Here is a 119,403-nt window from a genome sequence, read left to right on the forward strand (position 1 = left end):
ATTTGTTACCAATTTGTTAGTGTAAGAGTGAGTGATTGAATTGTTGATGAGAAGATTGTATTATGAAGAGCAAGAAGGCTCTGTATATACACGGAGAGAGAATACATATAGATATTTAGAAAATCGACCTAAAATTCTGCACAAAATTTGGTAACAAATTAGTAAACAAATAAAAAAACTAAATCAAATCAAAACTAAATCAACTTCTAACTATAAGAAGATTTAATCAAATACTAACTAACAACAATCTAAACAAACACGTGATCTTTAACAGAAACCACTAGTAAGAAGATTAGAGACACTTCTCGTGCCTAATAAAGAAAAATAGAGTCCACATGTAAATTTATCATTTAGACTGAATTCAGCAAGGCATGTTGTTATATAAAAAATTTTATACCTGTTTAAAAGTTATATGATTTCCCCATTATGCTTCTTCAGGCAAATAAAAGGTCTCCGACCTTCGACGGGAGGTAGCCTCCCGATTAGGAGAGCCCTCTAACAAATTAGGCACATTCCCCACAAAGGGGCATTTTGTAGATGAATATCTCCTTTTGTGTCGTACTCAAGAATTTTCTAGACCAATTAGTAAAGTGATGCTTTCCAACTGAGTTACGTTTATATCTTCTTCAATGCTATTTTCCCATTCATCCTGTTGCAAACCAGATGCTTGCCAATCATTTGGCTCAACTCCCAAACCTAGTTCTTCATTCAGTTCCTCGTGAGAAGTAGATTCTAGCGGATCTACATTTTTAAGATCATTGTCCTGAAAACCTCTAGAATGATCTGATAATACTCCAATATCGTCATTTTCCTCACAGGTATCAATTTGTTGAATGGAAGATTCGACATCCGGTATGCTAGTATGATCCTCGACATCAATTTGAGGAACTTCACGGTATAAAAATTTGCAGCAGTTTCTTGTAAAATTCTTCTCATACGTTGTCCTGAATCTTCTCTCATCTCCATCGAGTTGATATCAGTTGTTTGGCTGGCTAAACCATTCTCTGCAACCTGTTCTTGTGTACTTTCTACTGCATCAAGAGATGCTTCCCTACCTTCAGTAGTATTTCCTTGTAGATTAGATCTGACTTTAGTTAGACCAATGCTATAAGAGCCTGCGTTATGACTTTCCACGTTAATTGGCCCTGAACGTTCAAGAAGATCATCTAGGACCTAAAAGCTCCTTGTACGATTCAGGTCAGTAAGAGAATCACCATCATCACTGTTATATGTGGTGTCAGAATGCTGTCTACTTGCTTGATCTTGAACAGAATTATCCAATTTCTCTAATTCAAACCAAGTCAAAATATTATTGCTATTATCAAAAGGGATAGGCCAGCATTATAGAATGGACAAGAAGATTAAGTTGCTAGTGAGCTTGGGTGAAAAACAATTGACAAAAATTCGATCAAGTTGCCAGTTAGCTTGGGTGAAAAACAATTGACAAAAATTCAAAGTTGACAGTCAAGGAAAAAATACACAGACTCTCAATCTGAATCAGGTGAATTAGGGAGTTTTTCTTCCTCAAACTTTTTGTTGTACCCAAATCCTGACCTTTTACACTTTCACAAACTTCAAAGTAACTTATTATTGTTCAACGTCACAACATTTGGAAGCTCCCAATCAAAGAATGTTAGTCTTTCAAGCAGGTAACAAGTTTTGGACCTAAGACTTCTTGGTTAAAGTTAACAACCCTTAGCCACAATGCCCAGTGATCAGATTTGTGTTTTCTTGACTATAACGGGTAATGAATTCAAGTTCAATGAGGAAAACAAAACAATGTCCATCAGTGTTAACATTAATGTAGAAAAAGACGTTAGTGCGAAGGTTTGTTAAGCTCTAGGTTTAGTTTAGCTAAATTAAGACACAGTCATTAGTGACTAGATAACTTTTGGATTGAGGATATACAATCTTATATGAAATTGATCACTATTTCTCATACCTCGGTAATTCAGAAAAATTTAGTTTCTTAATAGTGTAATTAGCATTAAGGATATCGCTAGACATTAGATATTTCATCTTACATGCCAATGATGATTGGAATGGCATTGATGAAACACTAGTAGCAATTTACATGGAACTAATTTGACACTAAATGCCCATTCTCCAAGTTTCTCTTATCTACAAGAAATTTACTAATGATATTCAGACACAGCAGTATAAGTGTTCCGAGGTTATTCTTGGATCTAAATATTCGACTACAGCAGATATGTGGTCATTTGCTTGCATTTGTTTTGAGTTGGCCACCAGTGATGCTCTCTTTGATCCATCCAGTAGTGACAATTATGAAAGGGATGAGGTATATTCAGAAACTTTTCTTTTGTTTTTCTTCTTTTATGAGTATGATTATTTTTTTCTTTCTTACACTCATTAATTTTTAACGTGTAACATTTGTAATCCAGTCTCACCTCCCCTTGGGAAGCATTGTTTCTACTCATAGTAAAGTCCCACATTTTCAATAGTTTGAAAACCATGCTGAATTTTTTTTTTTTTTTTTTTTTTTTTTTTGTTTGTTTGTTTGAGTTCTCAATGAGTTATAATTTTATTCTTTGACACGTTTCTTCTGGGGTAGGTGTAAGAGTGACATAATGTGGAAGTTTACTTGATACTGAAATATTTGGTCATTGTTTTTTGTTTGGTTAACGGGTTGAGGAGACTCAATTTAATTTCAACCATCTCATACACTAAATATGTCAGGTGAATAATTTGAAAAGGCTGTCTCTTGGAAAATATAAAGAATTTTTCTTTTACTTTGATGCCTTTCTTTCCGTTTTTTTAATACAATGTGGCTATTATCTTAGCTAATCATATTCCCCTTAGCTCCTAGGATAGTGGTAGTATACACATGGTACTTGTTTCTTATTTTTTTTTAAATAACTATATGTATATTATGTTGACATCACTGGTATACGTGTGAGAGCAGCAAAACAAGATTTTGCTATGAGTATCAGCTTATTACATGGACCTTCTATTCTAGAAGTTGTAATTTCTACTATTTATTTTATTTCCAGGATCATTTCGCGTTGATGATGGAGCTTCTTGGAGTGATGCCTTGCAAGGTAATATTTACATACTTACAAATATCATGTTGTCTTTATTTTATATATTTGAAAAAATTTCACTTATTTATATTTTGCTGTTTCTTAAAATATCGCATAGATTTCATTAAGTGGTTGCGATTCAAGGGACTACTTTGTTGGAATAAACTTGTTAGTTTTTGTTTAAAATAAACTAAGTAAATTTGTTAGGTTAGGAAAGTTAAATTTGAAAAAAGCCCATTGAAAGAAGAAGGCCAAAAGTTCTTATGGAGTGATGGTACTTGTTTATGAGAGTTTCTCTCACCCTATTATTACCGATAGAAAAGGTATAAATACCTAATACCTTTGGTGTAAAGTCAGAGCAAAAAGCAAGAGAAAAAGAAAAACAAGTAGAGTGTAACAGAAAAAAGTTTTTTTTTTAGCATTTTTGTCTCCTTGTCTCTCCCCTCTTGACATCTCGTTCACAAGTACGAGAGTAGTATTTTTACAAAGTAGTATCGAAGCGTTCTATCATTAGTGTATGTGAGATTTATTTCACAAATTAGTGAGTTTTATTTTAACAAATTGGTATCACAGCCAATGGCGAATGTGATGGGTCAAATGCCGCTACCGTGACTAACGAAGACGAACTACGAGAATTGGAGCATCCAAATGAAAGCTCTTCTCGGTTCTCAAGATGCATGGGAGGTGGTCGAAGAACGTTTCGATGAACCAAAGAATACCAAGGGTTATACGGCGACACAAAACAAGGCGTTAAAAGAATTACGATCAAAGGATAAGGCGACATTATACATGTTGTTTGGGTGTTGACGACTCGGACTTTGAGAAGATTGTTAGGGCAACTACTTCAAAAGAAGTGTGGGAAACTTGAGAAACGGTGTTCAAAGAAACCGACCGAGTCAAGCAAGTGTGTCTCCAAACTCTTCGTGTCGAGTTGGANAAAAGTTTTATAAATCTAATTCAAATCATTATAATTTCTTTCCTTTTGAAAATAACGGAAACTTTTATAAATTTAATTGCAATGATTTTATAATTCAAATACTCATGTTTTCATTTAATAAGTAATGGAAAACTTTTATAAATGTAATTGAAAACTCCACCATGGTGACTCTATCAAAGTNCAAAACAAGGCGTTAAAAGAATTACGATCAAAGGATAAGGCGACATTATACATGTTGTTTGGGTGTTGACGACTCGGACTTTGAGAAGATTGTTAGGGCAACTACTTCAAAAGAAGTGTGGGAAACTTGAGAAACGGTGTTCAAAGAAACCGACCGAGTCAAGCAAGTGTGTCTCCAAACTCTTCGTGTCGAGTTGGAGAGCATGAAGATGAAGGAGTCAGAAAATGTATCTGACTACATTACGCGCTACAGATNTATCAAAGTTATAAATGTCATACTTCGATTGATCTATGATGTCAATTTTGCGGCGGTCTATGATGTCAATTTGTTCACCACGTCATTACGTCAGGTATTTTGTTTTGAATTGGATTGAAACTTCTTCGTTTTATCTCTAATTTGAGTGAACCAAATAAGACGTTGAAATCGTTATTCTCAACCTTACACTGTGGACAAAATACTAAGAATTTTTAATAATTGAAGGTAGGTTTGTTATCATCAAAACATCAATTAATTAATTAATTAAAATTAATTAATTTAAGATTAAGGGCCAAAAAGTCAACATTAACCATCTCATAAAAAGCTTTTTTTTATTTTTTTTATGAGTATGTATTGTNTCTTAGGCACTTTAAGAACATTAATTATAGTATATAACTAACATGTTCATAAGTATTAAAACTTAATTGGTTTAGATACTAACCTTTTGTAGTTCAAACTCTTTTTTCCTCACGAACCGGTTTTGAACCACCACTAGTGTCTTCTCCACTATCCTCCGGCCTTAGAACGGGATTGTGGAATCCGGTGAGTGACTAAACTTGGAAGGGATTTTGTATATGTGAAAAGATGTTTGTGAGAGGTTTTTCTCAAGATTTTCCACCAAGAAGAAGCAGACCTTCCATGTCTAAAGATCACTCTATTTAAAGAGTGATGTTTGCATGTTCATGCAAATTTGAGATCACCAAATTTTGACACTTAAAATTCCACTCAAATGTTTGGGATTATGTGGCAAGCATGCATGTTTGAGTTAACCAAATTTTGACACTCAAAATTCCACTCAAACTTGTGGGGTTTATTTGGCAAACATGCAAGTTTGGTTAAACCAAATTTTGACACCTCAAAATTCCACTAACATGATTTTTCCATTAGATGAAAGTCAACATTTTGACTTTCTTCATTTTAATTAGATGAAAGTCAACATTTTGACTTTCTTCATTTTAATTCAACAATTAATTTGAATAATGAATTTCAAATTAAAGTAACATTAAATAATTAATTAAACTATTTAATTAATATTTAATATTAATTCAAATGCCAATCCCAGTCAATTCCGACACATAATTGATTAAGATATTTAAATCTTATTTAAATATCTCAGATTCTCTCTTTTCGTTTAATTCGTAAATAAAATAAAATTGCGGTTAAATATATCGTATATATGTAACGCATATTCCCTAATTTGAATTCGAACACTTCGAACTCACTCGTCACACTGTTCTATGGTTTAGTCCGATATGAGCTAGCAGAGGGACCTAATGGACCTATAGATCATGGGCTCCAACGATTCAAGATTAACCGATTAAACTCATTAACCTGGTTAACCAACATTCGTTAACTACTAGGACACTCCACTATAGCCTAGTAGTTGCACTCCCCTCACTATAGATATATTTCTGTCCATCTGATATAACCATGATTAGTAAGTCGATCCTTCACAGGTTGTTCGTAACTAGAGCTGGGTCAATTTACCGTTTTACCCCTGAAGTTACTTCTTGTTCCTTATGTCTCACTGATCCTCTAATAAACAATTGGTTTGTGGTCCAACCAGTAAACCGAATCCCTCTCAGGCCAATGAGAGGGTGGGGCCCCTTGTTCAAGACCTGGAGTCAGTGCTTAAGGGAACTACCTTTCTTCTATCCCTAAAAGTGGGTAGGAGTGAATTCCGTCTTGCACCCCACGTCCCCAGCCATTCACCCAGTCTTACCCCTGAAATGGGAGGCCTGTTGAGTCGGCGAACTAGAGCCACTCTCACCCATGCAAATCTAAGGATAATTCCGAATAAACAGGAGTTCATGGTTAGCTCAGGATTAAAACCGAGTTACCTAGGTTATCGAATGAAAAGAAAATCAGTCTCAACAGTAAACGACTTTATAAAGTGAGAGTGGTTTTCTTCATGGTCCGATCTTATGCAATACTCATTGCATAGGACGCCCCCACTCACATGTCTCCACATGCACAATTTAGTGATCACATTGTTTATATCATATACAAAAGTGGGCCGCATCCATAGTGTCCCCAGAATAAGGTACTCAGCCTTATCCTTATACTATAGATCATTTTGACTATATACTTGAACTTGATCCACTCTTATGTCTCTACATATAGTTCAAGTAGTCATACTATAGCCAGAGTGTTCTTAGTTTATTGGATTTAGATTAATGATCGTAAAGTTCACTTTATTCAATAACAATTTTTTCTGAATAAACAACAATAATAACTTTATTGAAAATAGAATATATCTTTGTTTACAAACTATGAGTTTTAGGACATAAAACCCAATAGTATGTGCGATAGAAGAGTCAAAGGACCTAACGACGTTCACGGTTGATGAGCTCGCCGATTCTCTCGAGGCACATGAGCAACATAAGAAGAAGAAGGAGGAGACACTCGATCAAGTACTTCAAACCAAGGCATCAGTAAAAGATGAAAAGATACTCTACTCTCAAAATATTCAAGGTAGAGGTCATGGAAGTCGCGGAAATGGTCGAGGTGGTCAAGACAGCAGTACTGAAAGACATTATAAGAGGAAAAGGAGGAAGGCCATCAGGCTTGGAAGCAATTGTTTCAATCTTGGACCAGGAATCTAGAATGGTTTCATAACAACTTTCACTAACTTCGTGCAAATTCATTCCCATTTTTATGTGTTTAAAAAGTTTAAAAGGTTCAAAAGGATGCATTGTTGTTGAAGGATCTTACTCTGATATCCTTAGTGGCAATGGAATAGTATGCATTATGTGGCGTGATATTGTCGAAGTATAGGATTTTAGCTGAAGAAGCAAGAGCTCCAAGGGCGACATGAGGATATTTAAGACGAAACCATGCAGCCAACACTTTTTCCAACAAAACAGAAAAACATGTTCCGTTATATAGAGTTTGAAGATTTTTGTAGCCGCTAGCAGATATTGTTCCCTTTATATGTTACGTATCGTCGTTAGCCTCACGGTTTTAAAACGCGTTTGCTAGAGAGAGGGTTCCACACCGTTATAGAAAATGTTTCGTTCCCCTGTACAACCGATGTGGGATCTTACAATCCACCCCTCTTCGATACGTGAAAATGACATGGAGTTTTGGGCAGCCTAGGGTCCCAACTGGCGCCTCCCCCAACATCCCGTCGCCTCGCGTCAGTGATCGAGTAGTACAAAAGGCCTCACACAATCAATCCAACCATGGTAACGGCAATGGCAGTTCGGCAATGAAAATCTCCGGCGGCTCATCAATTCCCCCGTTCTCCTTCTCTGATGTTTCCATTCGAAATCCAAATTTCTCTCCGACTGCCACATGCCCACCTTCTCAACGGCTTCACCATTTTCATTTCCCCCTCACCGGAACCGGGAACCTCCCCTTCTCTTCTCCAATTCACAACTGACTTGTTTTGTTCCTGTTTTGTTCTTCCGATTCTGACAGATCGAGAGAGTTGGGTAATTGGGTCTGTTTCTCTTTTATTGGGTTTCTCTAGTTTTATGTGAAGATCTTGTTGATTTCATTTTGACTGGGAATTTGTATTTTATCTCATATTAAAGGTTTGGGAACTTTTCAAGTTGTTCATGCTATATGTACATGGCAGTGAATCATTGGAGATAATTTTGGATTATTTTTGGGAGAGGGTTATACATTCTCTAAGTTATACACGATTGTTCAAAGGGTGGATGTTTTTCTTATTCTTTGCCATTGAGACTGTTGGACAAAGGATTGGATTTCGAGTTGAGACTCTGAGGTGGAAGTATGGGCTGCATTTGCTCCAAGGGAATTCCAGCAAACGATTATTTTACTGAGAATCATTCCAAAGAGAGGCATTTGAAGTCTAATAGATCATCCAGACTTCTTGGGGCTTCATTGAGAAAAGAAGAACCTGCATTGCACGTTGATGGAGGGCGAAGTGATGCAATGGCGCTATTGATATCTAACCAACCTAGGGAAGTTAATGCTGGATCAACACCTGAATTGGATGACGCTGAGAAGGCAGCAGCCAGTGCCAAGCCACTGCGTCAAGAACAGCCAACTATGGAGGATGGAGCAAAGAGAGTAGGAGTACATAATGATAATGCAACACCTAGAATAGTTAATGTTGTTAATGTGGAAGAGGGGGCTTTGGTTATTGCTGGATGGCCTTCTTGGTTGATATCTGTGGCTGGAGAAGCAATCAATGGATTGATTCCTAGAAAGGCAGACTCTTTTCAGAAGTTGGATAAGGTTAGTTTTATTTTTTATATTTTTTGTTCTCTATCTACACTCTTTTCTGCAACATTTGTTTGCATGTGCACTTGTTTTGGTTATATGAGCTTAACCTGAGTTGGTCAGAATAGAAACTTCCTCATGGAGGCTTATGGTATTTGTATGTTCATTTTTTGAAACTAGTGCCTTTTACTTCTCCTCGTACGAAGCGACATATCTTTTGTCCATGTGTAGACTGGCTATTGCTTTGTAGGTGTGTGCTTTAAATCAAATTTATTGCACTAAGATAAATCAAATTTGTTTTGGTTATGTGCTCTAAACCAATTATCTAGTACATTGAAGGAAGAGAGGCCTACTTGGGAGGTGATTTGGATGCCTATGGACTTGGGAAAGCTAGAACTTGGAAATTTAAGGACTCGTAACAAAGCTCTATTGATGAAATTACTTTGATGTTTTCCCCTTGAGTCTACATTCCCTATGGTGAAGATCACTGTAAGTACGGGTCTCACCCCTTTGAGTGGTTGTTGGGTGGGATCAAAGACACACATAGAAGTTTGTGGAAGGATATCTCTTTTGAACTACCTCCCTTTTCTCACCTTGTTCGTAGTGTAGTGGGGGGAGGGAAAGGAAACATACTTTGAGAGGATTAGTGGATAAGGGATAGGTACCACTTTTCCTTTTTAAAAAAATCATATTGTGGCGGAGATCTTTGTTCGATTTGGGAGCTCTCTCTTTTTTCAATCGATTTTCATTGTCCTTTATCTGATAGGGAAACAACGGATGTCATGATTCTCCTATCAAGGAGTTTGATTTCGAGTAATTATAAAAGCCTTCGTAACCAATAGTTTAAAGAGAAACATAAAATCTAGCAAGGGACCACACATCACTCAAGTCCTTTTCCAAGCCTCTAAAAACTCTATTGTTCCTCTCTCCCCAAAGATCCCACAATAAAGCACACGTCCCAACAAGCCTCAAGAAATGACCATTCTCCCTAAACAGCAGATAGAGAAGGAACTCCTCGATCATCTCATTTAGGTCTCTATGGTGAGCTAACTAAATGTTGAATGCCTCCAAAAGATAGCTCCACACGGAGCGTGCAAAGTGCATCTCCAAAGGAGACGATTCAGGTCTTTCTTAGCCTTTTGGTAGAGGATAAAATAAAACCGACCAAACAACAATGGCCACTTTAACGAGAGCTGGTCTAGAGTGTGAACTCAACCATGGACCTTCTCTATCAAAGGATAAAACAAAATCACTAAGTAACCACCATGGAGCCATCTAAAGAAACCATGGACAACCTGCCAGACAAACAACTTAACCTTCTTTGAAACCTTGATCTTTCAAAGGATAAAACAAAATCACTTAGTAACCACCAGAAAGCCATCTAAGGATTTTTACTGTTTCTTTTTGTGGGCTTGGTTTTGCATCCCCTTGTATTCTTTTATTCTTTTCTTAATGAAAGTTCAGTTTTTCATTAAAAAAAAAAAAGGAAAAAAAGTATAATAGGGTCCAATAGTAGCGTATGCGATTAGTTATTAAGGAAAGGGAAGATGTTGCCATGATATGATAATGCTGATATAGAAAGAACATGGATATAACTTATTAGCCAAGGCATCTCTACTCGGTTGTAGGTTCAAAATTGATGTTGCTATGATATGATAATGCTGATATAGAAATAACATGAATATAACTTATTAGCCAAGGCATCTCTACTCTGTTGTAGGTTCAAAATTGTCGAAATTGTTGCTGTTTGCCAATTGTTCTTTTATTTCCTCTTTTCTTCTTTCACCCTAAAACCTTAAACCCTCCCCGTTAGCTGTCATTGCTTGCTGCCGCTAGTTGTTGTATGTTCGCCGTTGGATTCTGTTGTTGTTTGCCGGTTGTTCTTTTTTCTTTCCCTTTCTCTTCTCTCTAGCCTTGCTCAGCATCTCTTGGGCTGTGAACCTGGTCCCTTCACTAGTCATTTTCTGTCATTGTTCGTAGATCACTTTCTACTAGTTTGTGCCTTGTTAGTTTATTTCGTAAGCTGTCAGTACATTGGCTACCCTTCTGTTCTTGGTTCTTTATTTGGTAATTAGTTTGCCTTGGGTTTTCAATGAATCGTAGTAGTTGCTGTATTGATAAGAGCTACTATTGCATTTGGTTCAAAAATGAGTTTTTCTTTTTAGAAGACCAGAAATTTAAGTCAGCCATTCCACTTTCATTCTCTCACCTTCGTTGGTTTGAGAAAGCTGTGGTTGAAATGATGCTTCGCCCCGATACTCATAATTTTTCCAAACAAGATAGAGATGAGTTTGGTACTACTAGAATTCAGAAACGTTGGTTTTCTTCTGGAGCAATTATTGATTGTATTATATGGCCAATTTTGGTTGGAGGAAGGTGATTAGTCTTCCTTTGGGTTTCTTAAAGCGTGGTTGACTTGTTTTTTGGGATTTGTTGAGAGATTATATCATGAAATTTGAGAAGCTTTGCTTGAAGGATTCTCAGCCTTTGAAATGCGACACTCGTTCCTACATGGACATTGTGGATTCATTCTACCCTCCTCCATTGGTTAAAGATTGTTTTTGTCCAAAGCCCTCCATCTGCAATCTGGGATAAAGATAAATAAGTTCTTAATTAAACTGGAATTCTATGCTGGTGGTTTCTCGATTGAATGGACATTGAAGTCCACTTTGAAACCATTTTTTTTCGATTAATTCTTTTATGGATGATAAAACATTATTTCAATTGTAAGATTCAAATCTTTTAGTTGGTCTTGGTCCATTGGGTCATTGGTCATTTCCGTTTGAAGATAGAAAAATGGGACATAAGCTAGCATACTAAACAAAAATTAGAGGTTATGGAGGCTGGCTTAAAATCACATTGTCTTCATATTGGAATATATGCACTTTTGATGCAGCAAGGCATTAATTTGGTGGTTTGATTCGAGTTCAATCTAAGACCCTAAATTTGTTTGATTGTAGCGCAACTTACGTTGAGTTCATCCTTGCTACAATTGAAATTATTGATTCAAAAGAATTGTTTTCCCTTCAATTTGGGGATATCCTCCAATTGATATTCCTTGTGTCTTGATGTCTAATAAGAGCACTTTGGATCTAAAAGATTTTTCGATTCTGTTGGACATTATTCGATAGTTCAGTAATCGAAGATGAAAAGTCTCCTCAGCATAGTTGTTCACTGGCTTTTGATGATTTGTTACTCCAATCACTATGTTTTCAACATCTTTCAAAGGAAAATTCAAAGATGACTACTACGATCACTAATGAGACGTCTTTAGGTGATTCTCAGATGTTGCCTTTGCTTAAGTTTTCAAGAGGCAATATTTTATGTTGAGTTTGGTCCTTTAGGCTCTTTACTAGTTTCTTTTTGTTCGGTTTGCTTGGAGTTTTTGTTGTGGAAGTTATTTTCTGTATCTTTTTCTTTTTTGGTTCTTTGTGTTCTATTTTTCACTCCCTCGTGGAGTTTATATCTTTGTCTCTTGTTCAAAGGTGATATTTGTTTGAATGACTTTTCAAATTCCTTTGACTTGTTTAGATTACAAGAAGTTATGGGAACACTCACAAGGCCTCCAAAACATTCACCTATAACTTTAAACGTACTAAGCTCTCAATATCTCAAAGGTAAGTTCTTTTTATTCAGATCCAACCTCCATATCCTTCAGTAAGTTCAGGGTGATAATGCTTAAATGAAAATCTCCAACTAATCTCCATTATCCATCAAAGCTCTTTCGAATAGAACTATCATCAAACCTTAGCAATGCCATGAACGGGTTGATTGAATAAAACATCCTTGATTTCTTTCTGAGAATTATTGGCAAACAATCTAGGGGCAACCAGCAGTTCATTAAAATTCATTCTCATCATTTAGTTTTACAATTGGAGCCCATTCTTGTAATTGGAGTTGAGGCTCCTTTGGTGGGTTTGCTTTTTGTTTGCACTTTTACTTTCTTTCATATTTCTCAATGAAACCTCGTTTTCTTATATATAAAATAAAAATCGAATAGAGATGATGGCCTTTGTTTTTCTTTCTTAATTTTTATTGTCGTTATCTATACATATATTAAATTTAATTATTAATTATAAAATAAAATCTACAATACACGTTACATTAAGATACACGATAGTACACTAAGTTTAAACTTGATATATGTACTGATTCACTAGTTAAACCTCTGAATGCTACCACCTCTAATCAGATACCTCGAAAGAGTTTAACATTTGTCACCTGTTCTTCTGTCGTTCTTTTTTACATTTGAACCCGTATTTGTCCAGGGTAGGTCTTGCTGCTAAACAATTATTAAATTTAATGTAACACTAGTTTTCTTTAACATATATATCTTGGTCTTTACTCTCAGTTTATACTGATAATTTTTTGGATATCTTGAATGTAGATTGGACAAGGAACGTACAGCAGTGTGTACAGGGCCCACGATATTGAAACAAACAAGATTGTTGCATTGAAGAAGGTGTGATTTTCTAACATGGATCCTGAAAGCGTTCGTTTCATGGCGAGGGAAATTCTTATCCTGCGTAGGCTTGACCACCCCAATGTCATGAAGCTTGAAGGGCTTATTACTTCAAGGGTATCGGGCAGTTTATACCTCATATTTGAGTACATGGAACATGATCTTGCAGGGTTGGCAGCAACCCCAGGGATCAAATTCACTGAAGCACAGGTCATTGACTTTTCCCAGCTAGTGATTAACTTTAGATCATTAAGGAATAACGTATATGGAAATCTCAATTGGAAGCAACAAACAAGTTAAAGAGTCATTTCCTCTTAGATGATAATTATTTAAATATTGCCAATCTGCATACAATCCTTTTATCTATGGAAAGTTGAGACATTTTTGCATGGACATGGTGTTCACAAGAACATGTTTAGATGAAATGTATAATTCAAAATTTCTTGGGACATATTTATCCTGTGTTTAGGTGATACAGAAAAAGACCATTGATGTGCCTGCACATCTGTCTTAGTCTTATATTTATGTTTTCTATTCTTATGCTAAATCCATCATTGATTTCATTCAAAGGTAAACTCTCTTGCAACTTCTAAACCTGTGAGAAAAAGGAAAAGAAAAAAAAAAAAATAAAGAAAAGAGTAAAGAACTAAAAAACCTAAAATCAAAATAACCAAAAATAAGNTTGAAATCAACTGGTTGTACGCTCGATTCATTTAGTATAGCAATAATGATGATACAAGAAGATTGAACCTAGACTAATATGCTGGATGTGTGTTGACGTGCAGATTAAATGCTATATGCAACAGCTGCTTTGTGGCCTTGAACATTGCCATGCCCAAGGTGTTTTGCACCGTGACATCAAGGGCTCAAATCTTCTGATTGACAATAATGGTAACCTAAAGATAGGTGATTTTGGGCTATCAACCTTCTTCCATTCCCGTCAAAAGCAGGCTCTTACAAGTCGTGTGGTAACTTTGTGGTATCGGCCACCTGAGCTTTTACTTGGTGCAAAGGACTATGAAGTTTCTGTTGATTTGTGGAGTTCAGGTTGCATTCTTGCAGAATTATATGCTGGGAAGCCTATCATGCCTGGAAGAACAGAGGTATTATCTTATCTAAAGACCTTTATTGCATATTAACTCATACCAATATGTTTCAGTAGCTGTGTATATTGCTTATATTCATGTTTTGCTAGTTTTTTTTTTTTCTCATTCATGTTTTAAGATTCTTTTGCGTGCAAGCTTTTGATGTATACTTTAGTGGGTTTGATGTTAAATTATTTATTACATTAATTTTTTTATGCAACAATTTGACCCTTTTATATTTGGATACTATAAATTGTATTACTAACGTTATACTGTGAATCTATGTTTTGTCATCCACTTTCTACTAATGTTTTTAAAAACCGAGTCAAGTTTTAAAAACTAAAAAGATCTCTTCAATAGGTGGAGCAACTACATAAGATCTTCAAACTCTGTGGCTCCCCGTCTGAAGAATACTGGAAAAAGTCAAGATTACCTCATGCCACCATCTTTAAACCTCAACATCCTTACAAGCGGTGTGTTGCTGAGACGTTCAAAGACTTCCCTTCCTCTGCATTGGCGCTTTTGGATGTGCTTCTTGCGGTGGAACCTGATGGCCGTGGAACAGCTTCCTCTGCCCTTCAAAGTCAGGTAATCATTTTTTTATTTATTCAATGACATGTTTTATGGGGTAAAAAAACAAAGAAAAAGAAAGAGGAAATGAGCTAAATCTTATGTTTCCTTTTGTTACAAGTTTCCTGTTTTCTTGAGGTTTTTGAAGATAAACAAGTTAAAAACTTGTCCTGTACTTAGAATGCTTAAGCTGTGACTTTGCAGTATGCTGATGAATCATCCTGTGAGCCATCAAAAGTGGAAGAGGAGAGAGTTTTGTTTTTCTTCATTGTTCAAAGTTCTATTTCTTTCGAGTCGTGTTTTTTGTTTTCTTAACGAGATACTATTTCTCCTTCAAAATTTCTTAACGAGGACAATATCTGCAGTAGTGAGCTTGGGGTGGTTAAAAAATTTCTCCTTAGCTTAAAGATAACCATTGTTACTCCCAGTAATTTCAACCACTTCTCCTTCCTTCTTAACCCAATTCTCATGCTTTTCCTTTCACCATCTTCCTTCTCTCTTCTAATGCGGTACTCTGCGATTTACTTGTGCCTCATCCATGACATTTCCTTTCATCTTAAGCATATCATAAGAAATATGAATATGAACCCCTTGATTCTTAGGGTGCAAATCAATTTTATCTTGCTTTGAAATGAATATCACTTTCCAAAAAGCTATCCAGCCAGCCTCTTTGTTGTTTCGTGCAGGAATCATGACCGTATCTCTCGTACCTGACTTGAAAATTGAGATACATTCAAGGTTCCAACCTTGTTGATTATACACTTTTCAACAATTTACAGACACTAAAATCTTCTGTAGCTTGCCTCAAGAGGTGAGCTTTTAGTGGATATTGCATTAGATCAATTGAGTTTCTTATGAAGAGAGATGTGAATAAGACTATTAAGCATTGACCCAATAGAAAATGACTTAACTAATAGTTTACATCCCTTAATTTTATGGTCGCGTGCTTGATGAATGTTATGTTTTCTTTCAGTTCTTTACCCCCAAACCGCTTCCCTCGGATCCCTCTACTTTGCCAAAGTACCCACCAAGCAAGGAGTTTGACGCGAAGCTCCGAGACGAGGAATCTCGAAGGTAAATTCTTTATTGATATGTAGTTGGCCTCTTTCTTTTCTTGCTAAAATCATCTGTGAAACCAGAAGAAGAGCTCCTATCAGTGTAGCACGTGAACATGAAGCAGCTCAAAAGTGTCCCAGAGAATCAAAAGCGATTCCTGCACCAGATGCAAATGCTGAATTGCAGGCATCCATACAGGTAATTAGATGGTTCGAGATGCATTTAAATACAAGCTTTTGTGTTTTAAAACTCAGGTGGGCTGATAGTTTAGTAAGTTTCAGTGAAAAGTATATTCCTGAAGAGAATGGTGGCTCTGGCTTTCGCATTGAACCCCCAAAAGAAGCAACGCAAATGGCGTCGACTGCATTGGGTTCTTCACAAAACACGAACTGGAATCAGCGTGATAATCTAAGAGGTCTTCAGTTGGAGCCAAAGGTGCAGAACTTAGAAAACAAAGATCTTATGTGCAGCATGGTGGTGTAAAGTTGTCCAGGTATTCCAATTCCATTGCAGTTCGAGGTGGTTCATGATTCGGCTGTGGGCCAGAAGAGTGTTTTAATGTGTCATATAACCATTTCAATGGCGTTGAATCTTCAGAAAAGCATGAATGGTCTCACCATTTACTAGACACACCAAAATCTTCATACAAGATAGATGATCAGTCATCTGGAAAAGAGTCTACTAAGGTAAAGTATCCAGTAATCCATTTTTAATAAAGTATTCAATGGTTTTCTCAACTTTCATCAGAGTTATGCTCCAAAGAAGAGAATTCACTACTCAGGGGACCCCTGATGCCTGCTGGTGGAAACCTTGAGGAAATGTTAAAATGTTAAAGGAGCACGAGAAACAAATGCAGCATGGGGTGCGCAAGGTGACACAATCGCACTTTCGAAGGCAGCGGACTAGCGATTGTGCGGCACTCACTTTCCAACGACAAGTGAGCTCAGCCAATTTGTTCTTGCGTTGCTTACGGCCAAGCGACATATGATCGAGCCTCTAGCCTCAGTTTTAAAAGAAGGTTTTAGAAACGAGGAGAGAGAGAGATTTTAGAAAGAGAGATTTTGGAAAGAGACGTTATATAAGCAAGCAAGAGAAAGATAACAACGACTTGGCATATATAACCTTGAGTAGGGAGAAGTTGACAACTAGTCATATCCCCTTATAGTACATTCGGAGCCATTTTATGTCTGGCAGGCCTAGACATGATATTTTTTAGGCGTCATACGCCCTAGAATTACAAAAGGAAAAACACTAAAATGAAAAGACATGACAAGGGTTTGGCTTGTCATGGGCATGCGGCCATGGGCAACATGCCCTGGACGAGCATGACCGTGACATCCTCCCCCACCTAATTGGTTGACGTCCCTGTCAACCGACTACTTTCAAATCTTGCGATGTGGGTGGCGGCGGAGTTCAGATCTTCGGCGCGTTCCCAGCTGGTTTCGTCTGTAGGGAGATTCTTCCATTTGACAAGGAATTCACGAATCGTCCGTACAGGTCTTCCTATCTTCCTAACCCTGTCGGCTAGGATCTCTTCCACTTCTTTTGTTTCTTTTTGCTTCAGATCGATGCTCGGTCTTGTGATTGCATTTCGTTGGTCGTCGTCTGGGTCAGGGTGGTAGGGCTTCAAGTTGCTCACATGAATTACTGGGTGGATTTTCATCCATGCGGGTAGTGCAACTCGGTAGGAGGTAGCCCCGATTTTTTTAAGGACTTGAACCGGGCCTTCATATTTTCGAACTAGTCTCTGGTCCTTTCAGCTGCGAAATCTGATCTGTTCTAGTCTCAGCTTGATAAGAACTTGATCTCCTGCTCGGAATTGAAGGGGGCGACGCTTCTTGTCCGCCCACTTTTTCATATGCTTGGAAGCCTTCTCTAAATATGCCCGGGCTATATCTGTCGTCTGCTTCCATTCTCTTGTAAAGTTGTGAGCTTGAGGGTTTTTTCCTACATAAGGATGATCAATAATATGGGGTAAGGCCGGTTGTCGTCCACTTACAATTTCGAAGGGACTCTTCCCTGTAGACGAGCTTGTTTGGCAATTGAAGCCAAATTGGGCGACATCTAACAGTTGTATCTAGTTCTTCTGGCGAGCGTCGACGAAGTGACGTAAGTATTCTTCGAGCAAGCAATTGAACCGTTCTGTCTGTCCATCGGTTTGAGGGTGATAACTCGAGGAGATGTTTAAGGTTGTTCCCAAGAAGGCGAATAACTCAGTCCAGAATGTCCCAATGAATCTGCCATCCCTATCACTGATCATGCTCTACGGAATGCCCCATAACTTTACAACGTGTTTGAAAAATAGTTGGGCTATGAGTTTCGCCAAGCATAATTTGGGAGTGGGGATGAATGTCGCATATTTTGAGAATCGGTCTACGATAACCAAGATGGCGTCATATTCTCCGACTTTTGGGAAGTGTGTTATGAAGTCCAGAGATACACTTTCCCAGGGTCTTGTTGGCACAGGTAGAGGTTCCAAGAGTCCTGAGACTTTGGCTTTCTCGACTTTGTCCTGTTGATAGATGAGACACGTCTTAGTGTATTGCATGATGTCGTCTCGCATGTTTGGCCAGAAGTATCCCTTCTTTATTAAGACGTATGTTCTTTGCCACCCAGGGTGTCCGGCCCATAAGGTATCATGACATTTCTGAATGGGCTTCTTCCTCAGTTCCCCCGTTCTTGGGACATACAATCTGTTTCCTTTGGTCATCAGAAGGTCTCCCTCAACCCAAAACTGTCGTGTTTTCCCAGCTTTAGCTAGTTCGACGACGGCTTTGGCCAATGGGTCTTTATGTAACTGTTCCTTGATGATGTCGCGCATCGATCCATCGATCTTACTTGAATGAATATGGGCTAACATGCACAGGGTTGCATGTTCACCCTTCCGACTCAGTGCGTCCGCTGCTTGATTACTCTTTCCTGCTTTGTGTTCGAACTTGAAGTCGAATTCGGCCAACGACTTCTGCCACCGGGCTTGTTTTGCCGTTAATTTTGGTTGATCAAAGAAGTGGCAAATGGCGCTGTTATCCGTCTTCACTACGAACTGTGATCCCAAGAGATACTGTCTCCAGACTCGAAGGCAGTGGACTACAGCCAGCATTTCTTTCTCGGAGACGATGTATCTCCGTTCGGCATCGTTGAGCTTTCGACTTTCGTAAGCGATGGGGTGGCCTTCCTGAATAAGGACCCCACCTAGAGCAAAGTCGGAAGCATCTGTTTCTATTTCAAATGGCTGTGTAACATCTACGAACTCGAGAACAGGACCCCTCGTCATGGTTGTTTTCAGATTTTCAAAGGCCATTTGACAATCATTCGACCACGACCAAGGGTGGTCTTTCTTCAACAGCTCTGTCAATGGGGAGGCTCGTCGTGAAAACCCTTCGACGAACCGCCTATAGTAGTTGGCTAATCCTAAGAAGGACCGCAACTCGGATACGGAAGTAGGAACTTTCCATTCTTGGATAGCTTTTATCTTGTCGCTATCCATACTAATTTGTCCACATCTGACGACATGTCCAAGGAAGTTGATGCCTGTTTGTGTGAATGCACATTTCTCTTTCTTCACATACAGTTGGTTCTGCCGTAGCTTGTCAAACACCAGCTTCAAGTGCACCTTGTGTTCCTCGAGGGTTGTGCTGTAAAGAACGATGTCGTCGAGGTATACTATGACGAACTGATCCAAGTATTCGTAGAAAACCTGGTTCATCAACGTGCAGAAAGTAGCTGGGGCGTTTGTCAAGCCAAAGGGCATTACTAGGAATTCAAATGCCCCATATCTTGTTACGCACGTCGTCTTGGGTTCGTCCCCTTCGGCAATACGTACTTGATAATACCCTGATCGTAAGTCCAACTTCGTGAAGTACTTGGTCCCGTGAAGTTGGTCAAACAAGTCGGATATTATCGGCAGCGGATATTTGTTGCGTATCGTCACCTTGTTTAAGGCTCTATAGTCTATGCACAGACGCAACGTCCCATCCTTCTTCTTCTGGAACAATACGGGGGCTCTGTAAGGTGCCTTTGCCGGGCGAATGAATCCCGCCTTCAGCAACTCATCCAGTTGTTTCCTCAATTCGGCTAGCTCGGGCGGAGCCATCCGGTATGCGTTCTTCGCTGGCGATTTAACCCTGGGGAGGAGTTCGATTTTGTGGTCAATGCCTCGACGAGGNTGGTTTAATCCCGGGGAGGAGTTCGATTTCATGGTCAATGCCTCGACGAGGTGGTAGTGTTTGGGGTAGACTCTCTGGCATTATGTCGGCATAGCTGTTTAATACTTCCTTGATTTCCTCTAGGACAGTTTATTCGGTGGTCGCTTCTTCCATCAGTGGTATGGCCATGAATGTAGGTTCCTCTCGTGCGAGTTCCCTTTTCAGTTGTATGGTCGAGATCATTCGAAGATTACCTAGTTGCTTGATGCTTGCAGGTATTACTATGGGGTTGCGGTCGGTGATCACCAAGCATTTGGCCAGTGGCATTGGGATGACCTTATGTTCTAGGAGGAACTCCATCCCAAGTACCACGTCGAAGTCGTCCATGCGAACCACGACAAGGTCTAGCTCTCCAGTCCAATCCCCTATTTTGAAGGGGACTCCTTTGGAAACTCCCACAATAGGCAAGGCCTCGGAGTTGACAGCTTTCATTTTCCCCGGGTCTTTTCCTATGGTGNTTTGGGCTTCCTTATCGGCAATGAAGTTGTGGGTCGCTCCTGAGTCTATTAGAGTGCTCTTGCTCGGTCGAGAGTTTATTGTCGCATCTACGAACATGAGCCCTTTCTCTATTATCTCCTTCGGTTCGACTTTCCGTTGGAGGGCTGACAAGAATTTAAGTGCGCCCATTCGGGGGTTGTCGTGATCTTCCTTCTTGTCTAGCATAGTCTCGACCCTTGCGTCATTGCTCTCTTGAATGGACACTTGGAGCGCAGTGAGAGAGGCCCGATGAGGACAGTAGGATACTTTGTGGGGACCTTTACACAGCATGCATTGTAAAGGTGTCGTCGGGTGGTTCCTTTGATGGTAAGGTCCTCGATATGTCCCCGCTTGATTGTTCTGAGGAGGTCTATCCGTCCATCCGCTTAGTCTGTTGTTACATCCGTTCGGTCTGTTGGGGCTTCCATTTCGATGACCTGGTGGCTTGTATGTTTTGCCCCCAGTGTTTGGGGCCGGTGTCATTCTTTTTTGGGATCCCGCTTCGTTCCTACAGTTTAGGAGTCTCTCGGCGTAGGCCATTGCGGCATCTAGGGTTTGGACCTTGTTCTCATGTAACTTTGTTTTGGCCCACGGCTGTAACCCATTTATAAAGAAGAACACCTTGTCCTTCTCTGTTGTGCCCCTGATATCCAACATCAGGGTTGAGAACTGTCTGACATAGTCTCGTATGTTTCCAGTATGTTTCAGGGCTACTATTTTCTCCATTGCTATATGTCCTGCGTTTTCGGGGAGGAATTGTTCCCTCAACTCTCTCTTGAGGTCCTCCCATGAGTCGATGGTGCACAATCCATCCTCGATGTCTTGCATCTTCGTACGCCACCACAGTTTGGCGTCGTCTATGAGATACATCGAGGCTACAATCACCTTTTTGTCGTCAGTACAAGCCGTTGTGGCTTTGAAGTACTGTTCGACATCAAAGATGAAGTTTTCCAACTCCTTGGCATCCCAATTCCCTTTGAAGGCTCTAGGGCCTGGGAACCTTAGTTTGTTGGATTCTGCATTAGTTTGCCCAGCCGTGACGTCTTCCACGGCTTTCATGGTCACTTCAATTCGAGTGCTCATGGAGGCCATCCTTTCTTGGATGTCGTCGATTGTTGTTCTGAATTCATCAGCTAATCCATTGAACAAACTCATCATTGTATTTTGTAGCACGTCGAACTCTTCGCCACGTCCCTCTTTGTGCGCGACAGAGCTATCCGGACTACCAGACGGTTTTCGGCAGCTCGTAGGAGCAACTCTTTCTTCGAGCAAGGTCACTCGAAACATCAGTTTTGCGATTGGCAACCCATCCAGGCGGTTGCCCATTGCGTCGATTTCTACGACTTTTCCCACTCAATTCGGTCACCTGTGCTTCCAGGAAGCGAAGGGTGTCAGAGACTTTCTTGAGGAACAACATTTCCTCCTCTATTAGCGTAAGCCGGTCGGCTTGTGCTTTGGGTGTCGACTTTGTCGCCGACATGATTTTGGTCTTTACGATGTTACGGAGCTAACAAAGCTCTGATACCACTTGACACAATCACACTTTCGAAGGCAGCGGACTAGCGATTGTGCGGTACTCACTTTCCAACGACAAGTGAGCTAAGCTAATTTGTTCTTGCGTCGCCTACGGCCAAGCGACATATGATCGAGCCTCTAGCCTCGGTTTTAAAAGAAGGTTTTAGAAAACGAGGAGAGAGAGAGATTTTAGAAAGAGAGATTTTGGAAAGAGACGTTATATAAGCAAGCAAGAGAAAGATAACAACGGCTTAGCATATATAACCTTGGGTAGGGAGAAGTTGACCACTAGTCATATCCCCCTATAGTACATTCTGAGCCATTTTAAGTCTGGCAGGCCTAGACATGATATTTTTGAGGCGTCATACGCCCTAGAATTACAAAAGGAAAAACACTAGAATGAAAAGACATAGAATTACAAAAGGAAAAACACTAGAATGAAAAGACATGACAAGGGTTTGGCTTGTCATGGGCATGCGGCCATGGGCAACACGCCCTGGACGAGCATGACCGTGACACAAGGCTCGTATCGACAAAGCTAAGATAAAAAAGACGTGCAACGACAAAGGTCAAACGGAGTCGTTGCTTCACCATGCAAGAAACGGCAGTTGAGCATTCATTATATGCTGGGTGAGGCTTTTTAAAGGCTATTGGGAGTTCATGAAGCTCAACAAAACTGTGAGGTACAGTCGTGCATAGTTCCAAGGTTAATGCAATTTTAGGAAGAAAGATTATAAAGCCATTGACTGATTCTTTAGCAGAAAATGATCGAGCTCTCTTTGGCGCTTGGTGTCACGGTCATGCTCATCCAGGGCATGTTGCCCATGGCCGCATGCCCATGACAAGCCAAACTCTTGTCATGTCTTTTCATTCTAGTGTTTTTCCTTTTGTAATTCTAGGGCGTATGACGCCTCAAAAATATCATGTCTAGGCCTGCCAGACTTAAAATGGCTCAGAATGTACTATAGGGGATATGACTAGTGGTCAACTTCTCCCTACCCAAGGTTATATATGCTAAGCCGTTGTTATCTTTCTCTTGCTTGCTTATATAACGTCTCTTTTCAAAATCTCTCTTTCTAAAATCTCTCTCTCTCCTCGTTTTCTAAAACCTTCTTTTAAAACTGAGCTAGAGGCTCGATCATACGTCGCTTGGCCGTAGGCAACGCAAGAACAAATTGGCTTAAGCTCACTTGTCGCTGGAAAGTGAGTGCCGCACAATCGCTAGTCCGTTGCCTTCGAAAGCGCGATTGTGTCAAGTGGTATCAGATCTTTGTTAGCTCCGTAACATCATAAAGACCGAGATCATGTCGACGACAAAGTCGACACCCAAAGCACAAGTCGACCGGCTTACGCTAATAGAGGAGGAAATGCTGTTCCTAAAAGAAGTCCCTGACACTCTCCGTTTCCTGGAAAAACGGGTGACCGAACTGAGTGAGAAAGTCATAGAAGTCGACGCAATGGGCAACCGCCTGGATGGGTTGCCAATCGTAGAACTGATGTTTCGAGTGACCTCGCTCGAAGAAAGAGTTGCTCCTACGAGCAATCCAAAATCGTCTGGTAGTCCGAATAGCTCTGTTGCGCACAAAGAGGGACATGGCGAAGAGTTCGACGTACTACAAAATACATTGATGAGTTTGTTCAATGGATTAGCTGATGAATTCAGAACAACAATCAACGACCTCCAAGAAAGGATGGCCGCCATGAGCACTCGGATTGAAGTGACCATGAAAGTCGTGGAGGGCGTCACGGCTGGGCAAACTAATGCAGGATCCAACAAACTAAGGTTCCCAGACCCTAGAGCCTTCAAAGGGAATCGGGACGCCAAAGAGTTGGAAAACTTCATCTTTGATGTCGAACAGTACTTCAAAGCCACGACGGCTTGTACCGACGACAAGAAGGTGACTGTAGCCGCGATGTATCTCATAGACGACGCCAAACTGTGGTGGCGTACGAAGGTGCAAGACATCGAGGAAGGTGACTGTACCCACAACTTCATTGCCGATCAAGAAGCCCGAAGATTGGGACTCACCATAGGAAAGGACCCGAGGAAGATGAAAGCTGTCAACTTCGAGGCCTTGCCTATTGTGGGAGTTTCCAAAGGAGTCCCCTTCAAAATAGGGGATTGGACTGGAGAGCTAGACCTTGTCGTGGTTCGCATGGACGACTTCCACATGGTACTTGGGATGGAGTTCCTCCTAGAACACAAGGTCATCCCAATGCCATTGGCAAAATGCTTGGTGATCACTGACCGCAACCTCACAGTAATACCTGCAAGCATCAAGCAACCAGGTAATCTTCGAATGATCTCGGGCATACAGCTGAAAAGGGGACTCGCACGAGAGGAACCTACATTCATGGCCATACCACTGATGGAAGAAGCAACCACCGAAAAGACTGTCCCAGAGGAAATCAAGGAAGTACTAAACAGCTATACCTACATAATGCCAGAGAGTCTACCCCAAACACTACCACCTCGTCGAGGCATTGACCACAAAATCGAACTCCTCCCCAGGGTTAAATCGCCAGCGAAGAACGCATACCGGATGGCTCCGCCCAAGCTAGCCGAATTGAGGAAACAACTGGATGAGTTGCTGAAGGCGGGATTCATTCGCCCGGCAAAGGCACCTTATGGAGCCCCCGTACTGTTCCAGAAGAAGAAGGATTGGACGTTGCGTCTGTGCATAGACTATAAAGCCTTAAACAAGGTGACAGTATGCAACAAATATCCTTTGCCGATAATATCCAACTTGTTTGACCAACTTCACGGGACCAAGTACTTCACGAAGTTGGACTTACGATCAGGGTATTATCAAGTACGTATTGCCGAAGGGGACGAACCCAAGACGACGTGCGTAACAAGATATGGGGCATTTGAATTCCTAGTAATGCCCTTTGGCTTGACAAACGCCCCAGCTACTTTCTGCACGTTGATGAACCAGGTTTTCTACGAATACTTGGATCAGTTCGTCATAGTATACCTCGACGACATCGTTCTTTACAGCACAACCCTCGAGGAACACAAGGTGCACTTGAAGCTGGTGTTTGACAAGCTACGGCAGAACCAACTGTATGTGAAGAAAGAGAAATGTGCATTCACACAAACAGGCATCAACTTCCTTGGACATGTCGTCAGATGTGGACAAATTAGTATGGATAGCGACAAGATAAAAGCTATCCAAGAATGGAAAGTTCCTACTTCCGTATCCGAGTTGCGGTCCTTCTTAGGATTAGCCAACTACTATAGGCGGTTCGTCGAAGGGTTTTCACGACGAGCCGCCCCATTGACAGAGCTGTTGAAGAAAGACCACCCTTGGTCGTGGTCGAATGATTGTCAAATGGCCTTTGAAAATCTGAAAACAACCATGACGAGGGGTCCTGTCCTCGGGTTGGTTGACGTCACAAAGCCATTTGAAGTAGAAACCGATGCTTCCGACTTTGCTCTCGGTGGGGTCCTTATTCAAGAAGGCCACCCCATCGCTTACGAAAGTCGAAAGCTCAACGATGTCGAACGAAGATACACTGTCTCCGAGAAAGAAATGCTGGCTGTAGTCCACTGCCTTCGAGTCTGGAGACAGTATCTCTTGGGATCACAGTTCGTAGTGAAGACGGATAACAGCGCCATTTGCCACTTCTTTGATCAACCAAAATTAACAGCAAAACAAGCCCGGTGGCAGGAGTCGTTGGCCGAATTCGACTTCAAGTTCGAACACAAAGCAGGAAAAGAGTAATCAAGCAGCCGACGCGCTGAGTCGGAAGGGCGAACATGCGGCCCTGTGCATGTTAGCCCATATTCATTCAAGTAAGATCGATGGATCGATGCGCGACATCATCAAGGAACATTTACACAAAGACCCATCGGCCAAAGCCGTCGTCGAACTAGCTAAAGCTGGAAAGACACGACAGTTTTGGGTTGAGTGAGACCTTCTGATAACCAAAGGAAACAGATTGTATGTCCCAAGAACGGGGGAACTGAGGAAGAAGCTCATCCAGGAATGTCATGATACCTTACGGGCCGGACATCCTGGGTGGCAAAGAACATACGCCCTAATAAAGAAGGGGTACTTCTGGCCAAACATGCGAGACGACATCATGCAATACACCAAGACGTGCCTCATCTGTCAACAGGACAAAGTCGAGAAAGCCAAAGTCTCTGGACTCTTGGAACCTCTACCTGTGCCAACAAGACCCTGGGAAAGTGTATCTCTGGACTTCATAACACACCTCCCAAAAGTCGGGGAATATGACGCCATCTTGGTTATTGTAGACCGATTCTCAAAATATGCGACATTCATCCCCACTCCCAAATTATGCTAGGCAAAACTCATAGCCCAACTGTTTTTCAAACACGTTGTAAAGTTATGGGGCATTCCGTCAAGCATCATCAGTGATAGGGATGGCAGATTCATTGGGACATTCTGGACTGAGTTATTCGCCTTCTTGGGAACAACCTTAAACATCTCTTCGAGTTATCACCCTCAAACCGATGGACAAACAGAACGGTTCAATTGCTTGCTCGAAGAATACTTACGTCACTTCGTCGACGCTCGCGAGAAGTACTGGATACAACTGTTAGATGTCGCCCAATTTGGCTTCAATTGCCAAACAAGCTCGTTTACGGGGAAGAGTCCCTTCGAAATTGTAAGTGGACGACAACCGGCCTTACCCCATATTATTGATCATCCTTATGCAGGGAAAAACCCTCAAGCTCACAACTTTACAAGAGAATGGAAGCAGACGACAGATATAGCCCGGGCATATTTAGAGAAGGCTTCCAAGCATATGAAAAAGTGGGCGGACAAGAAGCGTCGCCCCCTTCAATTTCGAACAGGAGATCAAGTTCTTATCAAGCTGAGACTAGGACAGATCAGATTTCGCAGTCGAAAGGACCAGAGACTAGTTCAAAAATATGAAGGCCCGGTTGAAGTCCTTAAAAAGATCGGGGCTACCTCCTACCGAGTTGCACTACCCGCATGGATGAAAATCCACCCAATAATTCATGTGAGCAACTTGAAGTCTTATCACCTTGACCCAGACGACGACCAACGAAAATCAACCACAAGACCGAGCATCGATCTGAAGCAAAAAGAAACAAAAGAAGTAGAAGAGATCCTAGCCGACAGGGTTAGGTAGATAGGAAGACCTGTACGGACGATTCGTGAATTCCTGGTCAAATGGAAGAATCTCCCTACAGAGGAAACCAGTTGGGAACGCGCCGAAGATCTGAACTCCGCTGCCACCCACATCGCAAGGTTTGAAAGTAGTCGGTTGACAGGGACGTCAACCAATTAGGTAGGGGGAGGATGTCACGGTCATGCTCGTCAGGGCATGTTGCCCATGGCCGCATGCCCATGACAAGCCAAACCCTTGTCATGTCTTTTCATTCTAGTGTTTTTCCTTTTGTAATTCTAGGGCGTATGACGTCTCAAAAATATCATGTCTAGGCCTGCCAGACTTAAAATGGCTCAGAATGTACTATAGGGGGATATGACTAGTGGTCAACTTCTCCCTACCCAAAGTTATATATGCTAAGCCGTTGTTATCTTCTTCTTGCTTGCTTATATAACATCTCTTTCCAAAATCTCTCTTTCTGAAATCTCTCTCTCTCCTCGTTTTCTAAAACCTTCTTTTAAAACCGAGGCTAGAGGCTCGATCGTACGTCGCTTGGCCGTAGGCGACGCAAGAACAAATTGGCTTAACTCACTTGTCGCTGGAAAGTGAGTGCCGCACAATCGCTAGTCCGCTGCCTTCGAAAGCGCGATTGTGTCACTTGGCTCCGTTGCTGAAGAAATTCTTTTGTACAGCCTAACTGGTTTAAGGAATTTCGTTGTCATATTCTTTTTGTAAAGACTTTGGAGTGATTATCTTCCACTGAAGTTAGTTTGAAAACGTCCATAACATGCATATCGTAATGGTCCGTTCATATAGTAAATGTAGGTCGTTACAATTTGCTAACAAACTAGAGTCGATCGAAAGGCTTTAGAATGTTTGAACCATTAGATGAGCTATGGAAGAGAATCTTTTGTTTGATCTTTTACCCGACTTTTTAAATAAATTCTTCTTTTCTCATTTTGTGATAAGACACAACTCTTCAAATATAGGTGTTTGTTAAGTTCCGTAGGTAAAATTGATGACAATGAGATGTGATTCTTCGAGATGGGATGTAACACTTCAAATTTATGGGTTTTAAGTCTATTAGAGGAGAGATTTAAACTGTGTTAGTATTTTCATAAATGTAAATTTTCACAAATAATTTAATAAATACAGTTATGTTATAAGCATTTAATAAAATATGCACGATCTACCATACATAAAATTACTCAAAATGTATTATAGGGGATATGACTAGTCATCGATTTTTCTTACACAGAGTTATATGGTTCGTTTTGCTTCATTGTTGTCCCTTACTTCCTTATATAACTTACTTTCTAAAAATTGCTTTCAAAACGTTTCACGAAAATCTCACTATCCCAATTTTCTAAAACATTTTTTCTCAAAACGGAGTAAGAAGTTTGGGTATACGTCACTCGCTAAATTTAAGTTGGTTGATTTACTCATTTAAGTGAGAGTGAACGTCATTAGAAAATGCAATTATGGCAGTAGTGACAATAATGATCTAATTAATACCTTTTAAATGTGCCCAACTTGGTCAATGCCATAATGAACTAATTAATACCTTTTAAATGTGCCCAACTTGGTCAACTAGAGTCTTTTGATCTCATTTTTCAACATATCTTACTATCAATATAAAAAAATAAATAAATATATCAAAATTAGGAATTAAAATAAGTATTTATTTATTTATTTAAGATTAATAGAAGAGGGGAAAAAAAGAATAAAAAGAACGAACGAGGAGTCCAATATTCCATATATGTAAATTTTATATTGCCTTCGGAAATTCTGCATCGAACTGCAAAACCCTACTCCACTTCTCGACTTTTTCGCCTCCAACTGCTTCTCGTGATTCTGCAGTTAAGCTCCCTCTCTCAGGTCTCTAATTCTCCATTTCAATCTTCAACGTAATCATTATCGATTTCTATGTCTTCTATTTGCTAATCAAAAGTGTTTTTCATTGTTCTTTGCCATGGCGGAAACTACTTCCTTGTAACTTCCATTTACTGTAGATTACTCACTTGATTTTGTTCATTTTGTTATGTCGCCAGATCTGAAGCCAGAGCGTGGAGCATTTCTCCGTTCAGCCATGGCACTGGTGTGTGATCGATACTTGTATTGAACTAATTTTCAATGAATTGAATTCAAAAGAAATTTATCTCGAATGTTGTCTGATGTATATGACTTGGGTTTGATTGCAGGTGATACACGCAGGAAAGACGAATAAAAATTCTTTCAAGGCTCTCATTGCTGCAGAGTACAATGGAGTCGAAGTGAAATTGATCCCAGACTTTGAGATGGGAGTCTCAAACAAGACTCCGGAGTTTATCAAGATGAACCCTATTGGGAAGGTTGGTTTCTGATTTGATAAGCGGAAATTCGTCTTGTCAAAATGATCTTGCTTACTTGTTATAGATGAATTAACATTCAATGAGAATTTCTCGCATTTTTAGGTTCCTGTTTTAGAAACGCCCGATGGCCCCATATTTGAGAGCAATGCGATAGCCCGTTATGGTAAATGATGCGAACCATTTTCTAGACCTCGGGTTGGTTAACTGATTGTGTTAAAACTGACTTGCTTGTGTATTTGATGATGCAGTTGCACGCTTGAAGGCTGATAGTCCTCTGTTTGGTTCATCTTCGATAGATTATGTGAGATGAGTTGCATTAACATTTTTATTCTTTTTGTATTAAACCTACATTTTACGACCGTGGGAAATTATGCTTATTAATTATCATGTTTGTTGCTTCTGATTGTGTTTCAGGGGCATATTGAACAATGGATTGATTTTGCATCATTAGAGATAGATCCTAATATTTTGACTTGGTATAGACCTAGAATTGGGAGAGCTGCTTATCTTCCACCTGTAAGTAACTCTTGTGGCCATTTGATTAATTTCTCTGGTTTATTTTGCGCTTGTGTTCATACTTAAAATGCTTCCTTTCGGATTATTTGAATTCTTGTGGCCAATTGAGCTGATTATCTTTCTCCTTTCTTGGTCAAGTCCTAGCTTCTATGAGTGCAAACACCTGTATATTCATCATTTTTTTTTCTGATAATGCGGTTATATCTGGATTGAATGCCATCTCATATGATTTGATAACATTTCTTCCCGTATTAAGGTTGAGGAAGCTGCAATTGCTGCATTGAAGAGAGGTTTGGGAGCTTTGAATACGCACCTTGCTTCAAACACATACCTAGTTGGTCATTTTGTAACATTAGCTGACATCATCATGACTTGCAACCTCTTATTGGGTTTTACTAAGTTAATGACTAAGAGCTTTACCTCAGAGTTCCCACATGTTGAGAGGTACTTCTGGACCTTAGTCAATCAACCAAACTTCAAAAAAATTCTGGGTGAGGTGAGGCAGGCAGAGTCAGTTCCACCTGTTCAATCTGCTAAGAAACCTGATGAATCTGCTAAGCAAAAGCACAAAGATGAGGTAAAGAAAGAACCTAAAAAGGAAGCAGAAAAAGAGAAGCCCAAGGCGGTAGTTGGCGAGGGAGAGGATGAGGCACCAAAGCCTAAACCCAAAAATCCTCTCGATTTGCTTCCTCCCAGTAAGATGATTCTGGACGAGTGGAAGCGGCTGTACTCGAATACCAAAACCAACTTCCGGGAGGTTGCAATCAAAGGTATGGAACCCTTTCAGGTGAATTGTTTTGGAGAATGATCGCATCAATGATTGATACCCGCCATATAAGTGGGAACCTTTATTGTCATTTGTTGAGTAATGGTTCGATGACATGAAAGCATGCAAAACTTTTACGGAAAATGAACCTTGTCTTCTCTTTGTGTGAATAACAACCATTTATTTACTATCTTTAGAGCATTCGTATCTACAGTCACTAGCACTTAATTTTTATTTCTTCAAACTTGTTTATTTCTTCAAGTTTTCTGACTACTCCACTGATGATCTGGATAATGTAATTGTTAGCTTTCTCTTGCTTGCATTTAGTTTCACTACATATAATAAACAAGCATTCTCCTAAATTTGTTGCAGGATTTTGGGACATGTACGATCCAGAGGGATATTCTCTTTGGTTCTGTGATTACAAGTACGACGATGAGAATACTGTTTCGTTCGTGACTTTGAACAAGGTTGGTGGCTTTCTCCAGCGGATGGATCTCGCACGTAAGTATGCTTTCGGGAAGATGTTAGTGATTGGATCCGAACCTCCATTTAAGGTGAAGGGATTGTGGCTGTTCCGTGGGCAAGAGATCCCAAAGTTCGTCCTGGACGAGTGCTATGACATGGAACTGTATGAATGGAGGAAGGTGGATATATCAGACGAGGCACAAAAGGAACGCGTGAACCAGATGATTGAAGATCATGAGCCTTTTGAAGGAGAGGCTTTGTTGGACGCCAAATGCTTCAAGTGATGAAGCAATTATCTTAAGGGGTGTTGTTTTAGTTTCTTTTCGAGTCGAGAGTTCCAAGTATCATCATCATCATCATATATCATCGTTTACTAGTCCTTATTTCTTATTTCGGTTCGAGTGTGATTAGACAGATATACCCCTCCCAAAGGGGGGAAAAACAGCAAGTAAAAATCTCCCCGTGTTAATTCTTCTCCTTTTTTGTTCTTCATGAAACTAAAAGTCTATGTTTCTACAATACACTATTCAAGGCTTTGTTCATTTAAAATGTATGAAGAGGATGTGTGGAAATAAAATGTTTAAAAATTATATAAATGTGTTTGATATTGATAATGTTATTAAAATTTTATATAAAAATAATAATATATTTATTTAGTTTTTGTAACTATTTTCAACAATTTTGTTACGTTATATAATTGTTATATTTTATTTTTATTAGGTGAAATTACTAAAAATATTTTAAATTCAATAAAGGTTAATTTATTTTTATTATGAATAATATGCTTAACGATTTTCATAAAATTATATAACATTAATTGGAGAAGAATTAATTAAAATAAAATAAAATAATTATTACAATTAAATTATGTTAATCAACTTTTTAGGAAGTTAAAAAATTCCAGTTAACTGATTAATAATGCTAAAGTTATTATTAGCTAATTAATTAATCATTTTAATAAATAAGTAATTCCGTTCTATTAATAAACTTTTATTTGTATTAAATGTATATTTAAATAATTTATTATAATTAAACAATTAATGGAATTAATTTTGGTAAATCCAGATGAATTAGTTAATTAATTATCATATTTACAATAAGATTAGGAATAAAAATGAATAACAAATTAGGAGAGAGAGAAAAGAAAAAACAGATGAATATGCAAATGATGTTTAGAAAACTCCAACCAAACACTTATTGGAGAGATTATCAACGAAAACTAAGAATGTCAAAAAAGTTATTGTCTAATAACCAAGCATCACTCTCTTTTGTTTCCATAAGTCATTAATAGTATTTCATCCTCTTTCAACTCTGCATAATTCAATTCTATTCATTTTTAGACATTCATATTGAAAACGACTTAACTTGATAAGGCAACCCTACTCTTTAGCCCAACGATCCAGCTTTTGTTGAAGTAACAACCCTTGAATCAAAGTAATTAACACCCTTTATACGAAATTTGGTGCAATTCTACTACAAGAATGGCTTGAAACTTAGAAATGGCAAATATGATGCTCGTATTTCTAAGGGAAATATCTCAATTTGAGATCTAAATTACATTCATCCACGAATCTGATTTTTACATAACATATTGTGGGTATTTATAGTCTCCCGACAAAAGACGTTTGTAGCTGAGATTCAATCCCGTTCCCCTTTAATCTCCAAAAAAATACAAAGTAAATTTTGACCATTTGACCCTTGCAAAATGAAAACGAAAAAAACAATAAAATCTTCCAACAAATATTGATATGTTTGAGTGCTAAGGAAACAAATTTGAAATCTATTGGGCTTTACTCGTGTAGGTTCAAACCATGTTGTTAACATTTTAAAGTTTTCCAACTTCGAGCCGATAGTATCAGCTTCTAATTCTAGAAATTATGGTTGAACCGAGCCGATCCAATTTTGTAGATGATTTGTCCTCGAATCAGAAAGTTGCCGATTTTATCTGCTTCTAATTTTAGAAATGATGGTTGAACCGAGCCGATCCAATTTTGTAGATGAAAAATGAATGTTTGTTGAATCTTTTTCGCCTTGAATCATGTAATAGGTTCACTTGGAACACCGTGATTCTTATCATTTTCCCCCTCTTCAAAAGGATTCGTCCTCGAACCAGAAAAATCATCACTGAAAAGTCTCTAGGAAGATCAATTTTATATGCATTGTTATTAATTCTTTCAAGGACTTGATAAGGGTCATCCCCTCTTGGATGTAACTTTGTCTTCCATTGAGATGAGAATCGCTCCTTGCAAAAATGTATCTAAACCCAGTCACCAGGTTTAAAAATGATTTACTTCCATCCTTTGTTAATATTAATTCTTTCAAGGACTTGATAAGGGTCATCCCTTCTTGAATGTAACTTTGTCTTCCGTTGAGATGAGAATCGCTCCTTGCGAAAATGTATCCAAACCCAATCACCAGATATAAAAATGATTTCTTTCTGTCTTTTGTTAATCCTTGAAGCAACTTTGAAATTTTGGTTCTCAATTCTCTCCTTCACCTCGTTGTGCAATGTTTTGATCAAGTATGCCTTACTTGTGGCTGCGTCACTCACAAAAATATTAGAAGGAATAGGAGGTAAATCAAGAGGCCTAAGTGGATTAAATCCATAAACAACTTCGAGAGGAGAACAATGAGTGGTATTATAAATTGCTTATTATATGCAAACTCTACAAACGACAAACATGCATCCAAGACTTAATATTCTAAAAAATAATAGCCTTAAGCAAGGCTTCTAATGTTCTATTAACCACCTCAGTTTTGTCCATCTATTTGAGGATAACATGTAGTTGAAAACAACAATTTGGTACCCAATTTACCCACAATACTTTCCAAAACTGACTTAGAAATTTAGCATCCCTATCCCTAACAATTATTTGAGGGATTCCATGTAATCTTAATACTTCCTTAAAAAATAAGCCAGCAACATGTTTTGCATCGTCCGTCTTATTGCATGCAATAAAATGAGCCATCTTATTAAATTTGTCTACCACAACAAAAATACTATCTTTACCCTTTGTAGTGTGTGGTAAACCAAGAACAAAATCCATAGATATATTACTCCAAGGTTCGTTAGGTACATTCAAACGAGTGTACAATCCATTTGGTTGTGATCTAGATTTAGCTTCTTTGCATTTAAAGCATTGACTAACTTATGAACATCATGCTTCATTTTCGCCCAAAATAAGTGTTCATGCAACATATTATAAATTTTATTAATCCCAAAATGTCCCATTAAGCCACTACCATGTGCTTCTTTTACAAGCAAATCTAAGCTTACTTTTCTTAAATAAGAATTCATGAAACACATCATAATCATCCGCAACTGTTTTTGTAAGACAAACTGCCTAAATAATTCCAAAGTCTTGGTCATCTCGATATAATTCTTTAATATGCTCAAATCCAAGAATTTTTGCACTAAGAGGTGTAAAAAGATGGTACCTTCTAGATAATGCATCAGCTACCACATTATCCTTATGCTTATATTTGATAACATATGGAAATGTTTCAATAAACTCCACCCACTTTGCATGCCTACGGTTCAGTTTGCTTTGACAAAGATACTTCAAGCTTTCATGATCAGAGTGGAGCACAAATTCTCTGGGCCATAAGTAGTGTTGGCACCTGTGCGAACTAAAGCAAACAATTCTTTATCATAGGTAGGATGGTTCAATGCTGCCACATTTAGTTTTTCACTAAAATACATTACGGGTTTTCCATCTTGCATCAAAACAGCACCTATGCCCAAACCACTTGCATCACACTCAATTTCAAAAGTTTTATAANGTTTGTGAGAACATTGCCCTTCTATCCTCTCCAACTCTAGCCAAACAACTCACTTTCTTTCCTCTTTTTTTTTTTTTCCTTTCAATTTCATTCTTTTTTTTTCACTATGTTTTTCTCTGACTTTTCTCTATTTTTTCACNAAAAGTTAGGCAAGACAAGTAATGGTACATTGGTTAATTTATTCTTAAGCTCATTGAATGCATTCTCTTGCATATCTCCCCCATTTAAAAACAACATTCTTTTTCACTAAGTCATTCANTAACTCTGGTTTTTCTTTCAACTCTTTTTCCTCGAACTCTTTCTTTTTTTCTTCCAACTTTAATTGATCAGTAAATACATTTGCAGAACTCAAAGGTACAAAGAGTGGTTTTTCTACCATCTTTTACAAAAGAATACCTATTCAAATAGCCATCATACATAACACTCTTGTCAAATTGCCATGGTCGGCCAAGCAATATGTCTCCAGAATGCATTGGTAAAACATCACAAACAAGTTCATCTTTATATTTTTCCAAAGTAAAAATATTAAAGCTTGAGAAGTTACCTTCATTGTTCCACTGTCATTNCCAAAACTAACTTAACACGCTCCACATGCTCATGCAGAGTCTTTGAATAAATTAAAATATCATCAAAATACACAACAACATGCTTTCCTAAATATTCTCTCAAAACGTGATTCATTAANAGTACTTACGACATTGGTGCAACTTCCACTATCAATTACAAGACTACAAGGAGTCCCCTTGACTANGGTTTTCTATTCGTCTCCTACATGCATTCTAATATGATGATATCCAGATTTCAAGTCAATCTTTGTAAATAAACATGNAAAGTACCAAATGACTCCCATCTTCCGGTTCCTCCTCATACTCCTGGATTTCTTCTTCAACTAGCTCTTCCTGGTCACTTTCCTCACTATCTGTGACAACTTGTCCATTCTNTTGGTACAGAACATGGACTCAAACTCTCTCGTATATAGCACTTCTCCATTAGCTCCTCTATTGACCTTTGAATTTCTTTAGTCTCAGTTGGGTTGGCTCTATAAGCTGGCCTATTAGAAATGACTGCCCTTGAAATGAAGTCTNAAATCTATCTTTTCAATCTTTGCATTCTTTTTCCAAGTGTTGAAAGTAATAGACTTTGAAATACCATACCTTTTGAAGTTCTCCTTCTCCCAAGCTAGTTGCCCTTCAATTTTGACAGCAAGGTGTAACAATTCTTGCATATCAAAGTACGCTTGCCTATCCACTTGATGAGCAAGTTGTCAGTTTAACCCACCAAGGACCATTGTATCTTCCTTATCTTCATCAATACATGCTCTATTCAAAAGGGCCTCCATTTCTTTGTAATATTCTTCAACACTTTTGGATCTCTGTTGCAAAGTATAGAGTTTTTGCTTGAGTACTCGAGAATAATGCTTAGGAATGTACCTTTTTCTCATTAATGTCTTCAATTCCTCCCACGTTTCAATTGGTTCTTCATAATTTCTCCTCCACTCTGATTTCAAAGATGTCCACCATATAATGGCGTAATCACAAAATTCAGCCACAGCAAGTTTCAACTTTCTTTCTTCACTGAAATTGTTGCAATCGAAAACATGCTCAATTTTGCTCTCATATTGCAAATACTCCTCTGGATCAGATCTCCCATAGAAAGTTGGAATTTTTAGCTTTACTCCTCCGACTCCTCTTTCTTCTCCTCTCTCATACTGGTACTCCCTCTCAATTCTTTTTGGTACTAAAATTTCTCTACCCCTTCTTCTGACTCTTCCTCTCCCTCGACCGACATCTCTCCCTCCCCTAGGACTATGTTCCGCTAAAAGGGTGACATTGTCACTTCTTCATTTTCAACTCCTTCATTCAAGAGTACTTCCCTCCCTTGAAGATTACCTAAGGCTATTTCAATTCGCTCCATCCAGTCTGTCAATGTACTAATAACTTGATTCAAACGAGTAATTGTTCCGACCTGTGCTTCTCTCCACCTAGCTTCATTGATCTCCCCTCCATTTCCTCTGTCTTGGTTCATGATTGTACAAACAGTACTGGAATATGTTTAGGACCTCACACACTCAACTCACTAATTTTACACTCAGGGACACTCGTGTTTATACACACAAAGGTAGGCTGTTTGGGAAAGTGACTAAATTATGATCAAGGTAGGCTAATATATCGGTAAAGCAATTCTTATAGTAGCAAGCTATTCAAGGCAATCAAGATAAATTAATTATGAAATAACAACAAAATAAAACAAGGAGTGAACAAACAAATAACGGACACGAATATATTTTTGGATAGAATTGCACATTGAAAAAAAATCCAAAAAGAAAGGATGTGAAGATTTTAAGAACCATCTAACTCTCCTTTTTACAGAATTCGGGAAATTTAGAAGTTATCTTCAAGCATAGGTTATGAGAAAAAAAAATATCAAACACAACCGTTCTAGATTTAGATGGATTAAGAAAAAGATGTGAATCGAAGTTTATTTGATCTTCAAATAAACATGCAAATGATCTAAAAAAAATGATAAAGATCGTTTATAATCATAATCGTAAGAACAAATATGATGAGATTTTTTTTTTCAAGATCTAAACGTGATCTTTAGGAAGAAAATGATAACAAGGTGAAAAGTTGATGAGTAATGGCGGAAATGACATCAAGAAAATAAATGGATAGATTTGAAGAAAAGATAAACAATAGCATAAAGTAAAGATAAAATCAATTCTAGAGTCGGCCACAAAGATGTAAACCTACACTCTAATACCAAATTGATAAGGCAACTCTAATCCTCAGCCCAACGATCTAAGTTTTGTTAAACCAAGAACCCTTGAATCAAAGTAATTAACACCTCCGTATACGAAATTTGGATCAACCAATAGATAAGGCTAGAATTAGATTACCTCTTACAATCGAAAATCTAGAAGCAAGATTTGGAAACCTTATTCTAAATTGAGTCACTCCACAATCAACTTGATAAAGACTTTACTGAATGACTCGGGTGCAATTCTACCACAAAAATTGCTTGAAACTTAGAAATGGCAAATATGATGCTCGAATTTCTAAGAAAAACGTCTCAATTTGAGATCTGAATTACATTCATCCACGAATCTGATTTTTACATAACATATTGTGGGTATTTATAGTCTCCCGACAAAAGACGTTTGTGGCCGGGATTCAATCCCGATTCCCTTTAGTTAATTTTGACCATTTGACCATTGCAAAATGAAAATGAGAAAAAAAAACAATAAAATCTTCCAATAAATGTTGATATATTTGAGTGGCTAAGAAGACAAATTTGAAATCTATTGGGCTTCACTCGTGTAGGTTCATACCCTGTCAATCGTATCAACTTTTAATTCTAGAAATGATGGTTGAGCCGAGCCGATCCTATTTTGTAGATGAAGAATGAATGTTTGTTGAATCTTCTTCGCCTTGGATCATGTAATAGATCCAGTTGGAACATTTGGAACACCGTGATTCTTATCATAAGTTATGACACCTATAAATTCAACAATTGCCTAAGCCATAGGTCCAGTTGGAACATTTGGAACACCGTGATTCTTATCATAAGTTATGACACCTATAACATTCAACAATTTCCTAAGCCATAGGTCTAGTTGGAACATTTGGAACACCGTGATTCTTATCATAAGTTATGACACCTATAACATTCAACAGTTGCCTAAGCCATAGGTCTAGTTGGAACATTTGGAACACCGTGATTCTTATCATAAGTTATGACACCTATAACATTCAACAATTTCCTAAGCCATAGGTCTAGTTGGAACATTTGGAACACCGTGATTCTTATCATAAGTTATGACACCTATAACATTCAACAGTTGCCTAAGCCATGACACCTTATAACATTCAACAGTTGCCTAAGCCATGACACCTATAACATTCAACAGTTGCCTAAGCCATGACACCTTATAACATTCAACAGTTGCCTAAGCCATGACACCTTATAACATTCAACAGTTGCCTAAGCCATGACACCTATAACATTCAACAGTTGCTTTGTTGAAAGCTGATCTTCCTCTTCCGCGTCCTTTGCCCTATAAGTTTCTCTTCCTCTGTTACTTATTTATGTTTGACCTTCGACTTCCAGAACTTTCTCCTCTCCATCAATGCTGGATATTCAAAAAAATTGTTCATGCACCACTAATGAATTTTGTAATTCATCGATGGACATGTTATCAGTATCTTTTGATTCCTCAATGGATACTATAAGTAAATTTTTTCAAGGTACGTTGAAAATTTCTACAATTTTCTTTTCTGGCATATCTTCTCCATTGCTTCTCATATTGTTGGACATCATCATCACTCTTGTAAAATAATTAGTAATACTTTCATCCTTCTTCAACTTTAGGATCTCAAATTCTCTCCTTAATGCATTAAGAAGAGATTTCTTCACTTTTGGTTTCCAAACTTTCGCTTCATTGAATCCCAAACAATCTTGGCTGTGCGACAATTCAAGATTTGTTCAAAGAGAGTACGATCATTTACTTAGAAGAGGTAATGTTTTACTTAGTGATCTTTGAGTCTAGCATCATCAAGGTGCACCTTTTGTGCCTCAGTCAACATTGTTCCTTCCACTCGTTCTAAAAAACCAATCTCCACCACACTCCATAGACCCTTTTCTCTGAGCAAATTTTCCGTCACCTCACTCTAGTAATCATAGTGACCATCGATGTAAGGAATTTTCGTTAAAGTTTTATCTTCACTCATACTCTCTATATTTGATCACTCAAAAATTGCTACTCTTCAAAGCCAGTAGTGGCTCTAATACCAATTGTAAGGTATTGACAGAAGAATGACTAAGCTAGAAACATAAACAATTGAAGTTTCAAGTGGTAAGACATGAAAGGCGCAACAAGTCCGTTAGTAAGCTTGGATGCTCGGTTACATGAAAAATGCCAAAAAAGTTTCATTGTACTACTATTATACTAATTCAATTTGACTAGTATACAACTTATTTACAAGTAAAAGTTTCATGGTTGCTTTTTTTAAAATATGATATTTTTTAAATTTTAAATTATTTATGTTTATATTGTTTCTATTTTTAATTCTTCTTGTTAATAATAATTATTAACATTGACTACTAAGAAAAACTTTTTAAAAAAAACTTAAACATATTCTTTATAATATATTTATTGAAATTTAAATCAAAATTTAATTGTTCAAAATTATTTTAATTTTTTATTTAATAAAAATAAATTAACAACCATTAATGTTTTAATTTAAAATTAACAAATGCAATAAAATGGTTAGATAGAAGTAATTAGAGAACTAAACAGATATTATTTGTTTAAAATTTCACGTTGTAGTTTTACACTAAGAAACTACGTCTGTTAGAACATTTTTGTCGCTTGCACAATTTATTTATAAATTTAAAAACCCTATTTCAAGGTTTAGGGTGCATTTTCACACATAGTTCCTATAGTTATAGTTCAAACGGACCCTTGTTGAGAATTTCGACCAACTCTTTTAAACAAAATTAATGTGTTTGTGTCATCGGAAAGAAACGATCTTGAAAGGTGATAACATCTTTGAAAAGGATTTCCACAATTTCCAACACATTTGCTAGAGTCATATGCACCTATGTAGTCACAGGTCGCACTAACCGTTGCTAGCCATCCTAGCCATGAAAGAAGACCAAAATTGGTCTATGCTTCGCCCATTTACCCAAGCTTGGCCTTTGCCCATTTTTTGTATGTCCAACGCTACGAAGTCCGTTCTTGAAGGGGTCTTAAAACTTGTTTTATATCATGTCATATGCCTTCTTATAGATTTGTATTTAATCCACTCCTTTCGTTGTAAAATAACTTCATTTCTCCATTTAATCCAATCTTATAACACTATAATTTTGATGAAAAATCAATTGTGACATTTCTATTTCCAATTAGATAATGAGACACCGTCAATTTATGTTGATACTTTATCACATATGCATCGTAATTCTTCGGTCCAACTGTGGCAAGTCAAAAGGGTTTTGGTGTTGGTCCCTGACTTTAATAGGATGGATTTTTCAAACACAAAACTTTGGACATTACTCGCCTTGTGACCAAATGTACCTTCCATTTATGAAAGCATGAAGTACCCTTTGTATTCACTTAAGAGTCACATTTTAAAGAGAAGACGTTGTATTTGTGTTCAAAATTTGTCATGTATGGTAAGTAGTCGCTGGAATCAACCGTAGTTGCTTTTTGTTCCAAAAGAAGTTTTGCCTTAAGCTTACAATTTCCTTGTTGAATCTTAGGATTGTTAGGAGCAAAGTTAACACAATAACACTCCTAAAGTTAACACAATAGAATCCATTGCATGTATAGGTTGTCGGGCATCAGGTTGCTGACACATGATCCATGGAATGTCAATATTGAGAGGTTAAGTCATTTGAGTGCACCAATTGATATATGCTTCTCCTGCAACTCCATAAGAAGGTGTCGTCACATTTCCATACTCATTCTCTATTTGAGCTAAGATTATTGCCCTCCTTGTGTGAAAGAGGTTGACTTGTTTAAACATATTCCCTATTATTGTGAAAGTTTGCATTTCATTCGTGTACACTTGGTTGTCAGTTCGTAGTTGGATTCCCAACATATTGTGCAACCACAAAGGAAATCCTCTGTAGTTCTGCTCGGTGTCACGGTCATGCTCGTCCAAGGCGTGTTGCCCATGACAAGCCCAACCCTTTATGTCTTTTCATATTCTAGTGTTTTACTTTTATATTTCTAGGCCTATCAGACATGAAGTGCCTCAGAATGTACTATAGGGGGTACGACTAGTTGTCAACTTCTCCCTACCCAAGGTTATATACTGTAAGCCGTTGTTATTTCTCTCTTGCTTGCTTATATAACGTCTCTTTCGAAAATCTCTCTCTGCCCTCGTTTTCTAAAACCTTCTCTTAAAATCGAGGCCAGAAGCTCGAGCATACGTCGCTTGGCCGTAGGCGACGCAAGAACGAATTGACTTACCTCACTTGTCGTTAGAAAGTGAGTGCCGCACAATCGCAAGTCCACTGCCATTAAAAGTGCGATTGTGACACTCGGTGCACACGTAAGGACCAATCCTCGTGACAATGTAAAGTTCATCATCTTAATTGCATATCAAGACCCTAATATTGAGGCTACTTATTGAGTGGTTTACAACATTTGTAACTTTGTTCTTTGGTCACTTCGTGAATGCAATTCAGCAAAACAACCTTCATAAATATGAGGTATCACCTAAGAAGGATTTTTTTGTCTTTTTATTTTTTTGGGTTTAAAAATAAATTAAATTTGAGGTAAGAATCAATGGTGGGAATTTAGGCCACGCGTCCTTTTGAAAGAAAAAAAAAAAGNGGTTTCCAAACTTTCGCTTCATTGAATCCCAAACAATCTTGGCTGTGCGACAATTCAAGATTTGTTCAAAGAGAGTACGATCATTTACTTAGAAGAGGTAATGTTTTACTTAGTGATCTTTGAGTCTAGCATCATCAAGGTGCACCTTTTGTGCCTCAGTCAACATTGTTCCTTCCACTCGTTCTAAAAAACCAATCTCCACCACACTCCATAGACCCTTTTCTCTGAGCAAATTTTCCGTCACCTCACTCTAGTAATCATAGTGACCATCGATGTAAGGAATTTTCGTTAAAGTTTTATCTTCACTCATACTCTCTATATTTGATCACTCAAAAATTGCTACTCTTCAAAGCCAGTAGTGGCTCTAATACCAATTGTAAGGTATTGACAGAAGAATGACTAAGCTAGAAACATAAACAATTGAAGTTTCAAGTGGTAAGACATGAAAGGCGCAACAAGTCCGTTAGTAAGCTTGGATGCTCGGTTACATGAAAAATGCCAAAAAAGTTTCATTGTACTACTATTATACTAATTCAATTTGACTAGTATACAACTTATTTACAAGTAAAAGTTTCATGGTTGCTTTTTTTAAAATATGATATTTTTTAAATTTTAAATTATTTATGTTTATATTGTTTCTATTTTTAATTCTTCTTGTTAATAATAATTATTAACATTGACTACTAAGAAAAACTTTTTAAAAAAAACTTAAACATATTCTTTATAATATATTTATTGAAATTTAAATCAAAATTTAATTGTTCAAAATTATTTTAATTTTTTATTTAATAAAAATAAATTAACAACCATTAATGTTTTAATTTAAAATTAACAAATGCAATAAAATGGTTAGATAGAAGTAATTAGAGAACTAAACAGATATTATTTGTTTAAAATTTCACGTTGTAGTTTTACACTAAGAAACTACGTCTGTTAGAACATTTTTGTCGCTTGCACAATTTATTTATAAATTTAAAAACCCTATTTCAAGGTTTAGGGTGCATTTTCACACATAGTTCCTATAGTTATAGTTCAAACGGACCCTTGTTGAGAATTTCGACCAACTCTTTTAAACAAAATTAATGTGTTTGTGTCATCGGAAAGAAACGATCTTGAAAGGTGATAACATCTTTGAAAAGGATTTCCACAATTTCCAACACATTTGCTAGAGTCATATGCACCTATGTAGTCACAGGTCGCACTAACCGTTGCTAGCCATCCTAGCCATGAAAGAAGACCAAAATTGGTCTATGCTTCGCCCATTTACCCAAGCTTGGCCTTTGCCCATTTTTTGTATGTCCAACGCTACGAAGTCCGTTCTTGAAGGGGTCTTAAAACTTGTTTTATATCATGTCATATGCCTTCTTATAGATTTGTATTTAATCCACTCCTTTCGTTGTAAAATAACTTCATTTCTCCATTTAATCCAATCTTATAACACTATAATTTTGATGAAAAATCAATTGTGACATTTCTATTTCCAATTAGATAATGAGACACCGTCAATTTATGTTGATACTTTATCACATATGCATCGTAATTCTTCGGTCCAACTGTGGCAAGTCAAAAGGGTTTTGGTGTTGGTCCCTGACTTTAATAGGATGGATTTTTCAAACACAAAACTTTGGACATTACTCGCCTTGTGACCAAATGTACCTTCCATTTATGAAAGCATGAAGTACCCTTTGTATTCACTTAAGAGTCACATTTTAAAGAGAAGACGTTGTATTTGTGTTCAAAATTTGTCATGTATGGTAAGTAGTCGCTGGAATCAACCGTAGTTGCTTTTTGTTCCAAAAGAAGTTTTGCCTTAAGCTTACAATTTCCTTGTTGAATCTTAGGATTGTTAGGAGCAAAGTTAACACAATAACACTCCTAAAGTTAACACAATAGAATCCATTGCATGTATAGGTTGTCGGGCATCAGGTTGCTGACACATGATCCATGGAATGTCAATATTGAGAGGTTAAGTCATTTGAGTGCACCAATTGATATATGCTTCTCCTGCAACTCCATAAGAAGGTGTCGTCACATTTCCATACTCATTCTCTATTTGAGCTAAGATTATTGCCCTCCTTGTGTGAAAGAGGTTGACTTGTTTAAACATATTCCCTATTATTGTGAAAGTTTGCATTTCATTCGTGTACACTTGGTTGTCAGTTCGTAGTTGGATTCCCAACATATTGTGCAACCACAAAGGAAATCCTCTGTAGTTCTGCTCGGTGTCACGGTCATGCTCGTCCAAGGCGTGTTGCCCATGACAAGCCCAACCCTTTATGTCTTTTCATATTCTAGTGTTTTACTTTTATATTTCTAGGCCTATCAGACATGAAGTGCCTCAGAATGTACTATAGGGGGTACGACTAGTTGTCAACTTCTCCCTACCCAAGGTTATATACTGTAAGCCGTTGTTATTTCTCTCTTGCTTGCTTATATAACGTCTCTTTCGAAAATCTCTCTCTGCCCTCGTTTTCTAAAACCTTCTCTTAAAATCGAGGCCAGAAGCTCGAGCATACGTCGCTTGGCCGTAGGCGACGCAAGAACGAATTGACTTACCTCACTTGTCGTTAGAAAGTGAGTGCCGCACAATCGCAAGTCCACTGCCATTAAAAGTGCGATTGTGACACTCGGTGCACACGTAAGGACCAATCCTCGTGACAATGTAAAGTTCATCATCTTAATTGCATATCAAGACCCTAATATTGAGGCTACTTATTGAGTGGTTTACAACATTTGTAACTTTGTTCTTTGGTCACTTCGTGAATGCAATTCAGCAAAACAACCTTCATAAATATGAGGTATCACCTAAGAAGGATTTTTTTGTCTTTTTATTTTTTTGGGTTTAAAAATAAATTAAATTTGAGGTAAGAATCAATGGTGGGAATTTAGGCCACGCGTCCTTTTGAAAGAAAAAAAAAAAGAAAAAAAGTGAATAAAAAGAAATTAAAAAAGGAGCGCAGACAATTATTACCAGACATTGTGAAACATGCGGTGAGGGGTGGGTGTTGCGCCGACTTAAAAGCCAAAAAGAAAATAAAAAAAATTAAATAAAGGGAACTGTAAAAAGACAAAAAAGACCCTAAGCGGTGCGTTGGTATAAATTAAAGCAAAATACAAAGAATGGTTTCTTCATCCGTCGAGAAACTCTGCGAACCCTAGCTCTCAGATCTGAACGCAACCTCATTCCAACGCCATGGCGAGCTTTGACGAAGCCCCCCCCGGCAATTCCAAAGCTGGAGAGAAGATCTTCAAGACCAAATGCGCTCAGTGCCACACTGTCGACAAAGGAGCTGGTCACAAGCAAGGTCCTTCTTTCTCTTACTCCATTAGGCTCTTCTTATTCATATGTAAGAATTTCTTTGCGATTGGAGATCATTTGGTCTCTGTTGGTAATATGAACGTATCCAACCGTCTTCGGGGATCGTGACGCTGATTTGAGCTAGCTTCAACCGATCTGATTGTTCTCTCTCTCTTTCTCTCCCCCCTCCCCAGCGCACTAGGTTTATAATAGTTAGTATCGGCCTTGATAAACACTTTTCGTGGAATCTCACTTGTCCTTGTCCGAGAAGGAAACCCCGAAGGCATATATATTTTGGTTATTTGATTTGATGAAACGAATTTTAACATTTAGAAACGTATACTATTATAGAAGCTATTACTAATATATCATATTTATATCTTTTTAAATTCTGGTTTTTTAGAAATTGTTATCATCTATTAACTTGGTATGATAAGGTGGTATGTTTTTGTTTGATGTGATAGACATTGTTCAATATAAATTCTGATCGAGGTTAACGATTTAATCTACATTTATCTGTGTCCATTTTTTGTATATTTTCTATTGTGGTTCTAGCTGCTATTCTTGTTATCTTATTTGTTATGATGATCAAGTTTTAACATCTCAACCTGGATGAAAATGTTGGGGTCTTAATTTAACAGAGATAAATGACCATTGAAGTATCGATTAAATGTCGGATGTAAATTTCTGGCTAAGTTACAAACAATGAATTCTAAACAAAAAAACATCGTGTAAATCAACATTTTTTAACTTTTAAAACAAGTTAAAATGACTATTTGACATTTTTTTTCCTCTTTTCTCTTTTTTTATTATTATAAATTTTTATGTTTCATGTTTTTTTTTTTAAATTGTATAATGGAAATGATGAATCACCCCTTTTGTTGATGTCAAATCCATGGATGTGGAAATATCGATGGAAATGTTGAGTCGATGGAAATTTAATTTACTGATAATGATTATATTTGACACTTTTAATTGGAGTAGAATTTGATCTCACCCCCCCGCTGGGTCATGGGGGAAAATCAGCTCTTCTTTGTTAGTATTTAAGTCGACACTAAAACTAGCAACGTCACTTGGATCTTGCAGGTCCCAATTTGAATGGGCTATTTGGACGGCAATCTGGTACAACTCCTGGATACTCTTACTCCGCTGCCANACCAAATGTACCTTCCATTTATGAAAGCATGAAGTACCCTTTGTATTCACTTAAGAGTCACATTTTAAAGAGAAGACGTTGTATTTGTGTTCAAAATTTGTCATGTATGGTAAGTAGTCGCTGGAATCAACCGTAGTTGCTTTTTGTTCCAAAAGAAGTTTTGCCTTAAGCTTACAATTTCCTTGTTGAATCTTAGGATTGTTAGGAGCAAAGTTAACACAATAACACTCCTAAAGTTAACACAATAGAATCCATTGCATGTATAGGTTGTCGGGCATCAGGTTGCTGACACATGATCCATGGAATGTCAATATTGAGAGGTTAAGTCATTTGAGTGCACCAATTGATATATGCTTCTCCTGCAACTCCATAAGAAGGTGTCGTCACATTTCCATACTCATTCTCTATTTGAGCTAAGATTATTGCCCTCCTTGTGTGAAAGAGGTTGACTTGTTTAAACATATTCCCTATTATTGTGAAAGTTTGCATTTCATTCGTGTACACTTGGTTGTCAGTTCGTAGTTGGATTCCCAACATATTGTGCAACCACAAAGGAAATCCTCTGTAGTTCTGCTCGGTGTCACGGTCATGCTCGTCCAAGGCGTGTTGCCCATGACAAGCCCAACCCTTTATGTCTTTTCATATTCTAGTGTTTTACTTTTATATTTCTAGGCCTATCAGACATGAAGTGCCTCAGAATGTACTATAGGGGGTACGACTAGTTGTCAACTTCTCCCTACCCAAGGTTATATACTGTAAGCCGTTGTTATTTCTCTCTTGCTTGCTTATATAACGTCTCTTTCGAAAATCTCTCTCTGCCCTCGTTTTCTAAAACCTTCTCTTAAAATCGAGGCCAGAAGCTCGAGCATACGTCGCTTGGCCGTAGGCGACGCAAGAACGAATTGACTTACCTCACTTGTCGTTAGAAAGTGAGTGCCGCACAATCGCAAGTCCACTGCCATTAAAAGTGCGATTGTGACACTCGGTGCACACGTAAGGACCAATCCTCGTGACAATGTAAAGTTCATCATCTTAATTGCATATCAAGACCCTAATATTGAGGCTACTTATTGAGTGGTTTACAACATTTGTAACTTTGTTCTTTGGTCACTTCGTGAATGCAATTCAGCAAAACAACCTTCATAAATATGAGGTATCACCTAAGAAGGATTTTTTTGTCTTTTTATTTTTTTGGGTTTAAAAATAAATTAAATTTGAGGTAAGAATCAATGGTGGGAATTTAGGCCACGCGTCCTTTTGAAAGAAAAAAAAAAAGAAAAAAAGTGAATAAAAAGAAATTAAAAAAGGAGCGCAGACAATTATTACCAGACATTGTGAAACATGCGGTGAGGGGTGGGTGTTGCGCCGACTTAAAAGCCAAAAAGAAAATAAAAAAAATTAAATAAAGGGAACTGTAAAAAGACAAAAAAGACCCTAAGCGGTGCGTTGGTATAAATTAAAGCAAAATACAAAGAATGGTTTCTTCATCCGTCGAGAAACTCTGCGAACCCTAGCTCTCAGATCTGAACGCAACCTCATTCCAACGCCATGGCGAGCTTTGACGAAGCCCCCCCCGGCAATTCCAAAGCTGGAGAGAAGATCTTCAAGACCAAATGCGCTCAGTGCCACACTGTCGACAAAGGAGCTGGTCACAAGCAAGGTCCTTCTTTCTCTTACTCCATTAGGCTCTTCTTATTCATATGTAAGAATTTCTTTGCGATTGGAGATCATTTGGTCTCTGTTGGTAATATGAACGTATCCAACCGTCTTCGGGGATCGTGACGCTGATTTGAGCTAGCTTCAACCGATCTGATTGTTCTCTCTCTCTTTCTCTCCCCCCTCCCCAGCGCACTAGGTTTATAATAGTTAGTATCGGCCTTGATAAACACTTTTCGTGGAATCTCACTTGTCCTTGTCCGAGAAGGAAACCCCGAAGGCATATATATTTTGGTTATTTGATTTGATGAAACGAATTTTAACATTTAGAAACGTATACTATTATAGAAGCTATTACTAATATATCATATTTATATCTTTTTAAATTCTGGTTTTTTAGAAATTGTTATCATCTATTAACTTGGTATGATAAGGTGGTATGTTTTTGTTTGATGTGATAGACATTGTTCAATATAAATTCTGATCGAGGTTAACGATTTAATCTACATTTATCTGTGTCCATTTTTTGTATATTTTCTATTGTGGTTCTAGCTGCTATTCTTGTTATCTTATTTGTTATGATGATCAAGTTTTAACATCTCAACCTGGATGAAAATGTTGGGGTCTTAATTTAACAGAGATAAATGACCATTGAAGTATCGATTAAATGTCGGATGTAAATTTCTGGCTAAGTTACAAACAATGAATTCTAAACAAAAAAACATCGTGTAAATCAACATTTTTTAACTTTTAAAACAAGTTAAAATGACTATTTGACATTTTTTTTCCTCTTTTCTCTTTTTTTATTATTATAAATTTTTATGTTTCATGTTTTTTTTTTTAAATTGTATAATGGAAATGATGAATCACCCCTTTTGTTGATGTCAAATCCATGGATGTGGAAATATCGATGGAAATGTTGAGTCGATGGAAATTTAATTTACTGATAATGATTATATTTGACACTTTTAATTGGAGTAGAATTTGATCTCACCCCCCCGCTGGGTCATGGGGGAAAATCAGCTCTTCTTTGTTAGTATTTAAGTCGACACTAAAACTAGCAACGTCACTTGGATCTTGCAGGTCCCAATTTGAATGGGCTATTTGGACGGCAATCTGGTACAACTCCTGGATACTCTTACTCCGCTGCCAACAAGAATATGGCTGTGATATGGGAAGAGAAGACATTGTATGATTACTTGCTTAACCCCAAGAAGGTAGATACTCTCTATTTCTTAACACTTCTTAACGTATGGCATTTGATTTAGAGTTGGTTTATTTCCCTGAGTTTTCCAGATGTCTTACTTGCCGATTAAGTGAAAATAATTGTGAACACACACCTAAATAAGCGTTGCCATGTTCTGTACTTGCTATCGGTAGCCTTGTTCTTCATAATACTTGTCCAACTGAGCAACAACTGATGAAATATTTTGGGCTCTTCGATCAACATGTCCCACCTTTTACCATCTTCTCCCTGGAGCTTTGTTAAAGTACTTTTTTTAAACATTTCAAATAGCTTCAATTAAAAGTTATCCATGGAATCTTGCACCTTTTCTACTTTAATATAGTCAAAACAAAGCCTCCCCCCACTTGGAGTTTCAATCTTGATTTAAGCTAGAATCAAAATCACCCTTAAAATTTCTCTCTTATATCTGAATATGCTTCAGACAATCTAGCATGTTAATATTTTTTTTAGCACATTGAATTTCATGATTTTCTCCAATGGCGTCTTAAGTCTCCATTAATAGAAAACACACTGGTCTCAACATAACCTAATGGTGAACCTGCACATTTGGGCATTAGTTGCGTTCCCCCCCTTGATCTTTCTTGTCCTCCTTTTGTGGCTGGGTTTGTCCCGAGTCCTGTTCTCTTATTGGAAATCCTTGTTCACCCATAAGTTTCAATGGCTTTGGTTGGTGGAAAATTTGGTCTCTTCTTTTGCCACTCTTATTTCATGGACATAATTACGAAGGGAGCAAAAATTTCTTCTCTGCTCTCAGTTTGGCATGAAAGATACTCAAAAGCTTCCAAAGAAAGTGAAATAATCTTGGTGGTAACTTTTGAGTGGAAGTATCAACTCTTGCTACATCATTTATAAAATGTGTCTTCAGAGCTGTATTTCACCAGGTTGGTCTTCTGTGTCGGAGTCCCTAGGCAATCTCCCTTTTTTTGGAAACTTGTAATGGCACTACTACTCAGATGTGGTTGGTTCTTGACCTCCTTCCCTTAAAGACACTAAAGTCCTTTCTCTTTGTTCCTTGAAGGTCATTCTTTCAAAAGTGAAAAGGTTTTGTGCATCAATGAATTGTGGGTTATTTTTGGCTTTTATGGCTCAAAGGGAAAGGAACACCACCGTTGTTTATAACAACGGAAAACCCATGTTTGGCTCATGGCTTTTAATTGAATCACCGCTGTATATTATCCATTTAATATGTTAAAAGTAAAATTATACATAAAACTTTGTTGAATATATCATAATATTTCTGTTTTGTAATAGATAAGTAATTTCTAAGTAAAATAATACCATTGTCAGGCCTTAATCTTTTTGAATAATTATTTTGAAATATAAATATTTAGTAACTTCTCAAATTGTTGGTATGAGTTTTTTAGCATATGAATCTTTGTTTAATAGTGTTCTAAACTCTTATGCTTGCTATGGTTTTGAGGAATGCGAAGTTGTCAATTTTGAGTGCTCTCAACTCCATGAATTTTGTAGACGTTCTAACAAAAATTTTGCTGTCTATTATCACACAGTATATACCCGGAACGAAGATGGTTTTCCCAGGGCTGAAGAAACCGCAGGATCGTGCCGACCTTATTGCTTATCTGAAGGAATCAACTGCTTAATGATACGGTGCTTCCGCCTGTCTAGAATTTGTTCACACCCTTTTTACTCCCTTCATTAAATAAGAACATTGAGGTTAGATGGAAATTTGGAGGTCACGTACAAAGTAATTCTCTGTCAGACAGATTTGTCTTGTGAAAATCACAAGAGTTCCCTTTTTTTCATTAAATTCTTATTTCCCTTCGCTATTATACATCATTTGCAGAGTTCATCCATTTGTAGCTTACGTTGTTGGTTTGTGAACATAACTGCTAAACTTTTTGGCAAAGCCGGTTATGGCAATCTTTTTTTCATAATAAATAGCACGCTTGTAAGAACCTATCAATTCATTCATCAATGCTTTATTAGAAAGAATACGCTTATGGTGGATATAATTTTGGTATTTTTGCAATGTAGTCATGAATATCTTGGATGTTAGTATGCATATTTTTGACATTCAAATGATTCACATGGGCACTTCCTCTTCTGTTATTTAGTTAACTTGCCAGGTCAACAACTAAAATATCAGGAGACATGACAGGAATTTGGCTCCATGAATTGACAAGACAGGTAGAGAAAAGTAGTAAGGATTCAGTTGTAGCGTCTACTCTTCATGAAATGACTAATCATAAAGTTGTATGGTTCCCACTTCTTTAGGGATGGCTCTCCATGAGAGAAAATTGGTGTACCTAAATAATTTTGAAGTTGTCTCAACAATGTGTTTACCAGTCGGTAGAACTTCAAAGCTGTCTCAAAACGAAATCAGTTTCTATTAAGTTGTATGGGTTTGGACGGTTTTAAAGGTTTCTTCACTGATAGAGATTTATTTCTTGCCTGAGATTTATTTCTATCAAACAAGGCAAAAGTCAATTAACTCCGCTATCATTTGATCAAGACTTATTGTATTACTTTTCATACTCGGATGTATATCTTGGCTTGTAGATGTTAATGATCATTCTAATACTAGAACATGATAGATCCTTCTCCTTAGATATGTATGATTGATTCGTTGCCAAACTTCACGTTTCCAATGAGTTCTTCATCCTTTACTGTCATCCGTGCATAGAAGGGTAGCATCCGTGCATAGAAGGGTAGCACGTAAGCTTGAGTATTTTAAGAAATATTTAGTAAGTCAACTTATTACATATAATGATGGGACTTGTCCTTTTTAAAACTGTAACATGGTGGCAGATTCCAACGGTAAGGTTGTACACCTAATTAGAAGTTAATGTCACCATTTTTTCGTTAGTGAAAGATCAATTTTATCCTTGAATTCATGTGAACATTAAAGCCTGCTATGTTTAATGAATACAATGTCAGCTAAGATACCATTTAATAGATACTATGATTTCATAGTATATTTGAGAATTATTTACATAAATTAAAGTATACATTTGTTATACTTAAAAATGATTTTTTTTTTCTTTTTCTATTTTACCTCAAGATAACCATCCTTTGGTTAGTCTATGCACTTCTACAAATTCTCATCTATACACCATGTGAGTATTTGTTTAAATTCACATCAAACCCTATTAATATACAACCACGTTACCTTAGGTTATACTCATTAAATTGGGGTAAACTATTTCTAAAACTCACAAAAAAATTATTAGTATTTAATTTATTAATAGCATTTGATAAAAGAAAAGAAAGATCTAAAATAAGACTTAAACCTCTTCAAATTATATCTCTCCAAAAAAACTAAATTGGTAGGTTTAGTGAGATATTGTCATAGTGTCTTTGTGGTCACGTCTACAGTCATGACCGCGTCACGACCTCTGCTTTCCATGTTGTAGTTGTCGCATCCCTTTCTACTTGAAAAGGAAAAATCAATTGTGTTCTTTTTTGGTCAATGTGAGCAACTCTGTGTGTACAAGTAAGAGGTACTTCTACTCGTCTCTAGCATCATAGCCACAAAGTCTCTCATCATGGGCCTTAAGACAACAAACGACCTCCTCAATCGACATGTTCTTGAGGTCATGGAACTGCTCGATGGAGTTAACGATCTGCATGAATCTCGAAAGAACTTTTTTATGATAAAAATTTCGTTCGCCTTGTCGCCTAACGAACAAATGTCAATGACAATCATCATTGACTTCATAGCGAAGTCATCCACCGACTTACCATCCTTCTTGTGGATAGCCTCAAATCGCTCTTCGAGGTTTGTACCTTAGTTTCCTTGACCCGCTCTGCTCCCATATGCATTGTTCACAATGTCTCTGACGTTGCCTTGGACAAGTCCTTCTCTGTCAACTTGAGAAGGACATCTTTTTTTACTACTTGGTAGATGGTAGGAAGAGTCATCCTATACATTTGCTCCTTGATGTCGTCACTATGTTGTTAAGTGATGGCATTTATTTTAACATCCTAACTCTGATACCAAATATTGGTTGACCCTTGATCGAAGCACGCAGAAACAAATAATCGAAATAGGATGAAACATTCACAAAACACATTTTTTTTATTAAGATACCTTAATCACAATGCGACTTCTAAAATAAAAAGTATAATTGATTGCTATTTAAAAAAGACAAGCACTAATAAATTTTTACGGGATGATTAATAAATTGTATCACACAAATTATGTTAATGGTTTATTAATCTTTTATGTATGACTATCACACTCCATGATTCAAATGTAATGCTTAATGTTTGATTCATGACTGGTTCAATTCTTAGTGAATTATTGGAATAAATATTGATGATGGTTTTATGAATATGGTATTAATAAGAAAATAAGGTGTCTTAATCATGTCACAAAAACTTCATAATAGATGATACGATTGTACCATACATATTTGGATTTAGAGAGTTTTCAATGTATTTTTCAATTTTAGAGTCAATAGTTCGTGGTCATTGCAGTATTAAAAGATAGGAGAGTTACAGCCTTTCAATTGATCTTAAGTGTTTGATGTTTATTTTCAAGATTATAAATAGTCATTCATGTTATTGCATGTTATTGCTTTATTGCGAAGATTTTGGAGATGAAAAGAAAATGTTGCATATTATGCTTTTTCAAGATTTATCTATTATTATTTGTATTTCAATTATCATTATTATTTGTATTTCTTGTGTTTATATTTGCGTGTTAGAGTTTTTTAAGTAGCCTGATCAAGCAATTTAGTGAAATTTAGTGAGAATTTTCTTTATTATTGATATTGATCATCGACGTAAATCTTTCCAAAACTTTCTGTAATACCAAAATTGAAGGAATGCACAACAAAAGCTTGAACACGAAGCCAAACTTGGACTAGACCAGTTCTTCCAACAAATCCTTAATTGGTCATTTAACTCCCATTAAATTCCCTTATGCATTAAGTGAATGACTATCACAAACCTCCTCAATTAATTGAAAGCTAACCCTTAAATTAATAAGTTAGAGTTATAGAACCTAACTAAAAATCTTGAAAAATCAGTAGCCATAACATGAATAATTCTACATTGAATATTTTATACTCACTCATACTACGGATGGTTTATGACCCAATAGTTTATGAGGTAGATCATTGAAGGTCGTAACACTAATGCAAACTATAAAATTAATACAAAGCTTATTACATCAAGTACAAACTATAAAGAAATGCAAGCTAGCCATGGTGGCAAGCACTTGGAAATGATGAATTATTTGGTGAATGTATGTGAAAGAAAAAAAACAGCCATTATTTCACTATAGATCCCAAGGGTTTAGAGGGGAGAGACTTGATGGGAAACTTATTCACAGCCGACCATTCGTAACAAACAAGTTTGAGAAACTGCAGTACTTATAACATAAAATTCTTTAATGGAAGACAGAGCTACTGGTTTCCTGTTATGGGGCCATCCCGACCTCTCTTGAAATCATCCCAACCCCTTACCCATTGTTGCCCAGGCGGTGTTCGTGTCTCGGGTGAGGCATGTTTGTTGAGATTGTTCATCACCTTCTCTTGCACATCAGTAAATACCTACAAATAGATGCTCTAATTCTAACATCACATATTTTTTAGTCCAAACATAAAAAGGGAAACACTAGTTTGGATGCTCACAGGATTTGTCTTCACGGCTTCAGGGGGTTGCTCTTGGCCAGTTAACCACTTCCATAGATCTGGATTTTCCTGAACAACAGAAGAACACACATACAGATACTTGCAAAAGAAATAAGCAGTATCCAAAAAAGTAGTCCTCAAAATCATTTACAATAGATTTAAAAGAATGAAAAAAAAAAAATGAGAAACTGAAATCACCAATACCCAGTTTCTGCAGATGGACTGAACTGAAATCACCTATTTTGTTGGTAAGGAACACTAACTCAAACCCTTCCCCACGATTTTACTACCCATTGATGTAACTTTCACACTTATTGAAACTATCTCCTCCACCATTCCCTTTGTCACCAGGCATTGGCGGTTACCCTTGATTTTAATAGTTAGTGGACTAGTGCCATGAAGGCCCTAGAATAGCTGGCCAAGGGGATAGAAATGAGTAGGAGTGTGGACGGGTAAGGTTGGGTTGGGAAAAATTATTTGACCAACCCAAAAATGATGACCCGAATAAACTTCACAATCTAATCCAACTCTCTCCATAATCGGTGAGTTTACTATTATTCGTTTTTGTAGTGGATCTCCAACTATCTGTCAACCTTCCTAAGAATGGGTGTTGACAGTTGAATAGTGAAGTGAGGATTATTTGTAGACATTCAAGATAAAGTTGTATACAACCTAAACATTCAAGAGATGGGGACTCTCCCCACACAAAACATAGCCAACAACACACAAACATATAACTTCTAATAACCGCCTTTGACCCCACATGACAGAAACCCCAACTTCTCCATTCAACTTCCTTCAAGATTGATGATGTTGTTGTCTTTTTTCCTTCTTGAATAAATAAATAAATAATGGATAGTTGGTGGAATTTGAGGTTTATCAATACTCCACGCCCAAAGTTTTGACAAACTCACGACAATGTTTATGGAATTGGAGGTTTATGAAACAGATAGTTGGTCAAACTCAACATCTCCACAATGTTTGTCCTTACTTCATCGTTTCTTCATCTGTTAGCCACCTCACCTTCTCATCGGCTATATCTTTCTTCTTTCCTCCATTGCTTCTTGATCGCCTACCTTATTACTTCTCAGACCATAAACTTGGATTCTATCATTGTCACTTCTTCTCTCCACTTTTTTCATATGGCATTTACTTCGTTGACGTCGTCCATATCACCTTTCTAACCAAGAGACAGTCAACAATCGGATTAAGATTTGGAATCCGGATTTGGCACATGATGGCTCTAGCATATTCCCTTACATCCTCTGCGACATGATCATGTCTTCTCAGACCATAAACTTGCCAAACTCTTTAGATTCTATCATTGTCACTTCTTCTCTCCACTTTTCATATGGCATTTACTTCGTTGACGTCGTCCATATCACCTTTCTAACCAAGAGACAGTCAACAATCGGATTAAGATTTGGAATCCGGATTTGGCACATGATGGCTCTAGCATATTCCCTTACATCCTCTGCGACATGATCATGTTACTTGCTCCTCACTTTTAAGAGTGAAGGCTATCCCTACAAACTAACAAAAGCCCTTCCAACATGCTTGTCCTCACTTACATGTACGAAAAGTCCTAGTAGATCACCCAATATAGAATTGCTCCAAGCAAACCATGCTTAATTATGAAGTTACTTTCAGTTTTTTAAGCTTTCCTTAACCATCCTATTCTCAAGATTGTTCTCCTTTGGATGTGGTATCAGTCATTCATACCCCTCATTTACTCAAGTGTTACACTCGTCCCCATCATCTCCGATTCCACCAATAACTTCTTGTCTTAATAGATTCCCTTCCCTCCGGTACTATAGAGATTTTAAATTCATCATTCCTCTAGCATTTACTACTTTTGTGGGGAACCGACATAATCACCACAATCACCCATGTCGAACTTGAACTCTCATGTATATCCATTGCCAACTACTCAGTCTTGAGTCATTGTTTGCAGCATGCCTTTAAGCTCGGCAATGTCCTTCCAGTAGCTTCCACCCTCTCTTCTAATCCCTTTTTAGTCATATTTTTCAACTCCAAGATGAACGTGCTCTAATACCAATTCATTAGGTACCTGAACACAAGATCACAACAGAAAATAGAAATATAGCTATAACTATGTTGCAATATCAATGAAAATATTTCAGAGGGCCGTCTCTTTCCCAAGTCCCAAAATGGACACTCCCCAAAATGATTTACCCTCCCAGAAACTTCGAGTCCTCTTAATTTATAACCCAAACCCCCCTTCATCAAACTAATTACCACTTAACCCCTTACTATTATCTTACTAATATTTCCAATATATTCCTCACTAGTACCCTCCCATATTATACAAAAATTTGGCTTGAGAAACCCAACGTGCCCTTGTCATCATCTTTTCAGCGGTAAAGATATGCCACAACACATCCTCCTCCGGTTTTTTGCATGTTTGCATCATATGCTGTGCTTTTCTGCCATTCAGTGACTCATCGTTTGAACAATTGTGTCCAAATGTGGCTCATAAAAACCTTGAACTTGTCTTGGCCTGAAATTTTTATGCAGGTGCAAATCAACTCCATAATAACAAAAGTGGATTCTTTAATGTTTTCTTTCTTCTCTCATTTCTCAGAGCTACATTCAAGCTCGGAATGCCGCCCCACGAGGGAGGGATAAGAATGGGATGAAGATTGACCAGATTGACCAGAACCATCACTATCAATCTGCCCTCATTGATGAGAAGGTGACATAGAAAATCATGGTGCAAAATTTGGGCAAATACATGACGAAAAAAGACGAAACATTCCATGTGGCACTAAGGCCTCCACCCAGCTATGGATTAAAACTAACTAGGGCTAGAACACAAAACATAGAAAATAACTATAAAATATGGGCATAAGACTAGATTACCAGGTCAAGAACTTTAATTAGAGCTCTAATACCATCTGCATCCAAGGAATTGATGTGATCTTCTACCCATTTTCCAAGTACCAAATCCAGTTCCAAAAACCCCCGTTGTTTGCTCCGGTACAGCAACCTGTTGAATCCAACAACCAAAAAACCTTGTCAATCGAAACAAAATTGCCAAAAAAATTAAGAGAAAGAAAGCAAGGGGGGTATGAAAGTTAATGATGCAAAGGAAGTGAGATTGAACCTATTGAACAAACGCCTCTTGCTCTCTTCATTTGAGAGATCGATATCTGTGAAAAAAGGATTTACAGTCGTGGAAGAGCAACGAAAACGAAAGAAAGAACCATGTTGATTCTGATTGCGATTTGGTAATCGCCCTTGTAGATTCTCCAACAATATATAAGCGGTAGGCAAAAGGGTCATCGATTTGCTTCTGAAAACGGTGGAGGAGGGTTTCAGGTACAGAACTTGATGAGCTTTGAGTACAGCCCTTCTGAACGTCGCCATTCGTGTTTTGAAAACTATAATAAGAGGATTGGGAAAAGAAGAAGAAAATTAAAGGGCAGAAGAGAAGCAAACGTCGTATCCGGAAGAAGAGGTGGTTGGCGTGGTTGGCGTTGGCGTTGGCGTTGGCGTTGGCGTTGGCGTTGGCGGGAGAGAAGGGAGAAGGAATCCGGAGGAAGAATGAAAGGTGTGGAAGAGAGAAAGTGGAGAAGGGAGACGTTGTGTGTGGTGGTTGCAGGAACAGGAGAGAATCGAAGCAGTGGTTGTTGTGGCCTATGTCTGCCCAATACACGAAACGGGTTATGGCCAGAGGGGGGAACGCGTAGAGAGTCTAGAGACCTAGTGATTGGGGTTTTGTCCAGCCTACTCAATATGACCATTTTACCCCTTTGAGTGATTTTGACTCAATTTTTTAATTTTTTCTTTTTAATATGAAAAAAATTTAAAACATTTTTCTTCCAAACTTAATAAGAAAAAAAAAAATCAGATATTTAATTTCTGGTTGAGACTAAAAATAAGTTCAAATAAGGTCTAAAAATAAGTTCAAAATTCAAATAAAATGTTTTTGTAAGCTCTAAAAATAAGTTCAAAATTCAAAGTTTAAAAAGGAGAAGTGAGATGAATGTGGTTTGATGTTCCATTCACATTCAAAATTCTTCCTCTTATCTAGTTTTGAAATCCTCTTTTAACCAAAGGTCGTAATAACAACTTTGGAGTAAGGTCAGTAGGTTCTTCTTGTTTCCTTTTTATATGAGACCATATCTCGCCTTTCTTCACCTTCAAACGTTCCCTTCCTCCCCCTCCTGAGCTCGAAACCCTGACCAATAGAAACCAATTCATGAGAATTTGTTCATGAAGCTGGGTTTCCATCTGAAAGGAACATCAAGAGGACAAATATAAGACACATAAAGAGGACAACTATATTACGTTAATCTACTAAATCATTTACCATATCTTTCTTCCAATGTTGACACTTTAAAATAGCGTGACACTGAAACATCAATCATCAACCTTAAATAAAAATTTGAACAGGAAATAATATGGACGGAAACAATCTATTAAACAAAGAAAGATACATGAGAATCAATAGAGAAAATAAGGCGAGGATAAGCATCAATTTATCAATATCATATCAACAAACTTCAGGATACCATGAAACATGCTACAAGTAATAAAATTTCAAGAAACAGTCATCACAAACCCTATGACTTAAACAGTAAAACCTCTAGTCTGCTACCAGGGAAAACTTCCAAGGTCACTTCACCAATATGACCCCTCAAATTGGACAAGGGTCAGGTCTCTTCTGCCTAAAGCCTACCACTTTTCTACTTGAAATCAGGAAGATTATTCAAACAGAAGCATTTCTCCCAAATCCATACATATCAAAGATTGATGGGTCATATGCTCAAAGAAAAGGATATTGAGAAGAATACCTTATGACAAAGGATATTTGCTCGGTCTGCTTTCAGCTTTATGCATCCTCATTTCCAACTCTGAACTCTTCCTATTTACCTCAGCAAGCTTCGCTTCAGCAGCATACAATTTTTTCTCCAACTCCAAAGATTTCTCCTCAATTTCATATATCAAAGCGTTTGCATCAGCCAACTTTTTCTGAGAAGTAAGTTCGATTTCTGCACGCTCCTCCTTTGCTTCACATAAAGCCTTTTTAAGCTGCAGCAAGAATAGGTATGAAAACTTAATCAATCTTTAAGATCTAAGATCTATTTCTATAGACATAACTTCACAATTTAGTGTCCAAATTTCAAAATAAGATCCTCTCTCTCCCATACTACAAGACTCTTCTAAACAAATACATACTCCTTAAGAATAGATACTACCCTCCCATTACTCTCTCTGTTACAACTTCTCCCATGTCACCTCACCCAATTACCAGTAGGGCTGACGAAAGTTAACTCCCCCCACCACTTACATGTTTCTCTAGTACACATTTACGATTGGGGGCCTAACAAATTGAGTATCTAAGAATACAAAAAAGAAAGGAAAATGGCAACATTATCAAATAAGAAATACGTTAATGGGGAATGGATGTGCCAAGAGTAGCATACACTAGACACATGTTGCTTCTCAGCAGCTAGAGCTTTCTTCAAATTATCCCTCCTCGTTTCAACTTCAGATAATGCAATGAAATGTGCTGATCGTTCACGTTTGAAGATTTCCACCGTTTCTGCTAATTCTTGTTCTAGTAGGTCACACTTTGAAGCACATGCTTCCTTCTCTAGCAAAACAAGTCCCATATTGTGCTGGTAATCAAAAAGCTGCCAAAAATAATAATCAGATAAATCCATTAAGAGCAATATAAGTTCTGATGACAGGAACTATACCAAAAGAATGACAAACAATGAAGTCATTTATTCCCATCTTCTAGGATGATTGTGCTAAACACTACAACATTATAATGCATACATCTATTACATTAAAAAGACAAAACAAAAGGCAAAAAAAAAAACATTTTTTCTCTCTTCATCTAAATGGAAACAGTATTTCAGCTTCCTAGGCATGAAGTTCCAACCTGATTAAACCTACCAACATAAGTATAATTGCTCAAAAAAATCACAAGAGTACCTATTTTTCTATACATTGGAATTCAATATTTCATCCCAGGATGGCCTTAATTTGCCACAACTATTTTAAAATTTTAGGGGAAAGAAACAATTTATACCCCTAACTTTTAATTTCATCAAAATGCACCTCAAATTTTTGATAAGCATCGCTATCTCTATGATAGACTTTAAAAGTTTTCAATGAAAATATTCTTATGTACATTTAATAAATATAAAACATAAGTCTACTATAAAATTAATGAAGCTCTTCAAAGAAAAACAATACTAGAGCTGGGTTTGTTGAATTTGTGAGTTTTTCTCGATCTTGTGCATTAGCGGGCTTAAGTTTATGCTAGGCTTGATTTTTGTTGAATTATTAAGTTTGGAGAGATGTTCACTATACTATTCATTAAAATTAGTGGATGAGTTTGGCATTTGTTGACTGTTGCAACATGAATTTGTGAGTTTTGAAAGGCATATTCAATGGTTTTTCTTGATATTGTGCATTAACCAGGCTTAAATTTGTGCTAGGATTGATTTCTTCTCTTATTTGCTAAACATGAACCAACCTAAGTAACAATAGAAACTAGCTTTTAGCAGGGCCCAAACTTGTAGTCCAGTGTATCACATAAATGCATATGCCATAACGTTACAGTTCAACCCCAATTAATCCGAAGATAGAAAAGAAGTAAGAGTTGATGATAATTGCTAACCTCGCTCTGAAGCCTTGAAGCCTTCTCAAGAAGCGCCTCCCAATCCTTGCGCTCCATTGCAGCCGCGTCCAACAACCCCGCCTTCTTAAACTTCCTCCAATCGTCCATGTCCCCAGTATCCGCAGCCGCTGCAATTTTATGGAATCGGTCGTTCGGAGACTCCAACGGCGGCGGTGGGCGGTCTGTAATGAATTGAAAACAAACACAAAAGAATTGAGATGCTCCCACAAGTTCTACAGAAACCGTACTTCCACCGTTCTGTTCAGTTCAGTCGGGAATAAATAACTAAACAATCAGCAATCGGTTCGGTTTCGGTTCATAGGACAAAAACTCGGGTTGGACCCGAATAAAATAAAAATTATAAAAATTACATTAAGAAATGAACCGCATTCATAGGTCTGGCAGAGTGGTTATCTGGCTTACAGGAGTACTCTGTACCCATGTTCGACTTCAGTCGAATTCATATTCTTTTAGTATTTTGTATATTTTCTTTTGTACTTTATTTTTTTATTTAATTTTTTTTATATATTTTTTTTAATAATTATAAATTGATTTGTGTTTGTGAACCTATAATATCTTTTGTCTAAGATTTTACCGAATAATTATGAACGTGAATAAATAAAATTATTTACATTTTTTTTATAAAAAAAGTTACAACCCAACAACCCAATAACCCAACAGAAAATAGAGAGTTGAGTTGAGAACCCGAAAATAGAAAAAAATTATTTACATTTTTTTTATAAAAAAAGTTACAACCCAACAACCCAATAACCCAATAACCCAATAACCCAATAACCCAATAACCCAATAACCCAACAGAAAATAGAGAGTTGAGTTGAGAACCCGAAAATAGAAAGTTGAGTTGAGAAAAGTCTAATTCAACTGAACTTTAGGGTTGGGTCAAAAAAATCTCTCAACTCAATCTCTCAACCCAATCCAATCTAATCTAAGACTATCCAGACTATGTGACTCATCAAATCATTTTGCAACATTATAACAAATAATTTACGGTTGGTCAAAAAAAATCTCTCAACTCAATCTCTCAACCCAATCCAATCTAATCTAAGACTATCCAGACTATGTGACTCATCAAATCATTTTGCAACATTATAACAAATAATTTACGGTTGGTCAAAAAAAATCTCTCAACTCAATCTCTCAACCCAATCCAATCTAATCTAAGACTATCCAGACTATGTGACTCATCAAATCATTTTGCAACATTATAACAAATAATTTACGGTTGGTCAAAAAAAATCTCTCAACTCAATCTCTCAACCCAATCCAATCTAATCTAAGACTATCCAGACTATGTGACTCATCAAATCATTTTGCAACATTATAACAAATAATTTACGATTGGGTCAAAAAAATCTCTCAACTCAATCTCTCAACCCAATCCAATCTAATCAAAGCATCTCTCAACCCAATCCAATCTAATCAAAGCATCGACATTTTGATTGCATTCTTGAACTTATCTTGGGTCGAAGGGAGATGGGTCGAAGGGAGATGCCAAATCAAAATTGGAAAATACATCACATATCTTCAAACCGAATGAAAATTATGTGAGCTCACAAAATGAAGATTTGACATAATTAGTAAAAAAAATAATAATAATAATAAAACCAAGGATTTACCTTCCATTGATAAGTAAAATTTGATGAATTAATAATTTAGTGTAAAAGTGAACCGGAGGAAGTTGAAATCCTCCCTTTTCCCCCATAAAAAGGGCTTGCTCGGTGATTACCTTAAAATGTAAAGATTACAAGTAACGATTGGGAGGTAAAATCAAAATACAAAATAGCGACAGTAGAAGTGCTCAAAATGCTACTCTAAGTTGTTCCGCAAATGATAATATTGACAAGTTTGGGAATGAAAAATCCTCTTCTCAAGTTGTGAAGAAGGTCCAGATCTTCTTTCCAATCGATTTTGCATCAGGCTGCTCTTCATCGTACTCGTCTTCTGCGTCATCGATCATGTTTCCATCTTCATCTTCATATTCCGACGTATTATTCACTTCATCGCACAAATCATCCATAGCAACCAACTTCTCCATAGAAGCATTATCTTCAGGATTTCTCAGCGATTCAAACTGTATAATAATCACACCCCAGAAATAATTCAAAATAACTAAGAACAAGAAAATCTTGTAAATCAAATAGCAAACAAATTTTTTTACCTCAACTACTCTATCCTCCGATCGATAGATGGTTCTGACTGTTGTAAGCTGCACATAGTCTGCTTTTTTTATGTTCTCACCATCAACACTTCTCAACGAAGAGGTAACAAAAGCTTCCCCACTTGGTTCCACTTTCGCTGTCATGGTTGCATCCTTTTCTTTCTCCATACCTGTTGTCAGGTTTCCTGAAACCTCAGTTGCACTAGCTGTGCCACCACTGCACAAAACTTCCTAGATTAAGGTGCATATAGAGGTCGAAGCGATCGGTAAAGAGATTCTGATGTGGCCAAATGCATTTTGTACTCACAAGAAAAAGAAATCAAAACATCGAAGTAATCGAAGTAAGCATCCTAAAAAAGCACTTATACAAGAAAGCTTTCATTATGAATTTTTACATTACAGAAAGATGTTGAATCAGCAGGCACATTATTCAGGTGAAGCTATGCAGATCAGATTCGAAAAGAGAAATGTTGGATCAGTACCCTATGTTACATTATACTTGCCTATCCCACCAAAAATAATTCGAGTCAGAGCAAGATCAATTCAAATTCACTATCCAATCAAAACCCATTGTAAACACAAACAGGCTTGGGTTACAATGCAAGATATGCATGAATGCATGCCTGCATACAAGACGGGGAAAATCATACAAAGCAAAACAAAAGGCTCAACTGAAGTCGAACACGGGAGGAATTTGAATTGGGAATAAGCAAAGATGTGAAGGCAAGGACGTAGGGGGAGAGTTCTTAATTTCTAAATTTGGAGTATTCAAGCAGAGTTAATCCCGGAAGCTTCAGTTTCGGCCTCTCTAGACTATTACTCAAGTTCGTATGTTGACATCTCTTTATTTATGTAGTGATCAAGGACCAAGTTAACAGCATGAAATTAACAGGAAGCATTGCTAGATGTCAATGATAAGAAAAGCAAATGCACAGCAAAAGAATTTTGTTCTTATAAGATATGCAATTAACAGGAAATAAATTTAATAACTCAAAATTAATTTCCTAATTGATTAAGGGATGTAGAGTCACAAATTGAGAAGACAAAAAGTGGGGTCCTTCAAGAAAGAGAATGAATATGTAAGTAACACACACCTTAACTGCAAAGTTTTTTCATGCAATATACTTATATCAAACAACACATGACTAAATAGAGTCGCAAAATTCAGTCATGGGAAACTAACATTTTGGGTCGCCTCAGATTATATCGGCTTTCTCCTTGTGCCTGCACCGAAGCAATCTTTTGCTGCCTTTTACGTTGCCTACCTGTTGTGATGCTATCAGAACATCGTTCACTATCATCTCCATCCTGCTCGCTAACAGAAATTGTGGAGGATTCTGCCCGTGGCCGTTTCCTAACATTGGTAGTTTCTTTATTTGAAAATTTTGAATCACTTTTCTGTACGAGTACATTAAGATCCGATTGTCCCACAGTTTCTCCAAGAAACAATTTTGCATCTTGAACAGTCACTTTCATCGAGTGTGTTCTATGCCTGGAATTGAGTCCTTTCCCACGTTTCTGCTTCTCTCTCTTTAGGTCAGGTTGTTTGGAACCTTCTGAAGCTTCTTCAAACTTGCTGTCTACGTTGCCAAAATCATCAAATGTGTGCGCATGTCTATCTTCAGCCACTCTGATGTTATCACTAAATGAAAATCTTTTCACATCGCCAGCACTAACGCTAGGCTCCTTAGCTTCTAAATCAGTACAATCTGCAGCCAACTTCATGGAAACGGGAGGAACTACTTGTCCAATTCTCTTGATAGGAGACAGATTTAAAATCTTTCTGCTGCATCTTCTGAGCCAAGACATGCGGCCTCCAGAGTCTGAATCGAACTCGGAAGCAGCTAATTCTTTCTGGAAAAGTTTTAAAGATTCTACATCTAGATTTGCTAGAGGGTCCGGTTCTCTGATGTCTGCAGGCATTTGGAGGTCAGGAACCATAAATTCCTTAATGGAGACACCACAATTCTCACAACTCTTAAGCTTATCAACAAAAGCCAAAAAGCAAATCCTATCTTGAATAAGCTGTTCTCTCTGACATTTCAGCTCCTTACTTAATACGTTGAGTTTGTCTATATCTTGATGAATTTCAAGATGGTCTGCTATCAATTCCTTCCTATTCATGGTAACAACCTCCTTTTCCTTTTCCAATTGATGCCTCTCAGATGATACCTCTTCCTTTTCCTTCAGAGCAATGTCTTTCAAGTAAAAAATTTCATTTCGTTCTCTCTTTCTCTCCTCTTCAAATGCTAGCTCCCTTTCCTGCCGTCTTTTCTCTAGTTCCTCCTGGCTCTTCTGCAAGTGACTCTCAAGATCTTTTCTCTGCAACTCTATATCTTGAAGTAATTGGTTATGCTTATTTTGGGCCTGCTGAGACAAGGCTTGCTGCTCATGCCTTGTAGTTGAGGCAAATAATTCTTTTTCTTGCTTGACATTATCCAACTCTCTCTGCATATAAATTAGCATCTTAGTTTTCTCATTTCTCAACCTTTCCTCCTCTGTCCTTAAGATCTCTAATTTCTTCCTCAACTCCTCAAGATCTCCAAGTCCATTATGTATTTCAGTCCTTTTCTCATCTAAGGCTTCCCAATCTCTCTCAAACTTGACCCTTTCCTGCTTCAGATCATCATGTTCTTTCGTAACTATTTTGTTCTGAAGTCTGTAACTCTCAATTTCCTGCATCAATTGACATTGTAAACGAACATGCTCTGATCTCTCTTCTTTTATCACCTGCAATTTCTCCCTCTCCTCGTGAAATTGCCACTCCTTCTGCGTACTTGCAGTCCTGATTTTCTCAATCTCATCAATGAGAGACTGTAAGCTATCTCTATCAGCTAGCATTTGCAACCTTTCCACCTCGTGCTTTCTCTCATCAGCTTTCAAAATCTTATCTTTTGCCTTCAAAGCCTTTAACTTTCGTTCAAGATCACCCTCTTTCTCCTTTGTTCTATGCAACTTTTTATCCAAAGCTTGTTCTTGCTTCACTAACTTTTCTTTCTTATGATTAATTTCAATATCTTTCCTTTTGATTGCTCCTAACGTGATACTACCTTCATTTTCCACAGACTGCCTTTTTTCTTCCAATTGCAACTCAAACTCTTCTCTCTTCTTCTGTAGAAGAGCACTTTGTTCATGAAGCAGCTGCTGGGTTTCCATCTGAAAAGGACATCAAGAAGACAAATATAAGACACATAAAGAACTATATTACATTATTCTACGAGATTCATTTACCATATCTTTCTTCCAATACTCGAAAGTATTCTTTTTTTGTATGGTGCTGACACTTCAATAGCATGGCACTAAACATCAATGATCAACCTTGAATAAAAATTTGAAAAGGAAATAATATGGGCGGAAACAATCTATTAAACAAAGAAAGATATATGAGAATCAAGAGAGAAAATAACGCCAGGATAAGCATCACCCACGCATCTTATCCTCATTTATCAATATCATATCAACGAACCTCAGCCATCACGATAAGCACAAATGCATCACAATGAAATAACATGAAACATGCTACAAGTAATAAAATTTCAAGAAAACAGTCATCACAAACCCTATGACTTAAGAGTAAAACTTCTAGTCTGCTACCAGGGAAAACTATTTCAATTTTTCTTTTTCTTCTCCTACTCAATCACTTTTAGACTATACCTGCATCCATGCAAACAAGACATATTTTGGTACAATACATACAAGTGCGGGTTGCATATCAACTTACCCTTTCTCTCCCACGAAGGTTTTCTTCCATATGATCTAATTCTTCTTGTTTTTTCTCTAAGAGACTTCTTGATAAATCAGCTTCCTGCAACCATTTTTGTTGGGGGTGGGAAATGGAAAAAAAAAAAAGTCATATACTTCTCATTGCCAAAACAAACAAACAAACAAACAAACAAAAACAGAAAGAAATAGAAGTGGCTCATTTAATTAGTTGTTTTACCTTCTCTTTTGCTTCTACATCTGCCAATTGTCTATTTACATCATCTTCCTTCTCTTTCAGAATTGAACTTGATTGATCAATCTTCTTCTTTATCTCTTCGAGATCCTTCTCTTTTTGTTTCATAATTGTGCCATTTTCATTTACCTTCTGCTCTTTATCATTTAGCAATTCACGACTCCTGCTCAAGCTTTCTTCCCGTTCCTGCAACTTCTGTTGCCACTTACGTAAGCCGTCTTTTTCTTTATGGGAAGTCACCTGATGTGCTTCTTTCCTAAAGCAATAATTAACAACAAATAAGTAAAGAAGAGAGTGCCCTCAATGAGACTACTGGAATTATGCACCAAACTGGCCACACAGAACTTCTTTTACTCTTAACAAAATTGATTAAAAAATCAACATTCCACCCCTCAAATTTGGCTTTGAGGTGCATCCTTATAGCCTCTGATGTCTGTTTTTGTTTGCTGTAGAGGAAACCCCCTCCTAAGAACTACAAAAGATGAGCCAACTCATAGTTCTTTTCCCATCTTTCTTCGAGAGGAAACTAGAATTTCATTGATGAATATAAATATAAAAAATTAAGTCTCCAAACTGCTATATAAAACTTTTCCAGTGGGTCAAGAGAGAATTAAAGCTATAATCAGAAAAAGGAGGCATACATTTATGGTTAAAATAATCACGAAATTTATAAAATATCCAAATGATTCGCTTGTATCATGCGATCAGAACACTTATTTCATAATTATGGTTGGAGAGGAATTCAAGAATCTTTGATACAAGCATCTTCCATTGTTCGAGCGTAGCCTCTTCTTAGTGTGTCTCTCCAAATCTTTTGGAGCCTTTTCTTTACATGATGCTTACTTGCCTTGGATGTTTGAAAGCCGCTTTTTGTTTCCTTTTTTCACTCCTCTATGGAGTTTTTATCTTTTGAACATTAGTCTCTTTTCATTTCCTTAATAAAAAAAATTGTTTCTTGTTAAAAAGAAATGTATGGTTGCTCCTCTCGAACCAAAGCTTCCAAAAAAAAAGCCCTGTTGACGAAAGTTCAAAGTGTTCCTTTTTCTTTGATGAATTTCTTGGTAGTTTGAGCACCATGTCAAAACAGAAAATGTAAAGTACTTAGATATTGGAAATTGGAATAACTATCCCATCTATAAACTCTAAATAGACTACATTTTGTTCCTTTTGAGAATTTCTCATCTTTCACTAATACAATCTTTTCTTTCAAGGAAAATAACACTTTTGAGATGGTCACAAAATGTTAAGTCTAGTGGTATAAAACTTCGTATTGTTTTTTTAAGTTCTCAAGTTTTCAAGTTACCAGTAGATTTAAGGCTACTTACTCCTTGAAATCAATTTAAGACTACTTGAAATCCTTGAAATCAATTTAAGACTACTTGAAATCAGGAAGATTATTCAAATACAAGGATTTCTCCCAAATACATACATATCAAAGATTGATGGGTTATATGCTCAAAGAAAAAGATATTGAGAAGAATACCTTGTGACCAAGGATATTTGCTCCGTCTGAAGCACACTTTCACGAGCTTCAACTTCATGCATCCTCATCTCCAACTCTGAACTCTTCCTATTTACCTCAGCAAGCTTGACTTCAGCAGCATTCAACTTTTTCTGCAACTCCAAAGATTTCTCCTCAATTCCATGCATCAAAGCATTTGCATCAGCCAACTTTTTCTGGGAAGTAAGCTTGATTTCTGCACGCTCCTCCTTTACTTCACATAAAGCCTTTTTAAGCTGCAGCAAGAGCAGGTATGAAATTACTTTCAACCTTGACAATCTCATAAAAAGCTTTGGGATGGTAAAATAATTCATTACAGGATTACAAGATTCTAGCGACTCTTTATCAATAAAGTGCTAAATTGATTCAAAATTATATTTTATATGTAGAAGTTAAGTCCTTAAGGCAAGATAAAATAGTACAAAAGCAACAGAAAAGATAATAAATAAAGAATGGTCAGCTGCTAATAAACATCCTAATATCATCTTGGCAAAATAGTGAAAACAAATCCATGCTGCTAATGGCTAGACCTGCCATATAGCCCTAATAAACTTCAAATTGAGACATTAAGTATTTAATCAATCTTTAAGATCTAGGATCTATTTCTATAGATATAAGTTCATTCCACAATTTAGTGTCCAAGTTTTAAAATAAGATCACAAATTATTAAGGAGTATTGGGAGCTAGAGCTTCTCGGCACAAATTATCTAGGGATTATTAAGGATGTGCCAAGAATAGCATACACTAGACACATGTTGCTTCTCGGCAGCAAGAGCTTTCTTCAAATTATCCCTCCTCGTTTCAACTTCAGATAATGCAATTAAGTGTGCTGATTGTTCACGTTTGAAGATCTCCTCAGTTTCTGCTAAATCTTGCCCTAGTTGGTCATACTTTGAAGCCCACATTTTCTTCTCTAGCAAAATAAGTCCTAAATTGTGCTGGTAATCAAAAAGCTGCCAAAAATAATAATCAGATAAATCCATGTAAGAGCAATATAAGTTAAGTGTGGATACTATACCAAAAGAATGACAAACAATGAAGTTATTTATTCCCATCTTGTAGGATGATTGTGTTAAACAGTACAACATTATAATGCATACATCTATTACATTAAAAAGACAAAACAAAAGGCAAAAATAACATTTTATTCTCTATCTAAATGGAAACAGTATTTCAGCTTCCTAGGCATGAAGTTCCAACCTGATTAAACCTACCAACATAAGTATAATTGCTCAAAAAAATCACAAGAGCACCTATTTTCTATACATTGGAATTCAATATTTCACCCCATGATTGCCTAAATTTGCCAAAACTATTTAAAAAATTTAGGGGAAAGAAACAATTTATACCCTGAACTTTTAATTTCATCAAAATGCACCTCAAACTTTTGATAAGCATCGCTATCTCTATGATAGACTTTAAAAATTTTCAATGAAAATATTCTTATGTACATTTAATAAATATAAAACATAAGTCTACTATAAAATTAATGAAGCTCTTCAAAGAAAAACAATACTAGAGCTGGGTTTGTTGAATTTGTGAGTTTTTCTCGATCTTGTGCATTAGCGGGCTTAAATTTATGCTAGGCTTGATTTTTGTTGAATTATTAAGTTTGGAGAGATTTACTATACTATTCATTAAAATTAGTGGATAAGTTCGGCACTTATTGACTGTTGCAACATGAATTTGTGAGTTTTGAAAGGCATATTCAATGGTTTTTCTTGATATTGTGCATTAACCAGGCTTAAATTTGTGCTAGGCTTGATTTCTTCTCTTATTTGCTAAACATGAACCAACCTGAGTAACAATAGAAACTAGCTTTTACCAGGGCCCAACTTGAAGGCCAGCGTATCACATAAGTGCATATGCCTCAACGTTACAGTTCGACCCCAATTAATCCAAAGATAGAAAACAAGTAAGAATTAATGATATTTGCTAACCTCGCTCTGAAGCCTTGAAGCCTTCTCAAGAAGCGCCTCCCGATCCTTGCGCTCCATTGCAGCCGCGTCCAACAACCCCGCCTTCTTAAACTTCCTCCAATCGTCCATGTTCCCAGTATCCGCAGCCGCCGCAATTTTATGGAATCGGTCGTTCAGAGACCCCAACGGCGGCGGTGGGCCGTCTGTAAAAGCCACATCCTTCCTCTGAGGCGTGAACATGATGAGGTTCTATCGCTTGTATGCAACGTAGAGAGACCAAACCCAATTCTCAAATGAATTGAAAACAAACACAAAAGAAATGAGATGCTCCGACAAGTTCTACAGAAACCCTACTTCCACCGTTCTGTTCAATCCAGTCAGAAATAATTAAACAATCAGGTTGAAGAACAAAAGGAAACTATAGCAGAACAGCAATTCCACTCCACTACCCTAAATTAGAATAAAAAACAAAAAGAAAATTAAAGTGCAGAAGAGAAAAAAAGAAAGCAAAATAGAGAAAGAAGAGAAGCTAACGTCGTTTCCGGAAGAAGAGCTGCTGGGTAGCGTTGGCCCGCTTCCAAACGGGAAGGCTGGTTGGCGTCGTTGCCGTTGCCAGAATAGAAGGGAGAAGGAATCCGAAGAAAGAATGAAAGGTGTGGAAGAGAGAAAATGGAGAAGGGCGTCGTTGTCTGTCGTTGCCGGAACTGGAGAGAATCCAGTCAGGAATAAACACGAAACGGGTTATAGCGAGAGGGGGAAACGCATACAGACCTAGATTTAACCCCCTTGTTAAATTAGCTAAACCCAGTTATTAAATTAAAAAAATTCAAAAAAAAATAATAATAATGAATATAATATTTTATTACAAAATTCTTTTAAAAATATTTTTAAACTTAAAAGGAAGATATTTTTATTAATTTAGCTTTTAAAAAAAAAAATTGAAGTTTCATTATTATATCACCGTAAAGTAAAAACATAATGAATGCTCTATAGAAGGTCACGTCTAGTTAACAACAATCCATCCATCTATACCAAGACGAAAGGCAGAACTAGTTTTACTAGTTTTTCATGAGTGGGGTAATAGAAATTATCGACCCAACTCCTCCAAAGCTAAGGTGACAGACTAACAGACTTGAAAGTCGATGAGGGGAAAAAGAGTCCTCTAGAGGTAGAGCTCAACAATGAAGACCTTGTAGTCAGAAAGGTCATAGTCAAGGCTCATTTTCTTGCTTTATATGTAAGGAGGCCCATCGAGAATTTGAATGCCTACAGAAGATTCATATTGTATAACAATAAAGTTTCATTCTTTTTCAATGTGACATGAATTGAAATATCTTTTGATAACTTTAACAGTATTTTCTTCACATCTTCATTGAAGTATATTGTATGATTGATGTCTCTTGATTTATATCATTCTCCACTTCTTCAAGAGGATTCGTTCTCGAATCTATTTGTGAAACTTTGATGCAAAAATAAGTTATGGAAATACAGAGGACCTCATAACACTCTATCACGTGTATACACTCAATGAATTTTAGGCCACTCTGTTTGCACTCATTCACACAAATGAAGCTCTCATTCTCCCCTCTCAAAATTTTCAATAAAGTCAAGATTGAATTTTAAACTCTGGGTCGATTAAAAACTAAAAAGAAAAATGAAAAAAAAAACAAATTGAAAAGAAACACAAAGGAAACATATATCCGATCTTGAACCTGTAGCTCTGATACCAAATGATAAGGAATCAGCCTGAGTGAAAGCTCTAGTACCAAATGATATGAAAATTAGCCCAGGGGAAAGCTCTGATACCTAATGATAAGAAATCGTAAGATTCAAATTACATTGTTGATCGAATATCTCAAACAAGTGAATATCTCAAAGCAAGAACACTTGTTTGAGATTCGAATCACTCCACAAGCAAGATTGATCATGTCGAGCTTGAATGATTCTACATGCAACCTAAACTATATAGAATTGCAAAGAAACTTAGTCATTTGCTAAAGGAAAACACAAATGCTCATTTTATTATATTTTCCAAGTCTAACCACAAATGCTCCTTTTACTATATTTTTCAAGTCTACTTACAAATACAACATATATGGTTTTATATAGTCTCAAAATAAAACTTTTGACCTAGACATTTCAACCGTTTGTAACATTCATACTTTATGACCATAATTAGCCCCTATGTAAATGTAACTCAAAAGTAAATAAAAAGTCTTAAAATACATGAATGAAATACAATAACTCTAAATTACTCTCGATTGTAATTCACCCAAAATTTATAATAATAAAGCTTTATTTTTCTTCAATATGGCATGAATTGAAATATCTTTTGATAATTTCAATACCATTTTCTTCCTATCTTCATTAAAGTATATTGTATAATTGATGTCTCTTGGTTCATATCAGAAGGTTCTATATGTCATCCAAGAAAAACTTGAATGGAATTAAGAAGCTAATGAGATGACATCAACTGAAACATGGTTAGTTGAGAACGTTGAGCACCCCCACATGAGGGCACTAAAGTACTTGTTCACTCTCCATAAGAGAGTGGAAGAGATAGAAGAGCTAGTGGAACACGGTCTTATGTATGTCGAGCCCTGGGTTAATCACAGAGCGGCCAAGAACACCATTGTCGACTTTGGAGATACCCACAACTTCATGACAGAGTTTGAAGCAAAACGCTTGAACATCCTTTGACATCGAGACAAAGGAAAGATGAAGGCCGTCAATTTGGCAGCTCTACTTGTCTTGGAAGTAGCATAGAGAACTTTGATCAAGCTATGGACTTGGACTGGGTAAACCGACTTTGTGACGGTAAAGATGGATGACTTCAACATCGTGTTAGGGATGAACTTCTTACTCGAACACAAAATCATTCCCATGCCACTAGCAAAATTCTTAGCAGTAACGATGTCCAATCCGACAATCATCTAGACAAACACCTGTCAACCAAAAGGGGTAAAGATAATGTCGAAACTATTTGTTAAAATATCATCACTAGCCTAATAGGGTCAACCCCAATAATTGTATGAGTCATCGTATATCATTTGAGGAAAATGATTTAGGTATTTTCGGAATAAAGATAGTTATATTTTAGAAAAAAGAGTGAGATATTTTAAGAAAAATATTGACATACTTTAGAGTTAGATTGTTTAGTCTCTATTATAAATACCCATCCACCCTACCTAGGTTTTCATCCCAAAAAAATACAAAGCACAAAATGCAGCAGTATTGTAATCTCTCTCTGATTGTTCTTAATAAAGCGTGCGAGTGTTCCCCACAAAAAGTTGTGTTCAACAATCTGATATCAGAGCGAGGTTAATGTAGGTGGTATGATCTCTTAGAATTCTTAGTACACTCTATGGTTGCAAAACTCTCTGATCTTCCACATCAAAAACGATTTCTTGAGATCATTAGTGAGTGAGTTTCTTTTGTATAGTGAGTGATTTTCAAATCGTTGGAGGAATTAAGAAACTCAATATCAACAACACGTGGGCAACATGCATGATGTTCTATTTATAAGGACATGACCTTTGGAAGGTCATTGGCGAGAGCGAAACTACACCACCAGAGAAGGATTTGTAACGGCCCAGATCCACCGCTAGCAGATATTGTCCTCTTTGGCTTTCCCTCTCGGGCTTCCCCTCAAGGCTTTAAAACGCGTCTGCTAGGGGAAGGTTTCTACACCCTTATAAATGGTGTTTTGTTCCTCCCCAACCAATGTGGGGCATCACAATCCACCCCATCGGGGCCTAGCATCCTCGCTGGCACTCTTTCCTTCTTCCAATCGATGTGGGACCGCCACCAAATACCACTAACCACAACACACAACCTAATCAGATTACACAGCCTAATCAGATTATACAAGCACACAACCTAATCAAATTACATGGCACACAACAATTAGATTACATAGCACATAGTCATATGACAAATCTGTTCGACCCATCTTTCAAAAACAAAACGTTTAGTTTCAAGAGGCGTGTCCCTTACTTGGGGAGCTGCTTTCTTAGCCTTTCCTAATCAACAACGGTCCGACTCCACTCAAACTTAGCCTTATATCCCGAGAGGAAACCGCGTTGAATCTTTGTTGGTTTACTCCTCTTATTGTAGGTTCTGGCGACGACGACGACGTTCCCTCGCGGTGACAATGTGGGTGTTGGGCGGCGATTTTATGATGTGTGAAGGGTGTGGGGTGGTGTGGGAAATAGTCAGCTGCGGGACGGCGTGAGCGTTGGGTGGCAGCGGCCTAAGGAAGAAAATGACAAAAAAGGAGGAAGAGCGGCGGCTGGCTTAAGGGTTTGGCTTCAATGGCTGAACCCTAGAGCTTATTTTTATAATGATTATTTTGTATTGAGCCATGGGCCCAAAACGTGGGCCTTACAAGATTCCCCCCAAAAGAAACTTTTGTCCTTGAAATCTTCACTTAAATGCACTGGGCTTGCGCTACTTACCTTCCGCTCTGAAGAGCTCAGGGTACTTGCTCATCATTTCCTCTTCTCGTTCCCAAGTGGCTTCTTCTAGCTGGTGATTCTGTCATAATACTTTGACAAACGTGATCTCTCGATTACGTAGGGTTTCCACCTCTCTATCCACAATTTGCACTGATTCTTCCTCATAGTTCAAACCCTTATCCAACCGTAGAGGTTTGAAATCTATCACATGCGATGGGTCTGCTATGTATAGTCGTAACATCGATATATGAAACACATTGTAATTTCCTTAAAGTACAGGTGGTAGGGCCAACCGGTAAGCTACTTGTCCCACTCGCTCCAAAATCTCAAATGGTCCAATGAAGCGTGAGCTTAACTTTCCTTTGCGCCCGAACCTAAAAACGCCTTTCATGGAAGCCACCTTAAGGAATACTTTGTCTCCCACCTCAAACTCCAAATCCCTTCGTCGTCACATCGGCATAATTCTTTTGCATGCTTTGGGTCATACGCATTCTAGTCCTTATTTTTTTGGATAGCCTCATTAGTTGCTTGCATTAAGTTGGGGCCCAACAACTTGCGTTCTCCACTTCATCCCAACACACTGGGGATCGACACTTCTTTTCGTATAAGGCCTCAAAAGGTGCCATACCCAACGTTGCTGATAACTGTTGTTATAAGCGAACTCTATGAGATACAAGAGTGTGTCCCAGCTACCGGCAAAGTCCAACATACAAGCCCGTAACATGTCTTCCAGAATTTGGTTTAAGCATTTAGTTTGCACATCCGTCTGTGGGTGGAATGTTGTACTAAACTCTAGCCGTGTACCCAACGCTTGCTGAAGGCTTTTCCAAAACTTTGATGTGAAACGGGGATCTCTGTCTGACACAATGGATACCGTTACCCCGTGCAATCATGTTACTTCCTTCAAGTACAACTGAGCCCATTTATCCATGGAATAAGTGGACTTCCCTGGCAGGAAGTGAGCTAACTTGGTGAGCCTATCAACCACAACCCATATAACTATGTAGCCTCTGGGCGTCCTCGATAATCCCACGATAAAGTCCATGGCGATGTTCTCCCACTTCCATTTAGGTACGCTAAGTGGTTGTAATAGCCTCGCTGGCTTCTGCCTTGGGGCTTTGACTTGTTGACAAACCAGACACTTGCTCACAAACTCGGCTACATCACGTTTCATATTCCGCCACCAATAATGTCGTTTCAAATCCTGATACATCTTGGTATAGCTAGGATGTAGGGCGAATGGCGAGTGGTGAGCCTCGGTTAGGATTTCTACCTTCAATTCTTCATCATTTGGCACACACAACCGTCCATGGTACAAGAGCCCCCCATCGGCTGTCAATGAAAACTCCTCTATCTCATTGACATCTATCAAACGTCTTTTTCCAACTAAATCTGGATCACCATGTTGTTTATCAATAAGACGTTGCCTCAAGGTCGGTTGTGTCGTTAACTGGGCCAATTGTGCTGCGACCTCCCCCACGGCCACCGCTACATTGGTGCATTCTAGATCCTGCTAGATCACTTTTTGTATGGTGATTAGAGCAAACGTGTGTGCTGATTTTTGGCTCAACGCATCAGCTACCACGTTCGCCTTTCCTAGGTGATAGAGTATCTCCACGTCATAGTCTTTAACCAACTCCAACCACCTGCGTTGTCTCATGTTTAACTTCTTTTGAGTAAAGAAGTATTTAAGACTCTTGTGGTTAGTGAAAATTTTGGGTTCTTTCTCCATAAAAGTAATGTTTCCAAATCTTCAGTGCAAATACCACTACTACGAGTTCTAGGTCGTGGGTGGGATAGTTTCGCTCGTATTCTTTTAGTTGACGCGAAGCATAGGCGATAACCTTCCCACGTTGCATGAGGACACACCCTAACCTCTTTTTTGAAGCATCACTGCATACTACAAAGCCTCCATCTCCTGACGGCACAGTAAGTATCGGGGCTATTACTAACCTCTATTTAAGTTCTTGGAAACTATCCTCGCATTGATCATTCCAGGTGAACGACCTTCCTTTCTTGGTCAACTCGGTGAGGCGGGTGGCGATCTTGGAGAAATCCTATACAAACTGCCGATAATACCGTGCTAGACCAAGAAAATTTCGTACCTCAGTCACTGTGGTCGGGCGAGGCCAATTCGTCACCGCTTCAATCTTTGCTGGGTCTACAGTGATTCCCATTCGTGAAACTACAAACAACTTGTTCGTTCTCAAAGTGGTCAACACCTTCCTGAGATGTTCCTCGTGTTGTTCCCTAGTCTTGGAATACGCAAGGATATCATCGATGAAGACGATCACAAAGTTGTCTACGAATTCTCTGAGCACCTTGTTCATCAACCTCATAAATGCTGCTGGAGCGTTGGTCAAGCCAAACGACATTACCCTAAATTCGTAATGTCCATACCTTGTGCGAAAGGCTGTCTTTGAGATATCACTCTCCTTAATCCTCAACTGATGGTAGCCTAACCGAACGTCAATCTTTGAGAACACAACTGCTCCTTGCAACTGATCGAACAGGTCGTCGATCTAGGGTAAAGGATACTTGTTCTTAATTGTCACTTTGTTAAGCTCTCAATAGTCCATGCAAAAGCGCATAGAGCCGTCCTTCTTCTTCACAAATATCACTGGGGCTGCCCAAGGGGACACACTTGGTCGTATAAAGCCTTTGTCCAGTAGCTCTTGAAGCTGCAACTTTAGTTCTTTCAGTTTAGTAGGGGTCATTCTGTATGGGGCTCTTGATATAGGGGTTGTTCCTGGCTCAAGTACAATTTTGAATTCCACCTCACGCTCCAAGGGTAGGCTTAGGAGATCTTCTGGGAACACATCAATGAATTCTCTCACTACTGGCCTGAGTTAATGCTCGCCTTGGTTCGCCCTAATTCCACCACATGAGCTAATATCCCCCAAGCACCTTGGGATAACATATTCCTTACCTTTAATGCCGAGACTATCCTCGAGACCATTTCTACCCTGGTCCCCTTGAATTTGAAGCTTGGCTAACTAGGGGGTCTGAACACAACCTCCTTGTTGAAGCAATCAATGGAAGCATGGTTTTTAGCTAACCACTCCATCCCTAAGATGACGTCAAAATTGGTCTTATCTAAGACTATCAGCGTCACATCCATCGTGTGGTTCGACACACACAACTGACAGTCCTTTACCCTCTCAAAGGCTTCCATACTTACTCCTGCTGGGGTACCCACCGACAACCCGTACCTTAGCGGTTCAACTTCTACTCTTGCGTATTTTACAAGGTTAGTAGAGATAAATGAGTGGGTTGACACAAAATCAAATAAGACCCATGCGTAGTGCCCAAGAATAGAGAGCGTACCTGTGACTGTCGTGTTGAAGTTTTCTGCCTCCTGGCGAGTGGTAGCATATATTCGACCCTCTTGCTGAGCTGGCCTCGGGTTTGAGGTCGGTTGGTTACCAGGGGGTCTATTGGTACTCGTTGCTCTCTCTTGGGTGCAATGCGCGACAATGTGGCCTTCTTGGTGACAGTTGAAACATACCCTATTCTTAAACCTACACTGTCCTGGGTGACGTCTCCCACAATTCGTGCACCGTGGTCTGTCACGTGGTGTGTTGTGGGTGAGCCTTTGGTTGCTTATGCTCTGTTAAAATAAAAATCACTAATTTGTGAAGTAATCTCACACACACTAACGATCGAACGCTCCGATACCGCTTTGTGAAAGTACTACTCGCATACTTGTGAAGGAGATGTCGAGAGAGGAGAGACAAGGAGACAAAGAACACTGATTTTATCAAAGACCTTTTCTATTGCTATGTATTTATTTGCTCTCTGTTTTTTTTTTTTTTGCCCTGAATTTACAGGAAAAGGATTAGGTACTTATACCTTTTCTAACACTAATAATAGGGTGAGAGAAACGCTCATAAATCCCTACCATCATTCCCTACAAAAAAAAAAAAAAAAAATTATGGGCATTTTCTTTCATGTGGCTTTTTCAAATTAATTCTAACATAACAAATGAACTGCAATTGGCATTTTAAGTTTATTTCAACAAAACTCCCCCATAAACTAAAATGCTTCTACCATCGGTCATGCCAATTATCTTCTTGTATTTGTCGAAAAGTACTTTCGGTAGCGGTTTTATAAAGATGTCCACAACTTGATCCTGACTTGCCACATGCAACAATTCCACGCTTCCTTCCTTCACATGATCTCGGATAAAATGAGATCGAACATCAATGTGTTTGCTTCTTTTATGGTTCTCTGGGTTCTTGGCCAACTCAATTGCTGTTTTGTTGTCAACTTGAATCACGGTTGCACCTCGTTGCTTTAGCTCCATCTTGCTCAACAAATTTCTAAGCCATATCGCGTGACACACACACTAAGATGCTGCCACATACTCAGCTTCACACGTCGAGAGTGTCATGATCGGTTGTTTCTTTGAAAGCTAAGTAAATGTTGTGTTGCCCATGAAGAATACATAACCCGATGTACTTTTCTGATCGTCTATATCTCCGCACCAATCACTGTTAGAGTAACCAACTAACTTGTAATCTTCTATTTTCGAGTAGAATAACCCAAGTGACACCATTCATTGGATGTACCATATGACTCGCTTCAACGCCTTCCAATGTGAATAAATTGGCTCCTCCATGAACCGGCTTATTATTCCGACACTTAATGAAAGATATGGTCTTGTACATGTAAGATAGTAGAGGCTTCTTACTAGGCTCCGGTACCTATTTGCATCTACTCGTTCTCCTTCATCGTACTTTGAGAGTTTTGCACCTGGTTCCATTGGTGTTGATACCGGGTTGCAATTTTCTATCTTGTACTTCTTCAAAATCTCCTTTACATATTTCTCCTGTGATATAAAAATACCCATTTCTTCTTATTAACCTCCCAACCAAGGAAAACTTCAACAAGCCCAAGTCTGTCATCTCAAATTCTCGTGTCATTGTGCTTTTGAACTCTTCTATCATTTCATCATTGTTGCCTGAAAAGATGAAGTCATCGACATAAAGAGAGACAAGTATAACATTACCTTCACTCTTCTTTGTGTAAAGTGCATGCTCGTGGGGACATTGCTTGTACCCGTTCTCCTTGAAGTATTTATCGATACGAGGATTCCATGCTCGCGGTGCTTGTTTCAACCCTTACAGTGCCTTCTTCAATTTTAGTACCTTCTTCTCTTCTCCAATTTTTATGTACCCTGGTGGTTGTTCGAGGTAGACTTCTTCTTCAAGCATACCATTCAAGAATGCTGACTTGACATCCATTTGAAAAATCGGCCATTTGAATTGAGCTGCTTGGGAAATGAGTAATCAGATTGTCTCCATTCTTGCGATGGGAGCAAACACTTCGTCATAGTCGATTCTCACCTTTTGCTTGTATCCCTTCGCAACAAGTCGCGCCTTGTACTGCTCAATCTTGCCTTGAGCATTCATCTTTTTCGTGAATACTCACTTCACACCTATGGGCTAACTTCCTTCCGGTGATTCTATCACCTCCCATGTATTGTTGCGATGAATCGCTTTAATCTCCTCATCCATGGCAGTTTGCCACTTCTTGTCTCGCACCGCCTCTTCAAAGCTGATATGTTTAGCATCTGCCAGAAGACATACAAGATGTGTAGAAAATAAATTGCTCTGATACCAATTTGTAGAAAAATAAAGCCGCTCTCATACCAACTTGTGAGAAAAAAAACGCTCGCTCTGAATCTAACTCGTTTAGGTAACTCTCACGAAACTTTAAGGGAGTGTCGAAAGGGGAGAGACAAGGAGACAAAGAAATTCTCAGAAGGCTTTTTGTATTACACACTAACTCAGACAAGTTTGCTCTGCTGGTTCTTTTCTCTCTGTCTCCTCTTTTTCCACTTTTTCCTCTTTTTCTTCTGTGCTATTACATCGATAAGTGAAGCCCGACTTTCTTTTTCCTCTTTTTCTTCTGTGCTATTACATCGATAACTGAAGCCCGACTTTCCTAGAGCCAAAATTGGCCTTAACTACCCATAATTTTCTCATCCATTTGCTCTCATTTCAATAATTTTCTCACCATTTTCTCTCCTTTCCTAAATGATTATGACTTTTTTGACTGAATTAAAAAAAACAAAGATTCATAATTAAGTTGATTTCTCAACAAAATTCCCATAAACTTAAATGCTCCTACTCAATGATTTCACCTGCGCCGTTTTCGTTTTCTCGATCTCAGTCGTGGTTTCTTCAATTGTCTCTTCTTTTCCTTGAGCAAAAAAATGGGATTGTCCTTCTCTTATGAGACTTCATTTGGATCTTCTCGAGAACATCCCATCTGTGACACCACCTTTCATTTTTCCAGTTCTCAGCTATGCTTGACTCAGACTTCATGGCTTCGTTCAATTTATTCAATTCCCTTCGTAAGTCCACAACGACCTTTACTGCTAGCATTCTTGTTTTCTCCATCTTGGTTTTATCACGAGAGAGTGTCTCAATCGTGTGTCGTAAATTCACTGCCTCTTGTTGGACTTGATTCAGGTTTACATCGAGTGAGTTTCTCTGTTGAGTCAGTATCTCTGTATCCTTTTTCTCTTTTACTAGCTCGTCCACTAAACCCTCAATCTCCCTGAATAGATCTTTCTCTTTCTCCGCACCTTCTTCAACTTTATTCGTAAGATCGGAGATTGTCTTCTCAATTTTTTTCTTCTCCTGTTTTAGACAAAAGGAACTCTTACTCAGCTCAGTCACTTCCTTTTCTAAGCATTGAACTTTTGTTTCCAGCTCTTTCTTTTCTTCTTCAATTTTCATCCTCTTTCTTCTTTCTATCTCGAATTGCTTTTTCGGCCATTTGAGTTCTCTCTCTTCAAGTTCGGGTTCTCTGTTCTTCGGTTGTTCATCATTCTTCGATTTTCTCATCTCTGATACCACGATTTCGCCAAATCTGCTGCGAATCATATCATTCCTGATAGTTTCTACCACCTCAAGACTACCGTCGTCATCTTTCGCGCCCCTGTCTCCTTTTGTGCTCGGCTCTTCATTTTAGCCATCAAGAGGATGCCTCCATTTGTTGTGTCATCCAAGGCTAGGTTGATGGTTTCTTCCACCTTCTCTTTGGCTCGACAATCTCTAGCATAGTGACCCATCCTGCCACAATTGTAACATCTGTCGGAGTTACAATTATTCGCGTAATGACCATATTTTTTACATTTAAATCACTAGATGTTGGAATTGTATCCTTGACCACGCCCTTAAATGCGTCCTCATCTACGCCAATTTGCTTGGGTCGATAGTCTCTTCTCCTTATAATTTTCTTCATAACCATTGCTTTGACCACCTCGCCATTCTAGCGGCTTCCACATTCTCTACCTCGAAAATTTTGTGAGTAGAGTATTTTTCCATCCTTTATTGATGCCTTCGTCTGAAGCACTTGATCGAGTGGCTCCTCCTTTTTCTTACATTGTTCATGTGCCTCGAGAGAGCCGGCAAGCTCATCGACTGTGAACTTCGTCAGATCCTTTGACTCTTCTATTGCACATACGACATTCTCGAAGTTGTCTGTTAACGACCTTAAGATTTTTTCCACAACACGCATCTCGAGTAATATTTCTCCGTTTCGATTTAGTTGATTCGCTACGGTTTGTACACGTGTAATGTAGTCAGATACATTTTCTGACTCCTTCATCTTCATGCTCTCCAACTCACCACGCAGAGTCTGGAGACGCACCTGCTTGACTCGATCGGTTCCTTTGAACACCTTTTCTAGAGTGTCCCACGCTTCTTTTGAAGTAGTTGCCCTTGCAATCTTCTCAAAGCTCGACTCGTCAACAGTTCGAAAAAGCATGTATAATGCTGCTTTATCCTTTGACTGTAATTCCTTTAGCGCTTTGTTTTGCTCTGCCGTATAACCCGTGGTATCCTTCGGTTCTTCGAAACCTTCTTCGACCACCTCCCATGCGTCTTGTGAACCGAGAAGAGCTTTCATTTGGATGCTCCAATTCTCGTAGTTTGTCTTCGTCAATCGTGGTAGCGGCATTTGTCCCATCATGTTCACCATCGGCTCTGATACCAATTTGTAGAAAATAAATTGCTCTGATACCAATTTGTAGAAAAATAAAGTCGCTCCGATACCAGCTTGTGAGAAAAAAATGCTTGCTCTGAATCTAACTCATTTAGATAACTCTCAAGAAACTTGGGTGTCAAGAGGGGAGAGACAAGGAGACCAAGAAATTCTCAAAAGGCTTTTTGTATTACACAGTAACTCAGACAAGTGTGCTGTGTGTCATGGTCCTATTTTCTTGACCGTGCGGCGTCGTGATCTATACACGCTCACGACCAGCCTTAAGGGGAATTAAGCCCCATATATATTTTTCACCCCGGCTTTGTGGCTTCGTCGGACCTTAGGCGAGGTTTGTCTTCGCCAATCGAACATCGCTTGTGCGGAATCCAAGCTTGTCCAACCACACACGCCGCCTGTGCGTGTATGTCCAATCGTCTGCGACACATCCGACTTGCCTCTATGCTAGGCCAACTCGTTCGGCTCGACCTTGCCTCTACTCGGGCCAAGGTCTCTCAATACAACGTCGCATCTCATCTTGCCATCTCGATCCCCATCGACGGGGTCCATATGTCTTGACGCCATCCCGAGTCTCGGGATGTCGTCGGCCATCATAACTCGTTCAGTCGTGCCATCGAGAATGGGCCCGCGTGTCGTTCATCTCATCGGGACTTCCCGAACATCCATCCATCCGGGTTCTATCGAGGCATAGGCCCTCCCGTGCCCATGCCGAGTCATTTACGGATACCGTACCGGATAGCGGGTGTATGTAGCAACCTCCAACACGCGGGCTAGGGCGCAATACCGGCACACCCGTGCCGTCCGGTACTGTCCTTCAAAAACCCATTTCAAAGGAAGTCGCCCGAGACACTCGTCTCGGCACGCTCGCCCACACTGTGACACACGTATGTGCCACAGGGTAGCTCACTTAGGCCACAGGGCCCAGGGGTGGTGGAGAGCTAACACCATGGTACCCCCTATAGTACATTTTGAGCCATTTTCATTCTACCAGGAGTAGACATGATTTTCGTGAGGTGTCATACGGTGTCGTGCATTGTCCGTCCAATGTCCGATCGACACCAAACTTGGCGAGCATTCATATTTCATATGGACGGACTTAACTCCCGAACCGCATGACCAAATTCCTTCCGGAACCTCGACTTTTGAGGTTAAGGCCCGGGGCCCTACCCGGCCCTTCAACAAGCCTATCTTGTCCTTCATGTCTATGCTGATGTCTCTGTTATGCTTGTGTCTCAACATGTCTTCAATACCCACTTTGCGTGGTGGTGTGTTGGATGATGCATCGTCCTCCTCGATCGCATCATGGCATTCTTCTACGTTGGCCCGCATATGGCCGGATGGGCGTCTCTTGAGGGACGCCCCTTTGCTTGTCATGGCATGAGGGTCACAACCTACTCTCTTCATAGTAAGGTTGTGACACTGTGCTGGTTCTTTTCTCTGTCTCCTATGTTTCCTCCTTCTCTTCTTCTTCCTCTTCTTCTTTTGTGCTATTACATCGATAAGTGAAGCTCTTTTATAAGCTTTCCTAAGGCCAAAATTGGCCTTAACTACCCATAATTTTCTCACCCATTTGCTCTCCTTTCAGTAATTTTCTCACTCATTTGCTCTGCTTTCCGGAAATGATTATGACCTTGTGACTGAATTAAAAATAACAAAAATTCATAATTACTTTTTTTTCTCTCTCTCTCTCTCTCCCACATTTAAGCTTATTTCTCAACAAGATGTACCTCATTTGTTGAATCATACAAGTCTCGCAAACTTCGCATTATGGGTTGTCGTGGTTCATCTTCATCATCGAAATTTTTTTAGTCTGTTGGTGCACTTGTTGGTGCAACGACTGATGATTCTCCTACTTCGATATTGACTTTTGTCGAATTGTTCTAGTCCCATTCGCTTGCTTCATTTACTCGCACAATGCGACTCACTATCACCATCTTGCTTATCGGGTCAAGTAGCTTGTATCCTTTTGTCTTCTCATCATATCCAATAAAAATATATCTTTTTCTTTTGTCTTCGAGCTTCGTTCTTTGTTGATCCGGTAAATGAGCATAAGCCACACTACCGAACACTTTGAGATGAGAGATTGTAGGCTTTTGTCCGCTCCAAGCCTCTTGCGGTGTTTGATCATCTAACTTCACATGTGGCCATCGATTTTGTACGTAGATGGTGCATTACACGGCTTCTGCTCAAAATTCCTTTGGCATCTTTTTGCTCTTGAGCATTGATCGAACCATGTCGAGAATGGTCCGGTTCTTTCTCTCAGCCACACCATTTTGTTGAGGGGTGTACGGTGATGTTAGAAATCACCTTATGCCTTGCTCCTCACAATACTCCATGAAAGCTGTCGACGTATACTCGCCACCTCTATCAGATCGTACAACTTTGAGGTGTCTACCAGTTCCCTACTCCACCATCACTTTGAACCTTTTGAACACCTGGAATGCCTCGGATTTTTCTTTCAGAAAGTAAGCCCAAGTTTTCCATGAGTAATCATCGATAAAGGAAATGAAATACCTCTTTCCGCTGAAAGACTCGAGGGTAATTGGTCCACATATATCTGTATGGATCAACTCGAGAGGTTGTTTAGCCCAAAATTCAGCCTTATTTTGAATTGAGGTTCTCGCATGCTTGCTGAGTGTCACAATTGCACTTTTAATGGCAGCGGACTTACGATTGTGCGGCACTCACTTTCCAACGACAAGTGAGCTAAGCCAATTCGTTCTTGCGTCGCCTACGGCCAAGCGACGTATGCTCGAGCCTCTGGCCTCGGTTTTAAGAGATGGTTTTAGAAAACGAGGGCAGAGAGAGATTTTCGAAAGAGAGATTTTTGAAAGAGACGTTATATAAGCAAGCAAGAGAGAAATAACAACGGCTTACAGTATATAACCTTGGGTAGGGAGAAGTTGACAACTAATCGTATCCCCCTATAGTACATTCTGAGGCATTTCATGTCTGACAAGCCTAGACATGATATTTCTGAAACGTCATACTTCCTAGAAATCTAAAAGTAAAACACTAGAATATGAAAAGACATAAAGGGTTGGGCTTGTCATGGGCATGCGGCCATGGGCAACACGCCTTGGACGAGCATGACCGTGACATCCTCCCCCACCTAATTGGTTGACGTCCCTGTCAACCGACTACTTTCGAACCTGGCGATGTGGGTGGTGGCGGAGTTCAGATCTTCGGCGCGTTCCCAGTTGGTTTTCTCTGTAGGGAGATTCTTCCATTTGACAAGGAATTCACGAATCGTCCGTACAAGTCTTCCTATCTTCCTAACCCTGTCGGCTAGCATCTCCTCTATTTCTTTGCTATCTCTTTATTTCAGATCGATGCTCAGTCTTGTGATTACATTTCGTTGGTCGTCGTCCGGGTCAGGGTGATAAGGCTTCAAGTTGCTCACATGAATTACTAGGTGGATTTTCATCCATGTGGGTAGTGCAACTCTGTAGGAGGTGACCCCGATCTTTTTAAGGACTTCAACCGGGCCTTCATATTTTTGAATTAGTCGTTGGTCCTTTCGGTTGCGAAATCTGATCTGTTCTGGTCTCAACTTGATGAGGACTTGATCTCCTGCTAGGAATTGGAGGGGGCGACGCTTCTTGTCCGCCCACTTCTTCATTTGCTTGGAAGCTTTCTCTAAATATGCCCGGGCTATATCTGTTGTCTGCTTCCATTCTCTTGTGAAGTTTTGAGCTGCAGGGTTTTTTCCTGCATAAGGATGATCAATAATATGTGGTAAGGCTGGTTGTGGTCCACTTACAATTTCGAAGGGACTCTTCCCCGTAGACGAGCTCGTTTGACAATTGAAACAGAACTGGGCAACATCTAGCAATTGTATCCAGTTCTTCTGGCGAGCGTCGACGAAGTGACGTAAGTATTCTTCGAAAAAGTAGTTGAACTGTTTCGTCTGTCCATCGGTTTGAGGATGGTAGCTCGAAGATATGTTTAAAGTCGTTCCCAAGAAGACGAATAATTCGGTCCAGAATGTGCCGATCACCACGGACTGCAGATTCGACGCTAGATGCCAATCACGATGATGGTCTGGTAGCTAGGTACCGGAGGATGGAAGACCTACTGGGAAGAGGTGAACCACCGAGACTGGCGGCGCGCCAGCTCGAAGAAGAGGTGGCCGAACAAGATGTGGAGTCTGGAGGACATGTCGCGAGGGACATCGAGCCATAGGGCTCAAATCGGAGTTCAAACAAAATAAGGTAGATATACCACAGGTTTTCGGAAGAGATTGTTAGATAAAAGCCTGAGGTTTCCTTATTTAGATTTACACATTTCAATTAGTTAATTAAATATCTTTCTTTGACCGTTTGACAAACACGTCGAATGGATTACCAATTTTGTAGGGGGCCATTCTCAATGAAATGGCACAGATTGAGTTCAATTTTGTAGGTGGCCATTCTCAATGAAATGACACAGATTTAGTTGACCACTCTCGAACCATTTTTTAAATGGCATAGATTTAGTTGGCCACTTTCGGACCATTTTTTAAATGGCATAGATTTAGTTGGCCACTCTCCTGCCCTTTTTAGGATAGTTAATTATTTAAATAGGTGAATGTGTTGAAAAGATATCATCACCTCATTTTAAGAAAAAGTCAAAATTGAAATTCTCTCTCTCTCTTATTTTTCACATTTTTATTTTCTTCCAACAACTTCGCGTCAAACGATTTCCTCTCACCGAAATGGATTTCACTTGTCGATTAACCTCGTCGATTGTCAAAAATGACAAGTGGTATCAGAGCCCGATTGAAGCTATCACTGGTATATCATTGCAGAGGAGCCAATCTCATCAAAAATCAAGTTGAATAGCTCAAGTGGCTAGAGCGTCGACCTAACAACACACAGGTCCGAGTGTTTGGCTGCGTCGCATACATGAAAGACGCGCGAGAGGGTCCTCTACTCTTCATTGAGGAGGGGGAATGGCTTGCACGCCTAAAGCTCTGTGACAACATTGGCGAGAGCAATGTGGCTCACTCCGAGGAGGACGAACCCGAGGGACAGCAAGGTCATTACTGATGACGGTCGGGATGTATGTCATCTCCGAGTGTTTGGCTGTGTCGCATACATGAAAGACGCGCGTTCCCACCTCGCCGTTACCGTTACCACCGCTAGCAGCTGCACCCCCTGAACCAGTGGAGTTCGCAACACCACGTACTGCAGATTCGACGCTAGATGCCGATCATAATGATGGTCTGGTGGCTAGGTACTCGGAGGATGGAAGACCTATTGGGAAGAGAATTTTTTAAAGAGACTTATATAAGCAAGCAAGAGAGAAACCTTCTTCGACCACCTCCCATGCGTCTTGAGAATCGAGAAGAGCTTGTAGTTCGTCTTCGTTAATCACGGTAGCGGCATTTGATCCATCACATTCGCTATCAGCTCTGATACCAATTTGTTAAAATAAAACTCACTAATTTGTGAAGTAATCTCACACACACTAACGATCGAACGCTCCGATACTGCTTTGTGAAAGTACTACTCGCGTACTTGTGAAGGAGATGTCGAGAGAGGAGAGACAAGGGGACAAATAACACTAATTTTATGAAAGACCTTTTCTATTGCTCTCTATTTCTTTGCTCTCTATTCTTTTGCTCTCGCCTTAGAGGAAAAAGATTAGGTATTTATACCTTTTCTAATCCTAATAATAGGGTGAGGGAAACTCTCATAACCCCCTACCATCATTCCCTAAAAAAAATCTATGGGTGTTTTCTTTAATCTCGCTTTTTCAAATTAACTTTCCTAACCTGACAAATTAACTGCATTTGTCATTTTAAGTTTATTTCAACACCCTCTTGGTTTAAATTTGTCTTGGCCTGGTGCCGAGGTACCTTTGAGGAGGTAGGTGACGTCTGTTCTCTTTTTCTCTTCTGGTCAACCATCGTGTTTAAGTGGGTTTGACTGTCTTCTGTCGGATACTCCCTATCGTCGAGCGTCTCGGCAAGTCGGAGTGTTGTTGCATAATCAGGTGGAAGGTGAGCTGACACCACCCTTCGATCATCGGGCCTCAAGCCCATAACAAAACATTCTACTTTTAGCTCTTCTGTTGAGACAATTATTGGGGCGAAATAGGACAGGCGGGTGAACTCTCGTTCATACTTCTCTACTGACCTGTTTCCTTGCTCTATGCTTAGGAATTCACGTTGCTTCTTATATTACACCACTGGTTTGAAGTATTTTCGGAGGAACGCTGCTCTAAACTGCGTCCAGGTGATATCGTCTTTGTCCGCAGCAATTGCCCGGAAGGCTGTTTGCCACCACAATTTAGCATCTTCGCGTAATAGGTAAGTCACACAACTCAGTCTATGCTCCTCTGGACACTTCATGCGTCGAAAAATTTCATCAATAGCCGACAACCATAATTCAGCTACGACAGGGTCCTTGAATTTTCCCTTGAATACTTCGGGGTCCAATGTTTGAAAGCTGAAAAATACTTGCTTTCTTCTGTTGCGTCGGCGTCCCCCCGGTTGTGATGGGTCGTCTGCCTGGAACTTTGCACTAAGGTCGGCATCAGTTGTGTCAATTGCTCATTTATATGTGCCATGGATTGCATCAGTCCTATCATTGAGGTCATGTTAGGTACTTCCGGAGTATCGAGGTTTACTCTCGGTAGATCAAATGTGGGAACTCCTATTCCCGAATTTGGGTTCGCATTTATTGACTGTTCTTGAAGTGAGGTCTCTACAGATAGGTTCTCCTGTACCCTTGCCGGCCCGCTTCGAGCACGTTTACCCCCCCAATTTTTTACTTGGTCAGACATCATTTTTCCTTGTTTTTGGTCCTAATCAACAATTAATTACCTCATAAAATTTCTTTTTTCAGCCGGGTATTATGCAATGTGTATTATCCACTACTTTATGAATTACGCGTATATAAAACCACACATGATAGTCAATCAAAATATCAATATTCGTCACTAACATGTTCACATATTATGCAACATGCATTATCCGCTACTTTTAACTTACAAGCGTGCATAAAATCACCCATGATAGCCAATCAAAATATCCAACAATACATATTCCTCCATTTTATGGCCAAGCTTACTTGGAAGTGACGAGGGTTTGCCATTCAGTCATGGGCGACTCTTTAGCTTACGATGTAAGCAGTATGCAGAATCCTATAACTGGGCTCTGATACCATTTGTAATGGCCCAGATCCACCGCTAGCAAATATTGTCATCTTTGGGCTTTCTCTTTCGGGCTTCCCCTCAAGGCTTTAAAACGCGTATGCTAGGGGAAGGTTTCCACACCCTTATAAATTATGTTTTGTTTCCTCCCCAACCAATGTGGGACATCACATCCTAACTGTGTCGTGTGCAAATGGAGAATCAAAGCAGTCAAAGCAATGTTTGCCTTGAAAACCATAATCGAAAAAGAAATGTTAGAGCACATTTGGATGACAAGACACTAAAAGAAGCATGAGACACGTTCATGATGTTGTTCTCAAAGAAGAACGATACGAGGGTACAACTTATGGAGAACGAGTTGTTATCAATTTTCACAGTGTGACATGGCGGTTGCTTAGTACTTCTGCAAAGTCAAGCCGATTTACCGAGAGATTACTGAACTAGACCCGAAGTCTGCCATTAGAGAAGCTCGAATGAAGAGGATCATCATCCATGGATTGTGACCAGAATATAGAAGTTTTCTTATTTTTGTACAAGGATGACCCACTCAACCATCACTCGTAAAGTTTGAAAATTTGTTAGCCAGCCAAGAAGCCATGGCTAAACAAATGGGAGTCTTGTAATCTCTTTTCAATTGTTCTTAATAATGAGTGCGAGTGTTTCCCATAAAGAGTTGTGTTCAATACTATAGTGAGAAGGGATCTTAGCCATGACGAACCTATGCTCGTTGTCGTTATTGTAGTTGAAGAGGGGAACTCAAGTGAGCTAAACTCAAGTGAGCTAACTCCAATAGAAACCTCGCGATGAATACAGAAAAACAATGGTACAAGACCAGAAAGTAAGACAGTTTAATTTTTGGAAAAACCTCGCGGTCTTTCTGGAAAGTAAAACTTGAGTAACCAAAGTAAAATAATCGGGGAAGGTGACTTCTTTGTTTTGTTTTGTTTTTTTTTTTTTAGGTTAGAAAATAACTATACAATAAAGTTATCGAAAAAGGTACAAAAACTTCTTAATAAAAAAGTACGAAAGTTGACTTAAGAATAATAACGGTTGTAGACTAAAAATATTATTGAATTAGAAGTAAAAAGCGAAGAAAAAAAAAACTAGGGTTAGATTGTTATGAATCACGGATCACCACAATCGTATGATATTGTTCACTTTGAGCATAAGCTCTCGTGGCTTTGCTTTGAGCTTCCTAAAAGACTTCATACCAATGGAGACAGTATTCCCCGCTTATAAACTCACGATCTTCCACTCAATTAACCAATGTGAGACTCACTCCCAATAATCCTCAACATAGATGTTATTCCACAAGAAATCGTTACATTCTTTTAGTATTATCCGTCTTTTTAAATAGCTAAAACTTGTTTGGAACTTGGTGGGTGATTATCACCATCTTTAATGTCTAGAATAAAAGAGAGAATTTTTCAAATAAAGTAGACCTATAATTTTCTCCAATTTATCTCAATGTCAAGAATTGTAATTTCAATCTTCTTTTCATAAACCCAATTGCAATAGGGCCCTTTCTACAATCATAAAAAATACGTCCATACACCTTATTAACTTCAAATCAAATCTTAAAAAATACAATACAGATATTTGTTCTTTTTAACCTAATTTACAACAATAAATATATAATTTTCAAACAATAAACTAAGGTTTAGAGCTGAATTACTCTCATAAATGAGCGTTGTCCACGTATAATTTTTTTTTTTATATAGAAGAAATATGATGAAAATGAACTATTATTTATGCGAGAACTAAAGAACTATAAAAAATATGAAGATGAAATGAGGTAGGTTGAGAGGTATCATTAAGACACTGCATACGTAAAAAAATCAACATCACACCTACAAAACACATATTTAAGTTATTATGTCCATATTATCCTATCATCCGGATGAGAAAGACATTTTTTTAATTTTTTTTTAAAAAAATTAAAGATATTAAAAAAATTTTAACGTCCAAAGATAATTTTAAAACGAGATACTAATGGTTTTCAATAGTATATTAGTCATGATAAACTTTTAAATATTATATTTATGTATATATATATATATATGTTTCTATAATTTAGCTCTTTTGATATAGAAAAGGAGAAAAGAAAAAAAAATAAATAAAAGAGAAAAAAAGCGAAAGAAAAAAGGAAAAGCTAAACCCTAATCAGCGTCGTTCGACAGTGACCAGGCCCACGTCTCACAGGCGACGACTCATTGTTCAAACGGCGGTAGCGCGGTGTTACCCACGAACAGCAGCGGGCGAGCTTTTCCTCTTCTTTTCCGGAGACTGCTCCAGCTTTCCAGCGATCGGCGACACCAGTGACGCTTACCCCTATGCGCAATCGGACCACACCCGAATAACCCGATTTGGATTACCCATAGCCTGTGTGAAGTTCAATTTGCAAGTTCAAACCCATTCGAACACCTTCCAGCAACAATCCAGGTCGTTTTTTTTGTTAGATTTGGATAGCAAAATTTTGTTGAAGCCCTTTCCATCTCTGGTAGAGTATGTTAGATTGTTCTCTAACCTTTAGGAAGTATCTGTTTGCAGTTTTGGAGTCTTTCAAACACTTTTCAGCCAGGCTCTAAGTCCATTTTGGTGAGTTTCAGGTTGTAAAGCTCTATTTAATCTTCACTGGATCAAACCATTCTCTCTAAGCTAAATGCTTGTTTTTTTTAAAAAATATTCCTAACTTGGACTTCTTGGTTTTAGAAATTTGATATATTACCCATAATTTTGTAGTTCTCAATTCGTGAAGTGGTATTCTTGTTTGCTGCTTTTTTTTTTTTTTTTTTTTTTTTTTTNGATATTGATATTTGTGATCTGTTTGTTTACATTTTTTTGTTCAGTTAGTTGAAAGTTAGAATTGTGCTACCATCTCTGCCCTAATACTTTATTTATTTATTTACTTACTTTCCTTTTCCACGTTTAGGTTGTCTATGGCCTTGCATATGTTTGTATAGCGTTTGATCAAGCTATATTCTCTTTTTGGATTTTCTCCACAGTTTCTCTTATGTTATCCTTTGTTCTCTTTAACAGTTGAACCATTAATGTGTAAGAAGAGAGCTGCAATTCTTGCTAGACGCTCCTTAATAGCACTATGCAACATACGATCTTCATGTAGCTCCTCAGTATCAAACAAAGTCCTAAATCAAGTTAGAAATTTAAGCATTGCTTCTGAAAGAGAGGAATATCAGAACGATAATGGATATCATGCAGATAACTCTTTGCAGAGTTACCAGAGCCATAGTGGATTTAGCAGTGACAGCCAAAGCCCTGGGTACTATCAGCATCATGCCCAAAGTGCTAGTTTCCAAATCTCTTCTTGGCCTAATCAGAATATTCTACTTGAGCGTAGAGAAAATTTAACTGCATACAATGGGTTTAACAATGGAGAACTGCAGCAGAACAATTATGAGGTTTCTGGACAGAATTCATGGGGCACGCAGATTGAATCCAGACAATTTGTACATGGCAACAGCCTAAATTACCACAATTCTATGCCAGGACTAAACAACCATATTCCCATCTCAAGACAATATGAGCAAAACTCTATGTCTCAGCCACATCCACAGGGGCAATATCAACAAGGTGGCAGTGTTGAACTATATCAGCCAAACCCAGATACTATTCAGAGTCGCACGATTGGTACTCAAGTATTAAAAAACACCAATGCTGATGAGGAAATTGGCGTGACTAAGGATAACCCATATGGTGGTACCCTTGAGGAGCTTGATGAATTCTGCAGGGAAGGAAAATTGAAGGAGGCTGTGCAAATTCTGGAAATGTTAGAGAAACAAAACATTCCTGTTGATTTATCCCGGTATTTAAATTTGATGAATGCATGTGGGGAAGCAAGGTCCCTAGAAGAAGCCAAAGTGGTTTGTAATTACGTAATAAAATCTCAAACCCCTCTCAAAGTTAGCACCTATAACAAAATTCTGGAGATGTACTCTAAATGTGGTTCCATGGATGATGCCTATATGATATTCAATAAAATGCCCAGCCGCAACCTAACATCTTGGGATACTATGATTACGTGGCTTGCTAAGAATGGCCTAGGGGAAGATGCTATTGACCTTTTCTACGAGTTCAAAAAAACTGGGTTGAGAATTGATGGAAAAATGTTCATTGGAGTTTTCTCGGCATGTAGTGTCTTGGGAGATGTTGATGAGGGGATGTTACACTTTGAATCAATGACAAAGAATTATGGCATCATTCCTTCTATGCAACATTATGTTAGTATAATAGACATGCTTGGTAGTGTAGGTTATGTAGATGAAGCATTGGAGTTCATTGAAAAGATGCCATTTGAGCCAGGGGTAGATATTTGGGAAGCAATGATGAATATCTCTAGAGCTCATGGGTTGATGGAGCTTGGTGATCGTTGTTTTGAGCTTGTCGAGCAGCTTGATCCCTCTCGCTTAAATGAGCAATCAAAAGCTGGCCATTTGCCTATAAAAGCTTCAGACCTTGCAAAAGAGAGAGAGAAGAAAAAATTAGCCAACCGGAATCTTTTAGAAGTCAGGAGCCGAGTACATGAATATCGAGCTGGAGATACTTCTCACCCTGAGAATGACAGGATCTATACCTTGCTTAGGGGTTTGAGGGAACAAATGAAGGAGGCTGGTTATATTCCAGAGACTCGATTTGTACTCCATGATATAGATCAGGAAGGCAAAAATGATGCTCTACTTGGTCATAGTGAGAGACTTGCTGTTGCATATGGTCTAATCAGCAGCTCAGCCCGCTCACCCATAAGAGTAATTAAGAACCTTCGAGTTTGTGGTGATTGCCATAGTGCACTAAAGATAATTTCAAAAATTGTGGGTCGAGAACTCATCATCCGTGATGCTAAGAGATTTCACCATTTTAAAGATGGATTATGCTCTTGCCGTGATTACTGGTGAAGAAAACGAAACTTGAGGTATGTCTTGTCTCCACTTGTTTTCCTTTAATGTCTAAGCTTTTGTCAGGTTTGGACATATTGATAAATTGCTTTAATTTATATTCCTCATTCCCGTTAAAAATTGAATTGCAAAATTAGGTTGGCGCTGAATTATATGTTGTATTTTGTGATGTTATGAAAGTTTATCTTTATATTCCTGGTCTTTGTTTTTGTTGTTTTATTTTAATTCGTGGTCTTCTCATTTCATTGTTGCATTTGCATCTTGTTCAAAGTTTGGTTGGACATTGAAATTATCTTGTTCATTGAAATCTATATATTTTTTTTTTTTTTTTTTAGAAGTTAGGAAATGCATGTTTAGAGTTTGGCTAGAGATTGAATTACCTCTTGCTCGATAGACTCTAGTAGCACGGTCAGTTATCTGTCATTACCTAAAAGGGGAAAAATTTTGTGACACCTCCTAGATGAAACCGTACGTGTACTTGATTGTAGTATCAAGTAATAAGTGACGTTCTCAGTGCAATATTCTTAATGATAGTGTGTTGTCATCCACTCATTTACAAATTATTGAGACTGATAATGCCTTCCCCCTTCCTGCCTCCTCGAGGTGTATTGATTGGCAATGATGTGTTGTCCAAAGTGACATACCCACAAAAAAAAAAAAAAAAAAAAAAAAAAAAAAAAAAAAAAAAANGTAATATATGATTTTGGTACTTTGTATAGGATCCTGGATTTTGTAAAAGTAAGAACTTTGTATTGTAAGGTAATAAATGGTCCATATTCCTTAATGGTGGATTTATGCTTCTAAAAGGCTTCATCAAGGTGAACCATGAGCTCCATTTCTATTTTTGCTAGTTGGAGAAGTTCTAAGCGGATACATGGACAAAGGTATGTCTATGACGGTTTTAAAGGCTTTTTTGTTGGCAAAGATGGGATTCTTACAAGAAATAATTTTTCATCGATGAAATGAAAAATCACAGAGAAATATGGAAAATTTTTCACAGAAGAAATGACAACTAAGGCTATCGGATCATCTTACAACACTGACCAAAACAAACTATACTAACTCTTGATCAAATAGAAAAACTAAACAAGAAACAAAAACTAGGAAAGCACACTATGATGTCAACAACTGTAAGTTTCAAACTCCCAAACCACCAGCAGCAGCTTTCTTTCGAGCTCCCTCATTAGTCAAAACAAACTGCCGACAGCAAAAACTCTTCCTCCCACAACAATGGATCAGAAATTGCAACTTGAGCACCATCTACCTTTGGAACCAACAACAAATAGAGAAAACCGTACTTGAAGAACTCTCAAGAATTTGTAAAACTCAAATGAAAGACAATAACTTAAATAATCTTTTGCCTCGTAAACTTTGAAACAATTTTGAGACCTTTTCAGGCTTCAAAGTAAATCAAACAAATTCATGGTGAGCAATATCAACCTGAGCAACATAAGATAACATGGCTCATAAAGTGCGTGAATTTTGAACCTCTACCATCGGGGGGGTAATTTTGAAAAGAAAGAGGTGTTGATAGATGAAGGATTTTGGTTTGTCTAGGGGAGGGATGATGCTTTGTAATGTCATTCTTACAAATTTCATAATGTTCTGGCTTTGGCTTAATGAATCCTTACTCTTCTAATATTCTGTCATTTGCAAACAATACCAATAGAGAGTTCTCTTTATTAGGGAATGTCATGGATTATCTCTTCTTTGTTGCCTAGCTAAGGAGAAAATGTGTGTGAGAGAGAAGGGAGAGTAGGAGGTGGGGATGGAAATGGATGGCATTCCTAGTCGGGGAAGATAAAAGTGGAATCTAAGGATTCGAACTCCTTGATGTAAGATTTAAGGGGAAGTAGATTAAATCTTAAGGAAAGAAGCAGAGTTGTGACTTCAATTTTATCCAATTGGTCTCAGCTATTGGAGCTATCGTTTAACAATAAAGCTGTTGTGGTTGAATTTTTCCTGATCGGTTCACATGGAGTAAACTCGAGTAACTTTATACTTGAGCTGAGGTGTAACATAGGCAAAAAGAATGAATGCTCGAGTGGTTGAAAAGAGAACTTTGGGTTTTGTAGGAGACATAGCGTTAATATGCTTTCTAATCATCAAAATTGTTCATACTGTTCATGCTTTTATAAAGTGGCCTCTAAGTTTCCTAATCATCTCATTGATCCTTGTTTAGATTACATGCTTCCTTGTTCACGAGCTGTTTCAGAAGGTTAGCTTTTTTAGTAGGTATTTCTCATCTTCCCCTCTGGCTATTGTAGAAGCACTATGACAGATAAATGCACAACTCTCATTGCATATGCATCTTCTGCAGCTCCATTACCCATGTTCAAAAGGGTGTCGAGGTTCAAAATTAACAGAAAGTTCAAAATTACTATTCCCAGGCAAAGTCACCGAACTCTTTCACACTTGGTGGAGGCTTATGCTTGAGAATGTTTGGAACAAACCGCTGATGGCTTGTGCCTGGGCTCGGATCAAACCTAAACTATTCTTCCTAAACTGCAGCTATTATTTCTCGACATCTCTTATTTACTTAGTAATGTAATCACCATTATCAATAACCCCAATTTTGATGTAGCAAGAGAACTAGTGATAGACAAACTGGAGCCAAGCAGTCGGTCAAACTAAACGAAAGTCGAATTGAACAATTTCTATTTTGTTTTCCCAATGATTTATTGGTTCAATTCTATGTACTATTTTCTATTTGGATTGGTTTTATCAATGTTCTATAGAGACAAGCCAATGTGTCTGTACATATGTTAGTGAACAAAGTATCATGTAGTGTGTAATCTTTCTGAGCAGTTCGATATGGGAAAATGTTTTGGTGGGAAAATTTGTGCATTTTTAGTTGGTTTATCAATGAAGAAACTACTTAAACCAAGAGTAGTAAACATGATTGCATTAGGTTCGTATTGTACTAAGTCAGATGGTTTTTTTTTTATTTTTTTTTATTTTTATAAATGGATTGTATAATATTAAGATATGAGGGGACGAAGTGACTCGGCCAAAGGTTCAAAGTTCCGCTTATACCTTACAAATTGGTACAACGGAATGTGCAGCTTGTTTTTATTTTCTATTTTTTAAAATGATTTTATTCTTTCTTTCCTTTGGGATGAAATTTAGAGATTTAAAGTTAATAATACTCGATAAAAGAACTATGTTCACCCTAGTCGTCTCATATGTTTCAAAGATATTTCACAATTTAATATCATCGTATAAAATTGAAATGATGTTTGATGTTTTTGTTTACGATTAGGTAGATATGTAATAATATTCAATGCAATGTAGTCTTATAATTAAGAGGCTTACCATTAAATATCATTCTTGTTTTTACCTTTCGCAATAATCCACCTACTTAGAACTCGAATTGAAAATTAAGTTTTTGTTGATTCTTGGATTCCTAATGTAAATTAAAGCAAAAAATCTAGGTATATATAAAAGGTTTAAAAACTCGACAATCTCATGACATATTTTATTAAATTTTTTTAAGGTTCACGTGAACTAAAACGTGTTATCATTTCTCTGGTTGTTTGATTTGCTTTTTTCTTGTTCATTCATTGTCCATTAATAAGCCATGACAAAGACAAAGACGACGAGGAGGACAAAAAAAAAAAAAAAAAAAAAAAAAAAATTGTTTAGTTTGAATAGGAACAGTTGTGGNCATGACAAAGACAAAGACGACGAGGAGGACAAAAAAAAAAAAAAAAAAAAAAAAAAAATTGTTTAGTTTGAATAGGAACAGTTGTGGGACAAAAGATACTCTGTTTATTCAAGTTAGAGGTTGGTGCGTCTACTCTTTTGTGTTTGGTGTCAAAGGTAAACATTTTTTTTTTATTGAACTTAGTGATCACTATGTAGTAGGATCATGCAATTGTCTCGTGAAAACAATTATGGTACACTCGAGTGATCTAGACACTCACTCACTGATATAAGAAAAGGTTTTGAGGAACATGAATGTTTTTTTGTGCTCCGAAGGATTCTTTGTCTCGAAAAGTGGTTTGAAGCAATCTTTACTCCCACACCTCTTCATTGGTTAAAGAATATCTTTATATTTCTCCTTAAACACACTCTCCCAAGCACACATTTTTTTAATAAGAAATAGGGAGTTGCGGATTAAGCATCAACCAAATGTGACTCGATCTTAATACCTATAAACGCTTATCCTTTGATTTGCATGGGTGGAATAAAAGCTGGGAACATAATATCTCGAGATGGAATTCACTTCTTTCCATATATGGAAAGTAGATGAGTTGTTCTCTAAAGTGTCGATTTCAAGACTTGAACAATGGGGCTGCACCCTTTCATTGGCTCGAGAGGTACTTGACTTATAATTTGATCATAAAAAAAATTGTTAAGTAGAGAATCAGTGACACTTAAGGTGAAAGATGTAATTATAGGAGTAAAACGAACTTTTAACTTAGGTGTAATTACGAACAACTCGTGAATGGTTTAATTCTTTGTAATGATTATATCAATGGATATAACTTATCCTACCGTGCATAAGAGTATAATTCTAAGTCTATAACTAAGTAAACTATATTTAATGAATAAAAATTAATTAATTAATTTTATAATCTATAGATCCATAAGATCCCTTTATTGACTCATAGCAACGCTAAAATGTTTAATTTAATTAAATTAGATATATTAAAATAAATTTTTTTATTGTATTTACATTAAATATTAAAATAATAAATGTATATGAGATACATCAATATGTATTTGAAATTTGAACGAAATTCAAATTCGTAGAATATATATTTAGATATTCTTATAACATTTAAATATGATTTGAATAATATATTATATTATAATCTATCGGTACTCAAATATATTATTGGTAAAAGATTTTCTAAAACTGCGAAAAGGTCACCGATGGCTTTTACTTTCTCTTCCATAGAATTTTGAAACTGACCTCCAATTGGTTGGAATTTTTTTCAATCGGAGATACCTTGGTCTTGTGCTTGAGTCATAACGTGGAAGAATTTATGTGTTGTTGGAATACATTAATGAGGCTTGCAAGCTGCGGTTTCTAAAAATGTAGAGCTCTTACTCTCGTATTAATAATTTTGTTTTAATTCTCAATAAAATTAAATCGGTTTACAATGTTTTTGCTATACGGATGAAGAGTTGATTTTCTTCATGGCTGAGATAACAGTGTCATATGAGGAGGTTGTGAAAATGAAGTCAGGATAGATAGATTTCTACATTTAAGTAATAGACTTTATGTTAGGATAGGTCAATAGTATCACAATTGCGCTCTTGTGGCAGCGGTAGCGGACAAGAATTATGCGACATTTGCTCTAACCCTGAAAACAAGTCAATCGTGTGAAAGTCACATTTTGTAGATAGTCTTGACATATGATCGAGTCTAAAGTCATGTCTGAGAGAAGTATTTTAGAAGACGTGAGTGAGAAAATACGTTGAAAATAATTTGAAAGAAAGTAATGTTATAGACTAAAAACGAATAAGTAATTACGAAAACTTTGATAGCATGTAACTCCGGTAGTAAAAATTGACAACTAGTCAGATCTCCTATAATGCATTTTCGGGCATTTTAGCCCTTGTAGGTGTAGACGTAATTTTGGTGAACGATTATACACCTCCATATTGACCCGACATGGTTTTGGTGAACGATCATACACCTCCATATTGTCACTATAGGAATAGTAAATACCTAACTACACATAAATGCAAATAATGGAACGGACATGCGGCTATGAATAATACGTCTTAGACAAGCATGACCAAGACATCTGAGACACGACACAAGCAATTTGTCTTGGACAAGCATGACTGTGACATCCTCTCCCACTCAATTGGTTGACGTCTCTGTTAACCGACTCTTCACGAACTCAACGATGTATAATGAGGTTGACTTTAGGTCTCTCGACGCACTTCCAGGTGATCTCAACATTGAGAAGTCTTTTGCATGCCAGGAACTATTGAAAATCAATTCTTGAGTCATCGATTCTTCGTGTCTTCTCTATCAAAGTCTCTTTTACTTTCTTCGCAGTAAAATTCTTTTTCGTGACATGAGGTCGTACCACCTCCTTGTGTCTAGTAGGATAGTAACATTTCAAGTTACTGACGTGGACAACAGGGCTAGTCCGCATCCTTGTGTCTAGTGGTGTTTCAACTTTCACCGTCTCATACTCAGCTTCTGAATTCGTTCCAAATTTTGCTTGAAAGGCATAGAGAGTCATCTTTTGTGGGCACTCAGTTTTTCAGTTGGCCTCTTTGCATATGAAGCAAGACAAGGAGATTTGGCTAGGACTGATTTGGTTATGAGGACTCCACCATGATTTCTACCCCTATATTGGGAGGACTCACATTCTCCCTCACTTGTAATTCGGTCACTTCTCCCACTTTTGGGGGTTGGGTTGATAATTTCTATTACCCATTGGCAGAAGCTTAATTTGACCTTTCGTCTTGGAATTGATTATTGCTAAGGTCAAAACAGTGGTAGGTGAAGACCAAACCCTGGAAAGGTCTTGAACTTTTTGTTTATAGAGTTTGGTCTTCACCTACAACTTCAACCCGTCAACAAAGCTGAAGAGCTTGTCTTTCTCGGATATGTCGTAAATGTCCAACATAACTCAGAAAACTGTTGAACATAGTCTCGAATATTCTTTGTATACCTCAACTCTCTTAACTTCCTCCTATTATCTCGACATTCTTTGGGAAGAATTGTGAGCGGAGTTCTTGTTTTAAATTCTCCCAAGTGTCCACGGTACATTGGCCATCTTGAATATTCATGTACCCACCACAACTTTGCATGGTTAGCTAGATGTATTATGGCCACATGCCCTTCATCTCTTTTATCATGGTACTTATGGCTTGAAAGTATTATTCGAGGTCAAAGATAAAAAGGTATGTTCTTAAATACTCAAACATTTGTGAGACCATCTGAACGATCTCTTATTGGGCATTGTTTAAGCTCTCGATACGTCCTCCATTCGAGCAATAGAGCCCATCAAGCTATCTCCGCGCTCGAAGCCACCAGAAGTTATGACCTTGTCTTATAAGGTCTCGACCTAACCATTAGTTCATGGATGGGTATTGCCTCAAGGCGATCCTGTCAACTTTAGCGGCAATCTCGTTCATTTGAAACTCTAAAAGCCCAATTCCATTAGGAACGTCACTCAAGTAGAGAAACTGATCTTCAATCTCTACCAACCAGTCAACCTGAGACTTGCCCAGTTGTTTTGCAGCGAATATGTTTGTTTACCACGATTCAAAGAGTTGACTAAGCTATGATACCACTTGTCACAATCGCACTCTTGTGGCAACGAGACAATGATTGTGCAACACTTATTCTAATCTAGCAAACAAGTTAGTCATGTGAAAGTTGGACTTTGCGGACAATCTTGATGAATGATCGAGTCTCGGGTCACGTTTTAGAGAAATATTTTAGAAAACGTGAGTGAGGAAATGTATGGAAAACCATTTGACAGAAAGCAATGTTATAGGCTAAAAGCGAATAATCAACAACCATAAATTTGATAGCATATAACTCGGGTAGGAATAATTGACAACTAGTCATATCTCCATATAATACATTTTGAGGCATTTTAACCTAGGCGACTGTAGACATAATTTGGTGAACGGTCATACACCCCTGTATTGACACAACAGAAATAGTAAAGGTCTAACTTCACATTCAACCAAGTAAAAGAGGGTTTGGAACATGCATGCAGCCATGGACAACACGTCCTAGACAAGCATGACCGAGACATTCAACAAGCAGACACAAGCAACACGCCTTGGATAAACATGACCACGACAAATAGCATCTATTTTAAAACTTTGACAAAGATGTTAATTTTTTTGGTTTTCATTTATGTTATTTTATGAGTTTATTATTATGTTTGAAAAGAATTTATGAAAATTTATGTCCCTCACAATGCTTAAAAGTGAATTATTTTTAAATAATTTTTTCTGCACATAGTAGCTATGACATGCATGTAATGACAGCTACTGTTTTTATGAGAACTCTAAGTCTATAGATCCGGTAAACTAGCTTACCATGTAGGCTTAGAATGTCTCTATGACGTTGCAACAAATGCTTTGTCACCATCAAGTGTGACATATGAATCAAGTGTCACATAAAAGATAATAAATGATGTTGTTATGTTATGATTTACTATTCATGGAATATCAATGCTACATGATGTTTTGATGTTCAAAACATTTTTAGATTTAACATGTTTTGTACTGTGATTATGAATCTATAGTCTCGTGAAGGTTGGTAGTAAGCTAATACTAGTATAAGCATGAAGATGATTTTTGTTAAGGAAGATTAGATGTTTCAGTCAGATGCCTTGAAACATAAAAAACCGATGTGGTATTGGGACCTTAAAGATGAAAAATGATGTCACGTATACTAGTAAATTGCTTCAAATGAAAACGACCAAGGGGGCTTGATAGACAATAATATTCTATAGGTTGCTATAGATATTGAGAGTAGTAGTGTTGAAGTAAGTTTTGTCACCACGAAGTACGTAATTATGAAATTAAAGTGTTGGTATAGACATGAAAAAGAGTGATATGGGCTTACCAAATGAAAAATTTATGACCTGACACCATTAAAGTTCAAGCACTATATTGAACTAATTTGTGATTGCCGCGACGATCTTTAATAGAGTTAGGAAACCATGATTTAAAATTGAGCGGAACCATGATTAAATTGTAGAAATGGTTCCTAAACCAATTAGATGTCGTATCCATGATAATCTTCCTGGTGCTACTATGCGAATGCATTTCAATATCGTATTATGAATCATTTTTTTATAAGTTTATGAGGGATCTTCTTAGTCATGTCCAAATGTTTAAAAAGTATTATAGTAGTTAAAGTTTCAAGATGCTTAATTTGTGATTGCCTTTCTTAAGTATCTCGAATTTCTCCACACTTAAGAATATTCATTATATTTATGAAATACTTATTTTTAGAGGAGAGTTTTGTTAAGATTCCCTTTTAGTGTAACAAAGGGATTGAAAGAGATAACCCTCTCATTGTGTCTTTCCCTTATGGTTATAGAAAATTTATTAAAATGAAACCATGAGGATGTATGAATAAAGAGGTCAATTGTTGGGCCTTGAGAATGTATATAATTTGACTTGGAAGGCAAAGATTACATGAAATTTATTAAACCATTTATCTAGTTGATAGAAGAAAGCAAGTCATGGTTGAATTAAGTATTTTAAAGGTTCCAACATTAGTATCAACCCGATATGTTGATTTGAACTAAGAGCTTGAGTCATGTACCCGCTTCTAATTCTTAAGATTATGCATAGAAAGATTTAATACAGTTGAGGTACACCAAGCCACATACACGTGTTATTAAATCATACTTCACACGCCTTAGTGTTTTTGTAGTTTTTATACCTGGTGACAACGTGTTGATGCTACTACAAAGCATCATGGTGCTATGCTGCTAAGTGTCACAATTGCATTTTTGATGGCATCGAACTTGCGATTGTGCGATACTCACTTCCTAGCAACAAGTGAGTTAAGCCAATTCTTTCTTGCGTCGCCTACGACCAAGCGACGTATGCTCGAGCCTCTAGTCTTGGTTCAAGAAGAAAGTTTTAGAAAACAGGGGCAGAGAGATTTCGAAAGAGAGTTTTGAAAGCAAGATTTGAGAGATTGAAATTGGTGTTATATGTGATGCAAGCAAAAAGGCAACAACAACAGCTTACAACATATAACTATCGGGTAGGGAGAAGTTGACAACTAGTCATATCCCCCTATAGTACATTTTGAGGCATTTCATGTCTGGCAAGCCTAGACATGATTTGTCGAAACGTCATACTCCCTTACAAATACAAAAGTAGAGCATTACAACATGGAAAAACATAAAGGGTTTGGCTCGGCATGGTCATGCGGTCATGGGCAACACGCCCTGGACGAGCATGATCGTGACATCCTCTCCCACCTAATTGATTGACGTCCTTGTCAACTGACTATTTTCAAACCTAGTGATGTGGGTTGCGGCGAAGTCCAGATCTTCGACGCGTTGCTATCTTGTTTCTTTTGTAGGGAGGTTCTTCCATTTGACAAGGAATTCACGAATCCTCCGTACAGGTCTTCCTACTTTCCTAACCTTGTCGGTCAGGATTGTCTCTACTTCTTCGATATCTTTTGTTTTCAGATCGATGCTCGGTCTGGTGGTTGCATTTCGCTGATCGTCGTTTGGATGGGGTGATAGGGCTTCAGGTTACTCACGTGAATTACTGGATTGATTTTCATCCATGTGGGTAACACAACTCTGTAAGAAGTAGCCCCATTCATTTTTAGAACTTCAACCGGGCCTTCATATTTTTTAACAAGTCTTTGTTTCTTTCGACTGCGGAATCTGATCTGTTCCGGTCTCAACTTGATGAGGACTTGGTCTCCTGCTCGAAACTGGAGGGAGCGATGCTTCTTGTCCGCCCACTTCTTCATGTGTTTGGAAGCTTTCTCTAAATTCGCTTGGGCTATATCTGTTGTTTGCTTCCATTCTCTCGTGAAGTTCTGAGCTTGAGGGTTCTTTCTTGCATAAGGATGATCAATAATATGGGGCAAGGCCGGTTGTCATCCACTTACAATTTCAAAGGGGCTCTTTCCCGTAGACGAACTCATTTGACAATTGAAACAGAATTGAGCGACATCTAGTAATTGTACTCAGCTCTTCTGATGAGCGTCGACGAAGTGAAATAAGTATTCTTTGAGCAAGCAGTTGAATCGTTCTGTCTGTCTATCAGTTTGGGGATGGTAGCTCGAGGATATGTTTAAAGTCATTCCCAAGAAGGCGAATAACTCAGTCAGAATGTGCCAATGAATCTACCATCCCTATCGCTGACGAGGCTCGATGGAATATCTCATAGCTTCACAATGTGTTTGAAAAATAATTAGACTGTTAGTTCGGCTGAGCATATTTTGGGGGTGGAAATGAACGTTGCGTACTTCGAGAATCGGTCTATGATAACCAAGATGGCTTCATACTCACCGACTTTTGGGAGGTGTGTTATGAAGTCCAGTGACACTTTTTCCAAGGCCTTGTTAACACGGGTAGAGGTTCTCAAAGTCTCGAGACTTTGGATCTCTCGACTTTGTCCTGTTGGTAGATGAGGCACGTCTTGGTGTATTGCATTATGCCGTCACGCATATTTGGCCAGAAATACCCCTTTTTCATTAAGGCATAAGTTCGTTGCCACCCAGAGTGTCCGACCCATAAAGTATCATGACATTCTTGGATGAGCTTCTTCCTTAGTTCTCTTGGACATATAATCGGTTTTCTTTTGTCATTAGAAGGTCTCCCTCGACCCAAAACTGTCATGTCTTCTCAGCTTTGGCTAGTTCAACGACGGCTTTGGCCGATGAGTCTCTATGTAAATGTTCTTTGATGATGACGCACATCGATCCATCGATCTTACTTGAGTGAATATGGGCTAACATGCACAGAGCTCCTGTCTTGTGTTCAAATTTGAAGTCGAATTCAACCAACGACTCTTGCTACCGAGCTTGTTTTGTCGTCAACTTCGGTTGATCGAAGAAGTGGCAAATAGCGCTGTTATCCGTCTTCACCACGAGTTGTGATCTCAAAAGGTACTGTCTCCAGACTTGTAGGCAATGAACCACAACTAGCATTTCTTTTTTAGAGACATTGTACCTTCTTTTTGCATCATTGAGCTTTCAACTTTCATACGCGATGGAGTGACCTTCTTAGATAAGGACATCGCCTAGGGCAAAGTCGGAAGCATCTTTCTCTATTTCAAATGGCTTAGAAACATCCACCAATCCGAGGACAGGACCCCTCGCCATGGTTGCCTTCAGATCTTCGAAGATTATTTGACATTAATTTGGCCACGACCAAGGGTGGTCTTTTTTTCAGAAGTTTTGTTAATGGGGCAACTCGTCGTGAAAACCCTTCGATGAACCACCTATAATAGTTTGCCAATCCTAGGAAGGATCGTACATCGGATACGGAAGTAGGAGTTTTCCACTCTTTGATAGCTTTTATCTTGTCGTTGTCCATACTGATCTGCCCACAATTGATGACATGTCTAAGAAAGTTATGCATGTTTGTGCGAAAGCACATTTTTCTTTCTTAACATATAACTGATTCTGCCGCAGCTTGTCGAACACTAACTTTAGGTGGATCTTGTGCTCTTCTAGGGTTGCTCTGTATATGAATATGTCGTTGAGGTATACTATGACGAATTTCTCCAAGTATTCGTGGAAAACCTAGTTCATTAACGTGCAAAACGTAACTGGGGCGTTTGTCAGGGCAAAGGGCATTACCAGGAACTTGAAAGCCCCGTATCTTGTTACACACGTCGTCTTGGGCTCATCCCCTTCGGCAATACGTACTTGGTAGTACCTTGATCGTAAGTCCAGCTTCGTGAAGTATTTAGCCCCGTGAAGCTGGTCAAACAAGTCGGATATTATTAGTAGTGGGTATTTCTTACGTATAATCACCTTGGTTAAGGCTCTATAGTCTATGCACAGACGCAACATCTCATCTTTCTTCTTCTAAAATAGTACGGGGGTTCCATAGGGTGCTTTGCTGGACGGATGAATCCTGCCTCCAACAACTCATTTAGTTGTTTCCTCAATTCGGCTAGCTCAGGGGGAGCCATTCGATATGCGTTATTCGCTGGAGGTTTAACCCCGGGGAGGAGTTCAATTTCATAATTGATGCCTCAACGAGGTGGTAATGTTTGTGGTAAGCTCTCTGGCATTATGTCGGCATAGTTGTCTAGTACATCCTTGATTTCGCTCGGAATGGTCTCCTCAGTGGTCACGTCTTCCATCAGGGGTATAGCCATAAATGTGGGTTCCTCTCGTGCAAGTCTTCATTTCAATTGTATGGCAGAGATCATTCTAAGGTTACTTGGTTGCTTGATGCTTGCAGGTATTATTGTGGGGTTGTGATTGGTAATCACCAAGCATTTCGTCAGTGGCATTGGGATAACTTTTTGTTCTAAGAGGAAGTCCATCCCAAGTACCACATGGAAATCGTCTATACGAACCATGACAAGGTCCATTTCTCCTGACCAGGCCCCTAATTTCAAGGGGACTCTTTTGGAGACTCCCACGATAGGCCAGGCCTCGGAGTTGACAGCTTTCATTTTTCGGGTTCCTTTTCTATGGTGAGTTTCAATCTTCGGGCTTCTTGGTCGGCAATGAAATTGTGGGTCGCACTTGAGTCTATCAAGGTGCTCTTGCTCAGTCGTTAGTTTATTGTTGTGTCTATGAACATAAGCCCTTTCTTTATTATCTCTTTCGGGTCGACCTTCCGTTGGAGGGATGACAGGAATTTAAGCGCACCCATTCAGGGGTTGTCTTGATCTTCCTTCTTGTCTTGTGTAGTCTCGACTCCTGTGTCGTTGCTCTCTTGAATGGACACTTGGAGTGCACTGAGAGAGGCTCGGTGAGGACAGTAAGACAGTTTGTGGGGGCCTTTACACAACAAGCACTATAAAGGCATCGTTGGGTAGTTCTTTTGAGGGTAAGGTCCTCGAGATGTCCCCGCTTGGTTATTATGAGGAGGTCTATCTGCCCCTCCATTTGGTCTGTCGTTACTTCCGTTTGGCCTATTGGGGCCTTTGTTTTGATGGCCTTGCGGCTTATATGCTTTCCCCCAGTATTTGAGGTTTGTGTAATTTTTCTTTGGAAACTAGCTTCGCTTCCAAAGTCTAGGAGTCTTTCGGCATTGGCGATTGTGGTGGCTAGGTCTTAAACCTTTTTCTCGTATACTTTTGTCATGGCCCATGATTGCAACCCATTTATGAAGAGGAATACCTTGTCTTTCTCTTACATGCCCCTGATATCCAACATCAAGGTCAAGAACTGCTTGACATATTCCCTTGTGCTTCCAGTTTGTTTTAGTGCTAGTAGTTTTTTCCTTGCTATGTATTCTAGGTTTCGGGGAAGAATTGATCCTTCAACTCTCTCTTGAGGTCTTCATATGAGTTGATGGTGCATAATCCATTTTCAATGTCTTGCACATTCAAACGCCACTGAAGCTTTGCATCGTCTATGAGATGCATTGTAGCTACTGTAACTTTTATGTCTTCAGTACAAGCTCTTATGCTTTGAAGTACTGTTCGACATCAAAGATAAAGTTTTCCAACTCTTTGGTGTCCCAGTTCCCTTTGAAGGCTCTAGGATATGGGAACTTCAGTTTGTTGGGTCCTGTATGAGTTTGCCCTGACGAGACATTCTCCACGGCTTTCATGGTCACCGCAATTCGGGTGTTCATCTTGGCCATCTTTCCTTGGATGGCATCGATCGTTGTTCTGAATTCGTCAGCTAATCCATTAAACAACTTCATCATGGTATTTTTTAGCTCGTCGAACTCTTCGCCACATCCCTCTTTGTGCGCGACAAAGCTATCAGAGCTACCAACAGGTCTTGAGCTACTCGTAGGAGTAACTCTTTCTTTGAGCGAGTCCACTCGAAACATTAGTTCTTTGATCAGCAATCCGTCTAGGCGGTTGCTCATTGTGTCGATTTCTTCGACTTTTTCATTCAATTCCATCAATCGTGCTTCCAAGAAGCAGACGGTGTCAGGGACTTCTTTGAAGAACAACATTTCCTCCTCTATCAAAGTAAGCCGGTTGGCTTGTGATTTTGTGTCGACTTTATCGTCAACATGGTTTCGGTCTTTAATATGTCACGAAGCTAACAAAGCTCTGATACCACTTGTCACAATCAAACTTTTGATGGCAGCGGACTTGTGATTGTGCGGCACTCACTTCCCAGCAACAAGTGAGTTAAGCCTATTCGTTCTTGCGTCGCCTACTGCCAAGCAACGTATGCTCGAGCCTCTGGCCCCGATTCAAGAAATTTTAGAAAACGGGGCAGAGAGATTTCAAAAGAGAGTTTTGAAAGCAAGATTTGAGAGATTGAAATTGGTGTTATATGTGATGCAAGCAAAAAGGCAACAACAACGGCTTACAGCATATAACTATCGGGCAGGGAGAAGTTGACAACTAGTCATATCCCCCTATAATACATTTTGAGGCATTTCATGTCTGGCAAGCCTAGACATGATTTTTGCCGAAACGTCATACTCCCTTACAAATACAAAAGTAAAGCATTACAACATGGAAAAACATAAAGGGTTTGGCTTGGCATGGTCATGTGGTCATGGGCAACACGCCCTGGACGAGCATGACCGTGACAGTAAGCATCATAGCACGGGTACCCGTCTTTTTCTTTTCGTCTTTGTTTTACTACGCCGGGTCATTATCCTCTCGAGTTTGGACTTCCTCATTTGCCTTACAAAACTTTTTGGTTGTTTGTAACACCTCTTCACGACTATCAAGTTTGCTCTTTGACGAAGCTTTTCGAGTTTCAGCCTCGCCATCTCCAAAGTTGCCTCTTAAACTTATGCCAGTTACATACCATCCAGTAGTCCAAGTTCCATGACGGATCATCTGATTGTACCATTTTATGGCTTATAGACATATATAATGGATAGTCTTGTATGCATCATCATTACTAACTTCTAATAAGAACGAATCAGATGATGTGCAAAGCTCAGATGGGAGAGAACATTGTTGTGAAAGAATAGCGTTTTAATATTATATTCACATTTGCTCAAACCAATGTTATATGAAAAACAATCGATCACCCGAGAGAGCATTCAATACCAAACAAGGCACGTGATGTATTTTTCTATAATCTTCTAACATTTCATTTTCACAATAAATACAAGAACTAATCACCAACCCATCCACCCACACCCAAATAAAAGGAAAGAAAAATGAAAAAAATATCTCAGAGAAGTGGCTCAGAAAGTTCCATCTCGTTTGAACTCTCTTGTTGTTGTGTTTCAGAACGGCGAGAGCCAACAAAGTCGAGTCCAAGCCACTGCCATGGCCAACAAACGTATCTACTCCCATTTAATCCTCTTCTCGAATCTTCTCGTTTATCGAGCTCTTCAAGCTGTCGGGTAAGCTCTTCCACCCTCTCCCTCAACCTGGACGCCCTCACGTCCGCCAGTCTCAATGATTTCTCCGCCGCATCTCTGGCTGCCATGGCAGCGTTTACTGTCTGTTCTTTGAATTTGAGTTTATTATCCGAATCCAACATCACCTTCCTTGCTTCTTCAACTTCCTCTTTAACAGCTGAGATCTGCCAATGCCAAATTCAAGTCTCTTATCATAAAGTATTTAGCTGGAAAAGACTAATACTTTCAGTAATCATAATTACAAATTAGAATAAAAGCCCTTGATTATAGGCTGCACAAGAAGTAGCTTTGTATGAACTAGTAACCAAGTTATCAGGTCCAGACCATGCAATGGGAAAGATAACAAGAATACTTGCAAATTGATATAAATAAGGTCCCTTGGGTAACTTTTTTGTTCATGAAAATTTAGATTATAAACAATACTCCGAACCCTGTGCCAGACAAGTTAGAAGCAAGCATACCTGTGCCAGAAACTCTTGCTCTACAGCTTTGCCAGCAGCCGCTTCTTGCTCTGCAGCTACCTTCCATCTCATGATTTCTTCTTCCGCAGCTGTAATGTCCATCATTAACCCTTCAACCTAAATCACGAAGAAACCCAAAACCCAATAATTATGAACAGAAACGAATGAACAATTAACTTAAATCAATGAACAATTAATTACATACACTTTCATTGGCAACTCTCTCCTTTTCTTCAAGTTCCATAATTTGAAGCGATCTAAGTTTAAGCTCCTTGGATTGGGATTCTAGACGCTCTTTAAGTACAACTGACTCTGCCCTTAACACATGTAAGATAAAAAAAAAAAAAAAAAAAAAAAAAAAAAAAAAAAAAAAAAAAAAAAAAAAAAAAAAANAATGCAAAGAAATTACAGGTCAAAATCAGCAGAGATTACATATGCACAAGTATAATTCTATAAATATGGTCATTTCTGCGAGACTCCAATACCTGAAGTAAATCACAAATACAAAGTCCAAGGGTTTGTTTTAATCAGAAAATCAGCAACTCAGGGACTGCTGAATATATGTTCTCGTACCTTAATTCCTCCAGTGAATGCCGTAGCTCAATGATTTCAATCTGAGATGCCTTCACGATATTCTCCAGAGCACCAGCCTGCATTTTGCAAGAGAACATAAAAGAAATTTAAAACTTGATATCATTTAAAGGAAAAGCTTATAATAAAAGACAAATGCACTTACCAGGGTGAATATTTCATCCTCCTCTGCATCTACTGCTTTACCATTGTCCCTAGATGTTGAAAAAATCTCGTCTCCAAGAAGCTTGCTGAATTTGAAATCAATCCCAGCCTCCCTTAAACCATTCTCCGCAACTTCAAATAATTGATTTGCTTTTGAGGGATCAGATGTTATCCTCTTAGATAATGCACTCCTTAGCAAATTTCCAATATGTTCTTTCTCCTTGAGCAACTGCGCAACTGTTTCATTTAAATTCTTAATTTCACGAATCTTTTCCTGAGTTGAACTCCTTGTCTTATCCATGACAAGTACTGCTAATGCATATATAGATTCCATTCCAGCCAACGACGCCCGGACATTCTCCTCTATGTCTGTTTCCTGAGGGAGGAACAATGACTCTGAAAATTCAGAATGGTCTATATCACTGGCATCAACTATCTTAATAATATCATAAATTTGGTCGTGAATTTTTGAAATGAAACCCAACTGATCCATAAGTAAAGGCCTTTGGGACTCTACTTTTGACTCCAAATTCCTTAACTTATCATCGTACTCCTGCGCAACCTGCCTCAGTTCAGAAGCTTCATCCTCAGCCCTAGTTAATTTACCACACAAATCTGCTTCAATTTCAGATATCTTTTTATCCCTTTTGGTGAGAGTGTTTTCCAAGTCTTCAATAACAGAAGTTTTCTTCGAAACCTCATCCCTCAGCCCACTAATCGTAGCTTCAAGCTGAGAAACCTCAATGGCAATTTCATAATTCCTAAGCTCCATTTGTTCCCTGGTTTCGTTTCTTTCCTTCGCCGTGGTGTCAATCTGTCTAACAAGCTCTTCAACAATTTCGTTTGTTCTCTTGATAACTCCATAGGCAACTGCAGGTAATCCAGTATATTTTTGAGACCTAGGCAACCCACCTGCTGTAAAATTCTTGAAATTGCTCACTTTTGCAGATATCTTATCAATCCCAGTCACTAGCATATGGGATGCATTACCAATTTCTGATCTCAGAGCATCCCTTTCCTTGAGGATCTCATCAAATTCCTTGGTAATCTCATCCCTAAGCTTTGAGACTTCATCTCTCTGCTGATTTGCCACAGCCAACTCTGCAGAAACCTTTTCATTCAATTTCAAGGCTTCTTCCTTCTCCCTTAATGCCTCATCCCGCTGCCTCCCACACTCATCGCGCTTCTTAATCGCCTCATGGGCAAGCGCCTTTAAGCGATTAAACGACACTAGCAATTCTGATTTTGAATTCTCTGTTGCTTCTCGAGCTTTCCGCTCACGATCACGCTCCGCAAGAATCTCTCTAAACCTCTCAACAGAGATTTCTTCAGTAGAAGGATTCTGAATCACAGTAGGATGTTCATCACCCTCAACATCACTGAGCACAGCATCTACGTCTTCGTCAACACTACTCGCCATCTGTGTAACACCCCAAAATTCTAGCCTACATTAAGGCACATTACTAGATTTTCAAACTTGATCCCAAGTAAAACAACAAACTCATTTAAAGAAAAATTAGTAAAAGAATGATCAAGCAACATATTCAAAGAACTAAATTCAACCATATAAGTAAATCATAGTTTAGGCTCCGAGTTGTTTTTGGGGACACCTCCTCTTTTACATCACCAATGGGAAATGGAGGGATACGTACAAGTGTAATCAGTACATAGCTCCCACCTGAGGAGCCACCAAACAACATACAATGTACATTACGATATCATGTATCTTACATACAAGCTAATCACGTACTATATGGAAAGCGAGTAACATAAGAAACATGCTCAACATATGACTTCATATTATGCATAATGTTCCTGTTCAAAGCTCTTTCAAACACCTCTATTTCCCATAACTCTCTTTACTTCGCATTCACAAGCTCTTCACGATTGACTCCTTCGAGTCGCATCAACCTCTGACCATTAGTACCTACGGCCTCAATGCTTCTCTGTAGTTTACAGTACTCAACGTTTGACCCTTGACCATTTGTATTCAAGACCTCGAGCTGTTACATTGCTCCATGATTGTTTGTATTGATGACGCAATGATGACTTAGCAACATATTAGTATTCCACGGTCACCACAAAACTTGCTCTATGGACTAATCACATCGATCATTGACCATTGTACCAAAGCCTTGTATCATCCCTCATCCATTTTTACCCAAGATGCACAAATATTCACCAACTTAAAAGCCTCAACCATTTGTAAATATAGTTCTCTTGGCAAAATGGATTTGGCAATACCAAGGTGAGGAACAGCCTTTGGGAGAAAAGTAGCTGATGCAATATATGACACCACAACTCTAAAAAAAAAAACTAGGCAAACATTTGTAGAATCAGCAAGAGGCCCATGGAAATCTATCTTGAACTTTACAACTTTGATATAGGACATAGATGAACTACAAGCTTGGGGATGGATTGAAGGTTGATTTATGGACCGAATTTTGGCTTGGAAATGGGCCTATTTATAGAAGATTCCCCCTTATTTATAACCTCTCCCCTGGTAAAGTAGTGGTGGTGCATGACTTACAGGTGCATGCTAAGGATATTTGGAATCTCAAGTTGAGAAGAAACCAAAAGAGATGCTGAAATTGATGAATATGCCTCCCTTTTACATTGCCTATCTTTAGTGGTTCTTTCAACCGAAATTGATAGAGAATATGGGAACAAAAATCCAATTGGTTTTTTACTACTAGCTCCCTCATTCGTGATCTTTACCCTGTAGCAAAGACAAAGTACCAAAGCCTTACGAGTTGATTTGGAAAGGTCAGGAACTTTCCCACAAAGCTATCATTAAAGATGACAAGTTACAAAGAAGGATGCCTTACCTGGTTCTCTACCCACAATGGTGTGAAATCAACAAGAAAAGTTCAAAAACACAAAGTCATTTGATTCTCTCTTGCAATTTTGGTGTGAACTTCTGGAATATCACCTTACCCTCTCTTGTTGACAAAGGATCCTACCAAATGATCCCAAGTTGCTTCCAAGTTACACTCCAGGAGGTCACCCTTCAAAAGGGAAAGGAGACTCCTAGGGAGAACTTTATCAGAACCTTTTGTTGGATTATATGGCAAGAATGAAATAGAAGAATCTTTCAAGATAAGGAATGATCTTTCTGTAGATTTTTTTTATGCTATGGTCAATATGGTTGTATCTTGGTGTAAATGCTCTCTCCTTTTCCATCACTACAGCTTTGCTTCCCTCCTTTCTAATTAGGGAAGCCTGTTATAGATCTATCCTTGGGGGGTTTCCCATTTTCTATATCTTGTAAGTTTATATCATCAATGAAATTATTTCCCATCCAAAAAAATATACCTTACTTCCTTTTCTCAAAACTTAAAGTCCTCTAACCCTTTTCTCACTAATAAGACTCACAGTCTCACAAGAATGGACAATCCTATATCATGCTTCCAAGACCATGATCTTAGCCGAAAGACCACATGAACACATTCATCATGCTTTTCCAGTCAATCTCAACATCACAACACCACAGCATGCTCAACATTACAATATTATAACTAACACCTCAGCATGTTCAAACACATCCAAATATCTAAGAGTTCAGGAATGGCATTATATAAATCATAATTATCAAAAAAATCAAACAAGACATACACCATATAAGGCATAGGGAAAACAGACTCAACCAACAAAAACTACATACAAATGTAAAGTATTCCTAGCCTATTCTAACGGTTCCTGAAACAAGAAAGACAAGATTTCGAGGTTCGAACTCAGTTCCAAATTCTTGATTAAAGTCAAAATGGTTATGAGGAGGCGTTGCCAACGTGGACCATAAACTATGTTCAATCAATCCGAAACTAGTCCAAACCTAAATAGAGAGGAATTCCAAGGGTTCGAAACTACTCTAAAACACTTCGATCAAATTCAAAAGGGTTTACCGCCTAAATCTTGCCGAAAAGAAATTGGGTCCTTATTGAATTGTATTCGTATGGGTTCGGGTTGTGCGTCCCCGCCAAAAGTCATCGAGCTGCCAAAAAGTAGTTCGCGCCGTCGCGAATCTGGGTGTTGTCATCGCAGAAGGAGCGTCGCCGCCAACAGAAGCACCGGCAGAGAAGATCCCCCGAGGGAGGAAAACTCGTCGTCGCCGTTTGACGAGGGACGGAGTTGGCGCGCAATAGGTGGATGGAACTCGCGCGTGCGTGGATGGGTGACGCCGGAGACCAATGGGTAGCCGAAGTTGCAAATGAAAAGGGATTTGGATTGCGATTACTTGAGAATGAAGCTAAAACTTGGATGAAAAGGATTTCCGTCGGTGAATCTAAATTCAATGGAGAAAGAAAAAAGGACGACCAAAGGACGGAGCATAGAAGAAAAGGACGATGGCTACCATTTACCAACCAGTCTTCTTTTGCCATTGCCTTTTTAATAGAAAATTATTTATACAGCACCGAAGATATGATCCTGTGTTATCCGACCTATCGTAGTTTTCTACATCGGAAATCCCGATGGCTGCCACGTTTTAGGTGATGAAGATCAAGTAGACCACAGCCGTACGATCTCATTCTGCGAGTCCAATTAGGAAAAGAATGTAGGGAACTCGGGGGTAGATGCTAAAGTTACAGCTTTTTTTTTTTTTTTAAATATAGTATATTACATTTATATTTATTTTTGTATTTATTTTTGCGGATATCGTATTTTCCAAGCGAAATTTTTCATAAATTTTAATTTTTTTAATGAATGATTTCTATTTTTATTATAATTTCTAAAACATTTTAATAAATTTAATATTATTTCATAATAAAGAATAGAATATAGTTTTTACCCTTTTAACTTTGAAATATATGTAGTAAGTGACACATTTGGGCTAAATCGGATGTGTAGTACTTCTTTACATACTATCCACACATGCGAACGTGGACCTACTAGGCGGGATCGCGTACCCCCTGGCTTTGTTGGTTGAGCTAGCACTCGCTGAGGGGCTATTGCATGACACCCAGAGGGAATAACGACTGTCGTATCATAATGGGAAACATGATGGTCATAATTAGTCATAGTATACGCGTTTGTACTCATCATAATGGGAAATATCTCGATGCACGTGAACACACAGTTATGCATGAGGTTCCTATACTTTCCATCATGACATAATAAATGATGTAAGATAACCTCCCTTCTTTCAAAACAAATTAAATCGGGTAATTATGCATACATAATTCTTAATACATCATTTCATACCTAACATAACTTCCATGACATGACATGACATGACATAATGAGGTTGTGCATCATAGATTTCCTTATTTCAAAACATATCATGACATGTCATACCATATCATTGTTGGATTTTATGTTCTAAAACTCATAGTTTGTAAACAAAAACATATTCTATTTTAAGTAAAAATTGTTATTAAATAAAGTGAATTTTACAATTATTAATCTAAATCCAATAAGCTAAGAACACTCTAACTATAATATGATTACTTGAACTATATGTAAGACATAAGAGTGGATCAAGTTCAAGTATATAGTCAAAATGATCTATAGTACAGGGATAAAGCTGAGTGTCATATCGTGGAAACACTATGGATGCGGCCCACTTTTATATATGATATAAACAATGTAATCACTAAATTGTACATACGGAGACATGTGAGTTGGGGCGTCCTATGCAATGAGTATTGCATACGATCGGACCATGAAAAAAACCACTCTCACTTTATAATGTCGTTTACTGTTGAGACTGATTTTTTCATTTGATGACCTAGGTAACTCGATCTTAATCCTGAGCTAACCATGAACTCCTGTTTATTCGGAATTATCTTTAGATTTGCATGGTTCAGAGTGGTTCGAGATCGCTGACTCAATAAGCCTCTTATTTCAAGGGTAAAACTGGGTGAATAGCTGGGGACATAGGGTGCAATATGGAATAAATTTCTACTCACTTTATAAGGATAGAAGAGAGGTAGTTCTCTCTGACTCTAGGTCTTGAACAAGGGGCCCCACCCTCTCATTGGCCTGAGAGGGATTTGGTTTACTGGTTGGACCACAAAAACCAATTGTTTATCAAAGGATCAGTGGGACATAAGGAACAAGAAGTAACTTTAGGAGTAAAATGGTAAATTGACCCAGCTCTAGTTATGAACAACCTGTGAAGGATTGACTTACTAATCATGGTTATATCAAATGGACAGAAATATATCTATAGTGAGAGGAGTGCAACTACTAGGCTATAGTGGAGTGTCCTAGTAGTTAACGAATGTTGGTTAAC

The 119,403-nt window shown here is 38.3% G+C and overlaps 8 protein-coding genes across 23 annotated transcripts; 4 read left to right on the forward strand and 4 right to left on the reverse strand.

The window, feature by feature from the left end:
- The first annotated feature begins 7,591 nt into the window (after nucleotides 1-7,591).
- LOC111793025 (probable serine/threonine-protein kinase At1g09600) lies at nucleotides 7,592-16,518 on the forward strand. The gene is given in 7 exon segments (XM_023674706.1): nucleotides 7,592-8,623; nucleotides 12,996-13,280; nucleotides 13,856-14,173; nucleotides 14,516-14,743; nucleotides 15,699-15,799; nucleotides 15,865-15,979; nucleotides 16,063-16,518. Coding segments are annotated over 7 exon segments (1,518 nt in total). The 5' UTR covers nucleotides 7,592-8,155; the 3' UTR covers nucleotides 16,066-16,518.
- A 12,309-nt stretch (nucleotides 16,519-28,827) lies between these two features.
- Nucleotides 28,828-31,741, forward strand: LOC111793031 (elongation factor 1-gamma-like). 3 transcript variants are annotated; one of them, XM_023674719.1, is made up of 8 exons: nucleotides 28,828-28,965; nucleotides 29,139-29,185; nucleotides 29,289-29,438; nucleotides 29,541-29,601; nucleotides 29,687-29,739; nucleotides 29,853-29,954; nucleotides 30,211-30,724; nucleotides 31,093-31,741. In XM_023674719.1, exons 2-8 carry the CDS (start codon nucleotides 29,177-29,179, stop codon nucleotides 31,470-31,472), a joined length of 1,269 nt encoding a protein of 422 aa, XP_023530487.1. In that variant the 5' UTR covers nucleotides 28,828-28,965; nucleotides 29,139-29,176; the 3' UTR covers nucleotides 31,473-31,741. The 3 variants fall into 3 exon arrangements, with proteins under 3 accessions (XP_023530487.1, XP_023530496.1, XP_023530503.1); XM_023674728.1 differs by having other exon boundaries at nucleotides 28,840-28,994; XM_023674735.1 differs by having other exon boundaries at nucleotides 28,855-28,947.
- A 16,490-nt stretch (nucleotides 31,742-48,231) lies between these two features.
- On the forward strand, nucleotides 48,232-51,586 carry LOC111793220 (cytochrome c). The gene is made up of 3 exons (XM_023675004.1): nucleotides 48,232-48,424; nucleotides 49,504-49,637; nucleotides 51,175-51,586. Exons 1-3 carry the CDS (start codon nucleotides 48,313-48,315, stop codon nucleotides 51,265-51,267), a joined length of 339 nt encoding a protein of 112 aa, XP_023530772.1. The 5' UTR covers nucleotides 48,232-48,312; the 3' UTR covers nucleotides 51,268-51,586.
- Nucleotides 51,587-54,817: 3,231 nt separating this feature from the next.
- On the reverse strand, nucleotides 54,818-58,957 carry LOC111793152 (succinate dehydrogenase assembly factor 2, mitochondrial). The gene is made up of 4 exons (XM_023674905.1): nucleotides 58,394-58,957; nucleotides 58,150-58,276; nucleotides 55,267-55,335; nucleotides 54,818-55,185 (listed from the first exon to the last, which is right to left on the reverse strand). Exons 1-4 carry the CDS (start codon nucleotides 58,654-58,656, stop codon nucleotides 55,039-55,041), a joined length of 606 nt encoding a protein of 201 aa, XP_023530673.1. The 5' UTR covers nucleotides 58,657-58,957; the 3' UTR covers nucleotides 54,818-55,038.
- Nucleotides 58,958-59,234: 277 nt separating this feature from the next.
- LOC111793159 (protein CROWDED NUCLEI 2-like) lies at nucleotides 59,235-62,197 on the reverse strand. 3 transcript variants are annotated; one of them, XM_023674937.1, is made up of 5 exons: nucleotides 61,928-62,197; nucleotides 60,720-60,929; nucleotides 60,087-60,324; nucleotides 59,603-59,644; nucleotides 59,235-59,523 (listed from the first exon to the last, which is right to left on the reverse strand). In XM_023674937.1, the coding sequence occupies exons 1-3, from the start codon at nucleotides 62,033-62,035 to the stop codon at nucleotides 60,088-60,090; spliced, it is 555 nt and encodes a 184-aa protein (XP_023530705.1). In that variant the 5' UTR covers nucleotides 62,036-62,197; the 3' UTR covers nucleotides 59,235-59,523; nucleotides 59,603-59,644; nucleotide 60,087. The 3 variants fall into 3 exon arrangements, with proteins under 3 accessions (XP_023530705.1, XP_023530696.1, XP_023530686.1); XM_023674928.1 differs by lacking the exon at nucleotides 59,603-59,644; XM_023674918.1 differs by lacking the exon at nucleotides 59,603-59,644 and having other exon boundaries at nucleotides 59,235-59,470; nucleotides 61,928-62,196.
- Nucleotides 62,198-63,570: 1,373 nt separating this feature from the next.
- LOC111792782 (protein CROWDED NUCLEI 1-like) lies at nucleotides 63,571-72,253 on the reverse strand. Of its 3 annotated transcripts, none has more exons than XM_023674377.1 (9): nucleotides 72,016-72,253; nucleotides 71,503-71,779; nucleotides 70,306-70,515; nucleotides 69,545-69,798; nucleotides 68,047-68,317; nucleotides 67,828-67,911; nucleotides 65,290-67,262; nucleotides 64,107-64,323; nucleotides 63,571-64,019 (listed from the first exon to the last, which is right to left on the reverse strand). In XM_023674377.1, exons 2-9 carry the CDS (start codon nucleotides 71,719-71,721, stop codon nucleotides 63,816-63,818), a joined length of 3,432 nt encoding a protein of 1,143 aa, XP_023530145.1. In that variant the 5' UTR covers nucleotides 71,722-71,779; nucleotides 72,016-72,253; the 3' UTR covers nucleotides 63,571-63,815. The 3 variants fall into 3 exon arrangements, with proteins under 3 accessions (XP_023530145.1, XP_023530139.1, XP_023530151.1); XM_023674371.1 differs by having other exon boundaries at nucleotides 71,503-71,845; XM_023674383.1 differs by lacking the exon at nucleotides 70,306-70,515 and having other exon boundaries at nucleotides 71,503-71,845.
- A 20,974-nt stretch (nucleotides 72,254-93,227) lies between these two features.
- Nucleotides 93,228-98,839, forward strand: LOC111792970 (pentatricopeptide repeat-containing protein At4g32450, mitochondrial). 8 transcript variants are annotated; one of them, XR_002814864.1, is made up of 5 exons: nucleotides 93,228-93,536; nucleotides 93,645-93,703; nucleotides 94,134-96,021; nucleotides 98,187-98,239; nucleotides 98,325-98,839. XR_002814864.1 is itself a non-coding variant. In XM_023674613.1 (4 exons), exon 3 carries the CDS (start codon nucleotides 94,145-94,147, stop codon nucleotides 96,002-96,004), a length of 1,860 nt encoding a protein of 619 aa, XP_023530381.1. In that variant the 5' UTR covers nucleotides 93,228-93,536; nucleotides 93,645-93,692; nucleotides 94,134-94,144; the 3' UTR covers nucleotides 96,005-96,021; nucleotides 98,187-98,839. The 8 variants fall into 8 exon arrangements, 6 of the variants coding, with proteins under 6 accessions (XP_023530381.1, XP_023530402.1, XP_023530394.1 ...); XR_002814863.1 differs by having other exon boundaries at nucleotides 93,645-93,692; XM_023674613.1 differs by having other exon boundaries at nucleotides 93,645-93,692; nucleotides 98,187-98,839.
- A 12,720-nt stretch (nucleotides 98,840-111,559) lies between these two features.
- On the reverse strand, nucleotides 111,560-117,528 carry LOC111792904 (myosin-3-like). Of its 3 annotated transcripts, none has more exons than XM_023674533.1 (6): nucleotides 117,074-117,528; nucleotides 113,173-114,591; nucleotides 113,010-113,086; nucleotides 112,642-112,753; nucleotides 112,437-112,553; nucleotides 111,783-112,139 (listed from the first exon to the last, which is right to left on the reverse strand). In XM_023674533.1, exons 2-6 carry the CDS (start codon nucleotides 114,589-114,591, stop codon nucleotides 111,783-111,785), a joined length of 2,082 nt encoding a protein of 693 aa, XP_023530301.1. In that variant the 5' UTR covers nucleotides 117,074-117,528. The 3 variants fall into 3 exon arrangements, with proteins under 3 accessions (XP_023530309.1, XP_023530301.1, XP_023530299.1); XM_023674531.1 differs by having other exon boundaries at nucleotides 113,173-114,616; XM_023674541.1 differs by lacking the exon at nucleotides 117,074-117,528 and having other exon boundaries at nucleotides 111,560-112,139.
- Between the last annotated feature and the right edge of the window lie 1,875 nt (nucleotides 117,529-119,403).

Source organism: Cucurbita pepo, chromosome LG01 (assembly GCF_002806865.2).
Source record: "Cucurbita pepo subsp. pepo cultivar mu-cu-16 chromosome LG01, ASM280686v2, whole genome shotgun sequence".
Taxonomy (NCBI): domain Eukaryota; kingdom Viridiplantae; phylum Streptophyta; class Magnoliopsida; order Cucurbitales; family Cucurbitaceae; genus Cucurbita; species Cucurbita pepo.

Coding starts and splice junctions, on each gene's coding strand:
- LOC111793031 (XM_023674719.1), top strand. Junction 29,439..29,540: donor AGATGAACCCTATTGGGAAG/GTTGGTTTCTGA, acceptor TCGCATTTTTAG/GTTCCTGTTTTAGAAACGCC. Junction 30,725..31,092: donor CCGGGAGGTTGCAATCAAAG/GTATGGAACCCT, acceptor AATTTGTTGCAG/GATTTTGGGACATGTACGAT.
- LOC111793220 (XM_023675004.1), top strand. CDS start 48,313: ATGGCGAGCTTTGACGAAGCCCCCCCCGGCAATTCCAAAGCTGGAGAG. Junction 48,425..49,503: donor AGGAGCTGGTCACAAGCAAG/GTCCTTCTTTCT, acceptor TGGATCTTGCAG/GTCCCAATTTGAATGGGCTA. Junction 49,638..51,174: donor ACTTGCTTAACCCCAAGAAG/GTAGATACTCTC, acceptor ATTATCACACAG/TATATACCCGGAACGAAGAT.
- LOC111793152 (XM_023674905.1), bottom strand. CDS start 58,656: ATGGCGACGTTCAGAAGGGCTGTACTCAAAGCTCATCAAGTTCTGTAC. Junction 58,277..58,393: donor AAGAGGCGTTTGTTCAATAG/GTTCAATCTCAC, acceptor TGGATTCAACAG/GTTGCTGTACCGGAGCAAAC. Junction 55,186..55,266: donor AAGCCGTGAAGACAAATCCT/GTGAGCATCCAA, acceptor ATCTATTTGTAG/GTATTTACTGATGTGCAAGA.
- LOC111793159 (XM_023674928.1), bottom strand. CDS start 62,035: ATGGACGATTGGAGGAAGTTTAAGAAGGCGGGGTTGTTGGACGCGGCT. Junction 60,930..61,927: donor CTTCAAGGCTTCAGAGCGAG/GTTAGCAATTAT, acceptor TATTTTTGGCAG/CTTTTTGATTACCAGCACAA. Junction 60,325..60,719: donor AGAAGCAACATGTGTCTAGT/GTATGCTACTCT, acceptor TTCTTGCTGCAG/CTTAAAAAGGCTTTATGTGA.
- LOC111792782 (XM_023674377.1), bottom strand. CDS start 71,721: ATGTTCACGCCTCAGAGGAAGGATGTGGCTTTTACAGACGGCCCACCG. Junction 67,912..68,046: donor ATGTAGAAGCAAAAGAGAAG/GTAAAACAACTA, acceptor AAATGGTTGCAG/GAAGCTGATTTATCAAGAAG. Junction 67,263..67,827: donor ACCTTCGTGGGAGAGAAAGG/GTAAGTTGATAT, acceptor TGTCCTTTTCAG/ATGGAAACCCAGCAGCTGCT.
- LOC111792970 (XM_023674613.1), top strand. CDS start 94,145: ATGTGTAAGAAGAGAGCTGCAATTCTTGCTAGACGCTCCTTAATAGCA.
- LOC111792904 (XM_023674541.1), bottom strand. CDS start 114,591: ATGGCGAGTAGTGTTGACGAAGACGTAGATGCTGTGCTCAGTGATGTT. Junction 113,087..113,172: donor AGGATGAAATATTCACCCTG/GTAAGTGCATTT, acceptor TGCAAAATGCAG/GCTGGTGCTCTGGAGAATAT. Junction 112,754..113,009: donor CATTCACTGGAGGAATTAAG/GTACGAGAACAT, acceptor ACATGTGTTAAG/GGCAGAGTCAGTTGTACTTA.